This window comes from Drosophila teissieri, chromosome 3L, assembly GCF_016746235.2.
Source record: "Drosophila teissieri strain GT53w chromosome 3L, Prin_Dtei_1.1, whole genome shotgun sequence".
Classification (NCBI taxonomy): Eukaryota; Metazoa; Arthropoda; class Insecta; order Diptera; family Drosophilidae; genus Drosophila; species Drosophila teissieri.
In genome coordinates this window covers 3,831,498-3,971,119 of record NC_053031.1, presented here as the reverse complement: position 1 = coordinate 3,971,119, position 139,622 = coordinate 3,831,498, and the positions used below count along the sequence as shown (strand labels likewise).

At 43.0% G+C, this 139,622-nt stretch overlaps 16 protein-coding genes and 1 long non-coding RNA gene across 18 annotated transcripts; 6 read left to right on the top strand and 11 right to left on the bottom strand.

Annotated features, from left to right (window-relative positions):
• Positions 1–60,733: 60,733 nt before the first annotated feature.
• LOC122616103 (amidophosphoribosyltransferase) lies at positions 60,734–64,430 on the bottom strand. The gene is made up of 3 exons (XM_043791402.1): positions 63,644–64,430; positions 63,416–63,582; positions 60,734–62,271 (listed from the first exon to the last, which is right to left on the bottom strand). The coding sequence occupies exons 1-3, from the start codon at positions 63,687–63,689 to the stop codon at positions 60,844–60,846; spliced, it is 1,641 nt and encodes a 546-aa protein (XP_043647337.1). The 5' UTR covers positions 63,690–64,430; the 3' UTR covers positions 60,734–60,843.
• A 16,828-nt stretch (positions 64,431–81,258) lies between these two features.
• Positions 81,259–81,783, bottom strand: LOC122617791. The gene has a single exon (XM_043793778.1). It carries the CDS (start codon positions 81,777–81,779, stop codon positions 81,270–81,272), a length of 510 nt encoding a protein of 169 aa, XP_043649713.1. The 5' UTR covers positions 81,780–81,783; the 3' UTR covers positions 81,259–81,269.
• A 1,043-nt stretch (positions 81,784–82,826) lies between these two features.
• Positions 82,827–84,527, top strand: LOC122617401 (zinc carboxypeptidase). The gene is made up of 5 exons (XM_043793250.1): positions 82,827–82,992; positions 83,050–83,565; positions 83,758–83,851; positions 83,933–84,229; positions 84,289–84,527. Exons 1-5 carry the CDS (start codon positions 82,843–82,845, stop codon positions 84,480–84,482), a joined length of 1,251 nt encoding a protein of 416 aa, XP_043649185.1. The 5' UTR covers positions 82,827–82,842; the 3' UTR covers positions 84,483–84,527.
• A 10,660-nt stretch (positions 84,528–95,187) lies between these two features.
• LOC122615530 (putative cyclin-dependent serine/threonine-protein kinase DDB_G0272797/DDB_G0274007) lies at positions 95,188–99,885 on the top strand. Its single transcript, XM_043790476.1, has 6 exons — positions 95,188–95,303; positions 96,668–96,851; positions 96,904–96,961; positions 97,754–98,439; positions 98,502–98,625; positions 98,829–99,885. Exons 1-6 carry the CDS (start codon positions 95,225–95,227, stop codon positions 99,054–99,056), a joined length of 1,359 nt encoding a protein of 452 aa, XP_043646411.1. The 5' UTR covers positions 95,188–95,224; the 3' UTR covers positions 99,057–99,885.
• Positions 99,886–100,071: 186 nt separating this feature from the next.
• Positions 100,072–106,091, bottom strand: LOC122615529 (ATP-dependent RNA helicase DBP2). The gene is made up of 4 exons (XM_043790475.1): positions 105,958–106,091; positions 104,352–105,748; positions 101,844–102,022; positions 100,072–101,770 (listed from the first exon to the last, which is right to left on the bottom strand). Exons 1-4 carry the CDS (start codon positions 105,963–105,965, stop codon positions 100,886–100,888), a joined length of 2,469 nt encoding a protein of 822 aa, XP_043646410.1. The 5' UTR covers positions 105,966–106,091; the 3' UTR covers positions 100,072–100,885.
• A 441-nt stretch (positions 106,092–106,532) lies between these two features.
• Positions 106,533–107,570, top strand: LOC122616517. Its single transcript, XM_043791994.1, has 2 exons — positions 106,533–106,944; positions 107,001–107,570. The coding sequence occupies exons 1-2, from the start codon at positions 106,782–106,784 to the stop codon at positions 107,504–107,506; spliced, it is 669 nt and encodes a 222-aa protein (XP_043647929.1). The 5' UTR covers positions 106,533–106,781; the 3' UTR covers positions 107,507–107,570.
• Positions 107,508–108,691, bottom strand: LOC122616515 (ubiquinol-cytochrome-c reductase complex assembly factor 1). The gene is made up of 4 exons (XM_043791992.1): positions 108,532–108,691; positions 108,229–108,417; positions 107,915–108,166; positions 107,508–107,840 (listed from the first exon to the last, which is right to left on the bottom strand). Exons 1-4 carry the CDS (start codon positions 108,586–108,588, stop codon positions 107,559–107,561), a joined length of 780 nt encoding a protein of 259 aa, XP_043647927.1. The 5' UTR covers positions 108,589–108,691; the 3' UTR covers positions 107,508–107,558.
• Positions 108,692–108,914: 223 nt separating this feature from the next.
• Positions 108,915–110,140, top strand: LOC122616514 (SURF1-like protein). The gene is made up of 4 exons (XM_043791991.1): positions 108,915–109,196; positions 109,261–109,382; positions 109,442–109,636; positions 109,695–110,140. The coding sequence occupies exons 1-4, from the start codon at positions 108,993–108,995 to the stop codon at positions 110,074–110,076; spliced, it is 903 nt and encodes a 300-aa protein (XP_043647926.1). The 5' UTR covers positions 108,915–108,992; the 3' UTR covers positions 110,077–110,140.
• LOC122616513 (UDP-glucose 6-dehydrogenase) lies at positions 110,104–115,466 on the bottom strand. The gene is made up of 3 exons (XM_043791990.1): positions 115,053–115,466; positions 112,485–112,623; positions 110,104–111,915 (listed from the first exon to the last, which is right to left on the bottom strand). The coding sequence occupies exons 1-3, from the start codon at positions 115,200–115,202 to the stop codon at positions 110,774–110,776; spliced, it is 1,431 nt and encodes a 476-aa protein (XP_043647925.1). The 5' UTR covers positions 115,203–115,466; the 3' UTR covers positions 110,104–110,773.
• Positions 115,467–115,938: 472 nt separating this feature from the next.
• Positions 115,939–118,567, bottom strand: LOC122617035 (cilia- and flagella-associated protein 52). The gene is made up of 5 exons (XM_043792684.1): positions 118,052–118,567; positions 117,289–117,993; positions 116,998–117,227; positions 116,723–116,939; positions 115,939–116,659 (listed from the first exon to the last, which is right to left on the bottom strand). Exons 1-5 carry the CDS (start codon positions 118,474–118,476, stop codon positions 116,008–116,010), a joined length of 2,229 nt encoding a protein of 742 aa, XP_043648619.1. The 5' UTR covers positions 118,477–118,567; the 3' UTR covers positions 115,939–116,007.
• A 166-nt stretch (positions 118,568–118,733) lies between these two features.
• Positions 118,734–119,680, bottom strand: LOC122617637. Its single transcript, XM_043793564.1, has 3 exons — positions 119,509–119,680; positions 119,154–119,446; positions 118,734–119,017 (listed from the first exon to the last, which is right to left on the bottom strand). The coding sequence occupies exons 1-3, from the start codon at positions 119,576–119,578 to the stop codon at positions 118,820–118,822; spliced, it is 561 nt and encodes a 186-aa protein (XP_043649499.1). The 5' UTR covers positions 119,579–119,680; the 3' UTR covers positions 118,734–118,819.
• A 653-nt stretch (positions 119,681–120,333) lies between these two features.
• On the top strand, positions 120,334–122,321 carry LOC122616241 (putative serine protease K12H4.7). The gene is made up of 4 exons (XM_043791627.1): positions 120,334–121,270; positions 121,335–121,473; positions 121,534–122,005; positions 122,069–122,321. The coding sequence occupies exons 1-4, from the start codon at positions 120,483–120,485 to the stop codon at positions 122,194–122,196; spliced, it is 1,527 nt and encodes a 508-aa protein (XP_043647562.1). The 5' UTR covers positions 120,334–120,482; the 3' UTR covers positions 122,197–122,321.
• On the bottom strand, positions 122,236–123,123 carry LOC122616242. The gene is made up of 2 exons (XM_043791628.1): positions 122,962–123,123; positions 122,236–122,893 (listed from the first exon to the last, which is right to left on the bottom strand). Exons 1-2 carry the CDS (start codon positions 123,026–123,028, stop codon positions 122,313–122,315), a joined length of 648 nt encoding a protein of 215 aa, XP_043647563.1. The 5' UTR covers positions 123,029–123,123; the 3' UTR covers positions 122,236–122,312.
• Positions 123,124–123,423: 300 nt separating this feature from the next.
• LOC122616822 (G protein alpha i subunit) lies at positions 123,424–131,237 on the bottom strand. The gene is made up of 5 exons (XM_043792392.1): positions 130,687–131,237; positions 124,686–125,157; positions 124,520–124,614; positions 124,268–124,456; positions 123,424–124,209 (listed from the first exon to the last, which is right to left on the bottom strand). Exons 1-5 carry the CDS (start codon positions 130,805–130,807, stop codon positions 124,019–124,021), a joined length of 1,068 nt encoding a protein of 355 aa, XP_043648327.1. The 5' UTR covers positions 130,808–131,237; the 3' UTR covers positions 123,424–124,018.
• LOC122616823 lies at positions 125,022–135,374 on the bottom strand. 2 transcript variants are annotated; one of them, XM_043792394.1, is made up of 2 exons: positions 135,114–135,374; positions 125,022–125,157 (listed from the first exon to the last, which is right to left on the bottom strand). In XM_043792394.1, the coding sequence occupies exon 1, from the start codon at positions 135,372–135,374 to the stop codon at positions 135,114–135,116; it is 261 nt and encodes an 86-aa protein (XP_043648329.1). In that variant the 3' UTR covers positions 125,022–125,157. The 2 variants fall into 2 exon arrangements, with proteins under 2 accessions (XP_043648329.1, XP_043648328.1); XM_043792393.1 differs by lacking the exon at positions 125,022–125,157 and adding an exon at positions 134,627–135,026.
• LOC122616825 lies at positions 127,945–130,355 on the top strand. The gene is made up of 2 exons (XR_006325920.1): positions 127,945–130,050; positions 130,111–130,355. It is a non-coding gene; the product is annotated as an uncharacterized LOC122616825 (long non-coding RNA).
• On the bottom strand, positions 135,335–135,793 carry LOC122616824. Its single transcript, XM_043792395.1, has 2 exons — positions 135,530–135,793; positions 135,335–135,476 (listed from the first exon to the last, which is right to left on the bottom strand). Exons 1-2 carry the CDS (start codon positions 135,687–135,689, stop codon positions 135,388–135,390), a joined length of 249 nt encoding a protein of 82 aa, XP_043648330.1. The 5' UTR covers positions 135,690–135,793; the 3' UTR covers positions 135,335–135,387.
• Between the last annotated feature and the right edge of the window lie 3,829 nt (positions 135,794–139,622).

The following is a 139,622-nucleotide window of genomic DNA, read 5'->3' as shown; positions in this document are numbered from 1 at the left end:
CAATTTCAAACATTTTTCCACCGTTCGCCTTTTGTTCAATATTTGTGGTTTCTCTCTACTTTTTTCGACGTGGACAAAGCTCCACCTGAAAGTCACCCAATCGCTGGCTCATTCCCTTTTATGATTGCGCTGGCTGGCTGTGCGGCAATTTTCCTTCACTGTTTTATCAATTTGTGTGGAGCTCGTTACTTATTTTTATTTATGCCCGCCCCCCCCATCTCTATTCCCCACCATTTACCCCGTTTGCAAATTTTTGCATAACCCGCGAGCAAAGTTCCTAACAGAAATAAATTCTTTTTATTTTGCAGTTGATAAGCTCGGGCCAAGAGAAGCCGAGCATTTTTCCCGGGGACCCAAAACAAGGTCTCCACTTCGCCGTAGCTCATGCATTTTCGGGACTCCTGTCATATATCGCATCTCGATAGCGAGAGGTCCTGTCCCCAGAGTCTATGTATATGTGCATCTGTTTGTGTGTGGGTGTGGTGGTGTATGTGTCTTTGTGTCTGTGCTTTAAGTGTTATGTTGTCTCGTTATTTATGACTTTACACATGCAAATGCCGCCGTGTGCGACAAGCGCTCGAGCTTAGTTCCATTTCAATGGAGAAACGACCGAGTAGATTGGGGGGCTGGGTTTTGGCCATGGGGCTTACGGGGACTCCGGTGGGTAACCTTTTACCTGGCGGCATAGTTTATGGATGACGTTTCCCGCACTTTCATTCAAAAATTGCCTGGAAATCGAATCAGTGGCTGTGGCAGTGGCAGCGACAGAAGCAGCAGCCCCACCATCGAGAGCTGATTCGATTTTCTGGTTTAGCCGAAGGGGAAATTCGGGGTCTTGGAATTACTTTGCACGGGAGACATCAAGATTGTTTTAAAGAATATTATATAGTTTGGGGAAAAGAGCTGCCCTTTTTAAGGCATTTCTGCAGAAGGAAACTTAAAACAAAAAGACTACTTACTAAAAATGAATAATATTGAATTTAATATATTATTAAACATGTAAACATGTAATTATCATAGGTAAATACATTTAAATACATCGTGAAAGTAATGTATTCATTTTTCCACAGTTAACTCAGATTGAGCTAAATCCTGTTTTGGAAATCTCCTTTTCCCTTTCGAATCCGCCGTGCTACTCAATATCTTTATGCTAATAATTAACATCTGTGCGGGGCAACCTGCTCGCAATGACTCGCCTCACAAATTGGCATGACTTAATTATTGTGCCCCTCGGTCGCATCCTCACGCCTGTCATAACAGAGGGCCAAAACTGAATAAAAACAGAATGAAACCGAATGAAACGCATCTCTGGCCCAAAAAATTATGCGCATAATCAAAAAGTCAACACGCCAAAAAGGCTGTGCGCAGTGCCATTTGAATAATTCAAAAGCTGGGCGCGTTGTCCTTTTGCGCAGGCGCTTCCTTGTTGCTTGCCACGACGGTCGTCTAGCCGAGGTTGCATTTTAATTAAGCGGCGCATGCCACAAGGGGCACAGGCTCGAAGGGAATCTCCGCGCAGGGAGAAGGCATCTCTGCTGCAGGGAAACCCCATTTGCAGCCTGTTGCGCCGCCGCAATTACAAATTCTAATTTTATGCTAATGCTCCCGTTTTTTCTTTTTTTTTCTCTTTTATCCTTGGTCGAAACAGGCGGCATATTAGCGCCAGTCGAGCGATGTCGGCTAATTATTATGCACCATAAACGCAGAGACGACATTTGTATGTATTAATTTGAATGTTAATAAACTGGATTTCTTGACCCACTAAACTAGAGAGAGAGACCACCGATGCTGTGGCGCATTTGGTCAAGCTCATTTTTTATGAGTTTCCTTTTTTTCTGTATTTTTTGTGTGCTTAATGTGCAAATCTCGTACAAAATAATGAATAATTAGTTGTTGCTCGCGCTGGTCGCCCGTGTTTTCTTATAATTTATTTCGGTTTTTATTTGTTAAGCGTATGAATTATTCAGTTGGGTTGCGCCTTCGTTGACTGCATTGTTGTTGGGTGAAAAGCCGTTAAATTCATATTCATATTAATATTAATATCAAATGGTTCAAAAAAACGCTGTCTGTGATGGAAAACAGTAACACGGCTATTTGCAATTACATGGGCACGAGAAAATCAACTGCTGACATGGAAACTGGTGCGTTGACATACTGCACAATAGTTTGTTCAACTAGCTAAGAAAAAACTGCTTGTATTATTAATTGGATATTGGAGTAACTTATGTAATTTTAAGTGCATTCTTTTTCAGCATAGTTGTTTGTCGCCTCCGGGGGTCTTAGGAAAACTCTGTAACAGTTAAAAAACCAATCGATTTGGCTACTATCACAGAGACTCATAATGACTTTATTGCTTTTTAGGTATTTCTTAACTTCCACATAAACCCATTTGCAGCTCTATTCTTTGACCCCGGCAGAAATCACTTTAATTTCACTCAATGAACGATTCTTATCAGCCGCTTGTCCTTTAACCCATTCACCCACCCACCAATCAAGGCGAACCCTTTTCCCATCTATGCTTTTTTTTCTGTGTTCGCCTACCTCCCCATAACCCATGCAATCAGCATAGACAACAACAACGATAACAAGAGGTGGGGAGAGGCTGTAAAAAATCCGTTGAGCATAGCAAAACCATAAAAATCACACCTACGAGTACGTTGTAATAAAATGTTATCAAAAGTGTTGCTTGCCTGCTGTCCTTGCTGTCCTTGCTGTCGCCCTTAACCCTCTACGTCCGCCAATTCCACCCACTCTACTTTCCATTTCCAATTCCACGTCTTGTTTTTTTTTTGTTTTGTTTTTTGCATATGACAGCAGAAGAGTCAGCCGCATCAGCAGCAAATGGCTGTGGAAAAGCTGGACGGAGGAGCGCCATTGTTAACCCTTCGATGCGATCCTTCCACCCACTCATAAAATATCCACAGTACCTCGTAATGTGGGTGCGTCTTTTGCCTCCTGGTTGTGGCCGTGTGATTTTAATACCTCGTTCTTTTAACTTCTAAGGGTATGCCGAATTTGGAGCAGCCTTTGCACAGTGAGAATGTAAGATATGTAAATCTATAATCCAAAAATGCCAAGTATAAAGTAAGGATCATGATTTAGAGCGATTGCATTTTCTTTTTGAAAAAAAGTTTTTATTTTGTATACCCTTATAATTTTAAACATAAATTATAATTTCCCCAGATTTTGCTTTTAAGTCTTCAAAGCAATTGAGGTATGCAACATATTTTAAAAGGAGTACCAGGACCGAGTAGCAGGTAGTCGATACACTAAAGTCTTTTTCCCAATATTTTTTCATATATATTTTATGCCGCCACTGAGTCTTTCTTTCTGCCCAGCGCTATATTGACAATTTTCGTGGCGTTCGCCGCTTTTGCCTCGTCAGCGAAATAAACAAAAATCGAGCAATGCAAAAGCCGAGAAAAAAATGAAAAGACAAATACAGTTGAGAACACAGCAAAACAAACATTTCGGTCATGACAAGACGCTGGGGTGCTGTAAAAAAAGAAGAAGGAAAGTGGAGGAGAACAGCGTGGAGTACAAGGATAACAGGGAGCTGTCCAAGTGAAGAGGTGAGCAATTTTGTGCTGACTCCAAGTATCCTGCTTTAAAAAACCACCGACTTTGAGGTACATTTTTATTGGTTCAACTTTCGACGTTTGCTGTGCTCGAGATGAGCGAGAGGCACATAGTAGTAACACAGCCCCCGGGGGTTGCACTTAAGACGGTTTTGCCGAAGAGGCCAAAGAGGATCCTGCTTAAGTGCAACTGCCAAAGGAGTGCACAAGTATTTGTAAATCTTTTGAATTCCAACCAAAATCAGACACAGACACAGATACCCCCGACCGGCTCATACACACACACATACACGAACATCTCTATTGCCACATGAGGGTGCATTTTGCAACCCTTCGCAGTAATGTGCACATGCACAGGAGCTGCAATCACAGCCCGGCGACATCTATTGTTCGGCTGGCGAACTACGATATAACCGGAGCTACGAGAATGCATAGATATTTATGTTGGGATTTTCTAATTTGAATTTGTTAGCCTTTGCCGGCAGCGCAGAGCAAAGCGGAAATTGTTGCAGGAAGAGCATTCGATGCACCCTTGTGTTTCGCCTTTGGTTTTGGTTCCGTGTACGGGTATTCTTGTTGGCAGCGGAAGTGCCGAGATTTTATGGCAAATGCCGGCAAAGGGTTAAGTCTCGAGTGCGGCGAACGTGTGGTGAGGTTGTGTGATTAGGAAATGCATTTAAATACCTTGCAATGTCTGAAAGACAGAGAAGGGGGCTGAAATCTGTGGAGGTGCCATACATGTCTTGCCAAGCGAGCAGCTGGGAAAGTAGATGCAAGTCGGAAATTGAAGAAGTACTTACAGACACCAGTTTATTTAGGAATCAAATTTTTTTGTTAATAAATGAAATTTTAGGAATACCTGTGAATATACGAGTCATCAAGCCTATATCTTATTTTTAAGATATTATATTTGATTATGACCGTAAAACTTTATGTATCATTGTATCAAATATATCATATTCCGTTGTAAATACTTTATTTCTCTTCGCTTGGAGACATTTCTCTGAAATGAAAACGTTCTTCAAATCGTTTTAAAAAAGTCCTATGGAAAGAAAGAGTACTTTGAAATAAAACTATCACCTCTGACTTTCCATCACCACACAATGGCCAAAGACACCTGGGAACTGCTCTTCATTAGCTATTCGACATTCTAAGCTGAATTAAGCACACCTTGCCTTCTCGTGGCCGCAAAATCAAAGCGCCACAGAGCTCACCGAACGAACTCGTAAAAAATCGCGCTACAAAGGAATTCACTTAACAAATTGCGCAAATTTATTCATTACCCCACGAAACAACAGCAGCAGCTCGGTGGAGAGGCGGCTACAAAACGTAGCAAAATGAAATAATCCACACTTTTCCGTGGGGTTGGGGGCGGGGGGTTGCCTTTATCATGCCGGGAGCCCCTCTTTTTTACAGGGAGCCCCAACTATAAGGACCACGGTCCGCTTATCAGTGCGCACATCTAAGCCAACTTGTGCGCAGGCCGGGCCAAAAGGCAGCCTCACCACCAGCTTCATCTCATCACCTTGGCTTACCTGCGCAGCAGCAACTGCATCCTACAAATTAAAACCTCAGCACAAGGTAGGCAGGCACCCCTCCTCGCCCGGGCGCAGATCCCAACTCCCCTCGGAATCTGCGGATGCAGATTGGCACTGGGCGATATCATCGGGCAGCAGGAGCATTCTGGACCCGCCATTCACCTCCATTCTCCTCCATTCTCCCCCACTCTGCCCCACTCTGCTCCACTCTGCCCCATTCTGTTGCTTGAATTCGGCATTCTGCATTCGGCGGACACCGTGTGTGCCCAGTAGCAGTTGCCTTGTCGATACACCTCGCCAAATCGACAATAAATTCCCCCCGATCCTCTGCAATTCTTCGCCCTGCTCCTCTGGCGTCGTGTCTTCTGGGCGATGGACGCTGGACGATGGACGAAGACCAGGCTGCGGAAGAGAGTCTGCGGAGACGATGGGGGCTGTGGAGTACGGATACTCGTATCGCTGCGTGGTTATCACATTTGTCTCAGCTTCGCTCGCTTCGCAGACCTTTTAAACGAATACCCTCAGAAGAAGTTGCCAACATTTTTCAGGCGTTTATGACAACCAAAATAAAATTATTTTGTACAATATGTATTTATACATATTCTGAATAAATGAAGATAAACAAGCATTGGAAGTACACCTAATATAGGAATTTTCGAGTTAAACTTGTTAGTTCCTTTAAATGTTTCAGTTGCTAATTCACTAACTTTAGATCAGATTTTTATAATATTTTCCCCTAAGAAAAGAGCATTTATGTTTTGCTTACTAACCAAAATTTCCCGAGGCAGTCGGCACATCCAATTGCTTGGTTCGACTCCTCAGTTTTGAGCCAACTGAAAGCCAAAAGCGAGACCAAAACCGAAACCCAGTGCCGTCGCGGTTTTTCGATGCGGTGCACCTCGTCCACGTCCTCATCCTCATCCTCCAGCATTCAGCTCATCACCTCCGGTTGTTGATCGTTGCTTCGATTTGCTATATTTTTATCTCCTACCGTGAATTTCGTTACCGCTCGTAGCTACTTCAGCAGCAGCAGAAGCATCGCACCATCAGCCAAAGGGCAACGCGGCCAGTTGGGAGTTTGTTTTTCGGCATTTTTACCACACAAAATACAACAAAAATGAGGGAAAGAAATATAAAAATGTTGTTTGTTGTTGGTTGGGGAGACGGGGGGAGGCGCCATGCAATCGTCTCAGTTGCGCAATGACATCATAAAAATCATTTAAATTAATTCGCAGTTGTCCCAACTTCGAGTCCATATGCTTTTATTTGTTTCTTTTTTATTATTTTTATGTTGCCTCGTCGATTTGTGTTTCCTTTTCCTTTTTTTTTGAAATTGTATCAGGGAAATGACAAACGCGGCTGTTAATTTAACAAACGTAGCGCAAAGGACACGCGGACTGGCCATTACAAGGACTAAGTCCGCATCATTAAATTAAAATTGTCGCGGCAGCTAAGCACCACACTCCCCCATTTTCCCCCATTTTCGCCCATTTTCCCGCGCTTTTTCACCATTTTCCTATGCAAAGTTTTCTGTTTTTTCGTGTCGCTTTTTTTACGCTTTATTAAAAATGCGCTTCAATTTAATGAAAGCCATTGTACAAATCGCCTTATGACGATTTAGCCCGAGAAGAGCTCGGTTCTACAATTTTTATGACCGTATAATGTCGCTGAAATGGATTTATTTTTACTGTGCTTCTGGCCCCTGGGGGGCCACATGCAAATCTCGGCGGCCACATCAGCCAATTGACTTGGCCAAGATCCTGCTGGGTGTTCCCGAAGATCGCCTGTTGGCCAAACTCCGCTCCGATGAACGATTTCCAGCTGAGTAATTAAGCCTTGTTGCAACTCGATGTTGCTCGATTCGGCGGGCTTGGCTTGGCCGTTGTCTAGTGTCACGCCATTAAAAAGAAATCACAGTTAAGCCTCTCGGCCTGGTCAGCTGCCATATGGCCAGGAGGAGACTGCACTCGCCGGGCTTTGATTTCCACGTAAGACTACTGGCTACCTGCTTATCAGCGATGCTGGCCAAGAACCAGAAGCCAAAATAACACAAAAAAAAGAGGAAAACTTTTGCTTAACGCCCAAACGAACAAAAATTCATTCGTAGAATTTGAACGGTTCGCTGAAATCGATTTTGGTCTCTGGTGGGCCATAACCATCCAAATTGTGCCTAAGTAGTGGGGATTTCGGGCAATGCTCCTTATTTTCTTATTTGCCAACCACGCACACACACACGCTATCGATTAGGAGTACGTTTCTGTTCCGTTTATTTTTTTTGTATTTTTGAAAATTCGTTATTCGGTACGCTTTAAAATGCTTCCGCCTTCCACTTTCAACTTTCCACCGTTCGTTTTTGTTTTGGTTACGCCGGCAAAAGTCCATTTGCCAACCCCCACAAGGAGCTGAATCCTTGGGCAAGTCAACATCCACATCCACATCCACATCCCCGATGCGGTCGGTCACGTACAAGATTTTCTCGTTTATTACATTTCCCTTTAGGTTTATTGCTTCTTAGTGTCGTGGCAGAAGCTCTACGACGACGACCGAATGGCAGAAATGACTTGGCCAAGTTGACTTGCCACTGACAGGCATCGCATCGCATCGACCTGGGCTTTCGTCATGCCCCCGACATGTGCACTTTTCCCCTATATATATATATCGTATTTTTCCAGCACTTTTTTTTTTGGGCCGGCCGCCCTGAATTTTTCACGCTTTTCAAACTTGGCAATGTTACACATTTCATTTGCCTATGCCCTCATCTCGGAGTTTATGGTCAGCCAAGTGGCTGGAAATCCCCTAACCAAGCAGATAACAAAAAAAGACAAAGTTCTCTATGATATATGGACTTCAGAGGGATCAGAGAGCCTTCAGAACAAAGCCTGGCACGACGTCTTCATCTCCGTCTCGTAAAATTGAAATTACCGGAAGTTATTATATCTTACATATATTAAGTTCCATTGTCTCGCAATGGCCGCCCATCCTGTAATGGCCATTGTCCAGTTGCTTCAGTTTGTCCAGTTCCTTCAGTTGCCTCAGTTGCCTCAGTTGCTCCAGTGTATCCGTTTTGGTCTCCAGTCGTGCATCCTTGGAGCGTTTAACTTTAATTTCGAGCTTTTTCCGCTTCGCCTCGCTCTTATTGTGTGGCCATGTCCTGTTTTGTCCGGTTTTGTGGCTTTGTCTCCATATTTCGAGGCAATTCAAATCTGTGTACTCACAGCGACAAATTGACCCAGCATCATGTCCCTGGATCGTGGTTTTGTGCTTCAAAAATATCTTCCAAGCCATCTGCATAACTCATTATTTCAAGCATTTTAGCAGATTTTATGGCTCAAGTTTGGTGGGGCGGAACTAGCTAAGCTGATAAAATCCCTGCAGCATATAGCTTAGCGAAGTAAACTAGTGATAAGCTAGAGCTTTAACTCAGATAATTTAATAAATTGTTATAGGGATATATTAAGTTCATTTATGCATTGACTAGCTGGTAATTTAAATAAGTTTTGCAGGTAAAACTTTATGAAATGGGAAATGAATACCTTACATATAAAATGTGCTCAAGAAATGCACCGAATTGAATGTATCTCGAAGTGAGACAGCCAATGCCTCAGACAATTTTCCATGCATGCCTCAACTTTGTGCCAATGCAAAGTGGGCTAAACATGGCTGGTGCTCTATCGCATATCTATATATTCATGGTCATTGCCAGACAAAATCAAGGTGACGTCGAAAAAAAAAGTGAAACAAAAAGGCGGGGAGTGTCGGCCCAGAAAGGATACCAGCCAACTACCAACTACCATCTGCCATCTACCGACTGGGAAAGTCCGTGTACCGGGAACGGCCAGCGACCTTTCCACACATGCAGAATATTAAAATCCATCTTTGGAATGCAAGCGGCGTTCAACCGGCGACGTCATCATCGCAGCACAGCACAGCTGCCGTCTCGCTCGTGCGCGCCATTTGGAATTTCGGTCAGGTTGGCAAACCCCTCCAGCCCCCCGCCAGACCAGAGGGGCGGTGGTGGGCGTGGCTGCGGGGCTCAGGGGGCGGGGCCAAAGAGTTGAATGGAGGACAATGTGTCGTGCGGCTGTTTCCGTATGCAAAGGATGTTGCGCCAGCCAACAAAGTTTCGCCTTTAGCCAGCAAAACTGACGGCCCAAGTGAAAGTGAAAATTTGTGCTGAGCCACCACCACCAACACCACCCGAAAAGTGGGTGGTGGCCCGAACCAAGTCCGGATCCGGATTCGGATACGGATTCGGGGGACCGGGACCTGAACCGGGACAGTGACCAAATGGCAAACAAATGCCAGACAAACGCGGACTTGAACTCATTTTAGCTGCAATTCCATTTCTGCAATTGAAACGCTCGAGGGCGGACCTCCCCAGCGAGAAAACACTTGGAAAAAGTGTGGAAGTTCTAAATTATATTAATTAAAAAACTTACTTTTATTAATCGTACTTAAAAATTGGGGCTAAGAAGTCGTTTTTAAAGGATATACAACATCTAAATCTATGGTAAATATGTTAAGCTTTTCCTTAAAATTATATTGCTTCTATTGATAACATTAAGATTTCGATTAAGATTAGATATAAGTATTTCTGTTGGTTATTTATTTAGTTAAAAAACTCTTTCTTTTAGTGGAAAGGAAAAGAAGAGCAAAGCAAAGCTTGAATCTCCGCGCGGGCCAGGCAAATTTGTTATGCAAATGGATCCAAGCGATTTAATTATCGCGCTAGACAACTGAAATATCGCCGCATGAAACATAAACTGAAGCGCATTTAATTAGCGTTAATTGCTGCAATCTCTTCTCCATCGTCTGCGGCGACTACGACAACGACGACATCGACAAGGTTCTAGTGATTCTATCTGGATGTTTAGTGCTGTTCTGGGCCCATCCCCGAGATATTGCCCATCCCGTAGATACTGCAGTTGATGCACCCGATGCACCAGCAGCAACAGCAGCAGCGACAAAATTGTTGCCCGCCGGCCAAAACTTGTTTGCCATAATTTACTTTGGCTTTTCTAGGCCTTCTCCCATTTTTCCCCCCACTTCCCCGCACTCACTCATTGGTCATTCCAACTTTGTCTTCTTGTATTCCTTTGGCGAATTTCGATCAATTTCGTTTGCGTTTGGCCATTTGTTAATCAAATGGCCTACAACGTTGCAGGTTGGCAATGTTGCTGCTGATGCAGTTGCTGCTGCTGCTGCTATTGCAGTTGTTGCACTGTTGTCGTCGTCATTTCGCTTTTCAAATTGCCTGACAAAAGCCTGCGGGACTTTGCTGGCCACAGTCAGCCAGTTGTCTGGAGCTCCTGGCAGGTTCTACTTGGTCTGGTGGTCCGGAGTTTCCAGTGGCAGGAAGTCGAGTATTTAACAAAAAGATTCAGAGCTTCCTGCGTTGAGATAAGAAATGCCCGGAATTTGTATAAGTTTTGCAGTCATAAAAGCTTGCAAAAATTTAATTCTTTTACCATAATCACTTAACAAAGAAATTATTTAGTTTTTGTAACTATTATAGAAACAATGATCTTTTTTTGTATAGTAAACCCTGTTGGAACAAATATTTGAGTGCAATATCATATTTTTATTGGCTATAAGAAGTTTTTGTGCATCTATTAACTTCAGCTAATCATCCTTATCACTTTTTAGATGGTTTTGAAAAGAAAATTTTTTTTCTACATTTTTCGATTTTTTGGTAAGGGGTTACATCATTCAAATTTGCAAAAATGTACAAAAAAAATTAAATTTCAAAATTCCAATTTTTTATTGATTAGGCATAAAATTACAAGCTCAATTTCATATTTGGATGATTTTTTGCATTGTTTTGACCAAAATATTCATATTTTTTGTCTGAAAATCGGTAAAGGGAATTCCCTAAAGAAATTTTTAAGGAATTCAATTTATTGACGGTATTAAGAACCTTCTGAAGTAACATTCATTATTCTCAAAGCAAATCGATTGGGTGTTTCAGCTCATTTCACTGACTAAATTCGGTGATAAATGCATATATTACAAAACCGATCATCTCGAAAAACCATTGACAAATCACCACAAATGCCTACCATTCATGCACCAAAAGCTTCCTGTGCAACAGCAACAGCAGCACCAACCTTGCAGCAGCAACCCCGCAGCAGCAGTAACGTGAAGCCAGCAGCAACAGCCAGGCAAACAAATTGCAAGTCAGAGGCTCTGAAAGCTGAGTACTCACTACATTCAACTGGCAACTGGCAACTGCCGACAACAACAACTGCCGCCGACCGAGTGGCGAAGGCCCAGCAGCGGAAAGCGCCTAAAAAAAATCTGCATAAAAATCAAACGAAAAGGAATAATAATTTATTATAATTTTGCGCAGCTCCCCCCCTTGCCACGTCCCTGGAATCCACAATCCGAATGCAACAGTCTGCCGCGTGAGTGTGTGTGTTTGTGTGTGTGTGGATTGTATGTGTGGCATTATTATGTTACGTTGAACTTGAACTTGAACAATTAACTTTAAGTGAAATTTCGTACGCGAGCAGAAATTGTAAAGGGAACTGGGACTGTGACTTCGGGACCACAGAGTGCACTTAGAATAAAAAGAGGTCTTTAGAACTTAAAAGTTCTTAAATATAAAACTTAAAAGAGGTTTTTAGACCTTCAAAGTTCTTAAATCTAAAACTTAAAAGAGGTTTTTGGACCTTAAAAGTTCTTAGATAAAAAACATCCTTAATATACAAACAATTCCTAAATCTATAACTTCTTAATCCTATACGACTATTTATATACAAGGAGTTTTTGATAATGGAAATATACAAGTTATTGGATCCTTTGCACTTAATTTTCTTGGTTAATTTTCTTATTTTGAGAAGCTTCATTATTAACAAGATTTATAAAATATAAGGTAGTTAGCCAGTCTAAAGATGTTGGATATAACATATATTCTTCTATGAAAGTTGAAGTCTTAAATCAGCTTTTTCCTTTTAACTATTGTGTTACTTGCAAAGACCGAAGCTAGGTGGATTTTCTCCCAGTGTACAGCCTATTGACTTAAGACTGGTCGATGGTGAGAGAGCGAGATGCCGGCGACTGCGCTTTACAAACGCGTACGTAATACGCATAATTGAATTAATTTGTATAAATGAATAGTTTAAGTGGCCAGTTGGCGTTGCCGTCGCTCTGTGCGAGCGGGATGCCACTACGCGGTATGCTATGCCCAAGTGGCAAGTCGCGAAAATTGTATACATAGTTGTACATGTGTGTGTGTGTCTGTGTGTGGCGCGCATTTAAATTTTTCCATTTTCCACACAGAGCGCTGCTGCTTGGTATTTTTTTCTCGTCTTTGCCGGCAAACTGAGCAGCTGAAATTTGAATTTCAATTCCATTCCATTTTCCCGCTTTCAGCGTTCAGCGTTCAGCTTTCAGCGACGTCGTGCATCAAAATTAAATTATGCTGAGCGGTAGCTGCTGTGCCAGCCGTTTTCTGCTGACCCAGACAGCGCGCAGACACAAAATTAATAATTTGCAATGCGAGCGAGTGAGAGGGCGCGATGGCCGCGTACTACATGGCGTATAATTAACGTGCATGTGCCTTCGGTTATTATGCTAGTGACGTCACACCGCGTGTGCCGGCCTCCTCACATCTGTATCTGTATCTGTGTCTGTATCTATATCTGGATCTGAATATGCAAAATGTGTTGCCGGCACATACAAATATACATACATACATACACAGCTATGCATTTAAAATTCTAATTTCAAGACAAATTAAAAACAAAGCTTAGGCTGCAAGCGCTGATTAAATGGCGCTTAAAATCAGTTTTACTTTGGTCAATTTGAATGTCGTGGGTGTTTAGCGCGCAGTGACTTGGCATTTTCAAATATATTCGTGTTATTGTTGTTATTGCTACCGGCGGCGGTTCGTTGACCCGGCAATTGTCTGAGACAAATGATTTTTTCGAACCGAGTCAAGTTGACGGAGTCAGAGGGCAAACAATTTGAATACGATCTTGGCGATTGTGGTAGGTTGTTGACTACAATCAATTAAAATATCCAGCAGCTTAAGCAGTAAGTTTGTCTTGTACGAAGTGTGAAATAAAGATAAAATATATAAAAAACAGTATTATTCCAGAGAGCATCGGTGAATTTCCGTTGCCTTTACAACACGTTTTATTTCCTAGATACCTATCGCCAAGGCAAACACACAATTTATGTGAGTTTTCTCCTTCAAGCGTCTCATTCAATTTCCCTTCAACTGCCGGCACTTCCTCAGCGGTAATGCTAAAAAGAATTTATTACTAAAAATATTTTGACAGCGCACTAAGCTTAAAAAGCAGTCCGGGCAACTAATCAAGTGTGCCAGAGTCCTGGGCAGCCGTTCATCAAATCCATCGGCCACACGTCGCCGCAGGACTTTTGCGCTAAGCTAATCAAATAAAAATGCTGCCCCAACACAACCAAAAAAAGGAAACCGAAATATAAAAAAGAAGCAAAACGGAATACAGGAGGAAAATAGAAAGGAGCATCTCCCGCCTGGCAGACACAATGCGGCAATTTAATGCTGCATCATGTGCCTGGAGGGCACTCCGTCGTCTAATCCTAGATCCACACCTCGGAAAAGGGTCCGGAATTAGTGGGAAGCGCTCGCTGCAAATCAAAACACACGTGGCCGCAATTGTGGCGCGTAACACGTGCAACAGCCACAGCAGCAGCAGCAACAGCAGCAGCAGCAGCGGTGGCAGTAGCAACAATTTCAGCAGCGACTGCCTTTAAATGCCACTCGCCAAAGTTGCAAGTCAAAAGCGCACTGCTCGTGAAGTGCGAGTCAACTTTAAAGTATTGCGTTCCATGTAGCACACTTTCATGCTCACACAGTGGACACTGGCTAAGGAGAATAACAAGGATAAGGATATACAAAATCTTTAGCATACCTTTTAGTAACATAAAGTCTCATCTTACACATTTGTTTTACACAGATCCTAATACAGTTCTTCAGGATGTCAGTTTTTTATTTGATGTTGAGGAATATTTCCGGCTAGATCGCAGACCTTCCGCCTTAAGCACGTTTCACTGTCGGCCATATAAATTACCCAAAGAGTCGCGGGCGACGGCGTAGGACTTTCCTCATCACTTGCTCAATAAGGGGTGTCGCGTAAATTGAATGAATGAATTGCCCGAAACGAGCCAGAGCCCCGAAGCCCATTGGAGTTGCCATTGCAATGGCTCGAGTTCGGGCTCTTTTTTTAATGTTTGAGGGTGGGCACCCGGGCGGAGGCACGACTGTGGTCGTTTATTTACACAAAAGCTTAAGCTAAACCTTAAAAAAATAACTGTTACTGTTATTCCTAAAAAAGAAAAAAAAAGAAGGAGACGAACGCGCGCAGGCGAGCGATTCGTATCCTTGTGGGGTTGTGCTCTAAAACTTGAGGGTGAAAGACATTTTGGGGGGTGGGGGAGGTTCGAAAGCGAACTTAAGTCAAGTTCTGGCAGTAAATTGCGTCACGTTTCGGCACGCTATAGTATGTGTGTGTATCTGTGTGCGTGTGTGTGTGTGTGGAAGTGCGTGTGTAGTGGTGCGCCCCGCGTACGTGTGCGTTTTGCACGCATTGATTTATCATGATCAACTGCGCCGGCAACCCCTTGGCCATCACCTCCTCCGTTGGCCATAAAACTTAAACTTTAAACTGCTTTTCCCAATCTCGAGAGCCATTTCACTGCCAAATCCACTCTTCTCACTCCTTCATCTCGTTTGCCTAAATTTGAAAAGGAAAATGGAAATCAATACAACTGCAGTGCCCTGCCCTAGTCATCGACCCCCGCAATTTTCGCTTTTCCCCACTTTTCCTCAGGGGCAACAACGCCTGCTCATCAGCTAAAGCAATAGCCCGCGGTCAAAATTGACTTACCTTTCCGCTCTGGCACTGAAAGAAATCTATCAGAAATGAGGTCATCAATTTTTATGATACTAACAAATGAAGTTTGGACTTAGATTAGTTAGATGTTAAACTTACTGATGTTTCCATAGTTCCTGAAGTTCCAAGATACTATGTTTTTCCCTGTGTAGCTCTCGCTGTCGTCTCGTTACAGCTGCCTCCGGGCAGAGACTCAGCCAACTCCACATGGCGAGGTTCCACATCGAAGTTCCATGCTTCACTTGCTCCATTCTCTGGGCCTACGTCGCTGCTTCTTCGGAGCCCTTCGACTCTGGACCTTTTGACTCTGGTGGCAGCTACGTGATCTTATTTGGCGCTACGTTTTCCCTGGCACTTCGTGGCCAATTTTTCTGGTTTTCTGCTTCGATATCCATGCATTCATTTCATTTGCCGCCTCTTTTTGCTGTCCTTACGGCTGTCGTGAATTAAAAGGATTTCCAGTCGTTATGCGCGGCATTCTGGCCGAAAAGATAGTCGCATGTTTTTTCAACTTGCGGTTTACCCTTTGCGACACCCTCATCACAGCGATCCAATCCAGTTTAGGGTGAGTAAGTGAATGTCTGTGTGTGTTGTTCCTGTGGGTTATTACTTTTCAATATTGTCCTTGCGGATTACAGTGACATGTGCCAGAGGTCGAAAAAGGGCAGGCTCTGCGTTTTTTACGCTGATAACTAGATGCGAACCGAAAGAAGTTTCGAAACTTCGCTTCCTTATCGCGTACAGCAAAGTCCAAACTATCGATTTCCGCTTAAAGCCTTTCTATGCGCATCTCACACTGCCATCAAGTCGATGGCCACTTAAAGCGCCTGCAGCCTTTTTTCGGGCTCATTTGCAAGTGTGAATATGAATAAATTCGAAAGTAAATTGCAGCTTTAAGTCTCTCCCTGGTTTATTTTCGGGCCAAGCTCAATCAGGACAGTACAGCCAGTGGAGAGTTGCACACACAAGGCGGCGAATATTATCCTTTCAAGTTGATTTGATCACGTACGCAAAAGGGAATTCCGGGAACGCACGGCCGTACAAAATATGAGCATTTGCCGGAGTCGTCTCGCTTTCTCGAGGCTTTCAGGCAAATCAAAAACAGCAACAATGGGAGTTGCTCGTGGTCTTACGAGCCCCCAAAACCCGGAGAAAAAATATAAAAAAGGAAAGCTGGCACGAGCGCGGGTTTTGTCGAGTTTGCCAGCCTAAAGGGACGCACTGCCACTTAAACATTAATAGAGAACTGGGATATACTATTTATATATATATGAAGTGGGTGGCGGCAACGCACGATATGCGTAATAAATGTCGGAAAAAAACTTACAGCCAAATCCTGAAATATTAAAGCGCCGGCAAAGCGCAATAAGCGAAATTAAAACAATTGAGTGTGCCGAGAAGTCTGCAGTCTGAACTTGAGCCGCGTTTAACGGCCAAAAGAAATATGGCACTTGAGAGGTCTCGTAGCCAAATGAGCCTTGGCCTTAGCCCTACGACTTACTACCCCTCCACCCCTCCACCCCTTTTTTGGGCAATTTATGCCTCGTCGAAGACATTCCCGCTAAGCCCGAAACAAACGCGGCCAATTCATTTGCCCAAAAGCCGCGTTCGACTTCATTTAACCCCCGAGTGAAAGGGCTGGCCGCAACCCTTTTCGCTTTTCCTGGTTGCCCCCCAACCGAAAAATGTCTTCATTACAAAACGAAAGTCCTGCCATTGGTCACGCAACTGTAGCTGGCTGAAATTAACAAGGCTTGGGCCATAAAAATTGCGTTTATTGATGCTGCCAAATGGTCGCGAAATGAAAACTCCTTTTGTCTCGCGAATGAAAGTGAAAATCTGGCAAAGACTTAACATCTGAGATTTTCTAATGGCAAACGTAGTCGAAGGAAGGCACCGTGCTTAAGATGGACTTACTTGAATGCTGGAAATGTATCTGCCAGATACTTTCTTCCTCCAGAGCACCTTGCATTCCACGTAAACCGCCCGGGGTAATGACTATAGAAATTCTACAACTTTTAATTACGAATGCGCACGTGTTCCATCATCTTGGCTAACCAGACAGCCGGCTTTCATTCCTGCCCGTTCATTCTATACACCAACTATCTATCCACAACAATCTCCAGATCTTTGCAGCTGCATCTAACAAGAAACTGTCAAAAAATAACCCGCCAGGTAGCCGCGCCATCATTTATGTGTGTAGCCAAAGCTATCCATCCATCTATCTATCGCATAATTAGACTCACTTTGGATCATTGAAAATTGCCATTGACAGGTAAATGACAAACGCTTTTGATTGCTCGATTAAATCGCGGCAATTGTTAATTGCAATCAGCGGTGGTAATGCCGAGTGAAAGAGCGAGTGAGAGCCACCTTTGATATGTGGCCATAATGCGTAGCTTTTGTGTTGATGTTGCCTGCCTGCCTCTGCCTGCTTGTGTGGAAAACATTCTAAACTTTAATCCGGCAAAGGGGTGTAGCGGGGATTCCACCGCTTTTGAGCCAGGTGCCACCTTGGTTTTATTGATTTCTGCGGCTGGCTTTTATGAGTTTCGTTCGGTTTGCGTTTGCGTTTGCCAACCAACCAACCAACCAACCCGCTACCCCAAGGCTTATGCAATTAAGAGCACATGTGTGTGTTTCTCCACCGCTAAGGGGGGTGGGGCAGGGGGTGGTGCTGCAAAGGAGGGGGGTTAATTGGCGGTAGAGGGCTGACGGGGGGGGGGCGTGGGCACCTGTGTTTCTTCGGGGGCCATGTAAAATTTTACAACTTTCGTGGCGCGTAGCAAGTTTGACGCCTCATTGACTCGTGCAGAGGATTCGCGCTGCCTGGGCTCTTGTTTCTTATATTTTGCTCTTTGAAAGAAGGGGTATAAATGGGGTAGACTCGCGAAGTATACATTTAATACACGGGTTAATCTAATTACCAAATCAAAGATCCTTGAAGCAGCGCCCTCAAGTAGGCAACACAAGTTTTCAAAAACCCATTTTTTGCACCGCCTTTAATCACATGATTTTGCGAGGTATGTGATAGTCAAAATTCCGGCTTTTAGCCTCCCCACTTGTGGGTATTTTTTCCGTGGTTTTGTTTTGGCATGTCACATGCATTTGGGTCGACTTGAGCGTTACTTTATGTGTCCTACCGCTGCTGTTTGCTCTTGTTTGTGCTTGTGTGTGTTTGGAAAATGACGCCCTATATGTGTGCACATTGTACACGCTTTTCTGTGGTTTTGTCGAGTGTATGTTGTTGTTTGCCTAGCTGCTTTTTGTTGCCGCTCTTATTTTTGGCAATTAAATGCATGCGGCGATGGCGAGGACGACGATGATGGCTCGTGCTTGGTCGGATGTTACGTTGCATGCCGCATACTAAGTGTCATTATTAGCCCGCGTTCCTCCTCCGGCTCCTTTCATCATTTCTTCCCCACCCCCTTCGCCTTACTTCTTGTAGAAATATAAAAAAACATAAAAAATCCAAATTCTGAAGGGGCTGTCATTATTGAGAGACATCCACCCACACACAAATGTCGCAATTACGTCGGTCAAAAAGAAAAGAGAATGAACGGAAGAAAATTTGCCTACAGGATAATCCAATTTAAAGTGTTTAAATCAAATTTTTAAACATCAGAATGATGTGGCATTGTTGTCTCCCCCCTCCCCGTATTGTTGGTCTTCCTGTGTTGGTGGTTGCTCAGCTCAGGGCTGTCGAAATTTTTGAATTATGTTTTAATAAATGCGGTGGTTGTTGCCACAGCCTCTCCACTCGTTGTTGTACCTACGCGCCACTAAACCATGAAATGCAATCAAATTTGCGGTCGTCAAATGGCAAATATTTCGTATATCCCCAGTCCACAATCCAAAGCAACTCCCACCCCCGCAGGACACTTTAAAACGGGCGACAGGATTCGGGGGGGGTGTGTGTAGCTGTCAGTGGGCATCAGTTCGCCAGCTCGAGCTGACAGCTCTCGACGACTCGTCCTCGGAGCAACTGGCTAGAACTCGCCCTGTTACAACTCAATTTTAGATTTTTTGTTTCGGCCATTTCAAGCGAGTGGGTAGTGGGAGTCTGAAAGGGTATGCTGGGTTGCTTGGAATCGGAAACAGATATGATAGATGTTTATTGAATAAATATGTATGTATCTTAGTCTGGATAGTTTGGTTTGGAGATCAAATGCAACCATTCCTATAACTTAAGATTGACTCAAATGTAATATATTATGTAAGACTTGAAATCCTTTAAAGAACATAGAGGGTAATACAAAGTTTTAACCACCCAAAAACCACCTTCGACTTGTTGAAAGTCGCCTTTGCGCAGAGCATTTGAACGGGATATGCCGCAGGACCACACAGCCTGTCGGCGATGGCGTCGCGAGTTAATGAAAAGGATACACATGTCAACTCCAATTTCTGTTCTGGCCTTGGCTTTGGCTTTGTTCGATCTGCTGCGCTGAGGTGTTTGCCCGGCCACAAGGGTGGCTCAAATTAGTCGCTTCCTGCCACCGGGAGTTATCCGCGTTGTAGCCCCAGGGGTTGACGTGGTGGGCCAGCCTCCTTGGCTTGATTTTATTTTATACATTTTGCTCGTAGGTGTGGCCCGGTGCAATCTGTTACATTTTTGATTCTGTTCAGTTTTTGGTTTTGGATTCGGATTCAAGCTCATTTCGTGCCCATACAAATATTTGCACTTGTGCCCAGGCCGAGACGCTAATTCACCCACAATTTGTCCACAATTGTTGGGCGGCGAGTGGGCTTTGTTTTGGGCCCGAATATTTGCTTGTTTGGCCAGCAGTTTAATGCACAATCAATGTTTGATCAGAGGAAGCTTTCGTTTAATTAGCCAACTGTTTTGTTTTGTTTGTGGGGTGCGAGCTGTAAGTTCTGAGCTGTGAATAGTGAGTACTGAGTAGTGAGTACCATCACCAGATGGGTTCCAGGGTCAACTGGTGGCTTGCAAATGCATTCCGAGAAACGGGAAACGCGATGGAGAAACTATCTGGCGGCAATCAATTAATTATGGCATCGAGAAATTGCGCTGCAAAATGGGTTTTACTAGCCACTCGCTCAGTAGGTGTGCTAATAAAAAGCTCTCAGTTCTAGGCTGGTAATATTGTTTTTTATATATATATGTAGGTATACACATTAATATCGCCATTATGACATCTGAAAGTATCATAAGTCAGATTAGCACTTCACTCTCACGTTAAGCATTTGAGAAGCGCCGAGAAGGGCTCTAAGCCGCTCATTTGAATTTCCATTGAATTTAGAACTTGTTTTCACACAGATCACAAGCTAATGCAATATAAAAAGCCGCAACATGCAACGATGATTTATTGTATGATTAAACAGGAAGATATTTAGCGCTTTTCGCAGCGTGACTTGCGAACATGTTTTGGATCCCTGCGCCATTGCATTGCCGTTAATTGTTTGTTGGGCTTTTATTTATATCGCAGACTGCGCTTTCTATTCTAAATTGTTGAATTGCATTAAAAGTATTATTAATTAGCTATAAATAACATGAGAAATAGCAGCAACAACGGCGGCTTGTAACTGGTTTTCGTTTTTATTTATTTATAATACATCTATTTATTTTTTTTTTTTGCCCGGCACAATGAGCGCCAAATGTAAGCGCCCCGGCGATTACACGCCGCAGATATAGTTAAATAATATATAACGTGCTATAAATCAATGGCTACACGGGCCAGTGGAACGGTGGCATTGATAAGTTTTATCGCACGGGCGCGTTCCGTAATTAAGACCCCGGCCAGCCCCCCAAAAACTAACATTAATCTAGTCGGACTAGTCGGCATCCATATCCTAATCAGTGGGTTATGCCCCCCTGCGTATGCGTATCTCACGCTCATTAGGCACAGCCTGTACTCGATGCCATTCTCGGAACGACTTCAACTTGACCGCCAACGCAAAGTTCAAAATAATTAATGACCTTTTGCCTGGCCAAAACTTAATGAAAGACGTAATTTTTCTCTGGCCAAATGGGTGGGTGGGTGCTGGGCGAATTCCGGGAAAACTCCTGGCAATATTATTATGAATGCAGCAGGGGTGAGCCTTGATTTATTTATGGGTCAAGCGAAAGCAGCTGGCTGATTAGCCACAGATTTGACCTCTCACTGTTCAACGAGGTGATTGAGGGCCACTCGGCCACTCGGAGGGCAAATGTCTTGTCTAATTCACACAGCAGGAAAGGCGACAGCCACAAGTGGTTGGGGTTGAGTTGGAATTTTGGTCATAAAACATGAAGATATCACCTAAACGGGTAATTCGATTATTCTCGTAAGATACTAGTATGCAAATACTTCTGCCGAGAAAGTAAAATGTTTTTTATTGGTCCTCCATTCATTACTTTATATTACTATTTATGGAACTTTCCAAACAACACATGAAAAACTATTACTTTTCACTTATAAAATAATACTTACTTTTAGTATACTACTTAACCACTTATGCAGCCACCAATTTACTCCCAAAACACTTTTACTAATTGAGAATCTTTTGGCCAGAAACTGCAATATTTTGAGCCAGCAATTTGTGGTCCTTGACTTTGGCCCGGCTAAATGGAAACCAGCTCAAACCAAATCGTGGAATGCTTAACGATATAAATCGCGTAATTGTTGCAGCTGAGCAGCAACTTCTAAGGCAGCAACAACAACAAATGCCACAACAACCACAATAATAACAACAACAACAACAACATGAACAACAGCAACAATGTCACGTTCAAAGTCAAATGTTTAGCTTGGATAAATTTGCAAAGGAAGCGTGTAAAAACGTTTAAAATATTTTCTCATTAGACAACTATCAGCGGTCTGCGATTTTTTTTCTAACTATTTCTTGCCTTTGTTTTTGTTTACACAAGTTTATAATATGAAATGTCAAACGGCAACAACAATTTGACCTTCATTTCTCGCTGCAGCAGCAGTAGCAACAACTGCAGTAACAGCAACAGCAGCAACAACTGCAGTAACAGCAGCAACAGCAGCAACTGTAGAACTGGAGAATCAACCCACGGTGCGATGTTTTATCTGAATGGCTGATGTCTGAGACTAGATCTGTGGATCCAGGGGGAGCCAAGGAGGCGATTTTGGAGAACAAGGCTTGACAGCAACATTGAATTGCTGCTGTTGCTGCTGTTGTTGCTGCTGCTGTTGCTGTTTTAGCCGGCTGTCTGCTTACGTAAGTCGCTTTTAGCCCTGCTGAACGGCGACTTCTACAAACGCCTGTTGAGCAACATTCGCACACACTCGCCACGCTCGCCACTGCCAACTATCGACAGTTATCGCCATAAATTTGGACACCCATCGCATGGGGCAAATGCAAAAAAAAGTGTGTCGTCAGCGCTTTGGACGTCAGCGAAATGGACAAAATGTCTGTCTATTGAAATAATAGCGGACAGTTTGACCCATCGCTGTTTCCACTTGGAGATGCACAAGAAGCGTGAATCACGATCACAAGACGATTTTTCGTTACAAACAAAAATATTTTACCATTCTTGTACTGAAAAATAACGCAAGAAGCAGCAAGTGCACGTAAACTAATTCATATCTATGAAGTTGAATATACATAAATGTTGTTAATATATATTCAAAGTTAAATAATCTCTAATCACTTACTTTTAGTCACATTAATCTGCACTCTTAATACAAATTCAGCACTTCCCCTTGCCTAAATATGATTCATTTGCATTCTCAATATATCCTAAAAGTTCACAAAAAGTTTGGCAAATCTGCTACAATTCATTTTAGTCTTATTGTAAAAGTGATTGACCCATCACTAGCCCCTTCTCTCTTTTCCATTTCAATGTTGCCATTTTTTTTCGACACAATTTTTTTTTTGGTTTTTGGCAAATCCTTTCAATGTTTGCGCTGTCACGAAGCAAATATATTCACGACCCACCATTCAAAAGCGCCAGCAACCAACCCAATCCGCCAACTCCTCGCTGTCTCTGTCCAGTGGAGTGGCCAAACTTAAGCTAAGTAAATATTTTTAAGGCATATTAAAAATAAATCACCAAATATTTGAAGGCAGGCGCCTCAATGATTTGCCCAGGCATTAAATATCCACCGAAAATCGGGCCAACCCCGCTCGCAAAACACAGTCGCGTGCTCTGAGTAAACAAAATGTTGGGAGAAGGGGAACTTTTGACGTTGGAAAATTAGAAAACAGTGCAACAATTATTTCTGTAGCAAACTTCAAAACACCCAGGCAAACTAAGAGAGATAGAATCACCCCACTCTATCTGCCAATCAGCCAAAGTTAAGGGGAAAGTGGCAAGAAAAGATGGTGGGGCTGCCGGATGGGGATGAGTATGTGGGTGGGGGACTGTGGGTGGGGAGTGTGCCCGCGAGCCTCAATTTTGAGGCAGCCCCTCGTCACTGGCCCCACCTCCGCCATCAAGAACTAACGCAATCATCGACTGCCAGAGTCTGAAAGCAACCACCAGCCAAACGACAAGCGACAAATGCCTCATCAACTCGCTCCTCTTGCCGCCAGAAAACAACGACGCCATTGCTTTGAGCCAGAGCTATGTGGCTATGTGGCTATATGGCTATGGCAACAGACCCAGACCAGACCAGACCAGGCCAGACCCATCCTTATCCCACCCCGAGTTATCCGCACCCACATCCACAGCCACATCCACGTCACAAAACCCAAAAGTGTCAATCCAATTACCTGTTCGAGCGCCGGAATCTTTTGCGACATGTTTCATAACTGTGGCAGCGTAGAAAGACTTTCATTTTCCGGGGCGCACAGCCGGCGATGGGGACGAAGAGCCAGGGATGCAAAGTTTAACCAAGTTTAAAAACTTGCAAAAGTTTATATCAAAAACCAAAAGAAGACATAGTGTAAGGCGTAACTGAGACTTGGTAATAGCTACAAGATTATCAACATCGAAAACAAGTAGATTTAAATGTTAATGTATATAAGAACTAACCTACTTGTGCATAGTCGAAATAAAAATCATATTTCCCACTTATCACTGTAAAACTGATACCCAATCAAACCCCCAATAGCAACCTTTCGATTTCTGCATCCCTGGGCTTCTGAGCCCACTCCATTCTGCCATTTCCATTGCGGGCGGACAGAGCATGCTTCGTTGGCCAAGCGGAGCAGCGGATGGGGAATGGAGAATACTGGGGTATACTGTTGCCAATGGCGTTTATCAATTTGCCAGCACCAGACTTCCGCTGAGATGGCAAGCAGATGGACAGAGGACGGGCCCACCCACAACGAATCCCACCGAGAATACAGACACCATTTCCATTCAGACTCGCCGTGGTCCACTCATTAACACGTGTTTACGTAGCCAGTCCTTTCGATCTCGACGCGACGCCAATAACAACCGATAACTGCCCGATCATGATCTGCTATGTAGAATCCCCCTAGCCCAGGTTCATTCACCAACGAATCCGTGTTCCGTTCCGTTTCGATTCGATGCGATGCGATTCAATACGAATATTATTATTTTCATTGTTAATATTTGTTACACGCCTTTTGTTCAACTGGCATCCCAGCCATGCCATGCGATGCCATGCCATCTCCGATTCCATCTGAGAACTGCACTCAAGAGCTCGAGGCCCGTTGATTGCCGATGATGAGGATGATGATTTGTTGGTGATGACTCAATGTGCGGCTCCCGATCTCGAGGCAACGAGTGCTTATTTAGTGACTGGACGAGATCGCAGGCTCACAACTGGAAACTGGAAACTGGAAACTGAAAACTCAAAAACTCTAAACTCGAGACATGAGACACTTCTGGCTGCCGTTTTGGTTGTTTGGGCTGTTTGCTCAGCCACTACAGAATCGAAACCTGGAGCCAAAACTCCCGCGATTGGGACCGCAAAATGGGCCCTCAAGTGGCGCAGACAATTCCCGGCTCCATCTCCATCCATCCAACCCCATCTCCCCATCTCAAGTGCAGCAAGATGACCAAGTTAATTTCGAGACGGGAGGCCCCCGTCCCGCGGAGTGGTTATCAATGGGGGTCTGCAGCTTGGCGGCGTCTGCGGCGATGAGTCCAACTGGTAGCCCTCTAATTGATATAGCTAAATGGCCGTCTATGTTGCAGGTTGCAGGTTGCACGTTGCACGTTGCTTCTGGCCTGTTGCTTATTGCTGGATTGCTGGCTTGCAGGCGGTTGAAAGCTGGAGGATGAGGCCTAGAGACATGTTTCATGTCGCCAGCGTGTACGTGGCAATGCGTAGAATTCCATATAAAATAATTAATGAATGTCACAGCAAAATGTTTCGAGCGACTTCTCCACCAGCTCGAGCAACAGTTCCTGCTTTTGGACTCGTCCTCGACTGATGCCGTTCTTTCTGCTGCTGCTGCTGATGATGATGATGAGGCCTCCAACTCCTTCTTTCCCCCTTCTGGTGGACGTGGTTCCTTCTCCTCCTGCTCCACCATCCATTCTCGTATCGTTTTGCCAGCATTGCGCGCATATTTGGCGTCAATATTAAGTGAAACTGATGGATGCCTGAAGGCCCTACAGGCCTCCTAAGTGCACTGCGAGAAAATATGTATATGTGGGAAAGAGTTCAAGGCATCTATCACATTATGTGACTTACTTTCAGATTTGAAAATGCAATGCCGTAAAATAACATCAGTAACTATTTCTCTTCTATTGCTTACAGCACTTAATTCAGCTTTTTTTTCCAGCTCCAACTTTCCTTGAATTCCCCTTAGCTAAGTATCCTTTGTTTGCAGTGCATCGCGTCTGGCAGTCGTCCAGGTAGGGCCCATCTACGTCTGCTGGCCCCTGGTAAAATGCGAAAAAATAATTTTGAAGCACACTGTGGCATGCAGCAAATGACAGAGAATGAATTCGTGAAGATATTTGCGTGTGTGTCGTCGTATGGTTACTGTGACACTTGCACATACACAAAACCCGGACACGGAGCCACTCTACGTGGATGCGGCTCCTTGCCTCCTTGGCTCTTTCGATTTGGGGTCTGAGTCTGAGTCAGTTGGTCGGATGGTTCGTCAGGTAACCCGGCCCATTCAACATGCCCTAAATGGATGCAAAGGAGGTTGGCTGGTGGCATCTGGAAAAAGAGGTGGAAAAAATGCATTACACTGCTTGTTGTCTGTTGTCTGCGTAGCAAATTTGTAAAATTAAACAGTCAACAGTATGGCTGAAAGGCTGAAGGGCTGAAAGGAGTGAGGGGGGAGGGGGGAGGGACACAATCAAGTGAGGGCGAAAGACCGAACCATACTTCAATTAAACCAACTTCATTAAATTTCAGCTAACAAAGGCGTTGGCCAAAACGGGGGGATGGCAAAGTAAGTACTGGCTGGCATCTGAAAACTGGAGATGGAGCCTGGCAGAACTCGTCATCATCACGGCTGTTGTTGCACGTATATGTGGCGTAGACTGAATTCGCTTAGATTGGAACCAAGAGCAGGCAAGAGCATAGAGTGCTTGGAAATTGTCAGTAAATTGGCTCAAGCAATAGCAATAACAGCAACAACAATGGCAATAGCAATAGCAATAGCAACAATGATGCCATCAGCAACAACAACATGAAGCAACATTAGCAACAACACTGAGCTGAACAAAAGGGAAATTCTAGGAGCAACATTTTACTTCGATTTCTGCATGTTTTGTGTCTTGTCAGCAGAAATTTGCTTATGCCAAGGATGGGGCAAGATGTGGATATTGGCTAAGGTGAACCAACAACAGTAAGAACAACACAAGTTCAGATAGGTACACAGGGAGAAATCTAAGCTGGGGAAGGGGAATTGAATGCCGAGGAAGAAGAATGAACGAGTCCTTTCAACAAAAGTAGCATATTAGGGGATAATATATAAGAGCTTGGTATGGAGAATATAATATACTCCAAGATATATAAGATTCTGCACAAATAACAAACAAGTAAAGGAAATTACTTATTCAGTAAATAGATCGTAATGAAAATATTGAGTAAAATGAAGTGATTGATGACAAATATTCACATGTACTTATCACATGTTTTAAGTATTGTTTTATCACAAACTTACTTCTGCTAAAATGTATCTGTTGATTCCCTTTTTACGACCATCCACTTCCGCTGAGGTCATCTCTGCTGGTCAACATTATCAATTGGCTGCGAATTCCCCTCCAGATAGAAGCAGGCCCAACAAATTATCCCAGTTACTGCCCCATATCACTCACTTAACACCTAACAGCTTCCAGCTATCAAATGTAGACCAATCGCAGAGACAAATCACATAAACGGGAAGCCCCCCAAAAGCAAGCAATTTTTCCCTGAACTCTGATTTACCCGAGAAAAGGCAACTTTTCCGTTCCAAATTATGCTGTTATCTTCATTAGGCCGACATAAGTGCAGCCAAATGCGCCACCCAAAGGAATTGGCCCCCAAACCAAAAAAAAAAAACCATCGATAGGATAGTGAAAATTGTTTATAGAGCAGGGGACAAGATGGTCAAGATGGGGTCACTTTGGTGTTGTTCTTTCCGGCCTTGTTTTTCGTTTTTTTCTTTGTATCGCTGCCATTCTTAACGCCTAAAATATCAAGAGTGTCAACTTCTTTATGTGGGGGGCGTTTGTCCTTCGCCTCGGAGAAAGGAAATTTATAAGTGGTGGCAGCATTTTCCTCCTCACATACGAGTACATATGTGCAGTGTCAGCGCTTTTCGTCCTTTTGTGTGTGTGTGTGCGTGTGTTGCTTTGTTGACTCAAAGGAAATCACAGCCATGTTTTATTGGCCTCTCCACTGTTCAGCTGGTGCTTTTAGCTGTAATGCGTATTTGACAAATAAACAGTTGATTTGCCCGGGCAACGATAGCAATCGACGTAGGGCAGGAAGGGCAGGAACAGGATCCAAACCGAAACCACCAAGTAGTTAAGTTGTTTGATGCTGGTAAACAAGTAATCGCCAGGAGCGGCGAACAAATCGCAGTCCGAGATCCGATAGCTCCTTAACGCCGGTTAAGCTCTCCCCGATGTGCAAACAGGTCAAAGTTGAGCTTGAGTTGTCCATGCATAGTTTTCCCTTACTTCGAGGTGGTGAACGGGTGTGTGGGTGCAACTCCTCTCAGCTCGGCATCTCGGGCATTTTAAATTTACAAATTCCGGGCGTGCACATAAAATCAACAGACAACACTCAGGAATTGCCAGGAGGGAGTATCCGTGGTCGGTGTGTAGGGAATCTGAGCACAGAGAAGAAAATGGGGGTAAATATATATTACTTATGGCATAAAAGGCTTCTGATAAAACTTCTATTGATTAGCTTAAGTTTGTCAAACTTGAATATACCAATAAATATTATAAAGTCGATATATTGGTGTTTAACTTTAGATCAAATGGAATGGCTTGTTGAATTAAGGATTTAGCAGAGTAAAAAATCAAATTCATTTATTCTGTTTTCCATTTTTCAGGTAAGGTTTTTAATTGCAGTGCACTGGCAGGTCGTCCCTACACATGATGTCTGACCTAACCTACAGCAAAGAAGGGGCAGGAATCCGGCGAGCTGCGAGCACGAGGACTTTCCTTTTTGTCCTGCTCCAATATCGATTCGCCGCTAGATGCCGGGAGTCCTCTTGGACTTGGCCGCTCAGATGGGATGGCCATTAGCATGCAGGTCGCATCCCGGGGAACGCAGAAACTTATTGATTGACACAACTTCCACTGCGCTGGCATTTCATTTCGGGGTCTTCACATTTTTTCGCCGAACGCCGGAAGCGCTGCTTAAGTTTTTTCCTCCTTTTTCTTTTTCTTGTTGTTTTTTTTTTGTTTTTATGTGTTATTTTCCTCTTACTCGCATTTGTTATGTTTTGGAGAGATTCTTCGTTTTTTCTTTTTTTGGTTATTTTTTTTTTTTAGGGGTCCAGTGACCGAAAATCTTTTTTCAACTTTTTGGGACTGCGCTTCGGTTCTCTGATTACGGGGCCAAAAACAATGAAGCTGCTTTGTTGCAAATTTAATGAGCATAACGGTAAAGGCTTTTGATGAAACAATACCAATTGAAAGCTGAAAGCTGAAAGCCTGCATTTAACAAGCAGTCGTAGATCTTATCGTCCCGTCGTCATATTTGCGGCGACAGTTCAGCCTCAAAAGCCTCACAGAACCTCTCAACTTTTTGGCCAACCAGCCACAACCGACCACAACCAGGAGATGTCAGCGAAAAAGGTGCAGACATTGCAGACTGTGGACCTCGGATCGAGGAGGACCTCGTCGCCGTTGAAACCTCAGGCCAGCTCACATCCCGGCAGGCACATAAATCGTCAGCTGTCAAATGGCGAAAATGTCTGATCGGGCAATTCGAATGGCGTGCTGGCGAGGATCGGAAGTGCGTAACATCAGCTATTCCAAGGAGATGAATGGTGGGGGCTATATGTTCAATGCCCCTGAGGAGAAGATTGGGGGCACTGGGGAGTCCGAGACACTTATCTTGCTCATATAATGCTTACACTTAGTCTTCGAATGGGCCCTCTATGGTGTAAGAACTAGGGATGGCAGTGTGACATCTATACGGCTGTTTATGTATCTATAAATATCTATAACTCTGTGTAATATAGTTTCTGAATTAAGAGGCTTGTAGTTTTGTATACGATTAAGTTGCCTTAGCCTTAAGTTGCTATATAAGGACTTGAAAGAGCTTATTTCAGTTCTAAAACACGGCTTATCTTTTGTGAAAATTGCTCGTATTTCTCGTGATATCCGTGACTCATTTGCATCACGATCCCATCGCCAGATGCGATTTGGTGCGATGCGGCGACTTGGTGTCAAGACATGCGCCGCCGTTGGGAGTACTGCGCGTGATTTAGTCGAATTCACGAACTTAATGAAGCCCTTTAAATCACGCAAACTTTTGCGCCACTTAGAAGAGGCAGGCCAAGCGGACCCAAGCCTACCGATTGAGCCACAACAACTAGTCAGCGCTGGGGAGGGGAGCTTAGGAGGGGGGTTAGGAGCAGCAGGAGCAGGAGGAGCAGGCCAAGATCTCATTAACACCACGCGGGCATAATTAAAGCCGACGGGGCACCACAAAAGCCCAATCGCGATTGCAGTGCCAGTAGCAGGCGGCATGCAAAAGCCCAAAACCAAAGCGTGCACCGAGTCCAAAGATTCCCTCCAACAAAAAACAAAAAAAAATAAAAAATAAAATAAAAAAGGCGAAGAAAAAATTTCCAAGGAGATGCAATCGTGGCAACGACCAAGTTTCCAGCAGGCCAACTGGCGCTAAGTGTTGGCCAGGCTTATAATGAGCAGGATATGCTCGCCTCCAAAATAGTCGTTGTCCCTTGTTTCGCTGCAATCTTAATAGCTTATAACCATGTTTGCCCGGCCTTCGTTCCTTTCAGCCGTTTCTGATGATCTCCCGCGACCTGGAGAACAATGAGCTCGAGAAACTCAAAAATATTCGCTGCTAACTTTTCAAACCTGCCACACAACTGCGGTTTCGAATCGCATGGAATCGAATCGTTCGATCCGCATTTGTGGCTGACATTTCTGGCCAGTTGACGTACGCATTGATTGATCGATGACTGGAAGAATGAACGAGTTGGGGGAATTGGGCAGAAAGATGCCCTCTGGAGTCACCTTTTGTTTCAGCTCTTTACTCAGAAAAACAAAAGGGTTTTACAGTTCATGAAATATCATCCAAATATGCATTACTAAAGAAAAACTGAAAATGAAAAATATCTTCTAAACTTCTGTCATCGTTTTGATACATACATCAATCTTTAAAGATTAAAAGAAAGTATTAAATTGTTTCAATTAGGTTCTCAACCTTCTAAGAGCCAGCAATTTCTTTCAATTTGATAAGATGGTGAAACGAACTTTTGCCCCATGCCAAACTACTTGGCATCCTGAGAAATCCTCTGAGAAATCGTCTCGATAAGACAGTCACATAAAAATGAAATCTGTATGCCCAGGTCACTCCCCATTTAGCCGTAGAACCCAGCGATTGCTTAAGCAAAGCCAACAACTACTGGTTGTATCAGTTGGCCATTAATTTCGATTACCACGCGGCAAGACACACGACCTGGCGGAAGTGCTGCTCATCGCCTGGCAAACACCAAAGTCCTGCAAGCAGGAATCTCTGGGAGCAGCCAGGACCCACTAATAAACGGACATTTGTAGCGCAATCAATTGTTTCGAAATTGTTGTACACCATTATGCTCATTGTGCCCGGGCTGCTAAATGGTTATAGCCTGTCATAAGTTGGCCAGGGGTGTGCTCCTCACTCCGAACTCCTCACTCTGAACTCCTCACCCCGGACCTTAGGACTTTGGACTTCAGGGCTCGGGATTGCGGACTCAGGACCCTGGCCTGGACTCACCCCCCGATTTCATGGCAATTCCCAAATGAATATGCAAAAGCCGAGCAGGATATCTCATGGCCGTTTCCGTTTGCACAATTATGTTTATTAAGAGAAAAGCTGAGGCAGGGAACAGCATCAGAATGGTATGGAAGCCCAGGGAAGGCAGCGCCGGCAATCGTCAAAGATGATTTAGTTACTTCCGTTGGACGCAGGAGCGTGGGCTCCGGCAATAAAAATATATTAGTGCAATTACAGCCAGCCAACTGGCAGCAGGGCACATATAATATATAGACAGCGGCCTTTTTGACTCCTGGACCAGATAAGACCTGTAATATATATGGAATATGGGTTGCTAGTTTGGGCACAGAATATATATTAAGGGAAAATATTAATTACAATAAGTGTTGTACTTGCTGCTTCACCTTAATGAAGAAACTCCCCTTTTACCTTTCACTTTTCTACAAGTTAACTTACTATAGGCGAGATTACAGTGTGGAGATAAGAAAGCATTTTTATACGAGAGACGGATAAAATATTTGAAAAATATGTATCAGGCTGAATATATTATATATGTTTATTATTATACACGGCGGGAAAATAAAGTTGTTTGTTAATACATTACGTTTGTTAAATCTAAAGTAATCATAAGCTCTGCATTTATTTTACTAGTGTACATTTCTGCCTTTGCTCAAGCATTCCTTTGTTAGTATGTTTCATTTGTTTTTAAGCATTTCAATTTCCCTATGGGGATTTGCGAGCTCTGCCAACTTAGCTCTTCCCTTTTGGCCTACAAATGCCTATTTATGTCGGCTCGGTCTGATTAGGCCAGAAATTTGGCTGTCGATTTACGAGGCGTGCTACTTCCACTACTTACTTAGCTTACTTAGTTTAGTTTTACAAGTTTCGCTCGAGAGCAACACAAACAAAAGGAGCTTAAGTTTGAGTTTGGAGTTGGAAAGGGAGATGGAGATGGCGGTGCCCGATGCCTGCCATAGATAGACAAAAGGCAGCCGTTCAATTTGCCTAAATTGGCTCGTGTTAATCAGAGTTTGGGGAAAGGACGCACACACACACAGGCGGCAGGACCTTAAAGCGTCGGCTTTTAAATTGCTCGAAGGCGCAGTGACGGGGCACGCAATAACCCCGCCGAACTGCAGACAATCAATCTTACTTTGCGCTTTAATTCAATTTCGATTGTGACATCTGCCTTTGGTCCTTACGCAGGCGAGAGAGAATCAGAAGGATCCGGCGAATCGGCAGCGGCAAGGACACTGCAGCCTTGTGAGCTCTGCACTTTTGGCAATGCGCTCCGCTCGGGCGTGCCACTTGCAGGATTAACGACTGCGGCTGCAATCCGTTTGCCGTGTCCTTTGCCTTTGCCACCGCAAACCCTTCTCCCTCGTACACAGTGCCAAAAGTTGGCATACAAATGGAAATCATTTAAAAACCGAAATCAGTTACCATTATTTAAGGAAAAGTAAACGTTGTACAATCTCTTAGAGAACCATAATTGTAAATAAAGCATATTATTAAATACACCACTGATACAGTACATTTTTTTCTAGGTTTCTGATTTATGAACTCCCACTATTTTCTTCCAGTGCGCTCAACTCCTCCCTTCGGTGGCATTTTTTGCGTTGCTTTGTCCTGGATGTCCTGGGAGTCCTCGGTGTCATGCGTGAGGCCAGCGACTGCTACTCAATTTCGGCGTAGTAGTAGCGGAGGCAGCAAAAAATTGACAGTCGCCCAAAGGATATTGTGACAGGCATGCTCGGCATTGCGACGGTGACAGGCGCAGGACAAAAGGCGGAAAGGTCCCCCGAAAAAAAAGGGGTGGCCAGCGAAAGGATTTCAGCTGCGGGGGCGCCGACAGCCCGAAAACCCCGAGTATGTGTGCATGTCAGTTATTAGAAAGTCCACTAAACGATTTTGCCAATCGAATTTCGGCAATCTCACAAGCGGCCAAAGGGAGCGAAGGATATATGTGTATAGTACAAACTCGTACGTATACGATTCAGTCCCAAAAGGGGTTCACTTGACCGAAGCCAAAGTTAATCGGAAGTTAATACGCCCTGACTTGCCAGATTTGTTTGTGCCGACTCAGAATCGAAACTATTCCAGCTGGAATTTTCATTAAAATCAGCTCATGACCGGGATACTTTTGCGGAGGGGGGGTTCCATCTCCATTCAATTCGCGTAGGTGGTTGGGTTCAAATGCTAGCCAAACTAATGAGAAATTCATAAGTTGTCCACCAACAACCCCGAAGGGAAGGTCTTTCCTCGCGCTTTGTGATCGATCACAATTTCTGTGTACTTAATAAATAATTGCAAAATAATTATGCGTGTTGAAGGCGACACGGAACTGCCCAAAAAGTATTCTAGTCCAAGCCGAGCGGGCACAAACATCTGTCGCAAAAAAGTTGATTGAAAAGTAGGAGGAAAGTTGAGGTTTAATGGGCAGTCGCCGAAGATTCGGTACTCTATGCAATACAAGGAATTAATTCATATACCATATTTAATGCAATATGCAATACTTAAAGGCACATACGTACTATTTTAATGAGCTAAACCATTATTGATGAGCAAATAAAGTTTACAGATATGCGTATACTTGTATCTCATGAATAGGTACTAATTTTATATTATTTTTTAGGCGTAAATCAAGGTACATGCCTGTATTTGGTTAGTCTTATTATTCCTTGCTCAAGGTAAGCATCATCGAAACAGATTAATCTGCTTCGAGGATGATCCAGATCAACTGGTGCCCATCTAATTAGGATTCCGTATCGACTGAGCCATCTATGCGACCAGTCCATTGTCATAGCTATCATACCCTCTGGGTAGGGCATAATGAGCCAGCTCCTGATGCCGCTCTCCACTCGAGCACACACGGTAACTTGCGCAAATTTATTTGATAGCCCGCGGCATGGGACTGTGGAACTGGGGAGCCGAGGTCCTCGAGAGCACAGGATCAGAGCTAGCCACTCCTGGTAATTGCCACACACACTCACACACACACACACACACACACACACGCACAGAGGTCCTGTGGAGTGGTGGCAATTGTGAGAGGATTGCCTGCATCTTGTGACGATTGCCGCAGTAGTTTGACAAAATTACCAACACTTTTGGGTCGATTGCCGAATTTCAATTCTAGTGAAGAGTGAGCATCTGTGCGGGATTCTTGGCCCGCGGCTAAATACGGCCAATGAGCCGTGTGTCTCTCCTGTGTTGACAAGAGGTCCTTGATGGATTCCGGATTCCATATCCATTGCGCTAGTGGCCAGCATTCTCGCAATTATGGTCGCAGAAGTTTGAGTACGCCTCTGATTTCGATTCTGATTATGATGGCCCTGGATTGGGGAATGTGCAATTGAATATTTATGAATGGCCATGGCAAACGGGACATGGGTTTTTGGGGCTACAGCTGTCGCTGATTCTGTTCCTGATCAAACGGCAAGTGTAATCAGTCGGTTTGTATCTTTTTTTTTTTTGGTTTTTTGTTTTTTGAAAGGCTATTCCTCCACCGTCGCACATTTTATTTGGTGCGAAATTCGATTGTCGCTGATCAAAGGCGAACGCACTTAAAAATGCTAAATTGAATTTGCCGCTACGACGCCTCCCACAGCAGGTCCTGTTCCACGAACAGCATGTCCTGGTCCTGGTCCTGGTTTTCGTCCTGGTGTCCTGCTTTTGGCCTGTTCCGGCCAGCTTCGCCATGAAAATTTGGCTGAACATTTTCACATTGGTCGCGGGAATTTCCTGGCTTTTTGTTTTCGCCCTTTTTCGTTGGTGTGAAAAACACATTAAGACTCATTTGGGCGTCAAAATGTGTGAGGATATCTGGCGAATCCCGCAGGATTTTCAATTTGAAAGTGCACCAAAAAAATGTGCGTGGCGGTGAGAGGGCTGCACAGCCAATACCATTTTTATCAAATTAATTGTTAAAGTGTGCGGCGGGTAAAAAATTATTTTTAAAATATTATACAAGTTTCAGATATTACAATTCGTTTTTAAATTAATATTAATATAATATAAATATTTAAACAATAATTGTAGTAAAGCGATGGAAGTAGTCAGCATCTTCGTCTATAAAATGGTATAATTGAACTTCTTTAAATAGTTACACATGCAGATGTTTTGTAGACATCTTTCTTATCAGCTTTTCGCTCAGTGTAAAGTCTCGATATTTTATTGACATGCCGCTGACAATGGTTGATTTTGTAGTGCACTCGCTGTTGTGCAATTTGTGCTTTTCTGAAGTGCCGCCGCACACAAAAGTGCGTAACTTATAGCCCCGGGTCAAATTACACACTCTCACTTGCCTCGAGTGCCCATTAACAGGTACTTCAGAGTCCTGCCAAAGGCAACCCTCTGCCCAAAATACTAGCCTATATATATGTGTGTGTGCGTACAAACCCTTTGCTGGTCCACGGATGGCAAATACCAGCATTTGGCATGAAACATCTACAAGATTTAACGCCGCCGTTTTCATTATTAATGATTAATGATAAGCACACCCAGAGTCACATGGGCTATACAACATCGCAACTCGTATAGTATAGTACAGTGGAGAGTGGGAAAAGCAACCCTTCTGCACGCGCTGAAGCTTTTGGCAAACACTAAGCGGCGCTTTTCGCGCCTTTCCACGTGATTAAAGGCAAACGAGGTACAACAAGGATGGTGCCGGTGCCAGGATACACACGGGACTCGGTGTGTTGGCGACATCAGAGTGGAACGGCGGCTTTTTGTAACCAGGAATCCAAATATCGGCACTTTCACACGCAAATGTACATGAATGTACGGGTTCATGAAAGGGTTAAGCTTAACCCACCGCCGCCACTCGCCAAAAAGGCGTTGCCCAAAATATTTTGCTCCGGTGGGTGGTGTTTTCTGGGTGGACCTTGTTTTTGGGGGTGGTTGGTGGTTGGTGGCTGTGGAGCGTGCGTTTGGTCCGGTTTGGTTCATTAGAGCGCGATGATTGCCCTCATTTGGGTTAATCAAGTGTTGATATTAGTTTTATTGTATTACTGCAATTGAAAATGAAAATGGAAGTGGCAGTGGAAGTGGAAGAAAGCGGAAGTGTCGAATTGGAAACAACAGCAGCGCGTTGCGATAATCGAGAGCTTTGCAATGAAAACATGTTTGATTACGATCGCATTCGTTGTCAGTTTAAATATTCAAATTGCATAATAAATTGTTTATTGCGTATTCAAATGCAGTTCATAGAATTTTAAATGCCAATATATTTTTCATAGCAACTCTTAAATGAAAAGAATATAAGTTTATACTTTCAGCTCTTTATTTATTTAATTATTTATCTTATTAAACGTATAGAAATGCATCTAATATTATTAAATTGATATTACGATCCTTTGTGTATATCCTTTACATTTTTAAAAATCTCTTTCGCTGAGCCGCCGCATTTGCCATTTGTAGCGCTTTTTGCCACTTACGCAGTTTCCATGCCATTAAGACCACCTTGAGCTCCACCTCAACCCCCTCATCCCTTTCACAGCCCCCTCCAGCACCCCCCTTATACCTACACCTACCCCACTGCCCCTCACCTCACTGCCCCGTCCCACAAGCGACAGACGCTCCCCTGGCAATGCCAACTGATAAAAATTGATGCAAAATACGCAAAAAGTCGCGAAAATCCTCGTGGAAAAATTTCAAAATTTTCACAGCTGATTTCGCTATAGTGACAGATAGGTAGCGAGTGTGGGAATGGAACTGGGAATGGGAATGGCAAGAGGATTCTGGCTGGTAGCTGAAGCAGCCTCATGCTTTTGCATATGCCTTAAACCCCCTTTTCGGGTGAAGCACCCCCAACCCCAATCTTCACCCACCCATCGCCTCCCATGGCACTCAATGTGCATGGCATTATGTCCTCCGCTTTGTTCCTACCACTCCCTCCCCGCCGCCTCCTTGTTTGTTTGCATTTGCGTATCATCGACGCATGTCGCGACGCCATCCTTGGTCCTGCGATGTCCTGGCCGCTCGTTTTTGGCCCGGGTGTCCTGGCTGTGCTGGGCTCGAACCCAGGAACTGGCCATCCCGATCGACCGCCTCCCCTGGATTGCTGCCTGTTTCTGTTGGTTCCTGGTCGTTGGTTGCTGGTCGTTGGTTGTTGGTTGCTGGTTGCTGCTGACAACAATAATTCAGGCGAATTGCGTGCTGGATGGGAAATGCCTTTAATCTGTTGGAGTTGCCAACTGTCACGAAGCGAAATGAAATGGAAATCACACGCACTAATGGCGGAGATGCTCTCGCCGGGAGGAAGTGGGCTTCCAATACGTCCAATATACCCACCCATGCCGGGCCAAGAAAAATCCCCATGGCCCCGCTGTTTTACCCTTGTTAATGGCGGCTTTTTATTTATTTTTTCAAGAGATGGGTATAAAATAAAAGGACACTTCGCAAGGAAAACTAAGATGCGAGCAAGCCGTATATATTTATTTAAATTAAACTCTTAAATGAATAATTTTACTAAACAATGAGCATTGATAACTTTGGTAATTCAGTTTTTAAAACTTAAAAAATATTCCTATATATACCAATCTTAATTTATGTCCTTTGCCGATCAAAAACCCTCAGTACGAGTCCATGAAATCACCCCCAGCTGTATATGACACGATGTCTAATTCGATTTGTTCTACGCCAACACTTTCATAATTCCGCTGTCAATTACGGATACTAGCTTTGCAGCTCGACCTCATCCTCGTCCTCATCCTCGTTCCCATCCTCATGCTATTCGTTATCCTGGACCTCATCCCGTGCCGCTTTCTGTCTTATCTGCCATCTTTTTACGCTGTTGGTAACCTCAAGCGCTGGGCTCACCCTCTATCCGTGGGCGGAGTGTTCCTTTTTGTTTTTTTTTTCATACACTTGCCTGCCTGGTCTTTTAGTCCTTATCGGTCGCAATCAATCTGGCCCGGTCCGTTCGTATCGCAACTTTTGCGTTTTTCAATCTGAGCATTTTTACGGGGGCTAAGTAAGTTCCAGCGCTGCTAGCCGCCGCCCTCAACTCTCAATTTTAATGCTGGATGTCTTTTCGGCGTCGCTGTCACTTTCGCTGGCATCATGAAGCTTCAGAGGTGGTGCAAAGTTTACATTGAACAAAAAATATAAAGAGTTTAGTGTTTGAATGAAATCCATCACTTTCAAATTACCAAAGAAACATAGAAAACCAACACCACAATTATGACTTTTAAAACTAGTTTAATATTCAAAATAACCGTTTGCTTGCTATTAACCATTACCTATTTTAGGCTCATACATTCATTTTAAACGTACTCAATTGCGCTCAGTGTACGGGCTGCAGAACCCAGAGCTTAAAATGTAGAAACGTAGGAAGGTAGTGGTAGTGACCCCAGTGCTGGCCCAGCGGGAGGCCTTTTTTCCTGATGTCACAAAAGGATTCACTTGATATTCATCAACATCAGTGTCTGTCAAACAGTCAGTCAGAGGAGAGCAGTCATTCAATACCCACCGAACCCCAGCGAGTCCAGAAACCCAAGCGAAACCGAGTCGAAACCCATGCGAAAACTTGAATCCGCAGCCCAAACTACAACGTCCGTTACATACCGAAGTGTGCATGTCAAGTTTGACTGTGGGCTGTGGCTTTTCTGCCAGCTTTTCCTACTTCCCCCCACCCAACTGCCTCCCCCCCCCCCCCCAATTTTGCTGAGTGTATGTATCCGTGTGGGTGGCGTGCAATTTGATGCAACAAGAATAGTGGTACGGAACACAAGAATTATACGAGTACGTATGCATAATGCCATTGGCGTTGGCGATACTAATCTGATTAGTGTCAGAATGGAAAAAAGAGAAAACTTACAGACGGAACAGCCATTGACAGGCTTAGGCCAGTCAGATATATATTTATGAGCGATAGAGTTGCACTGGTGGTGCCACAAAGTGTTGCATGAATTGCAGGAACTAGTTCGCAGGGATTTCAGTTGCGAGGGCGAATCGAATGTAAGAATTTAATGATACTTGCTACTTACTATTACTACTAACTAATATACTTTTTTTCTTCAGATTATTAGATTCATGTAATATTATTACTACAACATTTTACTATGTGAACATTTCTTGGTTCAGTAATCTAGCTTTTTTCCAATTGCTTACATTTTACAACTTAAACATAGACTGCAACTTGTACTTGCGAACGATAAAAAGTCTCATGCTGCGTTCAATTAAATGGCATTTAAATCGAGCATTGGTTCCACCTTGGCCAAGCCAAACCAATCCAATCCGAACTGATGTGCACCAGCACCCACACCCCACCCCCCTCCAAGGACACCACCCGCCGTGCTGGGCCACCCCTGGTGGCAATCGCCTGGCCAACAACTCCCACAACTCATTTCGCTTTGAGCGTCGTTTTAATTTAAAGGTATTTAAGGCGATCCATCATACGTATCAGTGTGAGACAAACGGGCCAGGGCCTCACTACGCTTGCAACCTGATATGAGTGCGGCAATCTGTTGTGCAATCGCTGAGGCTCACAGCACAGCACCTCACCACCACCCAACTTACCCAACTCCCCCGCTTTTTGGGCAACCCATCACCATCGCCATCACCCCGCGGCGCATTATATTGGCCTGTCACAAGGGAGCAATTCGAAGTCTCTGATGCTGATGCGCCTTCTACAGCCGCGCTGATCCTTACACTGCACTGCGATTTCCTGGGTGGCAAAGGACCAACGAACTCAGCGAAAGGAGCAAAGAAGCTGAAGCGGACGCATTAGTGGCGGGTCGGTTGCGTTTGACTTCCAACACTTTTGGGCAATTGTCTCGCCCAGACGAGAACGGGAAGTGGAACAGGAACAGAAGGCGGAACAAACGCCGGAACATAAAAATGACAGAATAGGAAAAAGGGATGTTCAAAAACGCCGGTATTGCAAAGAGGGAGGGAGACTGGTGCACGCAAAGAAATGCAAGGACCTCAAAAATAAAGGCAGAGGTTGCAAACTAATACTGCTCTATAAACTACCTAAGTATATTGAATGTAACATTAAATAGGGATGTTTTATAAAAATTTAAATTTTAAGGAATGTTGTTTAGAATGTGCTTAGAACGATCCCGTTTAATATCCCACTTCCTAAAGACGAATATCGCCAATACAAGAAATTCCACCGTAATTTCTCTCAGTGCAGCGTTGACAAAAAGGCCTTTCGTTTCATTTAGCAGCAGTGCAGTGCAGCCACCCAAAATAGCCAGCCAGGCAGCCACCCTTCGGCTTGGAATCTCGTGTCGCCTTTTTCTCGCGGTCTTAAAACGATGATTAGGTTGTTATTTTAATTTGCCCATTGATATCGCCCGCCTGACTTTGCCTTTGTGGGGTGGCTGGTTGCCGGCTTTGTTGTTGCCCTTGTCTATTTCTACCGACGCTGAGGACGAGGATGAGGGTGAGGGTGCAGCATTGTCAGCGTATTTAGCAGTCACGCCAAACCCAAACTCAAACTCAAACCCCAAACCCAAACCCAAAGCGAAAACCGGGAATCCGCAACGAGCTCAACTCGTCTTGGGCTCAACTACGCGTAACGTGTCCGCAATTTGTCATCGATTTTGTATTGCCGCATTTTAGGCGTTTTACTTTTTTTTCTGAGGGTGGTTGCTGGCATTTGTGGGTGGAGGGAGGGTGAGGGGAAATGTTTAAATTATACTAATTAATAAATTGACTTGCCAGTCAAATCATTTGGCACAAATGGTGAAATTATTTTCAACAATTTTTCAGCCACGAACATTTGAAAAAGTGCTGCGCTTTATGGGAAGTTTAAAGTCATATTTATTACTCATTTTTGTCTACTTCTAAACAGTTTATTCTATTAATATATTATTTAAAAAACCAAAAAAACATTTGTTAAAAATCCCTTTTAAAAATTATTTAAATTTAAGTTGAATAACAACCACTTTGCAATTACACTAATTATCAAATTGAGTGGCCAGGCATATCGCATAAACAAAATTTCCCAATTGCTTCAGAAACTTTTCCGCCAGCGACCTTGAAGAGGTCCTTTCGTGTTGTGCTGCTTAAGCAAAAGTTTCCCGGTTTATGGCACTCTCATAATCAGCGTAGTTTATTTAAATTTATTTTAATGAAGCAACAACAGGCAAATGGAGTCGACGGAGTAAAGGAGCTCCTTTTTGTGTGTGGGGGGCTACGCACGCGGAAGTTTCATGCCGGAGCGAATTAAACACGGCAAAGACACGAAAGGGTTGCAAGGACACGTGAATGGGATTCACGGGGCAATGAAAGGAGCTGAAGTAAGCGTCCGAGCAGAAGCAGGAACAGGATCAGGACAGCGGTGTTAATGCTCTCGTCGACAAGTGCCCCCCGGTAGCTAAAAAGTCCTGCGGCCGTGCAATGTCTGCGCCGTGAAAAGGAGTAAATTAAATGATTAATACGCTTCGACTGTTGCCGGGTCTGTTTAATTACCCCGTCTCCGGGCTTTTCTGGTCGGCCATTCGTTACGGTTTTACGCTTATCAAGCACAACTGTCAGCGCTCACCGCTCATTAGAAGCTGAAGGGACTTGAGCTGCGGAATCAGGACTATTCAAAAACCAGCCTGGATCATCTTTTCTCCTCTAGGATACTCGTATGAGCAAACAAAGGGGACTATTCCCAACTGCAAATCAAGAGATCTGCACAAAAAAAAGGGACACACACACACACACGTAGACAGACAGGAACCGGAAGCCGACCAAGCTGGCCATCGAGTGGGAGTTTTTTGCGGATGACCAGTGCAAACGTTGGGGCTGCCCAGCACAAAAGAGGACACTGTGTGTGTAATTTAGTGGAACAAGTTGTTTCCATTGAAATGGCAAAAAGAAGGTGGCATTTGCCCATTGCTATAAAGAGCTAGTTCATGGAAATTAAATAGTTTTCAATAAGGAGAAATTTAATGAATTCTCAGGTACAAAGGTTTATTAACAATACAGAATTTTACTTTTATGTAATACATATGTATATCAAGCTTTATTGTTTTAATTTCCGAACTGAAACATTCGTAGCATACTTTTAAGCACTTTGCCAGGAGTCTTGAAACCATAACCCTTTTTCTATAACTAATAGATAAAAAAGATTTTTTTAAATTTAATATTTTAATGTAATCACACAACGAAACTAGTTCCCCTTAAAATCCAGCACAACCAAAACCATGAACACAAAAATCAGGCAGCACAAAAACCGAAACACGAGACAGTCACGAGCAAAAACAAATACTAAAAATAAGCGAACTTTGTGTCCTGCCCGCCAGCCAATCCATGTGAGTGTGTGTGCGTGTATGTTTTTATTCCACAGCGCAGATGTGTGTGTTTTTGTGAGTTTGTGTGCATTACAACACTGGCTGTCAATGGCGGATGCTGTGGACTGACGACTGCCGGCTACCAAATACCGCTGATGATGACGAGAAACGAGAAACAGGACGAAAACGAGAATGAGAATGAGAATGAGAACGAGAACGGCACGAGGACGAAAGCGATCCTCATTTGTATTCCAGATGCGTGTTGCAATGCGAGCGCAGCACGGAATGCTAACGAATCCTGCCACCCACCCCCGCCCGTTGATGATGAAAGTGGGTGTACCCGGCGAGTGGGTGTGCGGGTGTGCGTGTGTGTAGGTCGGATATATAGAGGACGATGCTCGGAAAAGTTTGGTTTTTGTATACAAAATTAAAGCCTCGGCTAACAGCAGCTTTAAGTGGTAGCTGGGGAAAAAATGAAAGTACACAGTGAAAAATAAATTACCAACCTTATGTAAAAAATGTTTTTTTTTATTGTTATTTTTGTTTATACTTATCATCAACTACAACTGTCTGCTAAAGTTATAAGTGCTGAAAACCTAAATATTTCTGCCAAGTAAATATTCAAGAATATTAATAGTAAAAGTATTTTATTAAAGTATTTAGAAATTCTTTTGACATTTAATGGATATCTGTTTAAGAAGTACCAAGACACAATCATCATATTTTTCTCAGTAACATTTTCGTGAAGACAAGGGACCGAGCTGCGAAAGACACTGAGTCCTGGCCCCGAAGGACCTCCAGCTAATTGAAAACAGTTATGTGCGTCATATTTCTTGAAAACCAAAGAGCTCGTTGCCTGCTTTTGACAGCCAAAAGACTTTCGCCAACTTTTAACGTTCCTTTCTTTATATTATTTTTGTTTTCCTTTTTTTCGTACCCATTCTTCGTATTTGCCTTTTTCCATTGTTTTGCTTCTTTATGGCCAAGACGGCCATTTTGTGTGGCTCTTGCTGGCTGTGTTTCTTCCACTTCCACTTAAAGTCCTTCGCGTGGAGTCTGCGCAGAGGAGCAACGATTTTTATGAGCCTTATCTGGGCGAATGGATCTCCTGAAGTTCGCGCCAAAACAAAAGTCAGCTGTTTCGCCACACACAGACACAGCAATACCGAGAATGAGGAGCTCGTAACTCACATTCAAATGCAAAACTCGTGCGAAAATTCTGTGCCACTCGCTCTCGCGTTGTCCTTGCTGCACATCCTTGCCAGAGTGACGTCATGTCTATGTCGATTTGTATTTCAAAATTTGTTTTCGAATAGATATGCAAGGGGGGCCCAGGCCGGGGCCGGAGCCTGTTGGTCGCTGCCGGAATTCCAAATTTGCTTGTAACCCCATTCCCCATGGCGCACGCGGCGGATACTTGATATGTTTATCTCGGCTTGCCATTTTTATGCAGCTCAACCAGCAGCCGTAAAAACGCTCAACAGTGTGCTTGCGTATAAAAAAGAAAGCTGTGCAAAAAGCAACAAATTGAAAAAAAAACATATAAAAGAAAAAAAAAGTTTTGCGTCGGAAGGGCAAGGTTACGCGACACGCGATGACGCTGCTCCTGCGGCTCATAAACTAATTTATGATTATTACGCGAGAGCGGATTTTTTATGCCCCCCAACGTACAGTGAATCCTCGGCCAGTGGGATGAAAACGGGTTGGCTTCACACTCCAGTGGGACTTTTATCCTGCATTGAGGTAGATCACGAAAAAGTTTTTATTACAGCTAATTCTTGTGCTCTTCTGTTTTCGCCTCAGCTCATTTGTTACTTTTTCTTTTCACACACACATTTGTACACATGCACACACTCTTACTCATACACATACCCATGCACATACATATACGATTCTTGGCTTTTGTTTATTGCGCAATTTTATGAGCTGGATGCCATAATTTGTTGTTAATATCGGAACAGGAACACCGGCGGAGGCTCGTCTGCCGGCGCCGCATCTGCCGGGCGAGCTCATCAGTGATGCAGACGAGCATGTGACCCAGTGATACTGAAAGTTTTTATGCATTTTACTGAATGAGGAGGATGCCAATGGAGCTGGCTGGCGAATGAGTGGGGAGCGGAGGGGATCAGGGGGAGCGGGGGATATGCAGCCTTGCTCTTGACCTTAGACATTTGCATGGGGAGCACGGAAGGATGGAGGCTCGTCTTTAATTCTGTCAAATTTCGGGGGAATTTATGTAATGCTTGTATATATAAATAGCTCGGATTATGGGATTATCAAACTAGAAGAATGGGTAGTTCCTTAGAAACTCAAGTGTATGACTAATTAATAGTATTATACTAATAAAAGTAATTAGTTATAGCAGTATTAAATACTTTATTATTATGGACTTTTTAAAATAGAAATTTGTTTCTAAGCAGATCATTAAAAGTGTATTCATTTCTTAAAGACTCCATACATACTTTAAAGTTATGTATTTATCTTTGCTTTTCCTCAACGCCATGTGTTAAATTCACTGCCATACACTTCCTTTCGCGTTTTCTTCAGAAAATGGAAAACAAAACCACAGCAATGCAATCAGCCAACTTAACAAATTTTCCAACAAGCCAGCGCATAAGTTTTCGCCAACTATAGAGCGACTGCTGCTCGCAGGACCTCATCGATCATAATTTCCCACTGGCTGTGATTTGTACCAAGTCCTTGAAGGAAGATGGAGAATCGCGAGAGAGACAGGGAGAGAGCGTGAAAAAGGCGACAGCCGCGGCAGCAGCAAAGCGGAAAATGTTAAAATAACGCGCTAACTTGGTTACCAAGTTTGCGCATTTTTCACTCGGTTCGCTTTGCCTGCGCTTTTCCCGCATTTTCCCCGACCACCCACACTTCAGTTTCAGTGCCAGCAATTCGACTCGCATCTCAGAAACTCACAAACTGAAGGAAAATCCAAAGGGGGGAAGGAACGTTTGAGTTTTCCATACCCGCCTTCTTTTTTTTTGTGCAATGTGGGCAAAAGTTTGCCGCTGCTGGCAGAGCGTTTATGCAAATTAGGTGCAAACGCATGCACGGTTAGTGGGAGCGAGGCAGCACGAGAGATAGAGAGAGATAGACAAACGGGCAGACATTATCCTGGCATAACTTTCACTGCAGACAAGGTCTGAACTGCAGAACTCTTTCGGTGTGATTTGTACCACTAACTGTGGAGAGATCAGAAGGCGTCGGTTTGATTCATTCACTCCTTGCCAAATGGGATCAAATCTTTGGGCTTATAAATGGAATCTATTACCCACACTGCCTTGTTTTGGGCTATTTCAATCAAAACTAACCACAAAATAGAGACACGCTCTCATGCAGTTTGTGATGAAACCATATTAATGAAAATGTGCAAATACCATATATAAATATCATTTATAAAAAGAGGCTTTTAATATTTTAAATTAATTTATATTCTTACTCTTTTTTACATAAATAGTATTGCATATTTTTGTTGCATATTAATTTGTTTTTCTTTGAGACCTACTAATTTGTTTACAACTGTAAATAAATCGCTGTTTTTGTGTGGGCAACTCGATTGCATTTCACTCACTTTATGTCGCATATCAATTCATCATAAAATGAGATTTATGGCAAAAACAAAGGCCTTATCGCAGACAGTATTTATGTAGACAGGTTGCAATGACCCCAACCCCCTCCTCCCTCCCTTGCTTCACCAAAGGAGACATCCTGACAGACAGGCACGCCATTCACCCAAAATGACAAACACACTCACGTGGCGACTGCGATTCAATGACTTTAAAGTAGACACAAATCGATGTCAGTTTAAATTTTGCAGCTATTTTGCCTAGCCAAACGGCCCATCAAGTATACGCCCCGTGGTGGCCCAAAAGCTTTAATTAACTAATAGAAGAAGAAGCAGCAAATTATCAAAAGAAAGGCAAATTGGGTAGGTAGGTAGATGGGAAAGGTGAAAGAAGGTGGTCTTTACATGGCCCTGCACCACGATGCCAACTAGCAATTATTTATTATTTCGGCGTTGCTTTTGTTTCCACCGAAAAACGAATGGCAAAGGGGGGTGAAAATGGCAAGGGGGTTAAACACAAACAAGAAAGAATGGAACAACTTTGCTGTAGCGGGGGATTTCCACCAATACGCATGCGTCCGATTTCCTGTTGCTGTGGCAACCCCCACATGGACACACACTTTTATCTATATACATATATCTACACACACACCACACACAGATATTGCGCCCAACGCAATATTTGAATATTCACGCATACCATAAACTAAATAGAGAATGGGGTGAGGGGAGTGGGGCGCAAATACGCGATGGGAGCTCCCTTTTCAGCCAGGACATCGGTTTGTATTTGTTTGTTATTTGTCGCTACCCACCACAGTGTGCGTGTATCTCTACGTGATTGTGTGTGTCCGTGTGATGTCCTTTCAACCCCCAAGCAGCCAACGCACGTCCGTCTGGGCCCCACATTCAAACCCCCTATCCTTCTCCTTGCTGCTCCACAAAAGGTATATTTAGAGACCTGGCAAGGTGGCTGTGTTGTTGCCATTTTGAGCAGGATTCCTTGGACATTGTCGCCAAATAGAAAAAGCCCGTGCGTATGAAGGATACACAAATACAGGCACACTGATTATGAGTACACGGAGATTGAATATTTAAATTGTCCAGCAATTCAATTATGCAATAAAATGAAAGTAAACTTTAAAAACGCACGCTAGAACTTAAAAGAACTAACAAATTTGTACATGAAATCATTATAAAATAGATTCTAATACTTGAAGCAAACACTTTGTATTATATTAACGTACAAGTAGGTAATCTTATTATGAATTGTTATAAAGAAACCCGTTGTTTATAATGTGTGAAAGAGATGAATTTATTAATAATCAAATATAATCCAGCCTTCTATTTATCCCAAAAATACAGCTAACATTTTATTTCTGTCTGTGTTTATATTGCATGGATATTGTTTAAACGGTCCCTTCTATTTCCATTTCCACGTGCAATTTCTATTAATTGCCGCTGCATTGATTAGAGTATTTGATTTCTTGTTCCGGTGGCCCATCAATCTGGCAATTGTAAATCATTTCGTTTTTTTTATGCCCATTGCGCGCCACGCATTTTTATCGATTTGCGCAAAAAATGAATCAGAAAACATGCAAATAAGTCGATAGATAGGCCACTGGGGAGATGGCAAGTGAGCGACCCCCTCGACTGCAAAAAGGGTTAGGATTGACGGCATTTGCAAACGGACACAGACACGGACACGGCCACACACACACACACTGACAGGCAGCGACACATGCAAACACAGATGGACACGGATAGGCCGAAATGTGTGCAGATTTCCATCCGCATATGTATATTCATATGCAGTGCTGGTGCGTGTGTGTGTGTGCGAGTGTGTTGCCAAATGTGTGTTGGCTGGCAGGACAGCAAGGAGACAGTGGCTGCCCGAGGGGTGGCGGGGTATTTTACGAAGCGATAAGAATATGAAATAGGATATGCTATGTTTAAGTAGCTTTACTGCTGTGTGATTCAATTATTAACTGCAGCTTTAAATGTGGAAGCACTTTTTGTTGCATACTTTTAAACACTTGTATTGAATATTGGGATGAATGTACTAAGGTAGTAAATATATAGTACGATATCACTAACATAAATATAAGATAATAAATATAATAAATAAACTATCTACAAATTGGTGATAGCAAGCAAGCTAATTAATCTTAAGCCTCAAGGAATTCTATTCGTAGCCAACCCTTTAACTATGTCATTAGCCCCTCTGCTCGCTGGTTGCCCCGCCCCTGTGCTCAACCAATCGCTTATAAACTCGCATATTTCAAGTGCCGGGCAGGCATAACCACATCAGCACACACGCAATCCATAACTGTTTGCCGCCCAACCCCCAAGATCCCCCCTGGAATGTCCTGGCATGCCCAGGACCCAAACAGGACCCCCTTCAAACCCCCTGCGTGTTACCTTGTATTTCGTTATCAATAAAGCGAAATTTAGTTTTGATTTCGTGTTTGTTGTTGTTATTGAAATTCATTGAACCAATTTTAATATTTTATTTGTTGCAGCACGCACACAGGACGCAGGAAACTTTAGTGGGCGGCCAAAGGGGGCGGGGCAGGCAGAAGGACTCCAAACTAACGGCATGTGCAGCTCTTTATGTGTGTGTGTGTGTTTGTGTGGGTAAGTATGTAAATATTTGCATGCGTATGTTCATTTATTCGTGTGCGAGGATGTGTATGTGTGACCATTTCCGGTGGACGCCATTGTCGTTGCTCTTGTTCTTCCTCCTTTTTTCTCTCTCTGTATCTGCACGAGAGTGTGTGTGTTTGTGTGTGTATATTTGTGTGTATATTTGTGTGTGTGCTGTTTCTTGTGGCTTTTGTTTTTGCCCACTGTTCTTTGTTGTTTTTGCGCATCGTAACCAAATTTGAATATCTTTTTTTTTGTTGCGCCCTGCAAATGGATTTTTTTCCACAGATTTTCGATGCCCCTTTTTTCCAACTCTCTTTTGCGCTCTTTATCTTTTTGTGTGTATCGCTTTGTTCGCCTCGCTTATAATACCGTTATGATGTATTTTATTGCCACAACAAAACCAAAAGCAATGCCACCAGCGCGCCCACTTTTGCCACACCCCCTTCTGCGAAGCGGAAACCGGCGACATTGTAAATTTTCTGTTGCCTTTTTTCCCATTTCTCTTGGCCGCACACATTTTTTTTGCCAGCCAGCAACCATTATAGAAATTCTGTTATTCCTATTCGGTTTTTGTATTTTTTCGGGTTCGAGGTAGAGCCTTTTTGTAATTGTTGTTGTCTTTGTGATTTGATTTAATGTTGATAACAATAACAGCAACAGCAAGCAAACAAATACAAGTATAAATAACCCCAAAAACTTGGAAAAAAATGAAAGATTGTCGAAAGACTGGAAAAAGAGAAAAGGAACGGAACGGAACGGAAGAATCGCAAAACTTTGTTTTCAGTTCATTGGGGAAATGTTGCGGGCAAGGGTTGACTTTTATAGTTCTGTTCTGATTCACTTTGATGGCCCTAATAACCGAAGCTTAATGAGCATAACAAGTGGCTTGTCGGCAAGGATTAGACCACGCAGGACATGTATCCTTCGACTTGGAGTGCGCCTCTGCTTGATATTTCTAGCTTTTCCCCCTTTTTTTTGTGGTGCGTGTTGTACATTTTTATTATTTATTATTTGACATTCAGCTTTTTTTGTGCTGCCAGCTCAGGATTCCATGCTTTCTCGTAAACACGCATATTGTTTGGTTTACAAAAGTCAACAAAACCCTTGTTCTAAGTATAAGGAAGGGAATGCCTATTCTAGATGTATGCCTAATGCAATAATTAGAGACCTAAACATCATTTGATTTATTTAAAACTTATGGAAAAACAACGTAGGACTATGACATGCTCATGAGATTGTCTTGTTATACAAAATGGTATAACTTTTAAAAATAAATAACTAACCTAATACTTTTCTGGATAGATTTGTATTAAAATATACAAATTTACACCAAAATATTGGTTATTCGCTTTGTAAAGGAAATCTCTCAGTAACAAACAGTTCTGAACTAAATTTTAGGGTGTTTTTGTTGTTCAACCAAAGGTATTCTCAACAACCCCACATACATATGTACATTATACAACGAGAATATTCTGCTAATTCAAACGGCTCATAAAATATGGATTAAATTCGCCTTAAAGTATCTATATCCTGCTGCATTTGCCAGCAAAGAGAGCCTCATTTGTTCGAGTGTGTATGTCCTTGTGTCTGTGTGTGCAACAAAGCAGTAGACAATGCGTAAGGATGCCCAAAAAGGATATGCGAGACTTGCACAGACAGCCGAGAGACAGACACCAACAACAACACACACAACACACACAGCACACGCACACACACACACACAAACATTTAAAATTATGCAAATTTTATTACGCAAACTGCTGCGTCCGTCGCCGCCCCCTTACCACCCAAGCCCTGCGCCCTTCGTCTTTCGTCCTTGCAACAGGAAGCTTGTCTTACACTCGCAGTTGAACGGCGCACAAAAAAGGACCTTACACCCAGAGTCAGAATGCAATAAGCAATTGCAGGACACTACAGCACGGAGCTGAAAAGGACGTATTTGCAGGATCAAGAAGTGGAGTGGTGGGTGGAGCGGAGTGGAGTAAAAGGCAGTGGAGATGGACGACGGGAGGACAACAAAGCCTGGTCTCGTTTTTTCCTTGCCTTTAAATGAAGAGCAAAGCTTTCATTACGGGCAACAATGTTAAAATTATTGAGCACAAGCCAGGGTAAACCAGAAGAAGAAGTGGAGCAAGAAGATTTCACAATGCGTAAAGTGAAACAAATTTTACCTTAGAAACAAAATGCGTTTAAATGCGTTGAAAAAATATAAAACTCTGTAAAGTTTGTAACAAAGATATAAGAATATAAGTCAATATAAATCAAGCACTAGTCCAATTGTTCTAAAAAGAAATGCTAAGGTAATATTATAAATTAATCTCTACACACATTCTCTCTTTAAGAAACATGAACCTAACTAAACAAAAAATCTAAAACCAATAGAGGCGATTTTGAGTTCGAAACTAGTATAATGCTTTTAACAAGATCTTTTCAACGATTTTCTTTCTGTGTATCAAACAAATGCACTTATTGGCCAAAAGCAACGCAGTCAGCGTGAAAATCGTCAAGGCGGCCTTTCCTTTCCTTTGCTTTTGTTCGTACGTCCGTTTGCCTTCTCCTCTCCTTATTGTTGTTGTTTATTGTGTGTTCCTTGTTGTTCTTGCCTTGCTCTCGCAGTGAAAAATTACCAAACGGAAATGCGCCTACAAGGCCGGAGTGCCCAAGCAGTTTTTTCCGATTTTCCGACTGTATTTTGGGAGGAAGGAGCGAGTCCTGCGGAGCGGAGCTTCCGACAAACCGACTAACCCAAAAATCGAATCGTTTTGCAAAGCGCGCCAAACCATTTGCGAGAATTGAGAATGCTAGCGACTGAGAGCGACACGTGAGAGTGTGGCCCCAAATGCCGGTGGAGCAGTGCCTGGCGCCACCTATCGGCCATACACGCATGATAGCAGCCATTTTGTTTAGTGTCATCTCGCTTCGGTCAACGCTCTGCGCATAGCCCCGTCTCGCTCCTTCCAGGCACCTGCTCGCCGCGTCTGCGTTGCGCTCTGGCAACGCCCACTCTCTGAGAGGCGAGCGTGCGCACTGGAAGCGGCTGAGCGAAGGCGTCGGGCTACGCCCACTGGACGGACGGCGGTGCGAGGGAGATGGCCATAGCACCCAGCCGGTGCTTCCAGTCTGGAAGTGGCTCTCTCTTTCGCTCTCTCGCTCGCTCCGCGATATTCAACATTTTCAAAGCTTTTGCGAATGTGTTGGGGTTTTGCGTTTGAATGAAGCGCCAACGCAAATGTCAAATACATGTTCTACCGAAAACTTAAGTTGTTTAATATTTTAATGTAACAAAACTATGAATTCATATCTGCTGGCAATGAATTATCAAGTCAAATACTTTATTCAAAAATAAATAACTTTCTTTTCAAATTTATTCGATGAATGAAGAGAATATTTATACATTTTACACAGTTCTATTCATAGTATATTACAAGAATTTACTTAAAATATAGCATTAATATAATTTCTTCAACTATTTTGGGTTTTCTCTGGAAAAAATCCCATCTAAATGGGTTAATCCACTGGAACATACAAACAACCAGATCTAATTAGCATGTGTCTGCTTTAATGAGCACTTTGCATGCCATTGAAAATTATCTAAGCATAACTCGAGACACCAATACACACAAGGCAATCAGCTGTAGACCACAACTCAGCTGAGCTGTCGATCGCAGTTATTCTCTGAAAAGCTGGAGAGAGAGTGTTTCTTATGCAAATGCCGAGTATTTCACTCTCGACCACTGCTTATTATTCATTATTTGTTTGTTTTAATTTAATACATTTTTGCGCGCAACGCTTATGCCGAAGAAACGGGTAAGAAGCTCCGAAGAATTAACATAAAAATGCATTAAACCACTTTTACTTTCAACGTGATCATTTCTGCAGAGAAGACGCGGCTGCATAAGAAAACGGCGCAGTCATTCTTTAATTACCAGAAACAGGAGCTGGATGAAGGAAACACGAGGGTTAAGGATCCTAGGCAGGTGCACTTTTTGTGGCCGTGTCCTTTTGGCCCTGGCATATCAATAAACCACTTAGCGGCCAGCAGCGGTGCGGGGGGATAGAAGATGTATGTATATATATTTTTAAGGGCGATCCTTATCGCCGATCCTGCCCCTGCGATCCGTTACATTTTCAATTTCGCCGACGTTACACGCTAATGAAACGCTGTGAACTTGACCGTGGCTATCTCGACCCGAAGATCTCACCGTCTCATTTCGGTATCTAAGCGTGGACTCGTCCATTAATAAAAGACAAAACCCCCCGAAGTCCAGCGTCCCTTAAAACGCTCCAGTAAGCCCAGTGCACATTGCACTCAAGGGTTCACGATCCACAGCGATCCGGTTATGATACGCTCCTCTGCATATCCAATTCCCGACTTCCAACTCCAGCTCCAACTCCAACTCTAGCTGTAGCACTAGCTTCCAATCCCAGAGCCAGTCTGCAGTTTGGTGTGCAGTGCAGCGTGCATCCATGGATGCCACTCGGAATGCCCCAGAATACAATGACGGACCACGTTTAATGGTTGGATATCGTTGTGGGCGACGGCAAGTGCCGGCGGATAAGGAAAGTTATCCAATTAAAACCCGGGTGGGATTTGTGCCAATCTCCAGACACGCAAGGTGCTTGACCCGTAATTCCGAAAAACGTATAACAATGGGGCTTCGAAATTAGTAGAGTTTCTTCTCTTCTGTTTGGGAAGGTGCTATGTGTCTCTAAATATATCTGATAATTATTAAAAATTCAGTACGAATCATAGTGTTAAATGATATTAAAACTTTATTCATTCTATATAGAAATACCTTTAAATATCAGTAGCTAGCAGTCATGTAGCTCTTTAGAATAAATCCAAATAAAAAAGTAAGTAAGCATACACCTAATACATAAGTTATACAAACATGTTCTATATAGAAATCAGTAAATTTTCCACGATCTGTTTCTGGCACACCTCCGAGCGAACGAAAGCACAAATTCAAAGGCCTAAAAAGCATTCTACTCCCAATTTCACTTCCCAGGCAAACAGCGAGGTCACAGGAAAAAGTCATAATGAATTCAGCAGACAAAATCTCATTTTCTAAGAATTATTCACTCAAATCCATTACTCATTTCCCATCCGCAATCTGTCGCCCGAGTGCAGCCAGCTGCAAGACGTGACGGCGGCTGCCAAAAAGCGGCAAACACACAAATCTCAAAACCCCAAACAGAAGACGACTACGAATCCGACTGCGACTCCGACTCCGACTCCTCCGAACCCAAAAACGCACCCACGACGAGCGAATAATGCAGGGAAACCCGCAAAAGGCCCAACCAAATGATACCAGTTCACATTATAATCCACAAGACATGTGTGAATCTGCCGCCCTATCAGACAGTTGGGATCTCTAGCACCGACTTCCATCCAACACCCCGGTTCCAAAATCCCCGCCGGATCCCCAAACAACACGTCCAATTCAAAGCTCTCTTGCCAAGTTTTCCCACAGTCGATCAACATGAAATGAGATATGATGAGATATTTGACAGTTACGTGATTTCTTTCTCGGTTCACAATTTGGCATGTTCGTTGGATGTGGGTGCTACTTCACCTCTGTTTCATATTTTATAATGCTAATCATCAGTTTTGGGGCGGTACGAACTACAAACGAGCCGCCAGGTGGCGCCACTCAAGGTTAGTCGGTTCACAAACCCAAAAACAATTCGCAACTGGAGCTCCACTCGCCAAGGACATGCGTGGATTGGAGTCCTTTATCGAGCCCATAAAAATCATCGAAGCACTTGTGGAGTTCGCCGGAGTTTTTGAGCTTAGTCTGCTTCAATTGCTTTCGGGGGGCGGATGCACAGAAGCGATTGAAATAAGGGATGAAGACCATTTTTACACAATTATTTTTAGCCAATTAAAAATATAAATGTTTGCACAAATGAATTGAGAGTTTGGGAATTTCCAATTCAACAGGGTTTATTTAATCAATCATGATGGTAAATACTCTTAACCTGGGCTTATGATTAAAAATAAAATTGGGTTTCTACAGAGAGGTACTCTTAAAATAATTCAAAAATTCAGTTTAATATTCTCAACACCCGTTTCACTTCCTGTTTTGAGTAATTATTCAAAAAGTGATTACCTGCTCAACTGCATTCGTTCAACTGGCCTATCGCAACATTCATTACCACCTCAATAAGTTTACATTAATTAATGAGCTGTAATTAAATTAACCACATCACTTGATAAGCCTTCGGGTGATGGATTAAAATAAATTAATTAAAATAATAAATAATCTGGCAGCTTACTGCAGCAACACTAACAACAAAAACAATTTAAAAAAAACCAACGGGAAATTGCAATTTACAACAGGCAACCAAAAACAACAAAGCCATCAACAATGTGAATAAAAAAATGTGTAAAAAATAAAACTGCACAAACAATTTTCAGTTGAGCGGCCATGTAGAAATTTGCAATGGTGGCCAGACAACTGCGGATGTTGTTGTTGTTATTGCTGTTATTGTTGGTTGTAAGTATATACATACATATGTTGTATTTGTTGCTTTTATTGTTTTCGCAGTTGTTATTGCTGTTGTTGTTGTTGGGCGTATCAGGCACACAATGAACAAGAGCAACAACAACAACTGCTGCCAACATAATGAACTTACACGCAATGGGAAGCACAACAGATGCAGTCCCCCAGTTGTTCACTCGATGCCCCCACAACACATCACATCACACATCACAGCAGCAACCGGGGAGAATCATAATAAAAAAATGAAAAATAAGTATTACCTGCCATCTCCACAACAATCAGCAGAAAAATCCATCCAGCCAATTGAACATTCCATGCAGAGAGGGAAAACAGGTGTAAAGCAGCAATTAAGAACTTTGTAATTAAGGAATTAAATCTCGCAATGTTAAGCGTGAAATTCGTTTCTTAAATAGATATAGACCAATTTTTCACTGGGAGCAGCATTAGTTTTCTTTTCCACGGTTTCCGCGGTTAATTGTATAATAAATTCAGATTTTATAAAGTGTACCATATTCCCAAAACCAGTAGTAATATAGTTTTGATTTGATTTGTGCTTTTCTTTGCCCCTTTGACCTGTCATTTCTCAAAGTGCATCCCAATCTCAGCCAGCTTTCATCATGCATTGGCCGGAAGTGCAACAGCGCCCAAAATGGAGTCGCCATTCTGGTGCAAGCACTCACACACACAAACACACACACTTTGACGCACTGGCTGTGAATTATTTTGTTGTTGCATGTCACTCAAATCAGAGATTTGGTTTGCCGCTTGCCTTAATTATCGTTATTATCTTTGCTGGCTCTTCAGAATTGGCCAATGCAGCGGGAAAATCGCCACAAAGCACGCGATGTCAAACGAAGGCCGCCCCCCACCCACCGCCCACTTTTCCAGCCCCACCCCACTTAGTTTACGAGGGGAAATTCATTCTTTGGTGCACAAACAGCAACTTCATACATATTTATTACCTCAACGCGCTTTTGTTGTATTTGCTGTTGTGCACAATAACCAACATTATACACATACATATATATATTTATATATATAAAGGTATAATGCACTTAATTTCCTACCTGTGTCCGCCCAGAAAATCCTCACCCCGCCCCGCGTTCTTCCATCGTCGTCGCTCTGCGTGCAAGCCACGAAAATTAAATTATATTAGTTCATAATTTTAAATTATAAAATTCAACTTGTTCGTGGCAAGTTGCGGTTGGTTGGGGGGTGTTTTGCTGCTGAATGAGCTGGAGCACGGAAAACCCACCTTCTTGGGATCGCCCTGCGGCATCTCCATTTTCCATCCAAGCCAACGCCAACGTGGTTGCTCCAAATGCAATTTGAAAATTTTAGAAAATATTTAGAAAATTAACGCAAAGTTGTGGAAATATTGTTGGGTCGTCTGCTTGGTTCGCCCGGCAAAACTTTATTCCGTTGCTTCTAAAAATATTATGTAAATTCCGTTTGAAGCTAATGCTGTGCGGAAATTGTGGAGCGGACATTTGATTAGATTCCATTTTGGGAATAGAAAACAAGAGAAAACGCTATAGTCGAGTTCCCCGACTATCTGATACCCGTTACTCAGCTAGTGGAAGTGCGAAGGCGAGTCTTCAACACTGACAGTTTTTTTCGGTTTGAGGGCGTTAGAGTGGGCGTGGCAAAAAGTTTTTGGCAAATCGATAGAAATTTACAAGTCTAATACAAAAATGAAAAAATATCAAAACATTTTTCAAAAGTGTGGGCGTGGCAGTTTTTGGCGGTTTGTGGGCGCTAGAGTGGGCGTGGCAAAATGTTTTTTGGCAAATCGATAGAAATTTATAAGACTAATACAAAAAATATCAAAACATTTTTCAATAGTGTGGGCGTAGCAGCTTTGGGCGGTTTGTGGGCGTTAGAGTGGGCGTAGCAAAAAGGTTTTTTGGCAAATCGATAGAAATTTATAAGACTAATACAAAAATGAAAAAATATCAAAACATTTTTCAATAGTGTGGGCGTGGCAGTTTTGGGCGGTTTGTGGGCGTTAGAGAGGGCGTGGCAAAAAGTTTTTTGGCAAATCGATAGAAATTTACAAGACTAATACAAAAATGAAAAAATATCGCAACATTTGTCAAAAGTGTGGACGTGGCAGTTTTGGGTGGTTTGTGGGCGTTAGGGAGGGCGTGGCAAAAAGATTTTTGACAAATCGTTAGATATTTTCAAGACTAATATAAAAATGAAAAAATATCGAAACATTTGTCAAAAGTGTGGACGTGGCAGTTTTGGGCGGTTTGTGGGCGTTAGAGTGGGCGTGGCAACATGAATCGACAAACTTGCGCTGCGTCTATGTCCCTGAAGTCTGTATGCTTAATCTCAACTTTCTAGCTTTTGTAGTTCCTGAGATCTCGACGTTCATACGGACAGACGGACAGACGGACAGACGGACAGACGGCCAGACGGACAGACGGACAGACGGACGGACAGACGGACATGGCCAGATCGACTCGGCTACTGATCCTGATCAAGAATATATATACTTTATATGGTCGGAAACACTTCCTTCTGCCTGTTACATACTTTTCAACGAATCTAGTATACCCTTTTACTCTACGAGTAACGGGTATAATTAGCTGGGAAAATGCTTTAAAATGACATTAAATTCGCTTTGATTTTGATTTTATGAGGAAAAGCAAGTGACCTAGCTAGGATTTCAAAATGTCGATTAATTGGATTTTTTTCTTAGAATGTTTAAGGAATATTGAAAGTTTTATACTATATATTTCGTACAATTTTGTCTTGTTTCTAAAATTTTATTTATACGACTTATAATAATATCTTTACACAAATATTAAAAATTAAATTTTATTGCTCAAATAAATACCTTGCGAATGGTTGCCAATCCCAGCTGACCACTTACCTTTTCCTGTTCCTCTGGTCAAGGCAAAGTCCTTAAATCAAATTACCAGTTGACAAGGAGTTTTCTAGTCCTTGGGATCAGAGGTCTCAAGGAATGCAAATTTCAGTGGACAGGAATTTCGTGCCTTTTTGCGTCGGACACATGCCAGAAATGTCTTGAGGCCGAAAAGACGGAAGTTTGATTTGCTAATGAACTGGAGAATGGATGTTCTGGCTGTGGCCCTTGATATCCTGGGAGCCCAGAGCGCACAAAGTGCTCTATTGGCCAGAAAATTACATTTCATACGATGTCGTTTTGGCCATCGCATGTCTTGCATGCCGGGCACGTTTTGCGTGCCTATTGCAAAGGACATCGAGCTGGCAAAGGAGTCCCTTTGTTTGCCTTTCGTTCGGTTCGTGTGGCTTTCTGGCCCCTGCCACTCACTTGTTGCATGTGTCAGAAGTGGCAAAAGGATATGCCTTCTGCCTTCTGCCTTCGATGCCCCCGGTGCTTGCATTGATGTTTAAATTAAATTTTCAGCGGCGACAATTTCCATCAAGTGTTTGGATAATGGCTTCATAATCTTCATCTACGGCCGTTTCATTTGCATGCCATCGCCATAATTTTTGGCTCATATATTTACTCAGTCGTTTGACTCAATAATAAGCTTGATTGTTTATACTGGGAGCTGACTTTTCTCCCTCTCCTTGCGAAAGCTTTTTATTAAATTGCAAAAGCGGCGGCCAAAATTTATTGCAATTTTTTTTGTTTTCTACCTCGCTGCCATCTTCTAAAATCCCCCTCACAATTTTCCGAACCCGCTGTCTGCTTTTGTTTTTGAAGTAGGAAACATTGGGAAAAGTGCAAGGCGAAAAAAAAACAAAAATGCGAAGGAGAAATAACATGGGGAACTTAAGTAAACATTAATTTACATAACTTCTGTGCAAATGACGACGGTGGGCGGGCAGGCCGAAGTGGGCGGGGCCGGCTGTCGTCATCGGGCACGAAAACCGGATCCGGATCCCAAGTCCGGACGTGGGCGTCAGCGCTCTTGTAGCCCGGCGTTATTAAAAAATTTAAAGCATGTTTTGCGGCTCAGAGGTGGGGTTTTTCCTGGGCGGATTGTCGAGGGGGTCCTTCATCTGGGGTCCTGGCAATATGGCTCTGCTTAGTTGTCACTGTCTGCGGCAGTGGGCACAGGATGTTTGTGTTTGTGATCGACGGCGCACATAAGCAAACGCTCAACTCTCTCTATATATAATTTTTTTCCGTGGATATCTTGGTCCTTCTGCCGTATCCTTGTGGCAGCAAACGACGCTGGTGTGTTGGAGAGAAGTGCCAGCGTCTGTTTCCAATGTTGCCAGGCGTCGTTTCTTTTATGTAGCCACTTGGCGAGAGCTCCGATGAGGTGGTGAAGGAGATCCGCGTAAAAAGGAAGCTGACAGGACACAGAAAATGTTCTAAGCTTTTGGGAAATTCAGAAAGTATAAAAGGCACTTTGACTCTTTTATATCTTATATAAAATTCAAATTGTTAAGTGCAACTATTATTTTACCAAGATGTGTTAAAGGAACTTAACTTTACTTTTCTTTGCATTTCCGAGAAGAAGTTAAATATACCTCTTTAATGAAATATTTTTATAATCATTACCACATTTTAAATAATTTAAAATTTTTAATATTTAATTATATATTTAATTATTATTTAATTTGATTTAATTTCATTCCAAAGAGACCCAACTGAAAACAGCAAATACCCTTCACAAGAATTAATCAAGCGAGTTACAATGACAGTGCACATTATTTCCCTCTCTTATGTCCTCGCCACACTTTAGCGTAGGAAAACCCACTTCCACATCCACCCCCCATTCCCACCCCCGCATTTTCCACCACCCCCTTGCCGGCTTTGCCGATGCCAATGCCGCGCAGCTTAGCGAAATTGTTTCCGAAAATACAACACAATATTCAAGAATAATGATGACATTGTTGACTCCAGTACCCGGCGCGAGTCATAAAAGAAAGGAAAGAAAAAAAAATGCTGGTTGTATACGATGGGAGAGGATATGGATACCCCCGCCGCATAACCGCAAGGACATCTTCCGCAGGATTAAACGCCCTAAACGCCCCGCTTTAGACATTGCAACGCCCCAAATGGGGAGCCTTTTGCCAGAAAGAGAGCGGAAGCCAAGGATATGGGGGCCATGGCACAGCCGGAAAGAGACAGAGCGAAAAAAGCAAACCCGATTACCATATTGTATGATATGGGGCTATATCTGAACTCGGCTATAACCGGAAGCGGGCGACTCTACTTCCCTTCCCCATCCCTTCGCACACAGAGCCTGGAAATATAAATTGAAATGAATTGAAGTTATGGCATTAGACAGTTTTGAAAATAATCAGACGTTGATGTGGCCCATTAGCATTTAGAGTATGTGTTCCTTGCCAGCGAGAAAGACAAATAAAGTAAAGAATAAATAAAAAAATGTTCAGTGAATATGACTAGTACATAAGTAAGCGGTGTTAACCAAAAAAATGTGAAATATATTAATATTTATTTATTTTTATATAATATTTCTTATCTCAAAAATAAAACCCCCTGGCTTGCTTAATTGAAAACAACATTTTTTGTGATGGGTCAACGAACTGAAATTTTAAATATATTTTCTTTACATACAATCTGAGGCTTAGAACTACATTAAACCTAAGCAATTAATAATTGACGTGAGATTCTACCAGCTGAGCTCCTCGGGCAATCCGCCAGGATACTCGCCCGTTAGGCAGGCTGTGCAATAGCCAGCTTTCAGTGGATTCACATGGGCCTTGTTCATCTGGACGGCCTTGACCAGACCCTCCACACTCAAGTAGGCCAGACTGTCAGCGCCCACGTGATCCGCCAGCTGATCCGCGTTCAATTTGTTGGCTATGAGCTCCTCACGAGTGGGTATATTGATGCCCATGTAGCAGGGATATTGCAGCGGAGGACTGGCAATGCGTATGTGCACCTCGGTGGCACCGGCATCGCGCAGCAGCTTGATGATCGGTCCAATGGTGTTGCCCCTCACAATGGAGTCATCGACCAGCACGATGCGCTTGCCCTCCACATTTTGAGCCAGGGCACCAAACTTCTTGGCCACGCCCAACTGTCGCAATCTGGTCGACGGCTGAATGAACGTGCGGCCCACATAGCGATTCTTGCAGAGAACTTCTCCGAACGGCAGTCCCGACTCCCTGGCATAGCCATGGGCCGCTGCTGTGCCCGATTCCGGCACCGAACTGACCAAATCCGCATCCAAGGGCGACTCCCTGGCCAACTGGCGACCACACTGCAGGCGGGCTGAGTACACCATCTGACCCTCGAACATGGAATCACTGCGCGCGAAGTAGACGTACTCAAAGATGCAGAAGGCCATGCGCTTGTAGTCCGGTCTTTCGACAATGTCCACGGTTCTATAACCATTCCTCGACAGCTCGATAATCTCGCCGGGCTCCACCTCGCGAACATATCTGGCACCGATGGAGAGGAAGCCACAGCTTTCACTGCTGACCACCCAACCCTCGGCCAGCTGGTCATTGATGTTCGCATGTCCTGCGTCCACGGGCACGATTTTACCCAAGCACAGTGGCCTATTGCCGTAGGAATCACGCACAGCGTAGATCTTATCCTTGTGCATCACGACCAGGGAGTAGGAGAGTGGAGCCAGTGTCATGAAGTGGCGAATTCTGGCCGGCCAATTGGGTCCATCGTGCTCCGACACATCCTCGGGTGCACAGCACAGCGACTGGGCAATCAGCTCACTGTCACTGTGCGTGGACAGGCCCACTCCTCGCTCCAGGACCTCCCTCCTCAGGGACTCACAGTTCACCAGCTCACCATTGTGCGCAATGGCCAGTGCTCCATGGGCAGTGTGCACCACAAACGGCTGGCAGTTCACCACTTCCGAGGCTGCGGCCGTGGAATACCGGGTGTGTCCTATGCCCAGGTTTCCTTTCAGCTTTTTGATCGCCTCGTCATTGAAGAGATTGTTGATCATGCCCATGCCCTTGTGCACGCTGAAGTTCTTGGAGGACTTGCCCAGACTGGTCACTATGCCCGCCGACTCCTGGCCTCGATGCTGCAGTGCCACCAGACCCAGGCAGATCATCTGTGCTATGTCCAGCTGAAAGCAGAAAAATCCTATTTACCTATTGCTTTCTTGCGCTTGTTTTCATGCAATTTAATAATAAACGTAAGTATTAAATAATAAAGTGCAGGGGGTGCTTTATATTAAAACTTGTTTTCAACTATTCAATTAAGTATAATTGACATAAATGTGAACAATGCAAACTGTTTTACTAAATATGACTAAATATAAATTAAATTCTTTTTGTAAGACATTTAAGTGCTATTATCTGAGGCAACGTAATACTCTGTTATTCTAAATACCTAGCCCAACATATAAGATAGTTTAGTACTGCTAATTTAACTGTATTGATTTTCAATCACACGAGAAGAGGAGCAGATAACTGCATGTCAATTTCGATTTCCGATCGTGAACACTCCAGTGCCTTCTGTTATTTTCCATTTCATTACAGTCGAGCAATGAAAACCCGAACAACAGAGATTACAACCGCAAGTCAAACCAAATCCATGCGATTCAGCTCGATCGCCCTGACGTCACCACAGCCCCTGGGCATTGGCCACAGATAGAGAGCATCGTTAGAAGATCAGCAGGGGGTGTATCTGATCTGGTGGATCCGTGGAACGGGGCTAGCCATTGACCCACTAACCACTGATTTGCATACGTCTGACGTACTACATGGTCGTCCATGGAAATTTGCTAAGCGAGTGATCGGCTTGTGACAGCCTCATTGACTTCGAGATATCGATGTGGTTATAATCTCTTCTGATCGGTATTTCATAGTGGGTATCTACTGTTTGCCTGGTGATATTTATTATTTATTAGCTAGCAATTGTTGGTGATCTGCTACAAGATAATAGTTAGTTAAAGAATTTCGAAGCACAATTTATTAACCTATCTAGTTAGAGATTTAACTGGCTTACTTATTAAGGAATATATATTCTAAATATTATTTTTTTTTTTCTGTATTACTCAATCTAAGCAAATTGTATTAAACATTTTTCCGGAATTTTCCAAGCGCATATAACTTAACAAAATAAAGTGTTAGAAGTAATTTGTAAGTATTTGCGTGTGGGATAAATTTCTTTCTGTTTAGGTTGGTTTTTAAAGATGCAATTTAATATTCCCAAACATTTTCTGTAGCCTATATTATATATTTATTTTATAATTATTGTTTAAATACCTGTGTTGGGTAATCCCCGCAAGCGATAGCGCCAAAAACTCCGCATTCGCAGGTCATTCCGGTGGCATCCTCGCCTTTCGGCTGCACGGACTTGTAGATTTTGTCGGGAAACATTTTGGGCGATACGCCGCTTAAGACCGCATCCTTTGTCTTCTGGCAGCACTCATCTGTTGCAGATTCCAGATTTAATTGCGCACTATCACCATTTAAATATCTATAGAATCTTACCTTTATTTAGCTTGGCACAGCAATTTCCCGAATCACTTTGCGCCATTATATGCTTGGATTACAATAACGTCCTTATGTATGTATGTTTTGAGTATCTATTTTCTGGTTTGGGATTGGAATTGGTATTGACTACGATTGAGACACTGTACACTGTGCACGAGATCGCTGGTTAAGTCGAACACTTGAACACTTGATCGCTGGAATTGTTCACGTCTGCATTGATTGAATGCCAGCGGAATTATGAATGTTCATGTTACAACCGCGCCTAATTAAACCTCCGATCATCGTACATATATGGCAGGCAGCTGATATACTCGTCGTGGTTATCAGTTGGGCTGGGAATGCAATCTCAGCGGTGCGGGATGGAGCGGGAAGATTCCGGAGGTTCCACAACCGCATCGAGAAACGCATGTCGTGCAAAATTTGATAGCCCCGCCGATTAATGCCCGATATACCAAAATAAACACTGGGATTTCGTACTCACGTTTTGGACTTGATCATCACCGATCGATCCGATTCAATGACCGCATTATGTCTGTCTAGTCTTCAAAATCACGCATCTCACGTTGGCATTGATCTCAAATCATCAAATCACCAAATCATGTGCGCCTTTTTAAACGAGACGAACTTCGATTAAGCTTATCAGCTTAATGTGCTGGCACATGCATTTCAAGTTCAAAGTTTAATTATTTATTTAAGGGCCCCCCTTGGAGACAGAGTCAGCGAAAATCATCTTGCTTTCTAAGTTTTGTCACATAAACAAACTTCCATGTTGACACATTGTTGCTTATCTGGAAAATGCGTTCAATGACGCATTTTAGAAGTGTTTTCCATTTCGGCGTAAACAATAACAGATTAAATTATGTTTTTCTTTTGCCATTTAAATGGGCTGTGCTATCGCGAATGTACGCTAATTACCAAGCCCCCCAGTGGAGCACAATCTTCGAGGGTTGATCGATCCGCTCTCGATCACACGATTGAATGCCGGATCGTAAACAATCAACAAATTCCACACTCCAGTCGCCAACTAACTAATCACTTGTGCTAATTATAGCCGCCAGTTTCCATCTATCACTTACAACAAGTCACTTGTTTATAGGCTTGGAAAATCAAAGCCATGTGATCGCCGATCAACTGATCAACCGATTTTCAATTTAATTACCTTTGTTGTAGCACTGATTTAGCTTCCGATCGGGATGCTCGATTGCAATTTCGCACCTCATCTGATGCAATCGCAGCGACCGCAGGCATAAGCGTCTGCTGCGGTTAGGTCGTGTCTGCCTGATAAAGTGGGTCTCTCTTGCCTTCCCCTACAAAACCGATTCGCCTCGAATAGGTGCTGAGTGGAACTGAGGGGTCTAGACAAAACAACGCCCTATTTATGACCATTTTTAATTGCCACTCGCAGCAGGGCTAGAATAAGTAGTTAGTATAACAAAAATTATTATATAGTTGTGTTTACTTCAACTTTTATTTGAGACAGTCAAATATCTGGATCAGTTGGGTTTAATATAATTTTGACATCCTCACTTCAAAGGTACTTGACAAATAAGAATGAAAAACATTGATTCAAGTTGTGTTTGAATGTTTTGTTTATTTACTATTAATCCAAAATTGGCAAATAATAAATTAAGAGCAATCTTCTCACAGTCACCATTAGCATCGCCATGACAATGGCTTTATCAAAACTTAAAGTTTCCACTTCCAATTCCGTCGATTCATAGTCGCCCTTTAACAAAGAGATAACCCATATACATAGGTAGCCCCCCATCATTACCTTTTATTATCAGCATTTTTCGGCCAAAACAAACAAACAATCAGGCAAACAAACGAAATAAACAAAAACCAAGCAAACAAACAGCAAAGCGCCAGATAATCAGATGCGGCATATAATGTGGAAATGAGCCTGACTTTTGGAACAACTGGCTGCTTTTCCACAATGGGCTAATGTTATATGCTATATATGCTATATGTGATTGGGGGGTGTCCAAGAAAAATGACCAAACCGAAAATCGCTGCGATGGGTTGGGTTGGGTTGGTTGGCTGTGAGACATGTGTAACCACTTGAATTTCATTTGGCGAAAAGCTTTATCGGAAATTATGCGAATGTTGCTTGACTTTTGGCCAAGCGCCACCGACCAGGCCGAATTGCTCCGCGGGACACTCCTAGCGCCACCTCATCCCCCCAAGCTCCACCTTCACGGAAAAATAGCAGTGGAAGCCGGCTTTTGCACTGAGAAAAAAATGGTGGCTTGGGAAAAAATATAACCAATATTTCCCCATAAATATAACTTTAATTGTCATTCACACAAATGGATTAATTAAAATTTTATAACAGCCATATTATGATATCTTTTTTATTCTTAACAAGCCAAATATTGCTTAAGCTAAACTTAAATTCAGTTGAATTATTTTTAGACTTTTTATACCATCTGTGGAAAATTTATTTAATTGATAAGTTGTCTTTTATAAAATCTGTGGTAAATTGATTTAATCGATAAGTAGTCTTATAATGAGTTTGTTGAATATTAAAGGTATATTTTCATCTTAGATATATTTTATTTTTAAGCTTTCAAATGTATATGTGCTGTATCTAATTTATGTTACAAGTTTTCCATTTTACTGTGTAACCAGCTAACTGCTTAGAAGTCTGATAAAAATCCAGCACACACTCACAGCTAAGCAAACAGATAATAAAGAGGAAAATGATGCTTCAGCATCAGTGGGTTGGGTTGGGTTCGGTCGGGTTGGGTTGGGTTGGATTGGAGATTCCAGGAGGGGGCTTTTCGCATATGTGAGTGCCACACCCCCTGCTGCTCCTTGGACTGCTGCTCCTTCGTGGCCTCGTGGAGTGGCGTCCAGTTTGCCGCTGCTCCAGCTCCTGGACGATGGACCATGGATGGTGGACCATGGACCACGGAGCGGACCGTCTGCCTCATGCATAATTCAGCAGAATTCTGAATGATTATTCTTTATGGGACTGTTTATTTCTTTTGACCATTTATTTCAAGTTGCTTTCGTTGCCACGCTGCGTTCCCCTGCCTTCCATTTTCATTATTTTTATACAGTTTCCAGTTGCTTGCGCTCGAAATGATTTTGACCAACGGTGACGCAAAAATCATCAAATGGCCCTGGACCCCGGACCCCATGAGCACATATCTATTGAGCCAAAAACGTTATACCATCCCCATACCCATACCCATCCCCATACCCACACCCATTCAATACCACCACTCCATCGCGAATCGCCGGAATACGAATCATTCTATCCTTTGGGCAACCACACATGGATTGGCGCCGCCCACTTTTTTGTAGAGGAAAGTAGCCAAGGGCGCTCGGTTTGCTTTCAACGCATCATTTCATTTTATTTTATGCTCTCTCCCAAAAAAGTGACCACCAAAAAAAATAGGGAGGGGGGGAAATAAATTTTATTTGTTTTTCTCCGCCAGCCGCAATTGAATAAAATGTTCTCCTAATGTTGGCGTTCAAGGGGCAATTACTCTAGTCAGATATTGCGCAAAAGTTGCAACTGGCTTGAAAACTTTAAATATAAAATAAAATACATATATAAATATTTTCCAGGCATTTATTAAATTTCAAGTTATTATTCATTTGATTATATAAATACATAGTTATAAATCTTAAAGAGCATCATTAATCCGCTGGCTTTCTAAATCCTTTCAATCAACATAATGCCTTCATCTAACTCTTGCCAACTCAATCGCATTCCGCATAGCTGGGAAAACTTTAATTAAACGCACAGTCCCATTGCTTTTTCTTGGCCAATGGGAATTTCAATTAAAACTAATTGAAAGCCGCATAAACTTGGTTTAAGTAAACAAAAACCAGAGTCGCTGAAGAACTTTGATGATTACGCGCCATACCAAAACCAGAAGCCACAAAAATATCGAAAGGACAGCTTCGGTTCGAGGACCTTCCCCTCTCCTTTCGTCGTCTTTCGGCCAGTGTTTTTAATTCGTTTATGTTTATTATTTATTCCAAGGCAGCGGGGTGAAAACAGAAAGCTGGATAGCTAAAGAAATCCGTCGTTTAAATTTGTTGCTCTGCCATTCCGCCGTGTTATTTGTCTTTGCTGGCATTTCTTTATATTTCTTTATATACAATTTGCATTTGCTTTATATATATATTTACTATATAGCTTAAAATTTTCATTTCTGTCTTTTGTTTTCGCGATGGTTTTCCTTCTTTTCTCCCTCATGAATTTGCATAACGAAGCAGTCACAACAACAAATAGTAGAATGAAAAAAGTGGGCGTGTAGACCCGACTGGATGGACCAGCTCCAGCAGCTTTCAAGTTTACTTAGTTGCCAATTTGAGGAGCGTTCAAAATTGTCCAGCGATGTGTACCACCTGCCCGCCCATCGGCGTCCACCGAATATATTTCTTTAATTAGTTTTCCCTCGCCGAATGGCTTATCTTTAAGAACTAGACCAAAAATCCATTTGGCTTTTGGTTGGCGCTTTCTTAAAGCCAACTTGTGCATTCGTAATGAGCCACTGATTGATGTCTGTCAAAGGGGGTCGCAACGTGTTTACAGTGGGGTTCCTCGTAAAATCTTAATGACTTTCAATTTGTGGCACATTAGACAGATCCCAAAAAACATGTGTAACACCCAGAAATAAACGCGCGCGAAGAGACCTTCTCTTTTTCTTGGCCGGGTTAATTAGCATTTCGGAAACGTAAATTGAATTACCAACACAATGTGTAAGCGAGAACAGAGCCACCAAAAACTGCTCCATTTACGCGTGAGAATTTCGGGCCATTTCTCGAATAAGGAACTTGCCACTTGTGCGCATAAAATTTCAATTTTCACAATCGAAATGGGTATGGAATGAAAAAAAGGGGGCGAATGGCGACACATTCCCAAGGCAAGCTGCTCAATTGCTGGCCAATAATCATAAAATTTAATAAACACATTTTCCACTAGCCTTTGGTCAACTGCTGACCGTTACTAGTCAGTCACCCCCCGAGGCATACAGTGAACACACAGTGGGCAACAGTGGGTTAATGTATGCAAAACGCATTCAAATTTTATGTATCGCCCCGCAACGATCTGTGGGATAGTCAGCTCCTCAACCCCTCGAAATGGTCGCAGTACAACATAATTCGAATGGGACTGGTTGGCTTTTTTGGTGTGGCATGTCTGGCGTTGTTTGAGTTCCAGTTCCGCTGTTATCTTCCACGGTCTATTGGCCCTCGTGGGCTCTGCTCTCTGCTCTGGGTTCTATCTCCGAGGGGCTACTGTGCATGTAAATTGCATAGTTTCGGACACTTTGGGTCACCTAATGAGGCCGACTCGTCGTCGTCGTCGCCGTCGTCTGGGTTTGGTATCTATATCTGCTGTTTGGCATGGGAAATGAGCAGATCTCTGGGGAAGACAAACAGAAAGACCAGCGTTTTGCACTGACACACTTTGATCCGAAAGGTGATCTGATCTAGTTCGGAATGCGCTGGGCAACATACGATTCCAAGGTCTAGTAGCAAAATATATTAGGAGTCTATAAAATAAATAAAATGGGCATCATTTAAATAAATACTCTATTATTCAATAAGTTTGCTTACTACTTTTTCTGCTAAATCATGAACTTCATGTAGATACATTTTGTATTAAATTCATTACTTACTGGCACTCAAACACTTCGTTTTGGTTGAGCACTCGAGATCTTCTATTTACTAAGTGAAATCCATTCTTGTAAGGCCACCAAAAATATCCTCCCATATGTGTGCGAGCATTTGTCTCGCCTCGCTTTTGTCACTTTACAGGCAATTGCACTTTATGAACCGCAAATCGCATCAATTATATGATGAACTCTCTCCTCGAAAAACGTAAACTTTGCACAACTTAGCGAACAAACTCAACGCTCAAGTTCTGCCAATAAATCAAATTTGCTGCAAGCCATAAAAACGCCAAACATTAGCACAACAAAAAGGACACCCGTGGCAAAGGACTAGATAGCCATGGACCATCCCCAAAGAAGCCGTAAATCTCGGAATCACTTGTCGCGATTTGGAGTACAGGGAAGCGCTTGTTTGCCTAGCGAAACCTCAGGATGGTGCATTAAATTTTACGCATTATTAGGAGACTCTCCGGTCTCTCCAGTCCTGAAAGGACAACAGCAACAAAGGATAACAACGAAAAATTAGGCACATTTGCGGTTAGGGGTTGGGGTTGGGGGAGGGTCAAACCGAGGGAGGGTGGCTCCTGGACCGAGGGAGGGTGTCGGGGTGGCAGTTTAACGCTCTACGCATCATTCCACTTCATTGGCGACTTTTGTAACATTTGTTTGTGACGTTAATTTATACAATAATTGTGACAAGGACCAAGTCGACTCAAAAACGAGACAACGAGTGCGACTGACAACGGCCTGGAAAACCGAAGATGTGTCTAGTGTGGCTAAATCTGCCATGTACTATGTGCTAAAAGGTATATAATAATATGATATATACCTACAAATATATGATATTTACTATGTAAGAAAGCTATCGAAGGCATTTCTATTAATGCTGAAAAACTAACCATATTCCATTAATATTAAAAAATTACACGAAGTAACAAGAATAGTTTAAATTTGTATAGTACATATGTACTTTTATTTGAAAGTTTCAAATAACTTTTCAAAATTTATTTACTTTGTGTGTGATCCTTTTTGTCACATACCATAAATGTGTGCGATTTTTTCGTATGCTTGCTTTTTAATGGAATTTTAATGTATTTGTGTTTGCCTTTTTCTGGACACACACGCCATGCTGCCAAGTATATATACTTTTTTATTATTTATTCTAAATTATATTCATACAAATGTTAAAACTTTCACAGCCACATTTACATCCCACTCACACATACAGCGGCACATGAATATTGAAAATGTTGCCCCGACTTTTCCCCGTAGCTCAACTTTCATTACAAAACGCATTCTCGTGTGGAAAAAGTTTTTCACGCCCCCAACATCCCCTTTTGGAATATGAGTGTTAAAAGCCAGGCCCTGCATATATTAATATACCAAAAGTGTGCGAATGTGCGTGTGTGTGTGTGTGAGAGGCCAGGTACAAACGGTCCTAAGCGAAAAAAAACGAAACTGGAAAACACATTAAAATTTTCATGAAAAATGTCATCAACAAAAGTTTGAAATGCAAATAATTTGCAAGTTGCTGGCTGTGCTGCTGCTGCTGAAAGCTGAGTGCTCTCAAGGACCAGACAAAGACTTTTTCGCAGGACATGCAGGACACATGACACATCACATCATTTGATATGCCTAGCAGACACACACTTTTGCCATAGCCCCCATTTTATTTTTTCGGGCCCTCCCGCATTAGAATGCATTTAAAAAGGCATCTATCAGGCAGGACGAAGGATTCAGGACAATCATCATCACGCAAATCCCAACTGATCGATTATGATTGATGGTGTATGTGGTTGCATGCGAAAAAGGCGATTTGGTGGGCAATTAAAATTCAAATAGGTTGCAAATATCAAAGCAATGCGCAGAATATGTATTCAGGGCGTGGCTCGAATGGAATCTGGGTATCTGGGAATCTGGACGTGATTTCATTAGCAGGACGAAATCAAAGCAATGGCAGGATATTCTCTCCTTCAGCTTGGCCTGCACTCGAGTGTCGCGACGTTCGCCATTAAAACATTTGCCACGCTCACTTGGCAACATGGACAGGGCCAGTAAAGCACCAGATTTCCGAATCAGAAGCGGAATAAGAGTGCTGAGAGTCCTGAAAGTCCTTCGAGTGGCGGCAGCAGCAACCAAAGGACAATTGCGATAAAAATGGCGTCTTAAGTCGAAACCCCCAGCAGAGCCTGGAAGTCATTAACTCAGCTAGAGGGCTTTTATCTCGCCACTTGAGCGCATCGCAAGCTCTCAACTTCCCAGATTTCGCCCCTTGCCTTTCCGTTTTCTTTTTTTCCGATTTTCCCATTGGCAGAGCCATTTTCCTCCGACCCTTGTTAATTTCTATACGACAATTACACACGCAACTGATAAGCAGCGAAATCCACTCACTCGCAGCTGGAGAAGATTAAAAAGCGAAGCGGGTGAAGTTTTATGGCTCCGACTGAGCGGAGCCAACATAAAACTGATGCTCTTAGCCAGCAAAAATCATCGCACATTTTTCCAGCCAGACCCTTTCGGAAAATTCTTTCATCTTTTTCACTGGAAATATTTGATATATTAAAACCTAATTACAAGAAGAGACTATAAGTTATGCAACATTATTTAACGAATTGCATTGGCCTACAAATAAACTAAAATTCAATGATTCCAAATAGTTACTTTGTAATATATTAAAATATTAATACCCTATTGCATTGTATATTTGTTTAAAAATATCCAAAATCCAAAATTGCATCCATTGTTTCAAATATTCCTTGATTTCAAGTGCATTTATAAGTCATCACTCATTCACATATCTCATCCCAACTCACACATCTTTTTCGGCCATTAATCTGGAAATTAATTGCTGACTTGTCAACAAATTTGGCAAGCACTTTACGAGCGGCCATAAAGTACAATAACTACTCTTGTATAAATTTTAGAGAAACCAGAGAAGCCACCTTCCCCACCCGAAAATCTGGAAAATCGAATCTATTAACTAATTAAGAGGGACAAACGGGGGAGCAATAAAATTAAATCACGCGCACGCACTTTTCCTCCAATGTCCATTGGTGGCTATCAATTAAATTGGTGTAAAGGCGTTGCTCGAACAAGCGTATCAATTATTTTAATGACACGCATTCTGAGGTTGTTTTCGGTGTTTTCACTGTGTTCGGGGGTGATGAGATGATGTGATGTGATGCGATGGTCACTGGCCAGTGGTCACATTAGAATGCACCCCTCATCGAAACTGGGGTCACTTTTCGATCGGGGTGTGCGATGAGGCGTGGAGGTGGCGATGCAATTTTAAACAATTTGTACCATTTGTTCGGCAATTTGCGGTTGCTTGAAATGAAAACAATAAATTTCCGTCGACCAAGGCAATTAAATGGTGTCGGCCCTAATGACAGGCACATATGTGTGCGATTTAAGGAGGGTTTTACCTAAAACTAAAGGCTACACTCCATCAGCGATCAAGTTTTAATTGCTTATTAAAAGTGCACAGCGAGTGGGCAAAAGCGTGCTGCATTTTGCTTAGCATATAAATTGAAAATTTTCGCAACAATGCAAATTTTGTGCAATAGTTTTGGGCGCAAAGAGAACTTTAAGTGCGAGTTTGAGGTGAAAGCAGCTTAAGACCTGGACGTAGTCGTTCAGAAATTAATGCCAGCTCGACCGATTTGCATAATCGCTGTCAACAAAAACCGGGAGTGAGTTGTACGTAGTTGGATGGAACATCCTGCGAATGTGCGATGTGGGAAATGCGGTGGCATTCATGCAATTGACACACATCATTTCACGCACTGACGCCTTTCAATAAACCAAATTCATCACCCGGGCACAAAGGAGCAAAGCAGCAAAGAGCAAAGGGAGTCAGTCGAGGACAATTTAAAATCCTTCATATCCCTTTAGCATATTGAGCCCTGCACACAAAACAGATACAAGTGTAATCAGTCAAGCGTTTTGTCAGCCACCGAATGACATCATCATCGGTCCCCTTTCTATTTTTTTTTGTCCGGAATTTCCAAAATCTGCATATCAAAAAAAATAAGAGTAAATGGGTAAATAAAATAAAACCAACCCAATTTCGGGGCGAGATCTCTCACAAAAGGGTTGCTGATTAGAGAACGGTTCACGGTTACGTGAACCATGAATGAATCTGCGGTCGTCGTTTATCAAGCCATCAGCAACAAAGGTGTGACTGGGAATTTACCACCCACCAGAACCGGCCCACTCGAAAACCCAAACTCTAAACCAAAACCAAACCCAATCCAAATCCCAGGCCCTTCCCAATCCCATCTGAACTAATTCCAGCAGCCAAGCAAAGGAGACATTTGTAAATCTCGACGCGTTCTGTTGATGTTTTTAATTAATTTTTGCTTTTCAGGGGTTTGCAACTCGCAACTCCGAGAGGGTTCAATTTCAGGGTCTTCTTTTTAACGCCATACTATCCCTTTTTTGATGTGATTAACATGTTGAGGTGTTGATTTGTGATCCGCATTAATTTGTCAATCGCAAGTCGTGCGTTGCGGATAAAAAAGTTGAGGGAATTTCGGTTTCGATTATACAGATAAAAAGCCAATGAAAATTATGAATATATTTACTTTTTAGGCAAGATACTTATTCCCATGCTGTCCACCATAGAAAGAGATATTAATAAGTTAATTATTTTCTAACTCTGAACGCTTGACAAATATTAGTAATATTAATAGAATCTTTAAGCATGAATGCAGTTGTATCAATATGGCTTATAAGGGAAACACACTAGCAGCTCGACTCCTGGCTCGACTCAATCAACATTTCATTGATTCATAAGACTCATTACAACACCCAACTGTAGACATTTATGCTGCAAGTGGTACTCGCAACTATGTATGAATGCCGGCCGTCTGTCCTTCGCTTCCTGGGATGTTTCCATCGTGCGGTGGCATTGTTTTTGCCATTCTGCACATTCACAAAATTGATTTCATTCACAACATGCCACGTTTGCCTCATTAAATCATCACTCAGTAACTATCAATGTTCGATTGCCTGCCTGCGAGCTCATGTAAAAATCAGTTGGAGTGCTCAGAAAAATGCGGCTTGCTCGAGCGGAGAACAGATCAAATTAATTATGAATCAGAAAACAATGTAATTACATGAAACCCGATCGATGGACAGTACAAACAGACTCCAAACACATGGAGGGAAAAAAAATCCAAATAAAAGGCAGAAAACGCAATTGACATTTTTACAACGTTTTGCAGGCCAGAACAGCAGGGAAAGTTTGGCCAGAGAAACATGACAAATATCTGTGACAATCGACTGATTGTTGTTGGGTGCTCCCAGCTTGCATTCATCCTGTTTTCCCCGATCTTATTCCCCCCAGATCATACATACATATATATACATATATATAGTAACCCTCTGTAACCCGTTTGCGCACGCGTGAATGCCGCTGAGCCAGCGGGAATTGTCTGATGGCGCTAAACGGCCTGTTGGGCCATCGATGCCATCGATACCTTGGAGTTCACTCACTTGGCCCCCAAGCCTGACTTTCGTACTAATAGCCAGGAGATATCTATCGCAGCGGGGGACTTGGGTACGTTTTCCAGGACTTGGCAGCCGTGGTTTGAACCCCAAAGGGGCGGCAAAAACCAAAATGATAGGCAATGAGCTCCGCCTTTTCCGCATTAGTTAGAAAACCCCAGAAAAAAAGGATGAAAAAAAAGGGAATGGATACAAGCTATGTTAAAAATGCTTTAAGAGCTGCGAATTTGCCGAACTTTGGCAGTTAATGTACTGCTAAGGAATGGTTATTCAATTATAAATCTTTAAAACATGTTAATAATATGGTCACAACCATATTTAAATAAATTCAAAATCCTTTAAATTCCTGCAATCGAAAATAAATAATTAATTTGATTTTTGAAGAACGAGAAATGTCTATTACAAAATGTTTACAAAATAGTTTAATTAACTTAAATTTTAATTTGTTCTAGTTTAACTTGTTGAACTTTAAAACCCTGCTTTTTATATCTGCATTGAAATGCAAATGTATAGCTTTTAACAATTTAAAAGTTCTTTGAATAAGCTACTTAAATTTCATAGAGTTTTTGGGAAAGAAGTTTTTCGGTTATTTTCCAATATTTAAGCGCATTTTTCTCGTTCATATTTTCTTGTTTGCAATTCGAACTGCGCATGGAAAGTTTTTCTCAGCTCCTCCTATTTTCAACGCGCGAATGGCGAATCGCACACCACTCACACACACACGCGCGCACACACACAGAGGCACAAACTGAAATCGAAAAGCTCAGGCGCACCTACACACACAAGCGTAGGCGCCTCTCACATACGGCAGCTGTGGAAGAAGAAGCAGCAGCAGCTTCGTCTGTTTTCGTAGCATACTTTTAGGTGGTGGCTGCATCTTCGTACTCCAAATACATGGCCGAATGTCGCCTCGCCTTTTGCCTATATACTTCCCTTTATGTATACATACACCCACATATTTATTTACCCAACTGTCACTGCAGTACCACGCCCAACACCGCCTCCCTCCCCACCCCTTTCAGCGGCACCTGCTTCTTGCGTATATTTCAATTTGTCTGCAGCTCGAAATTGCTTTTTTGTGCATTTTGTCAAATGAATTTTCCACGTCGCTCACAGGAATTATTTGGAATTTGTTTGCAGCTGTGCTCTTCCCCTATTTCGTTGATTTATACGCATTACTCCCTATATCACATCTATATATTATATATATAGAGAGATATGTATATATAACTACATATATTATTGTTATGTGGCAGAGTAGTAAAATTCTTATCTCGTCGCCAACTAATTTTGTGATTGCATGCTGCGTCTACCGAGCAGAGAAAATGCTCTGAATTTAAATTGGATTTTTGCGCACATTAAAATGCATTCTCCATCGGGTTAGTTATGAATGCATATGAGGTGACTTTGCCCAGTATGGAGGGGGTGGGAAAACTCCACTGGGGTGCCCAGATCCTATAAAACCGATAGAGTGGGTGAACCTACACCGACTACACTAAATGTTTACGTTTCCTGAGCGTCAAGCAAACATGGCAAACATTTAGCAATGTTTTTCCAGCATTTCGGAAATAATTGCCGACATTCTGAACCGAATGGAGCCATAAAAAGCCGCCTTACTTGACGTGACGGTTAGCCACAAAACCAGCGAATAGACAGCGAAAAAAAATACAGAAAAGAAAAATAAACAGGGGCAGAAACGGGTTAAAAATAAATATAAAATGTAACGAAATACTCGTGACGTGGCCACAACATAGAACATGGCTAATTCTTGCATGACAATTTCACATTCATAACCCTTTTTGTCCACGCTGTCCGTTGGTCGGCACCGTCGCCAGTCTTCCGTCTCATAATTATGCTCTACATGAGGTATGAGCTTCTAAAGGGTAGGTTAACTATTACAAAAAATGTATTATAAATAGCTAAAAGATCAAGAAAAAAAACTTTGTAATGCCTTTTTTCCCAATCTAATATGGAAGAATTTATGTAACATTCCAATACCATTAATATGTTTAAGTATAAACGTAAACGACTATACATAAATCTTAACTATTCTAATAGTTTTAAATTTTTTACTAAAAATAGTTCTTATTTATAAATAGTTACCTTTTTTTATATTTATGGAGTGGAATAGTATTGCATATTTAAATATTTATTTATTAAAGATGACAGTATAGTATGCTTATAATAAAATAAATATCATTAAAATATATTTCATTAAAATAAATATAAAAGTAAAATATTTTTAATATAAACTCTCTGTTAAAATGTGTAGTGTATTTCCAAATTCACAACCTGCCATTTTCGTAAGTTTTCCTCCCATTTTCCCCCTCTGTGACACGCCATTTTTTCAATTTCATATCATGGCATTTCCACGGCTATTTTGTAAGCCGCGATTTGCGATTGTTCATTTTAAGCGCTCTGTTAATTGTTAATTTTTATGGTCTGGCAATTGCGGCATAACAAGAGCAACGAGATAACCACGGACCGAACGGAAAAGAGCTGGAAAAAATACAGTGAAAATAGAGAAATTAAAGTGCCCCGGAAGAAGAGCTTCTGGCTGGTTTTCGAACGGCCTATAAAAACAATTTAGCAGGCAATAAAAATGCTGAAAACGGCTTTGAATTGAATTTCTGAGCGGCAAGGAATGTTACCAACTGATGATGGGCCAAGATAGAGGCGAAATTCTATTGATGTGTGGACTTGGGGGAGTTGGCCAATTGCCTGCCAACACCCACGGCTCAGGAAACATCAAAAAGCGAGGCCATTAAAGGCTTCTTTTTCCCACATTTTATTTTTTTTATATATATTTTTTTTCTCTAAGCCTGCGAACCCTTTCACGCACTTACGCAGCTTGAGCAAACAGGGAAAACTGGAAGGGGTAGGTTTCAATTTTAAAGTAAATATTTGCCTCCAGGGTGCTTTTGATATTTATTACCTTTCCGAATTGAAGGGTTGGAGATGTCCCTGGCCAGTAAATAGTGAGCACATTAGCCTCGAGTGCTGACCAGCCGAAAGCAATTTGCTACTTTCCTTAATGGTCCAAGCAATAAATTTCGGCATTTGCAAGTGGTGACTATTGGTCTTTGGAGGCCCAGGCCTGTACTGCCCGTCAATGCCTAGATCTAACTGGTTAATTCAAACAAATTGCAATTATGCCTCCCACCAAAGAGGGAAAACCCCACCCAAAAACACACAGAAAAGTCAGAACAGACAGCTGACAAATGACTGAAAAGGCCGAGGAGAAGCGATTAACTCGTTGAGGCCGAGGTTTTCTTTTTTTTGTGAATCAAAGTGGAGTTTTGCGAGTCTGTCGTAGGGCAACTTAACATATTGTTAACGTGGGCAAGCGGCGTGTACCCGAATGTCTTAAGGGGATTTCAGATTCAGATTTCCAGTGTCCTTGCCTGATGATGCGATCCACCAGTGTCCAATGACATGCAAATGTATGCAGATCTGCGCCTTTTGTCATGTCAACGCAGGCAAATCGACAAGCGAACCGAAAAATGTGTCTAACCAACTCTACTCAACTCGTTTCGCCTTTAGCTTTAGCTTTTGATTTTGCTTTTCAGCATTTCAGCCAGCGATTTTTGCTTAAATCTGCGCGCATGTTCTGTGCGGTAAATAAAAAATGCAAAATAAATGCGTAAATCTCTAACGGAGCAAAAGGGGGAATGGGTTTTGAAGCTGGAGCATTGGGCAAAGGGTCCAAATGTGTCTGCAAACTTTTTTGCAGGTGCCATGTCTTTTGTGCTTGTGCGTTGTTGTCGTCATCGTAGTCTGCCCGATTTTCAAACCGAGGACAGCACCGCAACGACAGTTCATCAACTTGACTTGTGATTTCCGGTTTGCGTTTTATTTTCTCTACTTTGTTACTTACTTTAAAAGCGGATTAGGCGGAGACAAACGCCCACGGTGGCATCAGCATATCCACATCCACATTCACATCCACATCGAGGTGAAGGGCTTAGTTAGCATGTCTGAGATCGCTGATGTGGGTTCTCAGCTACAAGTCGAAAGAATGTCAAGGTGGAATTAAGTCAATGATGTGAGCAGGATGGAGCTGGGGTGCTGTGTTGCCTATGATAAATGGTTTCCAAAAGGAAACCTCTGCGTGGAGAGTCTAAGGGATATCAATCCTTTACTTTAAAACCATTAATATTAAAAGAAGAAAGGATATGTAAACTAATTATAAGATGGAAACGTAACCAAGTAAACTTTTTGAGAATCGCGGAGAAGGGCTACAACGCCTTCCCCTGCGCTTCTCACTAAACCGTTTGCTATACAGCCGTGAAAAAAAGCAGTCGAACCATTCGCAAAATATTTTTTTTACTTCTCCAGCTCTGACTAGATGTTGAACAGCTGCCGCAGCTTGTTTGGAATTCACACATCGACAACGTCGCTTAGAAGGCATTTGCTCCAACCACTTACCGCTGTACACCCCACCACTCAGAGCCAGTGAGAACCACCTGAGCCGCTGACGATGTGCCAAAAAATCCCAACCACCTTAACCCGAGGCTATAGCTTTTATATATTTCAACGTCCTACCTTTACAACCTCGCACACACCCGCTTCCACACCCAATTTTCTCGCTGTGCGGCGGCAGTGGAAAAACAAATTTTCGAGAGTAGAAAAAATAAAGCGAAAATGTTTTAACGCTTCGCAGCATAATGACAACAAACAAATCGCTTCATTTAACAATAAATAGCTGGCAGCGACGACGTTTAAAAAAAAACTCCACACACAAACACACCAAATGAAAACAATTCGATGCCTGAGTGGCGTGCTGAAGAAATGCTCAACTGAAAAAATAATCGCTTACTGAACACGGCACATCAACATCATCATCTCCATCACCATCATCATCATCATTGGCATGTGCCACGCCCCCTGTGGCAGCGAAAAGTCAAGGTGGGCACTTGTTGTCACGTCGCCTGGGATGGGATGGGTATGGGTTATGATATACATACGTACATACTCGTATATAGAAGATGGTATGACTTGGTAGCGGGATCGGAAAGGAGATGATCACACAAGCGTGCCCGTTCGGCAATTAGATTGCTATGCATCAGCGTTAATTATGGCCAGATAATTGCTGCAGTTGCTCTAGCTGGGCGTGTCAACGCATGGAACCACTTAGCCTTAGCCGCAATTGTTCCTGGTATTTTCCACCTGGAAATCGAGTCAAATTAACAATAGAGCGGCCTGCTCAAGGCAGCAAACTATAATTGCCATGATAACGATCTGCAGTTCGTATCCCTAGATGTTGCATTAATGGCCGGGCAACATGCAGCGTGGATTTGGGTGAGAATGGGCTTCTGTATTTTAATAAAATATAAGCATAAGTATAACTTCGGTTGGTTGGCTCTCAGCATTATTAAGGCCTCATTTTAACTTAATCACTGTACATGAAATGTCAATAAAGTTAATTTTTAAAATATGTAAATATTTAAATGTGAAGTGATTTTATTTGCACTATTTTTTTTACATTAACAAAGGGAAGTTAAAGTATACATCCCGCTGGGAAATGCCGGCAAGAAAAACTTTTTCTCGAAGAATAAAAAATGAAATTATGAATCAGGTTCCCATCTCTCAGCCAAATGTTTTCCTCAACCGGCTTTGCCACAACCCAACAGCACACCAGCTGTCCAAAAATGTGGCTAAAACCAGCAAATTGAACTTGAGGCCGAACATGCAACTTCCTTCCTTGGCCGTGGGCACTTCCTTGGCTTATCCTGGCCGACCCTCCGTCGTGCCAGGAAAGCGAGGACACTTGCCATGTGGCATGCCAGGTTGCCATTTTCCGGGGACATTTTGAGGCTAATTAAATCCACAGAGCACAATGAAAAAAACCAAATGCTAAACGCTTTCCGGCATTGACATTTTTTCGCGAGTTGAGTGAAAAAAATATTAAGCATACGACATGTTAACCCCAGCAATGAGATTTATGTTATGACCGGCTTATTTTTTCTTTTCCTCCACCAAGCGAACACACAATTAAAAGTGCTGCAGGAAATATAAACGCCGCGATATTTATGACACTTTAAAGGCGGCTTTAACCAGGAGTCCTTTGGGTCGGTGGAAGTCCCAAGGACTTTGCGCAATTAAAAAAGCGACGCTGGCTTATCGCACGCGCCACGACAAGTGTTGTGTTCGCCGTTGGTTTAAAAGTTAAGAAGTTTTCCGCAATTTCCACCGCCGCCACGAGGTGTTGAAAGTTTCGGCTCAAGTTTTCGCCGCAGGACTTGTAATCCTGCGCCAACGAGTTGGCTTTAATCCCGCTTGGCTCGCCTTTATTGCCGCTGATAAGCAATAAGTGGTTCACCAAATTTATTTGGTGCGGTGTCGAGGACAAGGCAATTAGCGAGCTAATCAAATAATCCGCCACTAATTGTTGAAAGGAGTTGGCGAAGTGGAAGGTGCTTTAATTTCATCTTACAGCTACTGTTTCTTACATCTCCACTTAGTTATTCCTTTTTTTAGTCCGCAATCTGCTGTGGCTCTTTATTCAGGTTATAAAATAAAATAAAAACGATTTCTATCAATGCCAGCAGCTGCAGTCCGAAAACCAGGCTCATTTTTAGGTGTGCTAACGCATAATCCTCCAGTAAAAACATCGGTGGTGAAGTCAGCAGCTCCTTAACATTTTGTGTAGTGCGCCAAAAGCAAGTCATATATTGCAGTATATAGGGCATCACGAAGACCCATTTGTAGTTCCTTTGCCTCTGGGTTGTAAACACCTTTGATGGCAGCAGTAGAATCAGCATCGTGAATTGGGTATACAGGTTGGCCTCTATAAAAGCCCATGTCAGGTTGGCCATCTGAAGAGTTAGTTCCAATTCACCCATGGGAAGATAAAGTCGAGGTCGTAGTTGCATTCCCCAGGCGGCGATCATCAGCGCAAAGTAAGTTGTCAAAGTTCCCATTTCTTTTAAAATATATTCACAGATTGTATAAGTTTTATCACGATTCTCAGCCAGATATGACATAAATATCCATGCAAACTAATTGTAATTTCAAGTACAGGATTTAAATTAACTGTATGGAATTTTAAATCAGTTTTATTATTAGAAGTATAAGGACGAAATGCAATATTAACTCAGTGGAATAAGGACTTCATCTTGATTGAAGCATAAGGAATTATAGTACCAAACACTTTACACACTTTATGGCTGACTTTTGAGGCTTGTAAGTGGCTGTTAAATCCCTGATTTATTGTAAAGGCTGTAAATTCTTCACCCTTCTCAGTTGGAACTGCCCGAAAGTTAGCCAGATTGAATGCCACTGAATGTTTAGCATTTTCCACCGATATTTCACACAGCCATTAACATTTTTGCGAAATATTTTGCTGCCACCCCTGTAGTTCTTCGCTCGGCATTTTCCCCGCTGCAAATCCACTTTGATGCGCCTTTCATGTCCAGGCCACTTAAGGAATCCCCACACCTTGGCCGCTTTTCGGGCACAGGACACACGGTTGACGCACCTCATGCGGTGACAACGACCACGTCGTGTTCCTCTAATACCCGCGCAAAATATGACCAAAGCCCAGGACGAAGTCCTTTAAGCACTCGCCACAGGACATAAAAAAAAAACCTAACGTAACGTAACTGAAACTGGTTGCGAAAACCTCAACCGTAACGGGCCTAAACAAAATGTTCGCACTAAGCACCGCAAGTCAAACAGAAGACAGAAGACAGCGAACAGAAAGCGGTCTGAAATCTCCTCGAGCTCCCAGGGAAATTTATGTGCCTCGGGGCGGTAACTTCATTATGCAATGACCTACAATGAAATGGGCTGCCGTTGCACAAAATTTATGTGTAAAGTTGAGAGACAGCCTAAGTACCAAGTGCTGCTCGCCAGCCCAGACAACTCGAAACTTGAACTGCTTGAACAAAAAGGCTTCGGCCTGCCTAAAATAGTTTTTTTATTGCTGATAAAAAAACAAGAAACCGTCAATGGACTCAATGGGCAGTCGCGGCGATAAGTTTTGCCTAATCAGGTCGGAATTCTACGGGCCTCGACAGTTCCACGCTGACTTTTCCATTGAGCGGTATGTTGGTGAAAATTCTCCTAGTCGTAGGACTCTTTAACTTGGCTCAGTGCGTTGAGCAAGTGCGATATGATAACTACAAGGTATACAATGTGAGGATCGACGATCTGGCGCAGTTTAGGCTGCTCAACTCTCAGGAGAAGTCCTTGCAGGTAGGTTGAATTCATAAAACCTAATGTTATTTAATAGTTTAATTGAATTTGCCACAGCTCAGCAATTGGCGCGAGGCTCGTCACCTGGGTGAATCCTCTGATGTAATGCTGCCTCCTCAATATCAGGAGGCATTTGAAAGCCTCTTGACCACACATAATTTCACCTATAGACTGAAGATCGATAATGTTCAGATGCACATCGATGCGCAGAGACCCAAACAGCGTATTACTTCCATGGAGTGGACACAGTTTCACACTCTGGACGAAATCTACGCCTGGTTGGATGTGATCGAGGCTCGTTATCCGGATATAGTCACACCCTTTACCATTGGCAACTCACATGAGGGCAGACCGATTCGAGGTGTTAAAATCTCGTACAAAGAGGGAAATCCCACAGTTTTCATAGAGTCCAATATTCATGCCCGCGAGTGGATTACATCAGCGACGATTACATATTTCATCGATGAATTACTGGTGCCCCGTAACCCTGCAGTCAGGGATATAGCGCAGAATGTAGACTGGTATATCATTCCCGTTCTGAATACAGATGGCTTTACTTATTCGCACGAAGTGGTTAGTACTTATAAATTGTCTAAATATTTACGATACGTAATGAATGGTAATGAAAGGGCAGGGCGCTTTCGATTAGATTATCAGATCAAATACATGCCGATATCGTTATAGCGCCGTCTATCTTATCGGCTATTACTAACTAGTAGTCAATTAGCTCTATGACCGATTATCTTTATTACCATGACTTTGCAGGAACGTCTTTGGCGAAAGTCCCGTCTGAATTCAGATCCCACGGGAACGTGTATTGGCACTGATCTCAATCGCAACTTTGATTACCTCTGGATGTGTAAGTTGATTACGATATATTTATTATACTTTATATCTAGAATGTAGCAACTAGTAAGCTTCATTTATTATTTAATTTCAGTGACTGGAGCTGACTCGGATCCCTGTTCACAATTGTATGGTGGTCCTTCGGCAGAATCAGATCCCGAGATTAGCCAACTAACAGCCTATATAAACAACTCCATACCTGAAGGCGCCATAAAGATCTACATCTCGTTACATTCTTATGGACAATATGTCCTTTCGCCGTGGGGACACACCGCTCTAGAGTTTCCCGAACACTATCCTCAAATGATGCACGTGGCCAAAGGCTTTTCGGATGCCCTTTATAGAAGATATGGCACGGTGTTTACCTATGGATCCAGTGCTACCACATTATGTAAGTCTAACATTTTTATCTTTATCAATACATTTTATAAATCTGGGTACTTGTTTTAGATGAAGTTTCTGGTTCGGGCAAGGAATGGGCCTATGCGGTGAAGAACATCAAGATACCCTATACCATAGAGCTGCGCGATAAGGGCGAATTGGGCTTTGTCCTGCCTCCGGAGGATATTATTCCAGTGGCACGCGAGGTGACCGAAGGATTCGTGGGCATGATAGCCGCAGCACGCGAAATCGATATATTGTAGTTTAAAATAAAAACTTAAATAAGAGAAAATGCAACCAAAACCATAAACAACAAATGAATTCTTCCAAAAACCTCCAATATTGCTTGTATAATAAAGCATATCTATTAAAAGAAGTTATTAAAAATATTATACAAATTATAAATAATTTCAAATGATTCTGTGTTTTCAGAAAAATCCCCTCTGGAACGAAATGCTCCCCCATTTGGCGACGCCACTGTGTCGAGAGCTTATGCTCCGCCCCAAAAACGAGCTGTTTGCCGAAGCTTCCAATCAGCGACGTCGCATCGTTTTTTGGGGGAAAAAGCAGGAAAGTCGGGAAAGTGGGGAAAGCGAGTGCTGCCGAACCGAGTCCGTTGATAAGAAAGAGTCCCGGCTGCATTCACGGTTTTCTTTTGCTTTTTTTCCGCTGTGCTCCTCGCAAAGTGTTGGTCTATTTTTTTTCGCCTGGCCAGAGAGTCTCCGCCTCTTTTCAACGCGCGCGCAGCATCCTGTTGAAAAGGACGAGGCTGCTCCACCGTTGGGTGCCCATTCACATCCTTATATATATACATATATACATATTCCATTCCGCTCCTACACGTATGTGCGCGTGAAAAACAATCGCAACGAATGGCAAACGACAAGGGAAAATCTTTAGATTGTCCGCAATATGGCGTCAGTCTTCTTGGTACATAGGATATACATAGAACGATATATGTATATACTGCATGTATATATATAGAGGATAAAGAGGCGCCTCTCTCGTAGTCCTTGGTCCTTGTTGTTGTGTACGCTTGCACTTATTTTTTTCAATTTGTCTAATGAAATTGCGTTTTCCACTTGCGTTGCTGGCGTCCAAAAATAAAAAGAAAATGACAGCGAGCAAAGGGGAAATAAAATGGCACGAAAAATCTTGGAAAATTCGAGAAAATATTACGTTGACACTTTTTGCGCGCTGGCTCCTTGACTCTGCGTCCTGTGTGTGTCCTGTGTCCTATGTCCTCGTCCTCATCCTCATCCTGTAGTGCCCCATGTCCTGTGTCCTGCTGCTCCTGCCTTTTCACTCACTGTTCTCTCTGCATATAAATTGAAATTTACTAACCTCGCCATCGCCTCTTCTGCTGTTGTCAGTTGCACCTTTATGACAATTTTCCTGCCACTGCCACCAGCCACTTCTTTTTCCCAGAGTTTTCTTCAATTTTTTTTGTTCTAGGTGTGTGTTGCGCATATTGCGGTGATGAATTTTTCTCTTTGAGTTATATGAAAAGAATGTTGGAGCTACGGAACCGGTAGCAATAAAAACTTACTTAGCCAAATTGTAGTAAGCCAGGAGTTGGGAACTTAAAGTGAACACTTCTAATTTGTACAATTGAATTGCACGCATAAGATTTACTGCCGTAGAAGATTTCTGACTCTATCTGCTTTAGATTGGAATCTTTACTATTATTTAAGGAAATTAAAATAGTAAAAACTACAAAAAAAAAGCAACTTCCGTTTAAATTACTTTGACAAGCTATAAATATGTAGCTATTTTTCCCATTAGCGTTTAATAAACTCTGTTGCATTTATATGCAATTAAATGCAACCCAGAAACACCCAGTGAGTCATTGAAACCACCAACTCCCCGCTGAATAACAATTATTTATCCAAACACCAACTCTAATTTGATAATTCAATTATGCATTTCAATTCCCCCGACAGCCAATCAAGAAATCAAATCAAAATGGATTGATTTTGGTCACATGGAGCTGAACCACCCAAACCAAACCAAAAGCAAAAAGGAAGAAAAAGAAAAATGCCTTTAATTGCTGCCAAGGCAATAAACTTCAACGGCAATTGACGCTTGACACTTTGAGCGCTTGAGAACCAGCTGGTAAGCTGGAGCTGGAGAGCTGAAGCTTTCGGAAACGAAAGGAAACATATTGTATATATGGTCTTTGGACTGGATCTTTGGATCATTGGATCTTTGGATGTTTGGGAGCAGGGAAAGTATGACGACGGTGCTTGGATATTCCCAACGCGCGTCATGAAGCTGCGGCGTCTGCGCCTTTTTTGGACGTTCGGCAATGTGATGATGGGATGGAATCGCTGCGGAATCGCTGCGGAATCGCTTTCGTATCGCATTGGAATCGCATTGGATTCGCCGGTTCCGAGATGATCGCATAGTGCTGCCATGGCGCTCGAATGGAGATGCCCTGTACGGTACGGTACGGCTACCAGGAGTTATGACAGTCCGCGGAGCTGCGATCCTTAAATGGCTGCGTATAAACTGCCGTTTATGGAGCGACGACACTGAGACGACGACGCTGGCGTGTTGACAATGATGTTTGGATGATTGGTGTTTTGTGCCCGTTTCGCAGGAAAGCCAAGGGTTCCCGTTTTCCCGAGAATCAAACGCTGGAGACAACAAGGCTCACCACGCATCGCATCGCATCGTATCGCATCGCATTGCGTTGCAAGTCTTGGGCTTCACAGTCTCCAGTCGCCGCTGCCTTATATGCAATGTCTAGACAGGCTGGAAAAAATCACAGCACAGCAGCGTCATCATCAGAATCAGAATCGGAATCATTCAGGCATTGCCAAGTTTGGCGCAAAGGCCTTCCTTCAATGATTGCCCCCATGAATGAATGGATCCAAGACTCGATGCTCAAGACTCATGACCAAGACCCAAGACTCTGGAGTCGCCGGGCCGAGCAATTAGTATGCGCAGATTGCGATCACTCGGAAGTAATGCTAATTTCAGTTGTCTACCCGGTTACCCAAATGGGTACAAGGGTACGGAGATGGAGTTGCAGTTGGAGCTGGAGTTGGAGTTGGAGGAGTGGATATGCTCGTTCCCAGTGGGGCAGAGGTGAGCAGTTTCTACTCTACCAAATAAAAAGTCTTCTTAGTTAGTTTCTTTATTTTTGAAATTTTTAAAAATTAAAGTAGCTTACTGAAATATTGATACACTCTATACAGTGCAGCCACTAAAATCCTAAATATTTAGTGCCCCTTATAGAATCAAACTCTGTGATTCAATATACCCATAGAAATCTTTATAAATGTTAAGTTGTATCATAGAGAGTGTATTTTAAGGTCGTTATGCTCGTGATGCAATCTTTCCCATGCTATCTCATCCATTTCTAGTTCGGCTTCCTTCTCGAATCCTTTGGCTTTGACCAGATGCTGAGCTAGTTTTTCCAAGGTTCCCGATACTCACTCAAAAAACCTGATGCATTCGCTCAGGAGATGTCATTAACATTAGACGGAGCAGGTGAATGAATGCAGCTGACAGATGAAGACAGTTGTGGGCTGTGAGGAAAAACTGGGAGGATCTCTGGAGGGAGATGGGAAAACGAAAACTCCATTATGCAGGCAGCTTGTTCGTGCCATTAAGAGCGTTAACAGCAGGACATTAGTATCCTGTAGGCAACACCTGACGCAGCGGCGACTTCAACACGACGAGGTCAACTCCAGACAAAGACATGCAAATGCGACTTGGTCGGGGGACAAAAATGGGGAGCAGGAACAGGGAAAAGTGAAGCCACTTGGGTCGCCATGGAAAACGAAGAAAACAACTTTTTGCGCTAAGCAGATGAAGGACATTTGCATATACGCCTTGGATGGGAGGACGAAAGAACCCACGCAGGCAGCGAAATCAAAAGCTTTTTAAAGGATATTCTCTATAATTTCATGCTTAAAAGGCGCAGTCCGAATATCCTGGAACCAGGATGTTTGCTCAGCAGGCCGGGGAAATGGTTAAAAAGTGGAAAGAATAAAACGAAGGTACACCCCATTGCGAAAGCAGCCGCTGTTTTACCCACGTGCCAAGCGGCTTAAGATGAGAAAGACTTCGTCCTTCGTCCTGGAACATTTGCATGCGACTTTTAAATCAATTATTGTTAAATATTTATTTCTTGGCAGTCCATTTGGGCGGCAGGCGCTCAGGAATTGTCTGTTTCAGTGGGCATATTATGCAAACATAAATTACATGATTGATTTCATTCGAAGGGCAACAATGGCAACGCAGCTCGCACACTTTTTGGCCTGCCAAAACAATAGGGAAAAAAGTAAACAGTATGCAAATTCAGTGCGGGTTTTGGCTTGATTAAAAAGCTTAGAAATTAGCATATCATTTGTGCAGCTATTTGTTGGCATTTAGAAAAATATTGATTGCCTGGCAAATGGGGATGTTCAACCATTTTTATTGAGGAATAAGCAATATTGAGATAAAACAGAGAAAAGATCTTGTATGTTTTATAAAGCAGAGCAAGTTTATAAATTTATTTAAGTGTTGATAGTAGTGTTGTTTTAAAATTTATAATGGTTAATTTATAATTTATTTTTTCTGTATCTGCAAAGTATTTTTTTTTTCTTTAGATATTTCTTCTGTCCGTTACTTTCTTAGAAAGTGAGGTCTCATTTGAGACCTTCAAGTCCTATGCCAACTTTTACTATACTATATTATATATTAAGCAACCTTGGCTCATTTTTATTTTCTTTATTTTTGTACTTTTTCTTTGTATTTTTTATGCTTTTGGCGAGGCAGCATCGTGTGTTTTGCTCACTGGCGCGTTGACATCGCCATCAAAATGCTTTGACGTGGTTTTTGATTGACAGGAAACTCATAAATAATTCATGTCATTAAATCATGTTACATTTTTTCTTCTCTCTGGGACGAGCTCCTCAGCTTTCGAGCTCCTCTTCGTCTGCAGCAGCACAAGTTCCAGCATCTTCAGGATGCTGGCCATTGAAACGAGTTTCTCCAAGTGGCGAGGTGGACATTTGGGCAGCTCTTCTCCGATTCTCAGTGTTTCTCAGTTGCTCCACCTCCATTATTCAGGCACCCATCTTCAATGCTGCAGTTCTTCTGCAATTAAATGTCAAAAACTGTTTCTCTTCTCGCCATCTTCTTGTGATGTAACTCAATTCAGCTCTTGGATTTTTTCTCTTCTCCACGTTTTTCTTTTTTTTTTAATATTTTCCTGCTGCGGAAAACTTGAAGAAAATAAGTTTTCAATGAATATAATTATGCAAAGCAGCCGGCAAGTCGCACTCCACTTGGCTGGACCTTAAGAGGCTCTGGAAAAAAAGGACATTAAAATTATATAAAAGCAGCTTGGCGAAATTTAAATATTTCACCGACTTCTACCCCAATTTCCACGCTGTCATAATATTTTATGATTGCTTGTTTTAATTCCTTGTTCCATCATTTCACCATTTTTTGATGTTTTATTTTCGTTGCGTTGCGTTTCGTTTCTTTTCTCATTTTATTTTCTTTTTCCGCCTTGTCAATTGTCCTTCAGCGCAAAGTTTTTAATTTTTATCAAAAGATTTCTTGCGCTGCTGCTGTTTTTAATGAAATTTTCTCGCTGTCCTGTAAAGGATTGGGCGCCAGCTAAATTTGCATAATTTTTTCTCAGCCATTTTTAATTTGTGATTTGCGGCAGCCGAGTGAGTGTCCTTAAAAAAGTTGTCTTTAGATATTTTTTGTCAGTTTGGGCATACTTTGTAATTAAAGACATTTATGAGTGTTTGGGTGTAAAATAAATGATAGGCTCTAAAAAGGACCTTTAAAGCTCTTTTCTTATTATTGGTAAATTAGTTGCGCATTGATTCCTAAAAATGTATTTAAGTTAACTTTAAGATGCCAAACCTTTCATATTCAATATAAATAAATTCTTGATTGGTCATTTGGTCATTTCATTGGTCATTTTCATTACCACTAAGTGATTTGCCTAAATATATTAGACTTATCTGGAAGCAGACCCAATTCCCGCCCTCATTGATGCACTACCAGTTCGTAGGATCTTCTGATTTAGCTGGTTTTCATCTGGCAAATCATTTTAATTGCTTTGCCGCACTTGGGCATCCTTCTCCTACCAACGAGCCCCCGGAATCGAGGGCTTAGCCTTTGTTGTTGGCGATGGCGATGGTGATGGCGATGGTGATGGCGATTGTGTGCGGCGATAATAATTACACGTCACGCTGCCACGCAATCAAAACATTATTTGTGCAAAATCACGGAACTGAACTGAAGCGGAAGTGATGAAGGACTTATTGGCTGCACGCGTCCTCCGTCGCCTCGCGTTTGCCAAGGAAAAAAGTTTAAAAAATATTTGGCTGGCTGACTGGCTGCCTGGCTTTGCGGGTGTATCGCACCCCATTTGCATTGCACCCAAGTCTGCGGATCGGAAGGACTCCGTCCCGTGTTAAATTCAACACAACGCGTGCGGTCACGTGGCTAAAGGATACGCCCACTTTCATGATAGTCACAATCGACAGTCGAGATTTAAACAAAACGTTGCCCACCGCATCAAACGTCATTCATTCAGGTTGCCTCCCCCCAACCTTTGAAAATCATCAACACGGCCAAAAGACTGGGAAATCAGGAAAGAGCTGCGGAAAATCGCTGAAAATTATGTAAATTGTTTTCCCGGGGAGGTCGCAGATCGAAAGGAGTGCGAAAATTTGCCTAAATGCTGGCAGGACACCCCAACAGGTTCAAACTGTTGCAGACAGCGGGAGAAATGCCAAACAACGTGACAGAAACATATGTCGCCATTATCGGCAGTTAACCAAAAGGACAATCCTTTCATAAGGATTTTGATAATTTGGGAAAGGTATTGGGGAGTAAAAAGTTCAAGGTTGGGTTTGGAGCTCCTGGAAATATTCAAACATTATTTAATAACAGTTGAATTTTATATAAAAATTTATATTCACTAAATTATATAATAAACAATAATATATAACACACAGAATAAAAACGTAGATTATATCCTTTCTTTGGTAGAGTTGTTAGAAATATTATATTCTCATTTTCTTAAATTGAATTTAACTTACAACTTTACTTGTAAAATTGATTTAATAAATATAGATATATTTAGCCTTATGTATAAATTTCTCTACTTATATGGTTTCGGCTGTTTGGCGAAACCATTTTCTCTAATCCTACCAAACACTATTAATAAAAGGCTGAAAATGCCACCCTCTTTTGCACCAATCCATAGATCAATGGGAAGATATCATTTCGCATTTGTTGTATATTACTTCCTGTTCGGCATGGTCATATACATTTCATTTTTTTCCCACCAGTCCGAATTGTCCTAGTTGTCAGGACTGTCCACCCCCCGAAAACGACACACGTCCTTGGCAATAAAAGCGCAAACGTTTCAATTCCGTTGCGGCTGACAAATGCACGGAAAAAATGCCAGCGATTCTGCCCCAAAAATATATTATAATGATAAAAAAAATCTTGTGAATGGAAACGGACGAAAGTTTATATCGATGCTGTCGAGTGTTTTGATTTGTAACGTTTCTCACTTCATTATTATGCAATAAATAATGCCATCTACATGTCCCATCTAATGTTATGCAGAAGGGCGAATCGCAGGGGGTAGTTTAGTTGTCCTGCGATTTCTGCCCAGAGGAAGTGGAGCGGAGCGATGGTCAGAAAATCATTGCTCTGGAAATTAATGAGGCCTAACATGACTGGGTGCGATTTTTTTGTCGTGCGAATATATTTTGTGAAATATATAAAAATTATTGGAATACGCCAAAGTCTGTGATCGGTGCGGAGTTTGGGGCCTGATGTTCGGAGTCTGCTGTCCGGGATACAGGATAGGTTGTCCGTTGAATCCGTGGTGTCGGGCTGTCCGTGGCGTCTGTGGTGTCTGTGCTGTCTGTGGTATCCGTGATGTCTGTGATGCCCATGACGTCCGTGGTGTCCGTTGTACGCGTTGTCCGTGGTGTCTGTGGTGTTTGTAGTGTCCGTGGTGTTTGTAGTGTCCGTGGTGTTTGTAGTGTCCGTGGTGTTTGTGGTGTCTGTGGTGTCTGTGGTGTCTGTGGTGTCCGTGATGTCTGTGGTATCTGTGGTGTCTGTGGTGTCCGTTGTGTCCGTTGTTTTCGGGGTCTATATAAAAAGTAACAAATAGTGCAGTATTCACATACAGTAATACAAAAAAGAACAATTTAGTTATAAGATCAATTAAAGTCTGTTCATAAACAATTAACTTAGAATAGAGGTGACTGTATAACACAATTTGAAAACTTCAATAATGGGCACTGACCTGACCTCTGCAGGAGCTTTTTGGCATTACTGGAGCAGTTGTCGCGTGGCCAACAATTCCGAAAAGTTCCTGGCACAAAGCTTAAAGCGTGCTCTGCCAGGAGAGTTCACTGTCGGGGGGGGGCACCCCGAAGCTCTGCGTTTGTCGAAAGCTCCAGCTCCGCATGCTCCGGTAGCATTGAACCCCTGTGCGAAAGCTCCGCCTGAAAACCCACCCCCATTTCAGTGGGCACTCACCTCCATCGTTGTGTGTGTGCTGGCATGCCGCTGAGAGCGGTTCTCGCTTTTTGTGACACAAAGAGGAGTGTCATGCAGCATAAATTTCATACAAATTCCGCACACTCGCAGCGCGTCGCAGATACTTTTCGGCAAAGTTTTCCGCAGGAAAAAGCCAGTGTAAATAATTAAAAAATAAAATAAAAAAGAAAATACAGAAAAAATGGGCGACAGTTCCTCTTAGTTATTAACAAATTGGTGTAAATAAGCTGGTGTATACGTTAAACGGTAAATGCTAGTGTTTTTATTTCATGGAATGGCCAAATGCGCCCAAGTGGTCAAGTGAGATAAATCAAACAAGTTTCTATGGGGCGAAATAAAACGGCCAGCGGCCAGCCGACAATCGCCATGGGAATGGAAATTAAATGAAAATCCGGCAATCATAAATAAAACATAAATTATGTTTCGCTGCCAGTTGGCGGCAACAAAAATAAAATAATCAAAAAATATCAAAAAAAAAAAAAAGGGAAGATGTGAACCAAGCGGATATATTTTGATTTTTTTTTATAAATAGAAAAATCAATTTCTCTCTCTCTGTGGCGCTCTCTCTCTTTTTTGGCGCGCGCCTGTCTGTGTCCGTCTTCCCCCAAAATGGGCGCATGTGTGCGTGTGCTCCGTGTACTCCGTGTGCTCTGCGTGCGTGTGGTGGTGCGGTGTGTCTCCCGTGTCGGTGTCTATTATAATATCCAGTGAGCAAAAGCGAGTGGCCGAGTGCTCTCGCTCTTTCTGCGAATAATTGAATATAATTCAAGTGTTTTTGTTGCACACTATTTGTTGTGCTTATTATCGTTATTATTTGTTTAAATTACCAACGACAACATAAACAACAACCACAACAAGAAGAGCACCACGCGCGCGATAATCCCAACGCAGTGGTGCCCACTGGTGCTTCATAGGCACCGAAAACATCAACAACACACAAAAGGCTCTCAAGGAGAGCGATTGGCGTAGTGCTGCTGCAGCCCTGGTCAGAAAACCCTTTTATGGGTTTGTCCTGTTTACAAATTGACGCTGCAAATTGAATTTATAGCGCGGCTGAAACAAGTGGTTGAGTGCCAGCCAGGTACCCACTTAATTTCCGTTACAGTCCCCAAAATACAGAAGACAAGTAAATGAGGAAAATGCCACTACAGTGAAGCATCGAACAGGGAAAACTGAACTTAAGCTGCAATTTCAAACCATTTCATATTTCATAATGCTACTACCAAGCAAAACTCTTTCTTGAGACAAATATTTAAATGAAATTAGTCCGAAATTTTATTTAGTATCAGTAAATTTATTTACCAGTATGTAATGCCTCAACTAAAAATATATAAATCAAAACAAAAACGATAACAAAAATGTAGCTTCAAATAATAATATGATTAATATTCTTAAATTGTTGACTGATCTCAAAAAATTCAAAAGCATTAAATTATTTTTTTGATTTAATACTGAACGTGCTGCAAAACGATTACTGAAGAAATTGGAAGTAATGGCTTATTCTTAACGTGGTATAATTTGTTCAGTTGTCCACTAATTAAGCAATTGACTTCAGTGGAATTAGCCAAGTTGTCCTGTATTTGGTTTGAACTGGAAATAGGTGGCTGGTTGAGTGGGTGGTTTGGGTGGCATTTTCCCTTTGAAAAACTCACGCACAAATGTATTTCCCCCCGAGGAGCATTTGTTGCTGCTACCTCAATCTTTCGAAATTGACAACGGCATCAGTCGCAGCGGCAGCCACAACAGCAAATCAAATAAATTAAATTTACACACATAGTTAAATTAGTGAAAATTGAATAAAACAGAAGAAAGAATAGACGACACACGTAAATAAAAGAAGGAGAGGTGATGCAGAAGTGAGGAGACTGGCTGACAGAGCGGGAGAGCAACGTGTCGAGCAACAAATTAATAATACAACAAAAAATCAGATAAATAAAAAAAGCAACACAAATTGAAAACAACAACAACAAAAGCAGCAGCAGCAGCAGCAGAAGCAGCGATTCTGGATTTCTAGAGGCAGCGGCACATTCGAAAGATGGGCTGTGGACAGAGCAAGATACATTTGTATCCCAGGAAATCGAAGAGTAAAGCGAACGGCAAGAAAGGAGGACATGGTGAGTAGGCAAAATGGAAGTATATCCTTGGGGCACCTGACTTTATAAGATCCCATATATGTGCGGTGCACAGGACGAAAATGATGATGAAAGTGCCATTGAAAGCTAGCAATCAATAGGTAATCTAGGTAGGTTTGCATAAGCGGAAATACACGGTTAGAGTATTTTGAAGTAGGAATTTATGTTATTTATATCATAGAGAAGCAGTAATATACGATGAATTGATCTACGAAAATTTCAAATTTAAGTATAGCACCAGTTTACCTATAGATTTTATGTTATTCTTTTTTTGCGTGCTAGAATTGATATTGTTTTGCTAGAGGCAGCGGCACATTCGAAAGATGGGCTGTGGACAGAGCAAGATACATTTGTATCCCAGGAAATCGAAGAGTAAAGCGAACGGCAAGAAAGGAGGACATGGTGAGTAGGCAAAATGGAAGTATATCCTTGGGGATTTTATGTTATTCTTTTTTTGCGTGCTAGAATTGATATTGTTTTGCTACATTTTTATATCCCCGATCATTTGGAATGATCTACAAAATCGTTTGAGCATTTTCTGCTGTGTAGAGCGAGGGAAATTGGGGAAATGGCGAGGAAAAAGTATTGCCTCGCACAACAAAAGCTTACACGCATGACGACATCAATTTGCCTCCAGCTGTGTGTGCGTCCGTGTTTCCGTGCATGTGTGTGTGTGTGTGAGTGTGAGCCACCTGTTTCCACACAATGAGGACATCATTGATTAATATGTCACCAGCAGTGAAAAAAAGGGGCAGCGCAGGGGAAGTTAAAAGGAGAAGCCCAGTTTTAAGGCCATGCATTCACCAAAGTAATAATAAAGGCCTACATTTTAAAGCCCACAGCATTGTCTATATATACACCAAAACACACACACACACACACACCAGTGCGCCAGTGTTTGCGCTTAAGTTTATAAGAATGAAAAAACCTAGCCTACATGCCAAACTTTTGCCTATGCCCAACCCCGCTCTACTGTGGCTGTCTATGTGTGCGTGTTTCTTGCTTTTTTTATTCTATTTTGTGTGTGTATAATTAACTGCTAAAAAGGCAACTTGTTGTTGCAGTGGGCGCCTCTTCAAGGGGCGTGGCCAGCCCCCCCAGGCCCCGTAAGTTTGTATTGCTCTGCGCCTCTGTGTGTGTCTGTGTGGGCAAAAGGGTTAAAGCTAAAAAGTATAGCATACACAAAGGCGCCATTGTGCCATAAACGACCCAAATATTTCGGAGGCGCCTAAGCTTTACTCTCGGTCCTAGATTAATTATTCATAATACTCGGCGGCTCTCTCTTTTCCGAATTTGCATTAAAATGCATAACGGCTTTTAATTAAATTTATGGGTAGCAAGGCCACTTCAAAGAAAGGCCCTAGGAAATATTAAGTATACGCAGGTCAAGCCGAAAGATGGATTAGCAAAAGAACAGAAAGTAGATGTACAAAACGGATGCTTACAACTTGGATGTCATTGTTTTTAGGTGGCTAAGACAACCTAACCTAAGACATTGTTTACTTAAAAATATTATTATTAATAAGTGAATATGTCTAAGGCAGATAGTTAGTTCTTCGGAGTGTGCACATGCCCAGGACCTAGCATAATTTTCACAAGTGTTTTCTAAGCGTCCTTCTCAACTGCCCCCCATCGCACAGAAGTTGCCACACTTGGCTTATTGCAAAACTTTTGCCACTCCATGGCACTCGCGAAATTGCCCACTCAGCTTGACTAATGCTCGAAACTCTTCTTTGGCATTATCCATTTGTTTGTCCATTTGGCAGCCGACTCAGATGCCGAAACGGACGAGGACGAAGGCCACATCGAGGATGCCGAGAAGGCACAGCAGCGCGACCGCGAGAAGCACGACGAGAGCGAGGAGCTAAGCAATAAGGACATCCAGGAAAGCGACGAGGACGTGGCCGTCTCCCTGCTGCGCGCCAAGAACCTGTCGCTGCTGCAAAGCCAGTAAGTCAGCCCACCGACCCCATAACCGAAAATGAACACCTCACTTTTCCAGGGAAATATCATCTAGCCAACAGAACTTCTTCCGCATGCTGGACAAGAAGATCGATGAGGTGAGTATCCACTTTGTGGTACACAAATAGCTGGGTGCTTTTTGATCAACAATTAAATCGCGGGGCTTCCCAATAGTTCCAGTCCATTAAAGTAGAAACACTATTCTGGGTTATTTTCAATCACTTGTTAGCTATAAAGCACAGAAAATAAACGTTGTTCCTTCGTTTTCATAAACAAAAAATTTCATTAGTAATTTTGCTTCCAAATTTAATTCCATAAGTTAAAATTCATTGACCCCAAATACGTAAAATACGAAATATAAAATTTAAATCTGAGAATTTTTTTTATTCAAACACACATATTTTAAAAGCTCTATAATATAATCGTTACGAAAATAATAGAAGAACAGCAAATAGTCATAATATTGATGTGTAATGGGCTGTTTCGTGATAATAAACAAATGGCTTGTTGGCCAAAGATCAATATATAAGTGTACTAAGTATTTGGCCACGCCAAATAATCGAAAGAGCAAAACAATTGGTTTTATAGCCCCATATTTATTTTCTTTTTGAACAACATGTGAGGAACCATTAAAATTCGCTTGTTACCTGTAAATTCCACTTCAAAGAGATATGAGCACCTCGTACGCAGCAGGAAAATGTATTCGCTGTGAGGATAAATTTGATTATTTTATCAAACGTATTGGGTCCAACATCCAATTTAATTGCAAAGTTGGAAATATATTATATGAGAATATGGATTCAATCTTGTTGTCTGTCTGTTAGAATGATATGTTAACTTGTATACTTTGTTCGTGAGAAAATCCGGCTAAACAAGCACGTTTATTTTAGGGTCCGGACTACGACTCGGCCAGCGAGACGGAGATCGCATTGGAGGAGGCCCGACTAAACGCCCTGCGTCAACATTGGGAGTCCGCCAGCATCACGGCCTCCATTTGCTCCTCGGCCAGCCGCTCGCTGCAGACGACGCCCATCCGCCAGGTGCAGGTGCCATTGAAGCAGCCACCACGTGGCGCCGGCCTGCTGCTCCAGCCTTCCAGCGCGTCGGCGGTCAGCGCCTCCTCCTCCTCCTCGACGATAGTCGCGCTGCCCACGACGGAGTATCTACCTCAGCATGTGTTGACGGGACGGCAAGTGGTGCAGCAGCAGCAGCAACAGCAGCATCAACAGCAGCAGCAACAGGCGGCAGTGCTCTACCAGCAGCAGCAGCAGCAGCAGCAACAACTAATTCTGCTGCCGCAGTTGGATCCTAATGTTGTCAACACGTCCACGGCAGCAGCAGCGGCACAGCTCGTCCAGTTGCAGCAGCAGCATCAACAGCAGCAGCAGCTGCAGCAGCATCAACTGCAGCAGCAACAGCAACAGCAGCTGCAACTCAGTCAACAGCAGCAGCAACTCTACCAGCAGCAACAGCAATACCTGCTGACCCTTCCCGCCGGATCAAAGCCACAGAGCGTGAGTCCCAAGCGCCTCATCTATGGTGGCCCCGCTGCAACCACTCTCCTCTGTGCAACTGGGTAAGTTCAGCATCTCATACTTTTTGTACTTATATATTTAAATATATTGATATGCATTGCAGCATCAAATGCAACGCCCCCGAAACTTACGAACCGCCAACCGCTCCACACAGCCAAATCCAGCAGCAACAGCCGCCGCCTCCTCCGCCGGGCGCCTACTACGGCGAGATGATGCACGGCGTACAGGTGAGTGATCCGGGATGCAGCTACCTGTGGCAGTACTTAAGAAGAAACTACTTTGATGTAGCAACTAGATCCTTAGATTGAAGGATCTGCCTTGAGTCGAACGCGTATTCTTCGGATTGTACTGCTACCGAACAACTAGTACTCATTGACTTATATCTTGACTGCTAACTAAGTGACCCATATATTTACTTGACCATTTGCAGGCCGCTCCAGCGGCGGAATACAAGTTCCCGCCAGCCATCAGTGTGCAGCGACTGGCGCCGCAAGTGCAGCGGCAGCTGCGCGAGACGCAGGAACTCATAAAAGACTCGTGCCCGCAGCTGTATGCGGCGGGCTATGGCAGCCCAGGACCACCGATACGCAATCCCAGCAGGAATCCCACTAGAACTAGACCCACCCTGGAGACGCAGTTCTCGCAGGAACTCTCGTGATATCTATATATGTAAACAGCCAGCAGACGGAGGATGCACCCACGTTCAGACACACACACACAACCTAAGCCCACACAGTTGGAAAAACTGCAGCCAAAGAGGAAAACTAAAATTAACCAAAATTATCAAATTACGAACCCCGTGACAAAAAACACACAAACAAACAACAAAGAAAAAAAACAAGAAAAAGCCAAAAAAAAAAAAAACTAAAACTCCAAAATGGAAGAAAATCAATTAAGAAATTGTAAAACTGCACTCAATGTTTCAGACCCTCAGAAAAACCCAGTGGCGGGCAGATGGAGCCCCCCAAATTGCGTACTACTTACCACAAAACAAGATGAGCAACTACTATACCTATGCGGAGCAACAAATAAAGCATTAAACTACAAAGATATTCAAGAGGCAGCCAAAGAACCGATGCGTAGGATAGGCACATAAGGACATAACATAGTTGGAGTTGGATCCGAAAGCGCAAGGTACATAGATTTAGGAATCGAGTCGAGTATAGCGTTATAAGGCGATATATATGCCAATGCCACAAAGAAGATGCGGATGCGGATGCGGATGCAGATGCAGATGCGGATGCGGATGCGAATGCGGAGTAGAAGGTGTTAGAGCCCGGAAAAAAGCAAACACAAATCATACAAAGTAAATAATATAAAGTGTAACAAACAAATGACTTTTACATTCTCACGCAATTTTGTTAGTCATAAATCTCATGGTGTAATTTTTTAACAAACAAATATTTTCCGTCAAATTCTCGAAATGGTGTAACGTTGATGAATGGATATGATGATAGAATGTTCGTTGGATATGCAATTAACGGATGAAGCTGTCTAGTAATATTTGTATAATTTAGTTCTATTTATTATTATTGATAATTTTGGATGTATGATAGTTTTTCTTATATGGATATATATATATATATTTAAAATGAAAAATAAAAGCAAATCAATTAAGTTTAAAGGCCTCAGCGATTTCACTTTTCAGCGGCAATAATAATTATAACGCACAGTTGAACTTCTAATTAATTCCTTTATTCATATCTTGTTATCAATTCATACTTATGGGCTGACATAAAATGGAATTGCATTTCATATTTCTGAAAGTATTTTGATGTTTCATTGTTTTTTGTATGTTTTAAAGTTGTTATTGTGTGAAAAGTATCCAGCTAAGCAATTCATTAGACTAGTCACATAATATGGTTTAAGATGACATAATAATACGCATTTGATTCCACGAAATTGACATTGTTTCTTATGTGTACACGTGTCCGATAGTGTGAAAGGTGTGCGGGAGCGCTTTCCCATTTAGTGTTCCTTCGTAATCCGATTGTATCTAATCTCTTTTGGCTTGGGTTTGTTTGGAGCATTGCAAACATTTCTTTTGCAGTGTATGTATAGATAGGTACAATATTCGAGAATTGTATAAAGAAATCAAATACGCCCAGGGCTCTGGAAAGATAAATGCCAACAACATCGATGATCGGCACTCGAATGCCCTAACAATTTGACTAAACCAAAAGCTTATCAACTAAATGTGGGGTTTTTTTGTGGGAAAACAAAGATTTTAATCAAATTAAAAGCGTATTTGATTCCAGATTAAACCATATTATATAGCTATGATGTGGGCGGAGGAGATCTACACGATACGCACATCACCGACGCTCATCTAACATCTTCCCTATAAAGTTTCTGGACTTGTGATCGTGGCTTGTGTACAATTATACGGGTGGGTGTACGGATGTGCGTGTTATGTTTCGTGTGGGGAAAGGAAATTACAGTAGAGCTGATCTACAATTTGGTAGCCTCTATCGAACTGCAGATCCTTTAGTTCTGCACAGGCAGTGGTGGCGGCGGATAGGCAAAGATATCGCCGCCATTCGCCATCATATAGGGTGCCGCCTGCGTGGGCACTGCATACTGGGCGCGGTAAGAGTTGGCCACTGCTGCAGCTCCTCCGTTCAGCGACACGGTTGCCATACTGGAGGACATCGACGAGTACTGGCCATAAGCCTGTGGCTGTTGCAATTGCTGCTGCTGCTGTTGCTGTTGTTGCTGCTGCTGGGGAGTCTGCAACTGTTGTTGCTGCTGCTGCTGCTGCTGCTGGGCCGCCGCCGCCTGTTGCTGCTGCTGCTGGTTCATCGCTGGTGGTGGCATGTTGGCAAAGTTCATGTTGTACGGCGAGAAGCGAGAACGCTTCTGATCGTTTATGAAGTTCGCAGCCGTTAACGCTGATTGCAATGCTGCATCGGGCAGAAGGTGTAGCTGCTGGGCAGTCTGCGCCTGTTGTGCCTGTTGCGGTCCAGAACCAGGACCATTCTGTGCCTTGTTGGGCTCAAAGCAAGCGGCATTGGGATTGAAGCGCGAGAAGTGAACTCCGCCGTTCTGCTGTTGCTGCTGCTGCTGGCCCTGGTAGCCACCGCCTCCCTGGCCACGGTAGCCGCCTTGTCCGCCCTGATTCGGCGGAGAAGTGCGTGGTTTCTGATCGAATCGTGGTGGTCCACCGGCAGCGCCGCCGTTGAAGGAATTGCGGTTCATGTTGGCACCGGGACCATTGTTGTTGCGGTAGTTGTTGCCGCCATTGTATCCACCGCCCATCTGTGGGTTGCGACCCTGATAGCCATTGCCGCCACGGTAGCCGCCACCCATGCCGCCACCGCGCTTGTTGTAGCCTCCGCTCATGGCCATGTTCATCAGCTTGGGATTGATGGTCTGCAAAGTGAGTGGAGTAGAAGGTGAGTACATTTGCTTCTTAGGCTTGCAAGCTACTAGTGGGAAAACTCACCTGGTTGGCCTCGCGCAGCACCTGAATCAAGTCGTTGGCCTTGTTGGCGTTGGAATGAGTGAACAATGTGTAGGCCGTGCCGGTGTTATTGGATCGTCCGGTACGTCCAATGCGATGAACGTAGTCCTCCGAGTTCGAAGGATAATCATAGTTGATCACAAACTTGACATCGTCAACGTCTGTTTGATTTCAATTATATTTTTCATTTCGAATTTGAAAATTGAAGAATGTGAAAATAGGCGTTAAAATTATCGAATCGAACCAATGCGTCGAAAATAGGAATCTTTCTCAATACTCAAGAAACTATTCAACAAAAACGAAAACTTATTTGTGTGCTTGTGTGAGTGGTGTCCGTTTCTGTCTTGGTGTGAGTATTCGTGTCGTTGTAGTGGTGGTTATGGTGCGATCATTTGTTTTCTTGTAAAGTTTGTTAATAGAACTTAAAATATATTTTTGATCGAATTGTCGAATGGATTTTGTCGGTTGGTAGTTGGTAGGTAGATCGGTTTCAATTTTTTCTTTGTTATGTTTTTTTTTTTGTACTTTGAACAAAAATTTCGCCATCAATACTATTAGCGTATATTAATAACTATACATCTTTGGCAAATAGACATATGTTTTTTTTATACTGCAGAAATGTGGACCTCGACCTTTTCTTCTCATCATACTTTCATATCATTTTTGAATACACAAATCGTAATATAAATGTTTAAGCTTAATGCATACAAGAGACGGCTTGATTAAAATTAACATTATAAATAAGAGATAAGAGATATATATATATAAGTAAATGAATGATAGAAGCTTATGGTAGATAGAGGGGAGTGCTTTGGTTTAAAATCAAGATACACGTTGATGGTAAGGAGGGAACGAGGGTGCGGACATATTGCTATGATTAGGAAGAAATAAATTAGCCTAGTACTTACCCTGGCGCTCTACGGTTAAAATATGGGATTAGAATTAGGCTTACGAACAAGAATCACTGTCCCTGGAGATCCTGTCCTCGCAACTGGGCCGTGATGATGGAGATCCCACGGATCTCCACAATGCTAGAAACTTATAACTCAACCCTCAACTTGTATATATAGCTTTTCTCTTTAACTGCTTTGTGTATATAACTTTTTAACTTTTAACTTTGAACGGTTTTTTTTCGTTTTGTTTTTCTTTGTCTTTTTTTGCCATTTGAAAAATCGAAGTCCATTTCATAAAGTGCTGATGATATTTTTGTTCACACACAAATTTAGGTATTATACATAGAGTAAGGAGCGACGTAATATAGTATATTAAGTACTTTATGATACATAAATAAGCTACAGAAAATTATCATCAGTCAACAAATTCTTGGGCCGCAAAATGTAGCAATTACTCAACACATTAGTTACTTCACATTGTTCTATAAACTAAAAAAAAAAAAACTTAAAAAATATGTATAGTTAGAAGGCATAGTTTAATCGCCTTGGATTAGAGGTTAATTTTTAAGGGTGCACTGAGACTATTATTTACTTAGGATTTTCTGTTTTTATTTTTAGATTATTTTGCTGGCCATTGACTCCTTGACTGACAGTAAATTGCTTTTTACAATTAAGTTACTCAAAATGTGATTGACGAGACACAACTAAAAACTATGAGCAAGAGAGCAACAAACGAACTAAAAGTAACAACATCGTATAACCAGCAATGCATGGAGAACAAACACATTCCCCTCATTATTTGAGCCCACACCTTTTCTTCGGATTCGTAGAATCATTCAGCAAACTAAAGGGTTCAAGTTAGACTTAGTGATCCACTCGGTATTGAACCACTCGAAAATGATTGGAAAATAATAAATAGCAATTTATCGGCTGCTAAGAGATTCAAACATGCAATTCAAAAAAATACAAGCGGTCCTTTCCGGTTTTCACGTTTACCAATTTACATTCTTCGGTTGAGTATTACCAGCTTTGAGATCAGTTAACTTCGCCTTAACTTAGCTACCCGCCAGGCAAATACACATTTTTTTAATATTTATGAAATACCCCAGTTAATTTTAAATAAAGCTAGGCGAAGAACTTCGGTAGAGCTCTTTTGGCAAAACAAAATTGTAGGTTACTCTTTACCCAGCTTAATTAAATCAATATGAATACAAACAAAAAACTGCATCCAACTATGAATATTTACACACTGAAAAAAGCGAAGGTTCCCATCTATGAACCCCTGGAATCGTGCGCTTTCAGCTCAAATCGTGACTCAAAAATTGTGAAATCCGGAACAGACCCGAAACGAAAAACCTCCAAAGTTCTGGAAACAGAGAGCGGAAGGAAGAGCGAAGAGGCTGGGCGGTGTTGGCCGATTCATCGCTGACGGATCGCTGAGACCAGACGAACCAGGAAGGCGTCGACGACGAATCACAAAATAATGAATGAAACCCCACGGGATGCTGATTGATCCACAGGCAACAATTGCTTGGTTACGGAGAGAAAAAACGGAAGTTGGCCTCATTGAGGCCCCACAAAGGCTACGTATACTCACCGAGTCCGCGGGCAGCCACATCGGTGGCCACCAGAATCGAGTGCCGGCCATTGCGGAAGCTCGAGAGCACAAAGTCGCGCTCCTGCTGCGACTTATCGCCGTGAATGGCGCATGCGCGCCAACCCTGACGGGAGATATTGCGCGTGATCTCGTCCACACGTTTCTTGGTCTCCACGAAAATTATGGTCTTCGTCTCGTTCTCCGCCGAGATGTCCGTAAGCAGCTTGATCAGCTTCATTAACTTCTCGTTCTCATCGCACACGTCCACGATCTGCAGGATGTTGTGATTGGCGCTAAGCGAAAGCGAACCAATGTTCACCTGTATATAGTTATTAAGGAACTCCTCAGCCAGCTGGCGCACCTCTTTGGGCCAGGTGGCGGACCACATCAGAACCTGACGGTCCGGTCGGATCTGCTGCATGATCTTTCTGATCTGGGGCTCGAAGCCCATGTCCAGCATACGATCGGCCTCGTCTAGCACCAGATAGGTGCATCTCTTCAAGGAGGTGGTGCCTCGCTCGAGGAAATCAATCAGACGACCTGGTGTGGCAATCACAATCTCCACGCCGCGCTCCAAATCCCTAGCCTGCTGTCCCTTGGGGGCTCCGCCAAAGATGCAAGTGTTGCGCACATGCGTATTGCTGCCGAACTCGATGGCCACCTGCTGGATCTGCTGGGCCAGCTCCCTAGTGGGTGCCAGCACCAGGGCAATGGGTCCATCACCACGCTCCAGGCGCGGCTGGTTATTGATGTGCACCACCGCTGGCAGAACATAGGCCAGGGTCTTGCCCGATCCGGTCTGGGCCACGCCCACCAGATCCCGTCCACTCAAAGCAATGGGCCAACCCTGGGCTTGAATGGCCGTTGGCTTGGCGAAACCCTGCTTACGGATCTCGTTCATCACGTAGTCGGGAAAGCCGCCCTCCTCGAATTCAATACTGGGTGTGGGCACCTGATCGCCCTTAATGGTGATCTCATTGCTGGTGAGGAAGGTCTCTGTTTCACCGGCAGTTCTGGCCAGCACCGAATCGCACGGCTTGTAAAAGTTCTTGCGGAATGGCGTAAGATTCACCTCGGACCAAACGATCTTGGGCAGGTGGGCGCCGTGATTGGAAGAGCGCTGGCCACCGTTCTGACCACCAAATCCATCCTGATTGCGGGGTCCTCCGGGTCCCATGCCAGGACCTCCACCGTTCATGCGTCGCTGGCCACCATTGGCGGGTCCGTGACCATTGAAACCTGGGTATGGAGCGGATCGGTTGCGCTGGAACATGCCTGCTCCACCGGGTCCGCCCCCGGGAGCACCGCCGCCCATGCGATTGGGCACCATACCGCCGGCTAGGCCACCAGCTCCTCCTCCGCCGCCGCCTCCGTATGCGTTAACCTGTCCGTTGTACCTGCAACGAGCGTTTTGCGCCATGAAATTAGAATTTTGAGCCTTTTATGCGTTGCCAAAATGTTGAAATTTACACGAAACGATCTTTTTTTATGTAATTTTCATTTTTTACTGCCATTTTGAATTTATTGATTTTCGACACTCGGCCCCTGGCCGCATGGTAGCTCGAATTTCGTCCCAAAATAGGTGGGTTTATGTTTCTATACTCACATGTTCATAGCTGCTGTGCTGTAAGTGGATATATAGCTGGCCAAATAATAGTTTTTTCGGTCACTTTTCACAATTTTTCACTCCACAATTTTTTTAGCTTCTACGTCGTCAATAGAGCTGTGGAAAAAATCGGTGTAAATATCGATTACTGCCGATTGGTTGAGTTTTCTGGAATAATCGATTGAGTTTATAAGAACCGATGATAAATGTACAAGAAAAAATGACAAACTTTTTGTTAATAATTGCCTAATAATTTATTATTATTTATAAATAATTCATAAATTTTAATTACTGAAGAAATATCAAATAATATTTGGGTTGAGCACTAGCACTGGTTTCTGTATTTCTAGTATTAGTTGTCTAACCAGTATCTTGTTATTGTGGCACCGGTAATTAACAACAAGAACTATTATTTTTTTAAGCAAAACAATAACAACTTCATCTGTGATTATTTGTCTACACCTATCGGTTCAAGAACTTCGATAACAGTCGTCAGCACAAGTAATGTGACCAGGCCCAAAGACAGAAATGTGGCCACAAATTGGAATGTTACAGTGACCACTCACAGTAGTTAACCTATAAATTTTAATCTGTAAAGTAATAACTAATGAGAAAGGTTGTAATATTGCAGTTCAGTTAAACCTTGCTTATATGTAGTCCCTCTAAATTTGACCAGTACTTTTAATCTGCAATTATGCCATACAAAAATTGACAAATGGTTTTCGCTTGATCGAAGCTCTGCCGTACTTCATAATGTAAACAAACATGGCTCAAACAAGGGATTCTTATTAAAAAAATTCAATCTAGAAAGGCATTTGGTAACAATGCGCACCAGTTACAAGAAAAACAGACCCTTCGACTTTAAGCTAATTGATCTGGTGGAACCAAATCCTGTGCTCTACAAGAGATCAGGGCTCTCGAACTACGATGCCATGAAGGCGAAAACTGATATTTGGGCTCGTATAGCCGAGATGATGGGTTGTGATGGTAAGTCAGTTCATTAATGTATTGGGTATATACATATAAACTAATACTTCTCTTAGTGGACTTCTGCCTGATGCGCTGGAACAATCTGCACTATCAATTTCGCAAGGAGTTTCGACGGGCGGACACCAGTGGATCCACCTGGCCGTACTTGGAACGCCTACGATTCCTGGCCGAGATCCAGCCGCCCTCGAAAATCAAACCCAAACCCAAAGTAAGGGACTCCACGGGCAAACAAGAGGCGATCATCCAGACAGAAACCCCTGTGCAGTTCCTGTGGGAGACCTATGAGGATGGGGATGTACCAGAACAGTCTAGTACGTTTATCATCGAGGAGGTCATCGAGGAGCCTAGCGAACAGGTTATCCAGGAGGAAATCATCTACGAGGAGCAAGAGCCAGCTCAGATACTCTCACCCAGAAGCAGCTTTCTCCAGATGGACCAAGTACTAGCCCAACTAAAAGAACCGCACAGGAGACGGGCAGAGCGGAGGATTACAGCGTTTCTGCTCAAGTGCCAGCTGCGTGCCTTGAGTAATCAATCCGTGGAGGACCTCAGCATTTAACTTTCCGTTTACATACTCACAACTTTATTTAAAAAACAGAATATAACTAAGATTAAACCTTGCACTTGTCCAAATCCAACCATGCCACTTTCGGCTTAACAATGAACTGATCGCGCGGCAAACTGTCCAGCATGCTGGTCTGCTGACGGACGTACTTCACCAGTCGCTCGATCTGCGCGTAATCATCGCAGTTCATCTCAAAGAAGCGGCGCCACAAGGCGCAGGCCAAAACCCGGTCGTCGGACATAATGCCCTCGTCGTAGGCGATAAGGGCCGCTTGGAACTGCTCGGATAACGTCTCGATCTGCTGACGGGTGCGGGAGGGATTGTGAGCCTGTTGGGCAAGACAGTATGTAGAGTATAAACAAAATATATAGCCAACTAAAGATGAACTAGAGTGAAACGTACTCCCAATTTCTTGGCGCGTGTGTTGACATCTCCCCACATGGCCTCCACAATGCAGTTGCGCAGGAAGCGTCCATCCTCGCCCGTTTCAGAGCCCTCGGCCATGGAGCGCATTAGGAGTAGCCAAACATGCAGTTCGGTGACCAGAAACCAGGAGTTAAAGGTGTTGGGCAGATTGAAGTCGCGGAAGAAGGCCACATAGTTGATCTTGTCGGCAACGCTTTCGTACAGCAGATGACTCGTTACCTTGAGGCGCTAGTAAGGGATTAAAAAGTTGAATATTAACTAATATATAAGTATAAGTATCATTCACCTACCGCCTTTGTGTTCGGTGTGAAGCCCACTTTGTTGAGCACTCTCTTCAGGATTCCACCTTCTGTGGCTGCTGCTGCGCCTGGTTTTGTTTTATTGGTATTGTCCACCACGCCGGTGGATGAGCACAAGCGGCAGGGCTGCTCCAGTATCCCCAGTATCGCTGGACTGTGTTTGTAGGGATGTTGTGTTGCCTTTAATAAAGTTTAATTTAAAAATTTGACACCCGTTTATATAAGAGTTGCAGGCGGTGCATTCGTAGGCCTGTGTTTTAAGTAAATTATGCACATCCGTTGCTTTAAACCTACCCATGTGCTTCTCGCTATGCCGCCGGCCAGTCTTGCAACTGCTCGAGTGCAGTGCATTTTTAAATATTTTTTAAATTTACTAAAACAAAATCGTTTAAAAATTCCAATTGCACGCGACAACAGTCCGAAACAGCTGATCCAGCAGGGCTGCCAACTCGGGTATAACGACAAGTTTACAGTGATTTACTAACATATAAATAACAGTAATGGCTAAAAATCTTTGTAAAGGAAAGTATATGTTTTGATGCTTAGGAAAAGTAAGAACAATTACTTTATTTACTTAGACGCTTTAGACATTTGCAGTTTTAATTCATAAATTCTAGAAAAGCTAGATCGAAAATGGTGTGACCGCATGATTTTATGACCGTGTATAACAGCACGAAACGGTCCTACTATCAACTTCCAATTGGAAATGTAAATAAATAAGTAAATATTAATTTGATAACTAAATAACAGAAAACATGCTGCGTTTGGGGAGTCAAATGTGCCGGCAAGTGGCCTATAACATGCAGACTGTATCCCGATACCCGGTCACTACGAACAACTCGAAATTAATCACCCGGAAGATGACACAACAGCGAGCGCCGGTGAATTGGACCACCAGCATTCCTAATCAGGCAGCCAAGGACAAGGAGAAGATTGCTCCATTGGGATGGTTCCTTCTGGTGGGTCAAAACGCGCGCCCTTACCTGCATAAGCAACTAATCATTGTTGCCACTCACTCCATAGCTTATTCCGGCCACCACATTTGGCTTGGGCTGCTGGCAAGTGAAGCGCAAGATTTGGAAGGAGCAGTTGATCAAGGATCTGAACAAACAGCTGAGCACGGCGCCTGTGGCTCTGCCAGATGAGTAGGTTTGCCAGCACATTGTGCTGTATATACTCCCACTCTAATGTGTGCATCCGGCAGTCTCAGTGACCTAACCCAAATGGAGTACCGGCTGGTCAAGATCCGTGGACGTTTCCTGCATGACAAGGAGATGCGCATGGGCCCAAGATCGCTCATACGTCCCGATGGCGTGGAGACCCAAGGAGGACTCATCTCGCAGCGGGACTCGGGCAATGGCTATCTAATAGTTACCCCCTTTCAGCTGGCAGATAGAGAGTAAGCTTTGGTCTAGAATCATCCTACGAATCATCTTAATATTCATCTGATTCCTTAGCGACATAGTGCTCGTCAATCGGGGATGGGTGTCCCGCAAGCAAGTGGAGCCGGAAACCCGCGCGTTGGGTCAACAGCAGGCGGAAGTGGAGCTCACGGCCGTGGTGCGCAAAGGAGAGGCACGTCCCCAGTTCACACCTGACCACAAGGGCAATGTCTACCTCTATCGCGACCTGGCACGCATGTGCGCCGCCACGGGAGCGGCTCCTGTGTTTCTGGATGCCGTATACGACGCTCAAACGGCTACGCGTGGTCCCATCGGTGGCCAGACACGCGTTACCCTGCGCAACGATCACCTGTCGTACCTGGTGACCTGGTTCAGCCTATCGGCGGCCACCTCCTTTTTGTGGTACCGCCAAATAGTCAAGAGGATACCCTTTTGAAAGGACCACTAGTTAAACGCACTGTTGTTGTTTTTATTATAAAATTTACATGCTCTCGTGTAAATGCTGATTTTTATTGGCCTGCCGCAGGAGGGGATTGTCCTGCAGGGACTTATATTGCAACTACCGATCCTCGAGTGGCGGATCGACAGGGGAATAGGAATATGAATACAAATACGGTTTGAGGGTTTCCCTTTCGGGTGTGCCTAGTTGAATACTTTAACTATTTAAAAACACACTCGTTAGCTTGGGTCGATATGGGGAAATTATAATATTGTCTGTTCAGAGGGGGTATCTAAAAAAAAACGCTACGTTTTATAACTTTGTGGTTAAATATTGCCTTAATCGTGTTCAAATAAGTATTACGCTTTCTTATTATATACAGAAATGTTTTAAAAGCTTACTTTCTTTAGAAACTAATATACAAACTTCAAGAATTCAACTTTACTTTTCACTTAAACATTATAAATTGCGATATACTCTTCAACTTAAGCAGCGCCAAAGTGAACGTCTAATTGTCCAAGATGTGATTAAATATTGCTTTTGGTCTTATCTAGTGGCTATCCTCTCAATCGACCCAATCTAACACACACTCAGATACAGAAAAAAATACGCATTTTTACAATGTAGTCTCGCAAATACTGGAAATTTCGCCAACTTTAAGTGTGAATGCCACCACATCCGCCGTTCGACGCGCCTAAAGCTGCGGCACAATGCCCCACGAGCGTAGGAGTCCAGTGCGCTGGTACTTCTTGCCGATGGTCTGGACGTGGAAGCCGATCTGCTGCAGTCGCTCGTGGTCGAGGATCTTGCGGCCATCGAAGATGTAAGCCGGCTTCATCATGGACTGGTATATTCGCTTAAAGTCCAGATCGACAAACTCATCCCATTCCGTGCAGATGACCAAGGCATGTGTGGCTCGCACCGCGCTGTAGGGATCACTGTGGATCTGCACCGCCTTCTTCACCTTCTCCGGCGATTCCGTGACACTGGGATGCGTGAGATCGTCTATGATCTGCTCCGGTTCCACCTTAGGATCGTAGATATCCAGTGCGGCGCCCTCCTCGAGTAGAGTTTGGCATACGGTTATTGCGGCCGTTTCGCGCGTATCGCCCGTATTCTTCTTGAAGGCAAAGCCCAAGATCGCTATCCTTTTATCAGACACCGTGTTGAACAAACTCTCGATGATCTTCTGCGAGAATCGCCGCTTCTGGTACTCGTTCATGTCGATCACCTGCTGCCAGTAGGCGGCCACCTCGGGCAGATTGAGGTTCTCGCAGATGTAGATCAGGTTGAGGATGTCCTTCTGAAAGCAGCTGCCGCCGAATCCCACGGAGGCTTGCAGGAACTTGGAACCGATGCGAGAGTCCAGACCCACGGCCCGCGCCACCTCGGAGACATCCGCTCCGGTGGCCTCGCACACCGCCGACAGCGAATTAATGCTTGAGATTCGCTGGGCGAGGAATGCGTTTGCCGCCAGCTTGGACAGCTCGCTGCTCCACGTGTTGGTCGTGAGGATGTTCTGCTTGGGTATCCAGTGCTCGTAGATCCACGACAGCTTCTCCACCGCTTGGTGGCCCTCGGGCGTCTCCTCGCCGCCGATCAGCACGCGATCCGCATTCAGCAGGTCATTGATGGCGGTGCCCTCGGCCAGGAACTCGGGATTGGACAGAATGTCGTAGTGGATGCCCGGCTTCTGGTTCGCCCGCAGTATGTGCATGATGCTCTCCGCCGCCCGCACGGGCACCGTGCTCTTCTCCACCACAATCTTGTTGGACTGTGCGATCTCCGCGATCATCCGGGCTGCACTCTCCACGTACTTGAGGTCTGCCGCTCGGCCTGCAGATTGAAATAGTGGATTACTAAGTGATCTTAGGTTTGACTATAAACGGTAGCAATGACTTTTAAGTTTACTTTTGATGTAGCTTAATGTATTTCTCGCCCAGCTAAGATAAAGGTGTGTATGAAGCTTGAAGAGTTAAACATTTTGGTGACTAATAGCTATAAAAGTGCGCCCTAAATTGCTTTTTAAATTAATTGTGTTTTAGTGCTGTGTGATTATCAAACGATTTCTGATTAAACACACTTCACAAAGTTTTGTTCTTTAAATTAAAAAAAACTTCTTGCTGTGTTTATTTTTAGAACGCATATCTTCAAGTATTGCCTCATTCTGTAATTATTTCTGATGTCTGCTTCTTAGCTTTGCTACTTTGTTGATAATTAAATAACAAATTGATGATTTAATAGGCAGTTGATTTGAAGCTATGACATGATACTAGCTATATTTTCTTAGCTTTTGAAGCTAGATGAACGATAGTTTTATTAAATGATGATGTTGTATTTCATAGCAGATGATAATTGCTCTATCTATTGATCCTGTTAATATTATATATATTATAGGTACTTACCCTTGCCATTGCCGCAGGTTTTTGTGGGCGTGTTCACCGAGATGAAGATGAGGTCCGCCTCCTTGATGGCCGTCTCGATGTCCGTGGAGAAGAACAGGTTCACATTGCGACACTTCTTCACCACCTCATCCAAGCCGGGCTGCACAACAAACCAAAGTGCTTCGTTAAAATATTTTAGAAATTATTCAGCAACAAGTTGTTGGCCTAGTTTCCAGCTTTGGCTTTCTCAAAATGCCAATCACGACCCACTCCCAAAGCTGAGCACTTGGTTGCCCGATAAGATTATAACCCTTCTATATAAATATGTGTGTATATACTTTGTATCCGATTTTCCACGAAAGCTATCTCTCAATTAACGTGTTTACGTGCTGCAATAGCACCTGGAGTGGTCCACTTGGCGGCGTTTAGTGATTAATTTATAAATTATTGGATAGGGTCTTCCCATGACTACGCTTATGCAATATTCACACGAATTCTTGATTCATCAACCATTCATTCAGCCAGACATGTTTCCGTGTCAGAAACGCTTTGAATGTCCATTGAACTCGTTTTGTGCGCCCAGCCAAATTTGCATACGTATTTTTATGGATTTCTCGTGGGGGCAGGTGTTAAATACTGTCTTTCTTTCTTTTTTGCATTTCGTTTGAGAGATACGCCTTTGATATAAACAACAAGTGCAGATCTATCTGGTAACTTGATAATTGGACAGATACATTAAACAACCAGTCAGATACATATGTTAGTCAGGAACAATTGCAAGAAATATACGAGCGATAAGTTTTATGGAACATTAATGAGTACAGTGAGTAGCAGAACGTGGCGGGAAGAATGATAGTGCCAAATGGAAGTACGCCAATTGCCAATTGCCAATTGTGCAAATTCCAAACAAGAGGATGTTGTTGACAAGATCGCCCTGACATTTCCAGCAAATTGCATTGGAGTACTCAAGTGATGGCCATGATTGTTTGCTGGTGGTATTGCAATCTTGGTAAGTGAATACCAATAATGGGAAACTGACTAGACAGCCTCTAATGGCTCTAATGGGTACAAGTACACCCAGTGGCGACTTTTTGCCCATCTTCTTTGCGTGCGTATCATTAGTATCCATTACAATCGAACTCCATTGAGCGGAGCTTATCTCAAAAGGTATACTTTCCAATTTGAGGGTCTAAGTAAAAACATTTACGGTCTAGACTGCAGATAACCGTGTATTTTCTTGATTGATTTTGTAACTATTTTTAGGGATACAATAAGAAGACGATAAGCTTAAGCTAAACATTTGATTTGTTGTTTTAAGGAAACTGATATGGGAAACTACTGCTACAGGGTACAAATCTGAAAACATGATATACTAGGAATCCAGTACACGCGAAACTCAGGCACAGAGTAATGGGTGTTTGGGTGATTGTACAATATATACTTCTATTCGCGTTGTTTCCCCCAGAGATACTGGGTGTTTGACGGGAACGTGGGTAATTGGTAATTCCAACTAATGTGCGCTCGCTAAACCAAAAAATAAAAAAAAGAACGCCATGCCCAGCGAGCTTATCTACACCCGAGACTTTGTTTTGGCGCAGAGCCGATAAGAACAGTGGGTAGCTCTAAATATATATGTACATATGGTGTATAGAGTGGGGAATGAGGGCGGACGGAAGTCAGGACGGAAATGCGCCAGTACTGGCGGGGGGTGGTGGGTGAAGTAAGAGGAGAATCTGCCTTTGCGGGCAATCCGCTTGCACCTTATGGCTTCTCACCTAATGGCTTCTCACCTAATGGCGCACTTGTAATATCTGGAATTTGGGCCTGGTGGAACGACAGCGATGGTCACGCAGTCTGGAAAGTAAAATCGATTCCCACGCTGGTTTTCCGTTCCGAATCATATTTCAGCAATCATACGGCTCTACGCGCTTTTAATGGTTTATTTTGAGTGACTAATGGCCGCAACACGCCGACTGACCACTGACCTTGTTGTGGGCCAAGTGCGTCAAGCACCTGAAGTCTAGTAGAATGCCAAACACGCACCGTTGTTCAGGTGAAGACGAACTACACTGCGCGAAACTGAGCTTCGTAATGCAATCAATCTATCAAAGTATAACTAGTAAAACCTTAATCATGGCAAAATTACACATAGTAAGCAAGTTCCATTTTTATAACTAAAGGACTAATGTATCTAGAAGCCATGTATCTATCTATCCATCGGATTGAATTATTCAAGAAATCCCTGAATAGCTCTGGAATTTTCTATGTGCAGGGGAACTGGTTTACTTTTGCGGAGTGAGAAGTGTGGAGGGAGGGGGTATTCACCGACTTGGACACGAGCGGTCATCGACGTTTTGGATTCTGCTCGATGGATCGGAAATTGATTGATGTAGTGATGTATTGTTTGTTTAGGATTAGTGGAAACCCCGAAAAGATGAAAAACACACAAATTGCAAGGCTAAGGCGTGAGCACACACACCAGTGCAGCTAACGTTCCCTCTCTCTCCCTATGGCAGGCAAACACACACACACACAACAGTAGCACTTCCTATGTACATACAAGCGAAAAAGAAAAACGTACGTACGTACCTCGTAAATGGGCAATTTATCCGAATTCCACTGGGCAATCCGCTCGGAGCTCTTGTCCACCAGGGTTATCACGATATCGGGGCATTTGAGCGCCATAACCGCGCAGGTCGGACCACCGACATAACCAGCGCCAATGCAGCAGACCTTCATTTCGTTGCACACCGCTTTTCGTCGCTCGATTTGTTTTGCTTCGCCGTTCGCCGTTCCTTCCGTTTGCTTCCTTCTTCCTCTTTCCTTTTGCAAATTTCCCACTACTTATTCTTGTTGTTGTTGTTTTCTTTAGCTTTTGCTTCTCAAGCGAGTGTCGCGTGCTGTTCAATCGGGAGGTCGGAGGAATCTGACTTCACGCGGCGGCGGAACGACAATAACTACTACCAATACCGCTTAAAATCCACACGAAGTTTGGATGTTTGCAAACAAGAGCAACAACAACGCTGGCCAATAGTAATGCAGTGTGACCGCAGAGCAAGCGGCCCATTACGCCACTCGCCAGCGCGGTCACTCTGGGAACTTAAGAACTTTTAAACATTCGTTTTTTAATAATTAAATATTATTAATTAATTATTTATTCTTATAACACTTTGTCATAAAAAATAATTCACTTTGATATTTAAATATTTAGCTAGCTCATTTAAATGATTACAAATTGTTTCGACTAAATTTTATTTGAATACATTTTTTACCAGGATTTTTTTATTTTTATTGAATTTGAAAATGTTTTTATCAGCAAAGATCTGAAGTTAATTAACTTAATTTTAAGAGGTTTGCGTTCAAAAATTATTCATAGTCATAAAAATATGTTTTACCATAATGATTCAAATGATGATTAAACCAAGTTCCTTTATCCTAGAAAGTAAATCTTTTATAAATGTAATATAATCTAATATAATCTCAGCTGGCAGAAAGACAACTGCCTTTATTTCACGACAAGAAGAGAAACTCAAAGGGAACAAGCTCAGCACTTCCGGACATCCGGAACGATTCCGCACTCAGCATACGGATCGGGCACCTTGGCCTCCTTCTTGGCGCACGGCGGGCACTCCACGCAGCAGAGATCGTCCTTGGGAGTGGCCTTCAGCAGACCATCGATGTTCTCGCCCCTGGGCGTCTTCAGGTTTGTCCCCGAGTTCACCCGCGATGGCACCTCGTTCATCTTGGTCTTGGACGAGGTCTTGGGCAGCGAGTACTTGGTGGCATCCGGCGGATTGGGTCGGCCCCAGAAGTCACGCGGCACATCCCAGATGATCAGCGAACCGTCCGTGCTGCCGGTGACAAACATGGTCATGCAGGGACTGTAGGCACAACTGATCACGGAGGAGGCGTGCTCCGAGCCTATGCCCACCACAGCACCACTGTTGTAGTCCCAGAGCTTGACCTGCAGATCGCTGCCCACGGTGATGAAGTAGTCACCGGTTTCGTTGATGGCCAGGCAGTTAACCGATGACTTTTTGGAGGCGGTTAGTTCCCTGATCAAGGCGCCATTGTACACCATCCAGTAGATGATTCTGCCGTCCGAGCCGCAGGTGATCACTTGCACGCCAGTTGGGAAGTAGGACGCGGACATGAACTGCGTGTTGGCGGTCACCACTTGCTTGCGGGTCATGCGTCTTGAGGGGATTAGTTACTGTATAAGTAATACTTCATGGTACATATTGCTATTTCGAACTCACTTAATATCCCAAATCACACAGGAGCCATCGGTGCAGGCCGAGATCACTTCAGTGTCCAGATAATTGATGTCCAGCGAGGTTATGGGTCCCGAGTGATCTTTCAGCACACCCACGAGATCCTGGCGATACGGATCGATCTTCCACACCCTAACCTGTCCCTCGATGCCGCCAGTGACGATCAGACGACCCGAGGAGGCGACGGCCAAGGCACTGCATCCTGTGTTAAACGAGATGTTTTCAATAAGAAGGTTGCAATTGGTAATCCAATAGTTCACCCTTGTTGTGTGCGTTGGGTATGGCGTAGATGAGTCTTCCGGTGATTGGGGTAAAGGCACGAATGATGCCATCGTTCCAAACAGAGACTATGCTGGTGCCATCGTGGGTAAAGCGCACACAGGCGCAGTTAAAGTTGTATACCATGATGCGAAGCAGCTCCTGCTTGCGTCCAGATGACCAGATGCGGATGCACTCCTTGCCCGACGTGGCAAAGACGCCAGAGTAGTTCCTTAAATTCGATACATTTTTAGATATTTAGGATTGTAGAGGCGCAAGTTCGATCTACTCACTTGGGAAACGTGATGCAGTAGACCGACTTGGTGTGGCATGTTCGCAGCAGCTTAAGCACCCAAGTCTTAATATTCAGCCCATAGATCTCGTTGGTGTCCGTGCAGATGTAGAACATTTCAGTTTTCGAGCGCACAAACGACGAGATCCTGCCTGAAACGTGGGTCTTCTTCAGGGTGCGCAAATATGGCCATGTGGGACCCGGATAATCGCGGAAGTTTATCAGCGGCACATCGGTTCGCTCCTCCACCAGCTCGATATCGCCATTTCCCGCTCCAATTAGCAAACGTCCGCCTTCCAGGACATACAAAGCACGCACACCATTCACATAGCGATTGCAGTCTCTGCCCGTTGGCTTTCTGGGATTGTGGGTGCCGAAGGCACCCAGGATGCAGCTGGTGGATCCCTTCTTGCTCACATGTTCGCTATCGCAGCAGTTGAGCACGATCTTCACAATATCACCAGTTCCGGTGCCCAAGTAGGCGAACTCATCAGTCTTGTTGATGCGGGCGCAGTAGAACACGCGCGTCTTGCTGGCCATCAGAACATCCTGCACGTAGAGTTTCTTCTGCTCACGCAAGATGCTCCACAGGCGCAGATGGCGATCGCCGGCGGTCACAAAGAAGTACGGATTGTTGTGCAACGGCCGGACAGTCAAGGCGTTTCCAGATATAGCGCGCGACGCGGGTGTTTGGCAGATGGGAGAGCTATAATGGCGAACATAACCATTGAGGTTCATGCGCAAGTTCTGCTATGGATACTTACAATGCCTCCATGTCGAAGACGATTACGGAGCCATCATCCACGCCTCCAATGGAGACCACACATCTATCCTGGGCAGTAAAGCAGATGGCCTGCACCGAGACCTTGTGCAGATCGTGGCGAGCGATCTCTTTGCGCTGTTCGTAATCCCAGATGATGACGTAGCCCCGGAATCCCATGTGATTGATCTGACCGGAGGCCATGTACTTGCCACTCTTGCTGAGATCCAGGCATGATATGGTGTTTGTGTGTCCGGCCACAAACTCCTGCGTATTCTTTTTGTAGTCGGCGATGCCTATTTTGTTGCCCAGCGCAAAGATAATGGATCCTGTGACCGGATGTTGGCGCACTCCATTCTCCACTTTGCCATTGATGCCGAAGATTGCGCGCGGTAGCAGTTGCCTGCAGCCATCGTGGGACTCTCCCATTTTCACTGGATTATAGCAAAATATACGATTTGAAATGTAGCATAAAAGGGAGATTGTGTCTGTTCTGAGCTTGAAGGTTTTTAACCGGCTTGTTTTTTGTTTGAAAACAAGGCAGGTGGCATTTTAAACAGCGACCGTTGCTGGGTTGCCGCTGTTGCCAAAGTAACTAATTTAACGTTTTGGTAAGATGATCTAACTAAGTGTTTTATATTTGCTGAATTTTACAATAATTTTAATGTTATTTTTAAAACTAAATTAACGACAACAAAGGTTTAAAGTGGAATAGGGAAAAGACTTAAGGGTTTATAAATGTAGTTTTGTAGTTAGATAATGGAAATGTAGATTATAAATTAAAATTTTGAATTTTTTCCTTCTTTAGGTGGAAGGGCACTTGAGTGCAATACTGTTTCAGTTTGCTGATATTGAGGGAGGAGCAGCTTCGCTGAACACGATCTTGCATTTCGATCTCCTTCTGGATAAGATCCTCCATAGCGGCGTACTTCTCCTCCTCGATTTTCAAATGTGCCAGCATAGCCATGTTCTGGAATGAAAGTGCGTTATAAGGATTATTGCTTTCTTGATCTGGCATTATTAAAGCCTAACATAAATCATCCTTTCCCCACTATTACAAGCTAATGATAAGGATAAAGGTAGATTCAATTAGTTCTACAATTTACCTCTCTGTATTTGGCCTTCAGCTCCTCCAACTTAGCTGTCTTCTGCTCCTCCTCCTCGCTGGTGTACTGATTTTCGAAGAACATGTGCTCCGGATGCAGCACATGCGGTGGAACGTGGAACACCCTGCTGTCCAGCTCTCTCAGAGCTTTTAGGCCCTTGCAGGCGGCGGCCTGGAACCGACGCTCTACGGTTTCCTTTTGGGCTTCTAATAACTCCGCCGTTGCGGGCGTCTTGATCTTATCGATGATCTGGCCAATGCCTTTCTTTATTATGTCCTGCACAATATGTTCACCTATGGAATGGAAATGATGGAAAAAGGACGCTGATATAGGGAACTAGGGATGTAGCACTTACGCTCTGCGGAAAGCTGTGCTGCTGTGAAATTGAAGAACTTCTGATCGTAGGTGCTGCTATTGAAGTCCATTTTTACAGAATGCAACAATATATTCTAATAAATATTAAAATGAAATTGAACAAAAACGTAAACAATTGAAAAAGTCGCGCAATCAGTGTTACCGTTTTAAGAAAGCAAACAGATGCTACCACATCAACAGTGCTGCCATACTAAGCTACAAATCTAGCTAGAAAATGTAGCTAATTGATAATAAATTACAATGCGGATGGAAGTTATATAAAAAAAAAAAATGCATAGTTTTTAAAATTATTGACATTTATTGAACATCCACATTAACGACACTGTTAAACTCCGTAATAATATCTACCTAACAAATTGAATCAATTACAAAAGCTTATGGTGTTTATTACAATTACAATCATTAAAGGATAAAGGGATCTTCCATTACTTAAGTTGATTGATAATTGCAATAAATAGGGAGATGGAATTTATGAAATAACACATAAATGTACATAAATACTTGCTTTATTGCTTATTTATTTAATTTATTTACTTATTTATTTCTCATACACACATTAATGACGCTGTTAAGCGCAGCAATAATATCTAGCTAATAAATAAATTAAAAAAGCTGATTGAAAAAAGGTATTTTTAAAGTTACCAGAACGCAAACAAAATATGTATATGAATCTCTTTTTCTGCTTAAAATAACAATAATTCAATGAGAATGCAAATCAAGAAGCACAATGAATGCCCCTAATGTTTTTGTTTTGCTTTGCCGGCTTTGCGAATATAATACAACGAGAACTGAATAATCAGGAGAGTGTGACACACATAACGGTGCCTATATAAATAGCTCACACCACTCTTCTGCAGTCGCTATTTACAGTTAAGCACTGTGCGAGGTTCCAACTAATTAAATACTTCAACAACTGCAAATTCAACTTGACCCGAGCAAACAAAGGAGGCAAATATGCGATTCATGGGGGGCGTTTTGGGGCCCTTGGGAGTGGGTCTTCTGCTCCTGGGACTGTTTGCGCCCATTTCTGGAATTGGATTTCGTCGCGGAAAGCTGGGCAATGGATTCCTTGGGGAGCCTAGCAAGATTCCAACCCTGCAAAGGAGCCAGCAATCAGAGGATCTGTGGTTTGAGCAGCGATTGGATCACTTCAAGTCCAGCGATAAGCGCACCTGGCAGCAGCGATACTTTGTGAATGCCGATTTCTACCGGAATGACAGCTCCGCACCCGTTTTCCTGATGATTGGTGGCGAGGGTGAGGCGTCGGCCAAGTGGATGCGGGAAGGTGCTTGGGTGCACTATGCAGAGCACTTTGGAGCGCTTTGTCTGCAGCTGGAGCACCGTTTCTACGGCAAGAGTCATCCGACCGCGGATCTGTCCACCGATAATCTTCGCTATCTCAGTTCGGAGCAGGCTCTTGAGGATTTGGCCAGCTTTGTGTCCGCCATGAAGGTTAAGTTCAACCTGGCCGATGGTCAGAAATGGATCGCCTTCGGTGGTTCCTATCCTGGTTCGCTGGCTGCCTGGGCCCGCGAGAAGTTTCCCCAGCTCATCCACGGATCAATCAGCTCCAGTGGTCCCCTACTGGCGGAGGTTGACTTCAAGGAGTACTTCGAGGTGGTCAAAGCCTCTCTAGCTGCCTATAAGCCCGAATGCGTGGAGGCCGTGACCCGCAGCTTTGCTCAAGTGGAGATTCTACTCAAGCACATGATTGGGCAACGCAGTCTGGACGAGAAGTTCAAGTAAGTGGATGAGCTTATAATCATTCTGTACATGTGTTAATTTCGTATGCTACTTAATTTGCAGAACCTGCACTCCCATCAAGGATTCCATTGAAAACGACCTGGACATGGCCAACTTCTTTGAGAATCTGGCCGGCAACTTTGCTGGAGTGGTGCAATACAACAAGGACAACAGTCCCCATGCCACCATTACCATTGACGACGTGTGTTCTAGCCCCACTTTGTTCTTCCAAGCACATATTTACAATATTTAAACTCCGTAGATCTGCGATGTTATGCTGAATACTACCGCGGGACCACCTGTCACCCGTTTGGGCCTGGTGAACGACATGCTATTGAAGGAATCGAACACCACCTGCCTGGACTACAAGTACGAGAAGATGGTGGCGGACATGAAGAACGTGTCCTGGGACTCGGAGACGGCCAAGGGAATGCGGCAGTGGACGTATCAGACCTGCCACGAATTCGGCTTCTACCAGACCTCGGAAAACCCGGCAGACACTTTTGGTGATCGTTTCGGGGTGGACTTCTTCATTCGCCAGTGCATGGATGTGTTCTCAAAGAATATGGACGCCAAGTTCCTGCAGCTGGTGGTGTCCGGCACCAATGATTATTATGGCGCGCTAAAGCCAAACACCACAAATGTGCTGTACGTGCACGGTTCCATTGATCCCTGGCATGCTTTGGGCTTGGTCAAGTCATCTAGCCCTGCACTTCCTACAATTTACATAGAAGGTAGGCGCTTATAAATATTTTCCCCTTATTTGTTGGGTAATGTGAATATTTTTTGCCTTTCAGGAACTGCTCACTGCGCCAATATGTATGAGCCGGTGAAAACCGATCCGCCCCAACTGGTGGCCGCTCGCAACAAGATACTCAAATTCCTGGCCACGCTACTGGATGGCTACACCTCAGCACTAATGTGATTTCGAAATGGAAGGGGAAAGTGGCCATGTCAAATGTAATTTTGGACTCGTCAGCGATTTGTTTTATTATTTGCTAACGCATGAGTTTTATAATATATTTTCTGCTCCGCTGGGAGTTAATCCTTCTTGGCCTGTTCCATTTTCTCGTGGAATCGCTTCCAGTAGTGCTGCACCGTGGCGTTTCGAACGATATTGTGCTCGACAAAGTTCAGCAGCCAGGTGCAGGTCAGGTAGGTCAGGTCATAAAAGAAGGCCACCACGCGGAAAAAATACTTCTCGGTCTGCTCCTTGCTGGGCAAGTTGGCCATGACATCCTGCAACTGCTTGGCGGCCGCCTCCTTGGCTTCGGATGCCTTCTTCTGCGCCTCGCTCTTCTTATCCTCATTCGAGGTGCCCTTGCTGCGTACGATGGCGCTGGAGTCCAGTGGCTCGGCTCTGCCCAGTTTTCCGCCTGAAGTGACTATGGAAATCGGTGGCGTCTGCACCTCACCAATTGGCACCTCCTTACGCGTGGTGTTCCCTGCGTTACCTCCCAAAGTGCTGCTGGTGGTTGGAAACCCCGGCGCCACAAAGCCGGGCGGCACCTTCTTGGGCTTATCATCGCTGCCACCTTCAGCGGAGAAGCTGCGATCGGGATTCAGGGACACGACACGTGGACGCACAGTGTGGGCATTAAGACGATTCAATGTGGGGTAATCTTTGCGGCAGGGAAAGGCGTTAGTCTAGTCTAGTTGCTAATGAAAAAAAAACGTGCTCTTCACTTACTCCACGTAGTGACCAGTGGTCCCGCCACCGACTTGCTCCATTTGGTCATTAACATTGCGCGAATCATTTTCCAAGGTTTTGCGGCTATTGCAGATTTAAAATTCTTCACAGACGCAAGTGACAATTTCAACAAACGAATTAATCCAAAATGCCTGACAAAAGGCAGAAAGGCCAACTTGATTATTTTTAGCCAGAGTTGCAACACTTTCTGAAGAAAATCCCTTCTGGGGAAAGAACACTAAATTCTAATAAGCCCTAACCCTAAAAAAGTAATATTTTTAGGATTTATACATGTAAGTAGGGAAAAGCTATAGATTAACAGCTCTAAATTTGTAGATACCCTTAACTTATTAGGGATTGCTCAATATAATTTGTATGATCCTTTTATTTATTTTACTGAGTGGTCAGCTCTGAAAGCACACAGAATGATGGGCACCACTGGCAGCATTGAAGTACGTGTGGTTATTTTGTATAAATGGTCTTTTATTTAGGCTATTACTAAACATATTAGTAAGTTTACTAGTTACATGTTAGGGCTTACAACTCCAGGCCTTAGGTTCACCTTAACTAACGCTGTCAAGCTCTTGGCAAAAAATAAACGTCCGGAAAATGGCTGAGCCCAAGAAGACACCTCTACGAAGATCCGGATGTTCTCCTTGGTCGCTGCCATTAGCACGCGAAACTTAACTAAATTCCAAGGAGAGCCGATTGGGTTGAGGGTTTAGGATGTACAAAACCCATCGGCTGTCCTTTGTCGAACTTTACATTTGTGTTAGGCTAATGTTTAAATTAGTTAACTTATAGGTGCAATTTCATGGACACGGTTAACTAAATTGCAGTTGGTTAATTTGTTCCGCGACTACTGGCAACCAAATCGGTTATTAAAATTACGTGTGTCAAGCATGTAACGCATTTAAAACATATATGGAGCATACGATTACGTATATGCAGAGCGTAAATGTATCGAGTTCTTAGCATTTAATGGAAATGTTTATGCGCGTTTTCCTTTAATACTACGCCAGCTAAATAATGATGATCTTTATGATCCGCAGCCCTCTTAGAATAAGCCAATTTGTTTCAGATTGTTCTTGATGATCACATCGGTGACAGCATCGAAGACGAACTTAACGTTGTTCGTATCCGTGGCGCAGGTGAGATGCGTGTAGATCTCCTTTTGGTCTTTTCGCTTGTTGAGATTTTCAAACTTCATGCGAATGTAGTTGGCCGCCTCCTCGAAGGTGTTGGTTCCTAAAAAAAGATATGGTGTAAGTTCAAAATGTAATGGTTTCTTACATTCGTATGTTACCTGTGTACTCTGGGAAGCATATCGTCAGCGGAGATCTCTTGATCTTCTCCTCAAACAGATCCTTCTTGTTGAGGAACAGTATTATGGAGGTTTCCACAAACCACTTGGAGTTGCAGATGGAGTCAAACAGCTTCAGGGATTCAATCATGCGATTCATCTCTTCGTCCTCGGCCAAAACCAAATCGTAACCTAACAAAATAAATTGCATTCGAGTTATGAATTGTCATATTTTGCTAAGAATATTAAGCATACCTGATAACGCAACGCAGAAGATTATGGCCGTAACGCCCTCGAAGCAATGAATCCACTTTTTGCGCTCCGATCGCTGGCCGCCCACGTCAAAAAGTCTGATGCGAAAACATAACCATTAGAATCGAATGAAAATGAACCGGAAGTGGCCAATTAATGGCTAACTCACTTGAAGTGCAGCTGCTTGCAGGAGAAGTGTGTCTCGATGATGCCAGTGGTCTTCACCCGCGTGCGGAGCACATCCTGCTGGGTGGGTATGTAGTTCGGTTGCGCGATGCGGTCCAGCGAGTTCAGATAGTAACCCGCCGAGTCATTCAGCTGATATTCGCGGGATCGGGCGAAGCTCTGCTGTACACCTCCGTCTGCCCAGAGTTTCTTCATCAGGAGAACGATCTCGGGCAGCAGGATGCCCTCGTCGGCGGCCGAGGCGTGTGTGAAGAACTGGCGGGCAATGTCCGTCCGGCCCGGATCGGCAAACTCGATCTTCAGGCGCCCCATTGCCCGGATGATCACCATCAGACTCTGCACCGTGTTGCTGAAGACCACGCGACGGTACTCCTCGCATTCCTCCTGCGAGTAGCCCGTGTCATGGATGATCTTCATCTGTTTCACAATCGTTGACTTGCCCGACTCGCCGGCTCCTGCGAAATGAATTAAACAGTACTTATTAGTTAAGGGTACTATGTAGGATTAAAAGGAATCTTTAATATAAGCGTATTCAATTTCTTTCCAAGAATATTTGTAATTATTATGAAGTTCAGGGTGTAAAACTGAATGAATCGCTGAGTATTTACGCCACTCGGACTCGGAAAGGGGTTTTTAAATATCAATGGGGAACGGAAGAGGAATTTATGAATGGAATGATCGAGAAAAGTTGCTCAATTGCGGGCTCAAAAGGTCAAAGAAGCGGCTGGTTTACGCTTAATTGCGCTGGTCAAGTTGAGAAATGAATGAACGTCGTGCATTGCAGCATGTCGGGTTTCGATACAAATAAAATGAATACCAAATAGGGATCAATAATATTTGATATTTATTAAGGTAAATATATTTCCCATTAATACATGTACTTCGCATGCCTAATCTTCTGTAATTCACATATTTGCTTTCAAACTGCCGTGACAGCTCAGTTTCCATTCCCTTACATTTGAATGCATGGCCAAGCCCTGGAGTTCGTTGAACCACCCATCAGTTCTCAAAAGTTATCAAAGGCGGTGGAAATGGCGGAGAAAATGAACTGGGCATAATTTTATTCGCCGAGTGCCTTCAATTGTAAAACGAGACCTGACCCGCGAGCGTTAATAAACAAACACGGCTTCGTCTGGACAGTTTATTATGTATGTTTATTATCTGCTGCGTCGAATGATAAAAAAAATATATGAAATATAATCGCATTACGTGCTTGCCAGTTTCCCTTTTCGTTGAAAACTACAGAAGCTGAAATAGCAGAGAAAATGGGCAAATACAAAAGTTGGCAACTCCGCCGCTCCAAGTTATATGTCTATTTCGGTTATCTATAGCTTTGGCCATATCTATAGCTATATACGTATACATATAGATATATACGAGATGTTGGGGCATTGCAACAATGGCACATTAAGCTGAGTTTTTGCTGCAGTTGGCAGTTGGGTCCATTCCCAGCCACCGGATGATTAGGTAATTGCCAAAGCCAAGCCTGCGACTATACTTTCACTTTTCTCCCCTTTCAGGGCCTCGGTACTTGCACTGAAAGCATAATTGTTTTTACTACTCGTACATTTATCAATCATCCATGGCAGGGAACTTCCCCTGCGGCTCATGATGCTCATTTTACGTTTGTGTAGAAAGGTGATAGAGTAAATGAAACATTTAGGAATATTTCGGCTTCAAGAATAGCTAAGAAAAAACATTGAAAAGCTCATAGTAATGCTGATCAGCAAATACAGGCTCTAGTTATAAGTGTCACACAGGGTTAGAATAAGGTCCACCTTAATGGTAATGTGCGTGCAACTATTACTTATACTGCTAATACATAAAGTACGTTAATAGTTTTTTATTTATTTTTGTGTTATTTTTAAGAATTTCATTCCAACCAATGCCGCACAATGCGTGCTAATTTTGGCATAAACAATGCCGGAGCGAAAGAGACGGATGCAGAGTGCAGAGAGATAATGGCCAAACAACGGTCGCCACATAATGATGAAATTGACAGATTTGAATACGAATATGGACATTAGGCGATGTTCAAACTTGCCACCGTGTGGAAAAAAGCAGCGAACAAAGCAATCCACAAATGAGCGGCGGAAAAAGGTCAATTTAATAATAATAATACTAACAAAATGCGAAAGAGTGTGTGCGTGTGTGCTGGTGTGTTTGTGTGGCTGGGCCTTCATTTATCAATGCACCGTTAGCTGTGCCATAACAAGCCGAGCCACAGCGCGTGCGAGCGAGAGGCCAGGCATAGGGCTAGAGCGAGAAGGGGTCAGAACAACGGCGGTACGCACAAAGCCGCGTTTACAAGCTCATTATCATCATCGCGATCGCCACGACCAAACGGTATTATAATTAACATCATTAAGCAGTGAACATCGGCGAAAAGAGAATCGGCGGAGAATGTTGGGGATCTCTCGCTTCTATTGATATGTTTAATATATTTTCATTTTGTTGTAGAAGTTGCAAGCTAAAAATAACACAACTGCTTAATTTGTATTAGAAAATAATTTTTTAAATTTGCCAGAAAAAAGAATTGTAAGTATAAAAAAGTGCCTTCAAGTTGTGATATTTTGAATTCAGTGTGGCCAACGCTCAAGTGTATTCAAATGTCTTTGGAGTGGCATTCTCTTTGCATATTTTTAGACTTACATATGTATCTTGTAGAACCTAAAGTTTGATTTTATTAACTATAGAACTGAATGATCGTTTTATTGCCACTTATCATTTCAACTTCATATGGGCCAGTAAATCTAAAAGCAAGGGAAACTCATGCACTTTTCACTTTATTGCTTACTAACTTTCCCAGCTGTGTGCAACGTAGTGCAACATCCAATTGGCTACACGATAGAATATTCATTGGCAGTGGTGACTAAGGCCCCTCCACGCGATGAGTTCAAGAGGTGGGTAAGGAGGAACAATAGCTATAGACAGCGAGAGGAGAATCGTAAGAAAGTGTTTGCGCCATGAGTAATCAAGTTAAATGGCGCCTGGTCGCGGTTATCGAAGTGGGAAATGTGTTAATCAGCGGGGAGCGTGAAATTGACCGGACCCACCGAAAAAGTAAACAATTAAATCCCATAAAATGCTGCCCCACCAGAAACGGAAGCCCCCACCCAGTGACTTTCATACAGATCACTCGATTATCATGGAATTTCTTATATAAATTATTGAACCATATAGTATTGCATATATATGGAGCACAGGGCTGTTCGAAATTGATGTATAAGGTCGCCCGCTTGGCGATAATTTTGATAAGGCCAATGATACTTTCAGCGTGCCCGAGTGTGTTGGTAAGTGAGTTCTTAAATAATTGTAGATTAAGTTGCTGTGTGTTGACAGTCGTCTGGGTTTCGATTTTGATATTGGTGCGCCAGCAGCATGACACTATTTTGTTTATACATTATTTTCTTCGCTTTTTTTTTTTACAGATATCCAAGCTGCTTACTCATGCCCCCAAATGGAATTCCGTGCCTCTTGCTGTTCTCTCGGTGCAAATATCATGATAATAATGCAATAATTCACAATCTTTGCCCTTAAATGGGAAGTATGTTTGCGCTTGTGAACGGGTGAAAAGCGAAGAAATTCAACTGAAAGTTTCAGCTTTTCAATTGAAAGGCGTGCGGCAAAGGAAAAAAGGGGCGAGGCAGCAGCAGCATAGTGTAATATAAATTGAGTGCCAGCTGAGCAGCTTTATTAAATCTACACAATAAGCGCAGCGTTGGGGGCTGGCAATTCCGATTCCAATTTGAGCAAGTAGTCGCTGTACACGCGGAGAAATAACACGAAAGTTCAACGGAAAAAAGGAATATTTTAGCAAATCTCTTGGCTGCATTGTGAGAAAATATACCTGTTCTTAGGTATAAAGACACTAATACCTTTTATGATGTCAGGCACAAAAATTAAAAACTACACAATTTTTTTTATTAAGAGTGTTTATGAACAAAACAAACAAAAATGTTGTGAACATTTTGTATCAACACTTTGGCTCCGTACACCGGTGTTTCTCTCAGTGTAGCAGTGCCAGCTGCATTTGGTGGCGGGGCCATTTATTTGCGCTAATATCGTTCACCCCACTTGAAATGTCAGCGAGCAAACAACAAAACAACAAAGCAGCAACAACAACAGCCAATTACTCAGCTTGAAGACTCGGAGAGAGGAGTGCAGAAGAGAAGAGAGTGCTCAGCTCAGAGATCAGAGATCGGTTTTCATCATGATCCAGAAATTACGGAACTCACGCCCCACAAGGTGCAAACAATTAAATCAAGTGCAGTGGCAGCGGGAAAGTTGGGCTAAATTCTAAGATGCAACTGCTGCAAGCTGTTTTCTTTTCTATGTAAACCTGGTCCATTTACACTGGTCAACAAAACAGCTGAAATACTGAAAGATTATAGGGGAGATTTCAGTGCTCAATGCGGGGATGAAAACTGTAGAACTTTCCGGCACCTTTCTGCTGGCATTTTCCAAACCGGTTTCCAGGGTTTTCTATCAGACAAACAGTTTTCCTTATTATCTTTCAGCTTGCAAGTACAGTGGTTACTGGCAAACAACACTGTGCAAGGTGCAGTGTGTTTATATGATAGATATATTTCACAGTGCAAATGAAAACTACAGCAGGTAAAGGCTCCTAAAAAATCTTTGATTTCAGTCCTTATTTTCTCATGTGCATCACTTTTCTGTAACATTTAGTATATGATATAATATAATTTAAATTTCATTAAATTGAATTGTGATAGCCAATCTTTGCTGTACTTTTCAACCAGCCACTTGTTGCCTTAGGCATCTTGGGCCGCTTCATTGGTAAGTCAGCCACAAATCAGGTGGAGGAAAAGCACAACTGCATTGTTTTTCGCAAGTGAATGGCAATGAAATGAAAAGTACACACGCAGACGGTGAAATATTATCGCTCCCATATGCCGTGCATTTAAATCGGCCGGTGGAAATTTAATTGCAGAAGGTTGCAACGCGGCGCCGCATTCAGTTTCACTGCATATGCCGCAGAGGTCGGGTCACCATAAACCGTACACATATATATGTATATATACCATATAAGTATGTTTGAGCACATGTATAAGCGATGCGATGGCGCCTCGTCGTTTGAATGGTTTTTCCTGCAAAGTAAAAACCGCTGCACTATCGGCACCACCAACTGCATATCAACAAACATGTTTCCATTGCGGCGATCCGATTCAATCCACTTGTTGGATCGATCCAAAAGATCTGAAAAGATCGTGTACCGAGTACGGAGAATTGAGAATAGAGAATCCACAGCCAAACCAACATTTGGTTTCAATTTACGTTCAACTCCCTTATCGCCAACGAATTATTGGACACAGACATTGCATAATGTACGATCTACATACGAACAGATGGATTGGTTTAGTCTCATAAACATTGTTTTTTTCCAGATAAACAGAGCTGTTTGAAGTCAAATTACTTCCATAAATCTTTGTAGTCACAATACTGAATAGTTTTGGATTGACGTTTACGTTTCGACTTTCAGTAAACTCTTAACTAGTATGTGTTGCAATGTATAAAATAATAATAAGTTTAGTAATTAGTAGTTTTTTAAATATTTCTTTAATTTAAGCAACTAGTTAGTTTTCTAGTAACTTTGTTATATGAAGCTCAAATAAACAAAATCGCTAATTAAGTATGACTAATTCAAAAATCGATATACTGTGGCTCTGCTGTATTATTTGTTTTGCGGCCTTCCAGCATGGGGATTTCCCACTGGAAAAGCCGGCAAAAATCCTTGCCCAAACTCACCACAGCCGAACAGATAATGAAAGGGGGAAGGCAAGAAAAGAAACGGAACCCAGCGGAAACCCACCCCGCCCAAGCCAAAAGCAACCGAAAAATGAGGTCAGAGCGCGAATTTCAGCACATTTCTCTCGACAAACAAGGGAATTCGCGAAAGGGGGGAAATACCGGAATACTACAGAGGTGGAGAGGTGAATAGGTGAAATGCAAGACGAACGCACCCAGCAGCAGCAGTTTCACCTCCGAGGCGGCCCTTTCGCCCTCCGCCCGCAAGACGCGATCGATGTTCTTGGACCGCTCGATGGCCTCCTTATCGCGTGCTGTACTCACGGCACAACCCATATTCGCTGGATGTCTTTAGCGCTCTGCGATCGCAATGCTTTTACCGCGATTAATGGTACTTATGTACTTTCCGCACTCTTCACTCGCGATTTTTCCACAAAATTTCGAGATGCGTCTGCGCGTCGTCGGCTGTACACTTTTTTTTTGTGTTTCGCTTTTTGTGTGCGTTTCCACCTCTCTTCCTTTCACACGAACACACCACACATGCGCAGGGCACGCACGCACACACACACACTCGCGCACAGGTTCGAAACGTTTTTGGGTGTTTTTAAATATATCAGCAATGCAATGCTGTTTGTCACGCTTGTTGTTGCCTCGGCAGAGCCGAATTAATATTCTTTTGTCGCTTAAATTCGCTTATCCGCTGATTTTGCTGTGCGCAATATGATTCACTTCGCGTCGGATTGGTGTGACCGTTGCCTGAAGTTCACAGATCGATTGGCCGCTGGCGTTAGGGCATTCAGCACGATCGTTCATGTGGCAACGCTGCCGGGTGTGCTACTTTGCCTGCAGCAGTGTGGCAGCACTGGCTGGGTGTGTGACTTAGCTAGAATCTCTCTTTAGGCAATTCTGACGTCACTCCTGGGCGGCAAATTTCAAATTAATTAAATTAATCTACACGCATTTTTAGTGTCGCAACTTTGTATGTTCAAGTTTCTGAATGCTCATATGATCTTGTTTCTTCTGGTCACTCATGAGCCATACATGCATTATGCCCAACTTGCCCTTTGCCTCTTGCACTTTTGTTTGTTGTTATAGCGCTTTAAGTGTAAATAAACATAGCCGAAAATATGATGTTGTTCTGAGATGCACGCGATCGGCATTCCCCACCACTTCCCCCCTCTCTTTCCCCACCGCAATATGCACGCAGGCCGCTGGTGAAAAAGTTCTCAGGGCCCTGGCATAAATAATATTTGCCTTTTGGGACAAATCCGTTCTCGATTTGAATTCCAAATGTCTGCAGTTGCAAGCGGTGCCGGTACAGTGGAGCTCCTTTGCCACGGACCAGGAATATTTTAAACCATTTAATCATTTAAGATCATTAAGAAGCGCAGAAGTTTTCAAAAAGTTCTATAAGTTAACTACTTAAAACTGAATTGAGTATCTATTTATTTAATTCATATTTTATAACCTATTTTATAGGTATAAATATGCAATGCTCTTATAATTAATAATACTAAATCTTATCGTATGCTTAATAATAGTTCGTTAATAATAGGCCTTTGGTCTCTCAAAATTCCATTTGCATTTCAATGAAAAGAAGCCCCTCTGTTTTCCCCCAAATCGATGATATTAAAAGAACCTATGTATTTTGTGATTAATCTAAACAAAAAGATGCAAAGATGCAGGAAGACGAGGATGCGGATGCGGATGCGGATGAGGATGGGGTCGCAGTGCAAAAGTTTTGCCGCCGCCGGAGGACGTCACATGTGGCCCCCATCCCCCCAAGAATCCCTCACTCCCCCCTTTGCCCTTTACCCTTCCCACCCATTGCCATGAAAATAAAGGCCATCAACGGGTCATGATTTACACATGTTTACACGCAACGTGCGGCATTTGTCGAGGGCTGAGCAGGAGGGGGGAAGGGGGGGTGGGAGTGGTGATGGGAATAAGGGGGATCGGGATATGCTGTCTCATGAATGAATGATCATTTGTGCTATGCAACAAACAGCCTGCAACTTCTGTAATTTATCGTAAAAAGCACAAGCTAGAAAAATATGGATTTCTGCGGTTTTCCGCGCGAGTGCGAGCGAGACAGCAATGCAGGCACTGTGGGTGGTCCCGCTACCCATCTCTGTCGCACTCGTTGACTGCGAAAGCGGCGCACGCTGCAACATTGCTGTTGTTGTTGTTGCTGTTGTTGTTGTGGTAGCTGGCAGTGTTGTTGTTGCAGGCGGGATCGGAATTGGAATCCCGAACTGTTTGCTGATGCCAACAGATTTGACGAATGTCGGCATCATTTCATCCAAAACTTCAATCGCCATCGGGAAAACGAAGAAGAAGAAGGGGTGGAGGAAAGAGGAAGGAGGGAGGGGAAGGAGAGCCAAAAACAACAAGCTGCCTGGAAAACGGCGGCTGGAAGGAGGAAGAGGATGGGAGGGGAGGGAAGGGCAGGGGAGGAGCAATTACAAGGATGGGCAAGGCCTTGAAATAGATATACCGTTAGCAGCCAGCCCACACATACCATGCACTGCGAGAAAATAGCACAAGCTACAGTTGTGATTGATATGAAATTAGGATTCAGTCGGTAGATTAAGAAATAATAATTACAAGTAGCTCAAAATTCTCTAGCTTTTAAATATTAATATTAAATATTAAAATCACAGTAAATATTTTATAAAAATAATGCAGTATAGTATAGCAAGTGTAAGGAAATTAAAAAAAATATTTAAAACCTAATATTACTAGTTTATAAGTGTCAATATCATCACTAGGTTAGTTTACTAGTATTTTTTTTGCTTTTTAGCATTTTTTAACTCCCTATCAAAAGCGCTATTATTTCTCTCAGTGCGTGCGTGCTGCGTTTGGCACATGTGTTGCAGCACTGGGCAAACTCAAGATTGAGAAGATTAATTTCCCCGATAATTCGAGAGGCTGGAAAATGTAGTTTCGGACGAAATCTTTCGCTGGCCGTTGAAAGGTGGAACAGACAGGCGGGAAAAGCCCACGCTTTCCACCAAAATCACCCCTTCAATCTGCAGTCGCAGTCAAGTGAAGTTGCAGTCTGCAGACTGCCGTCTGCGAACGCGAGGCGTTTAAAGGGTATTGATAGATACTTTAGGCGTCGATCATCGGAGGTTGCCATTGATTTTCGGCACTTTTTCAAAAGACGTCTGGAAGCGAGAAGTGGAGAAAACTAATCGAACGGAAAAGTGGAATGGAAAGGGTTTCAATTTGAAATTGCTAGTTACAAGCAAAGATTATAGTTTAACTATAGGAAAAATGCGTAATATTGTATATATTCTACTGAATGGAAATCTTCCGTGCGGTTTCTTTCCGCCAAAAGTTCCGACCCATCAATTGTCCTGCAAAGAATTGACCAATAAAATAGATTTATGTTTGATACACAGTATTTCCCCAGCCAAGCTAACATGAAAGATACCACAGACCCCAAGTAACCCCAATTATTCGATAAATTGCGCCGATTTGCCAACGAAATGAGGCCGCAGAATCGTAAAACCAGAGCGAATAATCTCTTCGACTAAAATAAGGCGCATCGATTTGTTTACACTGCGCCAAAGTAATAATTACCCAAAAACATACAGAGCAACATATGTATATATTACAGCGATTCATGCGATCAGATCAATCGCAACCCAAGGCAACAAAAAATATAAAAATAAATGAATTGGGCTGGGGAAAATAGTATTCCAACTATTGAACCGACAAGTGTGACTATGTCGGGGTTATACATACATTTGTTTACATTCTGCAAAGGAAAAGCCGAAAATATAGATCTTACATGGCCATACGGTTGCAACCTGCGTGCGTAGGAAAGGGGGAGGGGGGGAAATTGGTACGCGGCAGGAAACAAAAGTCGCTGGCAATGCAATTGAATAGCCATAAAAATGGGAAGAACCAAGAAATCGGGCCATAAGTAGCCGCCCACTCTCGGATGTTTGGGATTTATTGGTTGCCCGGGCTTCTGGATTCCGGCTCATCTTTGTCATGCATCTGTGAATCCGAAAATTGTGTCGGAAAATTGGAAAATCGCAGTTCGAGGATTGCAACGCAACTACGGTTGCTGCAACGTGGGAGCTTTTAAGCACCTGCCAGCTGATGCTGTCCAGTTTTCCCCCGAAATAATGATGCCCATACTCGTAGTTCAATGAGCAGCGAACGCTTTTATCTAACAATTGTGTTCGCTTAAAATTTTGATACGTTCCGCTGGTCAATCCTACTGCCCCTCTTCACTTCCCTCCGGCCGCCGAATGGAACGCCTGGCATTTCAGACATCGTAAACCCGTGCAGCGTCTATGAAAATGGTGTTATATCACTATATCACTGGTCTAAGTCTGCGCATCGCCTGTTCTTCCCAAGCTATTTTTGCCCGATTTTAGTTGATGCTTTATGGCTTTATAATGTCTGTGCACGTTCCGTTTTATGAGCTGCCCGTAAAATGGACCCGATTCATCTCAGGCCCCCGGCAACAATATGGTAATATGGTAATTTGTTGGCCATTATATGATCTTCAGTGGGAAGGGATAGCTGCTGTAGACTGCAAGGGTTTGCAAGGAACACGAGATAATAAATATGTTGTATACTACAACCAATAATATTCTAATTATATTAAAGAACTTCTCACCTAGGACCGCTTGGATTCCTCCTGCTCCTGGTCAACAGGCTTCTCCTCCTTGCCGAAGGACTCGCACTTTTCCAGCAGCTTGCTGAAGAGTCCTTTTTCATTTTCCACCGCCGTTTGGCGGCGCAGGATCAGCAAAGTTCTGCGGCACTGCAGCAAAAGGCGGGACATCTTTTTGAACTTTAAATTTATTTCAAGACAGCTTGAAAGTTGTTGCAGAGCCTGCTGTGATTGTGTAAGCTGCTTGAATTGAATTGAAATCATAATTCGAGCTCTGTTATTTTTTCTTGCAATCATCCTTGGATGATTTGGACTTGTCTGAGCCGCCGGGCTTGTTTTTGCAACGTGGTGAAGTGGGAACAATAGCTATGTGGCAAACGCAAGGATTAACCGGATACTTTAAATGGTAATTTACCCACTTCTGCCACAAAGATCCTTCTTCTTCTTGTCTTTCTCCTTTTTGGAGTCGCCACCCTTGCAAGTATCCTTGCCCGAATCTTTCGACGATTTGGACATTAGTCGTGGGCCGAAAAGGCCTTCACTCAATTTCAACAGCGCGAAATTACGAATTTTGAACATTTTTTAGCTGAATTGTATCTACGAATTAAATATATCACCGAAATTTTGGTAAACTAAGTGTCCAAATTGTGTGCTGAACTAAGTTTTGGTTGCGTTAGTTTCAAAAGCTACTGCGATTTTACACAGCATACAACTTGAATATGAAAAGAAATCCTTACTGGTTAAAACTATCTTTAGGCCAGAATTTTATGCTGAATGTGTGTAAAAATCGATTATTGAAGTGACACATGGACGAGCCGCTTCTCAATTGCTAGGTTTGCATTTTTTTTGTTTTGGGTTTCGGTTTCGGTTGCAATTACAAGCCAAGAGTGTTCAGTACCCCGTGGCTACCGCTTCCAAAATCGAATCTCAAGTGGCGACCACACATTTGCCACGAACCTCGGCTTTCGTCGGGAAAAGCGGGGAAAAACGAGGAAATCGTCGTGGCGGCGCCACGTCAAAATATTTGTCGTCAGCGCCTCAATTGGTTCGATTTGTGGTGCGGATAATTAGGCGACTGCTGCGTCAGGATGTCGCCGCTGATTAAAATTTGAGAAAAAAGGGAATTTTTCCGTTTTTGGACAACGCCATAAGCACTTGAACATGATCTTAGTTGGGGGTTTTGCTCTTGTTCGACTGCTCACTAATGATCTGCGGCTGATGGCTTGTCAAGAAACTTTGGGTTTGATTTATTGCTACGTGGGTTCATTGTATGAAAGGGCAGAGCATTGCAGCGAAAGTGAAAATCCTTCAACTGCTCTGTACCGATCACTGATTTTACCTTCGGCACATGAAAAATATTTAAGCAAATAGTTTCAGCATTCGAACTGTCAGACGGTGGAAAACACAAGCCCCATGACATTTCAATGTTGAGCAAGTGAACTTTTTTCTGCCGCGTGTATACGTATATTTTTAAACCCACAGGTGCGCTGCCCTCGAAGGCCAAAAGACGGAGATGCGTAAAAAACGCGTCTACAAAAGCCCTGGAAGAACAAAGCGAACGACACGGAAGAATTGGTGGGTGGGTGGGTGTATGGGTGGAAAAGACTGGGGAAGACTGGCGCAGATTGGAGCAGAGCGGAGGACCATTGACGACAATGGGCGTCAAATGAAACGAAACAGATGCCGCCATCCAATTGGATGGCGATCTGCAGATACAAGATACAAAATCCAAGATCGATTGGGGATTCGAAACGAGTTGAAGACTGAACACTGAATACTGAAGAGTGTAGATCAGCCATTTTGGCAAGGGTGCTTAAGCGGCAAGATTAATTACTGCCAACGTTGCGGAATCGATCGATCGGCTGATGAAAAGCGAGTAAATCCTCGCAATCAGATGCTCAATTTCAATTTCGATTTCAATTTCAGCTTCCTGTTCTGTGAGTCAACGCATTTTAAGTACCGGCCATTAAACTAAAAGCTAAACAACAGCAGCCCAAGTGTAGAATCGGATGCGATCGGTTTTTCGGGCATCCGAAGTGCTTTTTCTTCCTTCTTTTTTTTTGGGTCTTTTCCACAGTAATTTGTAGAATTCTCTCCGCGTTTCGTTCCGTTTTTCTTTTGCTCTCTTTGTCTTAATTTTTGTACATTTGGCGCAATTATTGCGCACCAAATGGATCGCCAGTCTATAAATTGTTCGATTTTATTGCGCCAGCTTCGACAGTTGAATGGCGCAAAGCGCCAAATGTGAGAATGGAGAAGGAGGCGTCTCTGAACTTTTACTGCCTCTGTCCATAGTCCATAGTCCGTAGTCCGTAGTTTGCATAGTTTGGCAATGGCATCGTTGCGATGGAAAAGCAGGCGATTCTTGGCCATCTTGCGCAAGGCAAGGCGCCCATCTTGAATTCACACACACTCACACACACGTTTGCACAGCGGCCAAGGTGTTTATGGCCAACTGAAGTGCCAAAGTGTGGCAATCGTTGGTCACAACAGGAGGCGAGAGCCAAAAGTGCAATTAGCCCAATTGGTAGAGCACAAAATATACATATATATTCGTTGGAAAGAACAAAAAAATCTTACATTTTCGTATAGCAAAAGTAATTCCACGCGGTGTGCGTTCTTGAAAAAGAATGCAAATATAGAAATACCATATTTATTTCTAATATTTATAAACAACATTATTTAATATGTTATGGTTTTCTTGGCACAATTTTTTCTTTTGGACGCATTAAACCATTTCCGTTTCCGCTTACTGCTGGCCATAATATTTTGGCCAACATCTCTGTTTAGTTTCCAGTGCTAATTTCCCTTCCTATTTACACATCGCCGCAATTACACTTGGCCATTCCTTTGAGTTTACCTTTTTGAACTTTGGGCCATCGGGTGCCAGTGTTTATGCCACTCAAGTTTTGTCAACCGCAGTGGCCCAAACAAGATCGAATCCACTTAAAGCGAAATGCTCGCATTTAATGGGAAATAAAACGTGGAAATTCATAAATATTTACAAACACATAATTACAGTCGTGGGAAAGAACAATAACAACTTAAATGCTGCCTGGTTAAAAACAAAAACGAAACAACAACAAAAAATGAGCAAATAACGCGCTGTTTGTGTATTTGATTTTGGTTTTTGGCCACAACACGTGATCCTAATCAAGATGGTGATAAACAAAAACTGGATCAAATCGCATTCAGTCGTTTTCGAGTGAGATCTAGGCAACAAATTGCACACCGAACAGAGAATGTAAATATTTAAACAAAGTCTTGGCCAACTGAGAATTTGGGCGAGGGGCAGCAGCGGAGTTTAACTAGACGGCATAATTTTCGGGTCGAAAACTCTATGTAAATATTATGGAAATTCATTCGACTTTTCCCTATCCACCATCCACCATCCCCCATCCCCTATCCACATCCGCTATCAGCCTGATTCCATTGGATTATTTATGGGTGGACTGTTTAATAAGCCAGGAGGATTTGGCTTAGGTGCAATTGTTTGCGTTCACCAGTTGTTGTAGGTCAGTGTGCAAAAACAAAAATCCGAATGCGGCTTCTTCTTGTATACAAAAGTTGGTGATGTTGGTGGTGGTGTTGCTGGTGGTTCGATTGCGATGTGTTTAGAGTGAAGCGTTTAATTGTTAAATGTTTATTAAAACTACAGTTTAAACAATGCCTGAGATGGGCATCGCACCATCCAGGAGCATCAATGGGTTCTCCCGGGATAGAAGATCGCCGATCAGCCGGCTCAACGCGTCGTATACATAATTTTGTTTACAAACATCCATAATAGTAAACAATTTTCGGCCATTTAATAACATTAACATTAAAATTAAAAGCAAACGCAAACGCAAACGCAAGAAGCACGCCTTTCGTCTATGCCAACTTATCTTTATTATGATTATCTGAACTTGAAAACTGGCACAACAATGTGGAATCGTCTGATGACGACTTTTGTTTGGGAATTCCCTTGCCAGTGTTTATGAATCCGTATTATGACCCACAAGAAGAGCTCGCTGCCACAGCTTATGGTGCATTGAAAGTCCATTGACCAAGTCAAGATGGCTAAGATCCACTGCAGTTGCTGTTGGCCCAGTTGAGATGCACATGACGCATATGCCAAATGGGTGGGTGGTCGTTGCATTTTGGTCGGACACTGGCTATTAATAAGCGGCCATAAAGACAAGATGTCGCACCGGGAAATGCAAAAATAAAATCATTTTAGAACCATTTCTTGGCAAACATTTTCCTGAAACGGCAACTGTGGCCTACGAATCTTTGATCGAATTTTCAGTAAATATTCTGTGGGCAGTAAATGCAGTTTCACGTCTAAAAATGAAATTGTGGAGGGAAAATGTAAATGAATTATTCAGAATGCTGAGGCATACAAGTGAGGTGGGTTTATTTCAAAACATGCTGCTTAATATTTTTTAGAAATCTGTTACTTTACACATTTTGAGGACAAACAACGAATGAAAGGCAAACATTATAAAACATTATTATCACCGATTTGGCCAC

Coding starts and splice junctions, on each gene's coding strand:
- LOC122616103 (XM_043791402.1), bottom strand. CDS start 63,689: ATGGCGCAAAGTGATTCGGGAAATTGCTGTGCCAAGCTAAATAAAG. Junction 63,583..63,643: donor CTGTGCCAAGCTAAATAAAG/GTAAGATTCTAT, acceptor AATCTGCAACAG/ATGAGTGCTGCCAGAAGACA. Junction 62,272..63,415: donor GCGGGGATTACCCAACACAG/GTATTTAAACAA, acceptor TTCTGCTTTCAG/CTGGACATAGCACAGATGAT.
- LOC122617791 (XM_043793778.1), bottom strand. CDS start 81,779: ATGTCATATCTGGCTGAGAATCGTGATAAAACTTATACAATCTGTGAA.
- LOC122617401 (XM_043793250.1), top strand. CDS start 82,843: ATGTTGGTGAAAATTCTCCTAGTCGTAGGACTCTTTAACTTGGCTCAG. Junction 82,993..83,049: donor CTCAGGAGAAGTCCTTGCAG/GTAGGTTGAATT, acceptor AATTTGCCACAG/CTCAGCAATTGGCGCGAGGC. Junction 83,852..83,932: donor CTTTGATTACCTCTGGATGT/GTAAGTTGATTA, acceptor ATTTAATTTCAG/TGACTGGAGCTGACTCGGAT.
- LOC122615530 (XM_043790476.1), top strand. CDS start 95,225: ATGGGCTGTGGACAGAGCAAGATACATTTGTATCCCAGGAAATCGAAG. Junction 95,304..96,667: donor CGGCAAGAAAGGAGGACATG/GTGAGTAGGCAA, acceptor TCCATTTGGCAG/CCGACTCAGATGCCGAAACG. Junction 96,962..97,753: donor TGGACAAGAAGATCGATGAG/GTGAGTATCCAC, acceptor CGTTTATTTTAG/GGTCCGGACTACGACTCGGC.
- LOC122615529 (XM_043790475.1), bottom strand. Junction 102,023..104,351: donor TGTGGCTGCCCGCGGACTCG/GTGAGTATACGT, acceptor GAAATCAAACAG/ACGTTGACGATGTCAAGTTT. Junction 101,771..101,843: donor TGCTGCGCGAGGCCAACCAG/GTGAGTTTTCCC, acceptor CTCACTTTGCAG/ACCATCAATCCCAAGCTGAT.
- LOC122616517 (XM_043791994.1), top strand. CDS start 106,782: ATGCGCACCAGTTACAAGAAAAACAGACCCTTCGACTTTAAGCTAATT. Junction 106,945..107,000: donor CGAGATGATGGGTTGTGATG/GTAAGTCAGTTC, acceptor TACTTCTCTTAG/TGGACTTCTGCCTGATGCGC.
- LOC122616515 (XM_043791992.1), bottom strand. CDS start 108,588: ATGCACTGCACTCGAGCAGTTGCAAGACTGGCCGGCGGCATAGCGAGA. Junction 108,418..108,531: donor GCATAGCGAGAAGCACATGG/GTAGGTTTAAAG, acceptor ACTTTATTAAAG/GCAACACAACATCCCTACAA. Junction 108,167..108,228: donor TCACACCGAACACAAAGGCG/GTAGGTGAATGA, acceptor ATCCCTTACTAG/CGCCTCAAGGTAACGAGTCA.
- LOC122616514 (XM_043791991.1), top strand. CDS start 108,993: ATGCTGCGTTTGGGGAGTCAAATGTGCCGGCAAGTGGCCTATAACATG. Junction 109,197..109,260: donor CATTGGGATGGTTCCTTCTG/GTGGGTCAAAAC, acceptor CTCACTCCATAG/CTTATTCCGGCCACCACATT. Junction 109,637..109,694: donor TTTCAGCTGGCAGATAGAGA/GTAAGCTTTGGT, acceptor CTGATTCCTTAG/CGACATAGTGCTCGTCAATC.
- LOC122616513 (XM_043791990.1), bottom strand. CDS start 115,202: ATGAAGGTCTGCTGCATTGGCGCTGGTTATGTCGGTGGTCCGACCTGC. Junction 112,624..115,052: donor ATAAATTGCCCATTTACGAG/GTACGTACGTAC, acceptor TTTGTTGTGCAG/CCCGGCTTGGATGAGGTGGT. Junction 111,916..112,484: donor AACCTGCGGCAATGGCAAGG/GTAAGTACCTAT, acceptor TTCAATCTGCAG/GCCGAGCGGCAGACCTCAAG.
- LOC122617035 (XM_043792684.1), bottom strand. CDS start 118,476: ATGGGAGAGTCCCACGATGGCTGCAGGCAACTGCTACCGCGCGCAATC. Junction 117,994..118,051: donor GTCTTCGACATGGAGGCATT/GTAAGTATCCAT, acceptor TCGCCATTATAG/CTCTCCCATCTGCCAAACAC. Junction 116,940..116,997: donor ACCCAACGCACACAACAAGG/GTGAACTATTGG, acceptor CGTTTAACACAG/GATGCAGTGCCTTGGCCGTC.
- LOC122617637 (XM_043793564.1), bottom strand. CDS start 119,578: ATGGACTTCAATAGCAGCACCTACGATCAGAAGTTCTTCAATTTCACA. Junction 119,447..119,508: donor AGCACAGCTTTCCGCAGAGC/GTAAGTGCTACA, acceptor TCCATTCCATAG/GTGAACATATTGTGCAGGAC. Junction 119,018..119,153: donor TGAAGGCCAAATACAGAGAG/GTAAATTGTAGA, acceptor CTTTCATTCCAG/AACATGGCTATGCTGGCACA.
- LOC122616241 (XM_043791627.1), top strand. CDS start 120,483: ATGCGATTCATGGGGGGCGTTTTGGGGCCCTTGGGAGTGGGTCTTCTG. Junction 121,271..121,334: donor AGTCTGGACGAGAAGTTCAA/GTAAGTGGATGA, acceptor CTTAATTTGCAG/AACCTGCACTCCCATCAAGG. Junction 122,006..122,068: donor TCCTACAATTTACATAGAAG/GTAGGCGCTTAT, acceptor TTTGCCTTTCAG/GAACTGCTCACTGCGCCAAT.
- LOC122616242 (XM_043791628.1), bottom strand. CDS start 123,028: ATGATTCGCGCAATGTTAATGACCAAATGGAGCAAGTCGGTGGCGGGA. Junction 122,894..122,961: donor ACCACTGGTCACTACGTGGA/GTAAGTGAAGAG, acceptor CCTGCCGCAAAG/ATTACCCCACATTGAATCGT.
- LOC122616822 (XM_043792392.1), bottom strand. CDS start 130,807: ATGGGTTGTGCCGTGAGTACAGCACGCGATAAGGAGGCCATCGAGCGG. Junction 125,158..130,686: donor GGTGAAACTGCTGCTGCTGG/GTGCGTTCGTCT, acceptor TTCATTTCGCAG/GAGCCGGCGAGTCGGGCAAG. Junction 124,210..124,267: donor ATGCTTCCCAGAGTACACAG/GTAACATACGAA, acceptor ATCTTTTTTTAG/GAACCAACACCTTCGAGGAG.
- LOC122616823 (XM_043792394.1), bottom strand. CDS start 135,374: ATGATTTCAATTCAATTCAAGCAGCTTACACAATCACAGCAGGCTCTG.
- LOC122616824 (XM_043792395.1), bottom strand. CDS start 135,689: ATGTTCAAAATTCGTAATTTCGCGCTGTTGAAATTGAGTGAAGGCCTT. Junction 135,477..135,529: donor GAAGGATCTTTGTGGCAGAA/GTGGGTAAATTA, acceptor TTTGCCACATAG/CTATTGTTCCCACTTCACCA.